At 42.4% G+C, this 144,179-nt stretch overlaps 4 protein-coding genes across 4 annotated transcripts in view; 3 read left to right on the plus strand and 1 right to left on the minus strand.

The window, feature by feature from the left end:
• The first annotated feature begins 7,979 nt into the window (after positions 1-7,979).
• Positions 7,980-33,692, plus strand: LOC138267181 (extracellular calcium-sensing receptor-like). The gene is made up of 7 exons (XM_069216030.1): positions 7,980-8,191; positions 15,688-16,041; positions 18,998-19,079; positions 19,749-20,591; positions 23,011-23,235; positions 26,557-26,680; positions 30,006-33,692. The coding sequence occupies exons 1-7, from the start codon at positions 7,980-7,982 to the stop codon at positions 30,920-30,922; spliced, it is 2,757 nt and encodes a 918-aa protein (XP_069072131.1). The 3' UTR covers positions 30,923-33,692.
• Positions 33,693-54,751: 21,059 nt separating this feature from the next.
• LOC138267769 (extracellular calcium-sensing receptor-like) lies at positions 54,752-74,966 on the plus strand. The gene is made up of 5 exons (XM_069216959.1): positions 54,752-55,036; positions 59,122-59,961; positions 62,517-62,744; positions 68,490-68,613; positions 74,022-74,966. Exons 1-5 carry the CDS (start codon positions 54,779-54,781, stop codon positions 74,936-74,938), a joined length of 2,367 nt encoding a protein of 788 aa, XP_069073060.1. The 5' UTR covers positions 54,752-54,778; the 3' UTR covers positions 74,939-74,966.
• A 16,403-nt stretch (positions 74,967-91,369) lies between these two features.
• On the plus strand, positions 91,370-122,594 carry LOC138267182 (extracellular calcium-sensing receptor-like). Its single transcript, XM_069216031.1, has 7 exons — positions 91,370-91,578; positions 95,006-95,297; positions 100,544-100,655; positions 101,371-102,143; positions 109,393-109,620; positions 115,961-116,084; positions 121,623-122,594. Exons 1-7 carry the CDS (start codon positions 91,370-91,372, stop codon positions 122,552-122,554), a joined length of 2,670 nt encoding a protein of 889 aa, XP_069072132.1. The 3' UTR covers positions 122,555-122,594.
• A 17,665-nt stretch (positions 122,595-140,259) lies between these two features.
• LOC138267183 (extracellular calcium-sensing receptor-like) overlaps positions 140,260-144,179 on the minus strand; it is a 10,906-nt gene continuing 6,986 nt past the window's right edge. Inside the window, exon 6 of the mRNA XM_069216032.1 lies at positions 140,260-141,176. Coding sequence (XP_069072133.1) covers positions 140,260-141,176 — 917 coding nt within the window. The remainder of the gene's footprint in view (positions 141,177-144,179) is intronic.

A 144,179-nucleotide genomic window follows, 5' to 3' on the forward strand; every position in this document is an offset into this window, starting at 1 on the left:
CCTCATACAGCTCCAGAAGGTCTGGTTCCACTAGGACCCACAGTGAAGTGTAGAATTCAATTAGTAGACAGCCACTACCTGGTGTCTTTCCTGACTTGAAGGATTTAACTGCAAGGTGCAGCTCCTCCAGAGTGAGGGGTGCGTTCAGGACTTCCCTTGCTGGTGCGGAACAGTGGGTTGGAGATTTGAGGGAATACCAAAGGGGAGAGCACAGAGAGGCTCTGTCAGAACATTTGAAAACAATACCCAGAGTCCGTCCTGTTCCTTAGTGTGTTAGTTATTGACACTTTCACAAATGCAATTCCTTCTCTATTGAGTGTATCTAAGTACGTCGTTTTAATAGTCACGTTTCTATCAGAGTTCGCTTGCAGTGCGTCTCTGAGCCTACTGCTTGCAGCCCTCCATTAATGTCCGCAATGGGCGGAACTCTGCAGAATCTTGCAGAGTTTTTATGTAACTCTGTGAGAAATCTCTGCGAGTTCCGCCCACCCCTACAATTCACTGTACGTCGCGCACCTCCACAGACTTGCCACATCACTCACCACACTACATTAATTCTAAGTAGTACAGTGTGCTTTACATTTTTGAAAAAAGTTTTTGGACTGTATTGAGTACAGCGCTACTTCAGAGGAATTACCACTGAACTTTGTAATTTTTTTTAAATAAATATATAGAAACTTATAAATATTCTTCCCTATCTATTACCACTTAAATAAAGTAGTAATAGGTAGAAGAAAAATATCAAACCTGATACCTTTATCTAAAGTCATAATGCAGAACACAAGCAGTCATTAGCCAATCACTTAGTGACTTGTAATCACTATGAACCACAGTACTTCGGCAGAATATTGTGAAATGCCACAAATTTTTGCGACACTATTGCGTGCTGCGATATCACTATGTTTTATTCCTCCTAACTGAAAAAAATATGCACCCTACTCACTTTTGGTACTAAAGATACATCTATGCACCATAATCTATTATTCTGCCAAATTTCATTCAATTTCATCCACCCATTTTCTTGCAAAATTGTATGTAAAATCCATTGGTGGAAAAACCTGTATTGGGACCCTCATTTTTCCTTTGCACTCCCTTAACCAATCACTACAAAACTTTCTACCTCCAATATATAAAAAGAAATAGATCTGGGAAGTTTTGTGGTGATTCGTGATATGGGGGCAAAGTTATTAGCAAGCAAAAATCAGAAGAGTTCTGATCTCTGGGAATTCTAACTATAACTACAGAGTGGTGATGTCAATGACTTCATAGAAGATGCCAGGAGTGTTGTCATATGTGGTTTAATTAGCAGTACATGGTGAGGGTGCGGGTTATAGCTACCTTAGGGCATGTGTTATAGTTACTTTTGATAATTGTGAATAGTGAATTTCACCATTTCTTTCAGTTTAAATGTCACATTGATTGAAATGTTCACATAATTATAATATTACTTTAACATGTGTGGTTAGTGATTTTTTAGTGTTTCTTTTCAGTAAAGTAATATTTTCTTACCGTATGTGACGACAAACTCCCACCACACATGCACAGATTGGGTTTGGCCGCAGTGCCTCGCCTGCAGCCACGCCCTGCATCTAACCCCCTGCAGGCAGCCAACCCCGCATCGCACATGGATGGAGCCCATGCACAGCATGTGGTTAGCTGCAGGGCCTGGCATGTGACTGCCCCCTCCTCCAGCCACTTTGGGCCCCAGGGACCCCATTCCATGTTTTGTTTTTTCAATGAAAGAGATAGGTGCATGCCCCCCTTTCCTGAGCAAATAGTGGCCCTGGTAACCTCATCCCTGATGTCAAAAGATATTTGCACGTGACCCTCCTCCCTGAGCCACAAGGAGCCCCAGGGACCACATTCCCTAGGGCATTTAAGGGGAGGCAATGCACCCTCCCCCCCCCCACACAAGCCAATAGTGACACTGGGGGCTCCATCCTCCCTGGGCCATCATTGAAAAGGGGGGTGCAGGGCCCCCCTCCCCAAGCCTTAATAGGCTCCAAGGACACCATCCACCAGAGTTGAATGCCTGTAATAATGCAGTAATAATGGGATGGGATTGCACATCCCACCTCCCCAAGCCTCAAGAGGTCCCACGGACCACATCTCCCATGGCCAACTGCCCGTAATAAGGAGAAGGGGACTGCACAGCCCGTTTGAACCTTAATAGGTTCCATGGAACCCAGGAACGAATATGTCAGAAATGTAGGTGCCCCCTCCCCCAAACTAATAATCTGTTGTGCTCTCCTCACCCTGGTAAACCCTGGATGGGTTATTAATAGCATGGTTTGCTGTGGATTTGATTATCCTCTGCAAATTCGCTGCAAAATTAAAAAAAATATATATGTTTTTGGCTCTAGGCACGGTTCTTCTGCGACCCCACGGCCAGGACTGGGGGTGAGGGTACTCTACCCTGCCCCCTTATGTCTTTTTTAACCTTTTTCTTGTTATAATTTCCTAAGATGGCTGCCAGCACATCCTTGTTGATGTGGTGTCAGCCAATCCGATCTCACCATGAGATCTGTTGGCCCACGGATCCTCCATGACATGTAATATATAAAGTATTTAAGCCATAATTGCTCAAAACCTACTAAATGGATTTACACCAAATCATAAAAAGCAATATTTCTGGACCAACATCTAGTTTTCTGCCAAATTTAGTGTAAATCCGTTCTCCCATTTGGGCTGTGGTTGTGTCTAATGTTTCTATAGAAAAATTAATGAGGAAAATGCTTTTTGCCCCGCCCCCCATTTCTCGACCCCTGCAAACAGAAAATATTTTTCCTATGGAAATATTGTCCAAACAATGTTTGCCTCATCTGGCAGCACGAGAGGCCAAGTGAAGAGCAGGGAGGGATGCCTGATAAATGGTGGGGATTGCCTTGTAAATGCACTGGTAGCGGTGTTAAAAAGACTCCAGGTGAAAAGGCAGGACTGCACGGGAAGGCAGCTGAGCACTTCATTGGGTGCTCAGGGCTGCATGTGCAGGACGTCAGGCAAAGGTGTGGCATACAGGGAAGTGGGTCCACCAGCAGCAGCATCACACCGGACAGCTGTCCTTTTTTCACTCCGAGTTGTCTCCAAGTTCATATAGGAACCAAGAACCTGGTTCTTCCTGCAAGCATACTCTTAAAGTCTTGTTGGTTCTTCCGACCAATGGATTCTGGGACCAAGAGACTCTTGGGTAATAATGTCAGGCCAAGTGAAGATGAATGCAAAATAATAAATGTGCCTGTCTGCCGCCCCTTTCGCTCCAAAATCCCTGGAAAGCAGTGTTAAAACCACATCAGGAAACATGTTTCAGGTTTCCACAAAATGGGCCACAATGAAGGGAAGGAGCGAAAGACGGTTGACTTCCTACAGCAACGCGAACCTAACCAATCTCGGAGCTGCTCTCATGCTGTTTCAGCAACCAGGACTAGTTTGAGCAGGCTTGCCCAGCGCTCCTTTTGAGGTTAGGGGCCTGTGCCTGCAACCCACCTGCAGTTTAACACCGGTGGGATTGGTGTGGTCAAAAGGGCATATGTCAGGCTGTCCATCGCAAATCAGACGGCCAATCCAAAATGTGCACTCCACACTGGCAGCTTCTCAAGTCATCCCACTGCTGACATCAGCCTCACCCTCACTCTTGTTCTAGAACAGTGTGGGTCAGCAGAACATCATATAATTTAGACGCTTTGCGCTATAATAAAATGGTCATGAAATTACCATTTCATTTAAATTTACGTGCTGCGCTTGCAGCAGGTGGGGTGATGCTCCTGCGCCCTATAGGAGGAACCGCCACTGCATGTTAAGATGCTGTGTTGGCCATTTTTTTCTTTAGTGCGTCCTAAAGAAATGGGCATCTTGTTAGCAATCTACAGCTCCCGTGCCCTCCAAAAAAGGGAAGAAAAACATAGACAACAACAATGAAAAGGAAGGGGCGCAATGAAGGCGCCCTGGATGCTGTATATGAACACTGAGAAATAAGGCCCAAGCAGGGACAGGAAGGGGAGCAATCTCAGAATTGTGGCAAGGGGTTGAAAAACAAACAAATATAAAAGCAACAAAAAAAGACGAACAAAATGACGAGCTAGGCTGGGGCAGAGGTATTTTGACAACAGATAGCAAAAAGCTGTCTCATTTTGAGCTATTCAAATATCCGGTGCAATCCTGAACTTCTACTGCTATGCAAATTACAGTAGATTTGACAATTGGATATTACTTTGGAATGGGCAACATTTAGATAAGGGATTTTTGTTCTTATTTGGTGAAATGTGGTTCAAACCCAACTTTCTCCCGTACCTAAGTAGTAGGAATAGAGGAATCTCAACATTAATCATTACTGAGCATTTACAACACAATGGGTCTCGTGTTTGCTAGAGTTAGAGCTATTAGCGTTGTAAATTCCTAACTGGACTTTTCTTGCTATTGAAAATGAAAAAAAAAACAGTTGACATAAGTGAGCCGATGCAAAGCGCCATGGCTGCCATGAGCATGAGCGCCAATGAGAGACTCAAAAAGGAAAAAGAAGTTTGCTTGCAGTCAACCGTATTGGCAATTGTGCAATTATCCGTCTATAAGGGCAGTCTTCATGGCGTTACCAAAACCGCCCCAAGGAGGGACCGACAGGAAGCGTTTACCAATGATGACAAATAATTTTTTAAAGGCAAACCCAGGAATGAGTGAAAGTGATGGACGTGCAGTGGGCGTGGTTCAAAGCCCACAATACATACAACAGGTGAAAGCGCTTGCACGCTCAACCTAAAAATAGAGACATACTGGGTTGGACACAAAATAGGCCCAGGCGCCAAGATAAAAGTGGATCACCCCATGGGAATAAAATAGCTAAAAAGATGGTCCACATTTAAAAATCAGGGCAGTTTTGAACATGTAGAGGCACAGTAGATAGTTGTTTTGCAATGAATGAGAGACTGCATGAAATTTGCTTGCTGAAAGGAATGTATGGGGTAATATGAGAGAAGTCAACAGTAAAAGCCATCTAACCAGACCATAACGCAGGCCATAAAAAGCAAAAAACACAGCCCAAACACTGACCTGTCAGAACAGACCTTTAGGCACTGCCAGAGTGCTGTGTAGGCTAATCCTACCCTGGACAACACATATATTGTCTGCCAATTCTGAGCTATTCCAGTATCCACTGGAATTCTGAATTCCAGTTGCAGCAGATTTGGCAATCGGCTGTTTCTTTGGACTCCAGAGTACGAAGATCATGAATTGCAAATGAGAAAACGAGGGGCACGAAATGTGCACACATATTTGTGATGCACTGAAAAGCAAGCAGCTGATATTTCCATATATGTACAAAAACAATTTTAAGACAGGAAGCAGTGGATAAACGCAGCCCCTGGCTCTACTGCGTTGCGTAGCATGGGACCTATAAATGTCTTGCATTTTCACCTCTTTACGGCCACTGTTTTTCTGTCAGTTTGGGGCCTGATGTATCAAAGGGTTTTACCCATTCTGTGTCTATGAGAAAATGCTTTAGTACGTATGGCCCTTGGTGCTTAAAGAACACCCAGTTGTTACTCAGGTGCCAGACTGCGCCCAGAGTTTGCCTGAACACACCCTCTCTTGCAAGATTTAGTGTGCGCCTTCCTTAGAGCCAGGACCTCTGGAATTACACAGCGGGGAACACCGAATTGAGAAGCAGGGTTGACTAATTTATGTGGCAAAAGAGCAAATTATGCGGCATAATGTGGCACATTTTTTCATACTATGACTTCATGATTTTGTAATTTTTACGTATGGTGATATTGTCTTGGGAAAGATTTCACGTCATAAGTACAGTTTAACAACCAGATACAGAAAAAAACAACTGAAAGAAGGCCAGTTAACGTTTGCAACCACGTCGCCACGTTTTTTGCAACTTTTGATCTGTCTGACCTAGAAACATTTATATTTTTTTTAAACATCTGCAAAATGTGCAGCAGCTGATGGATTATGTGGCAAATGCGGCAAGTCCAGAAATATGTGAAAAAGGCTGGTTCTGCAGAATCGCACAAGTCAGTGGCCTGACCTGTAGTGCACCATGATGGTACATTTGTTCCCATGCATTGGCCGGGTGCTCTCAGAAAGTACAGGTATGCATGTAAATGATTAGACATGCGGCACTCCGCTGCCACTAAATACAGGTTCCCAATCTCTTTGGAGCGCCAGAAGGCCCTCAGGCGACCGTGTGCACGTAAGGTAGCAGGAACACCCCACTTTTTTGACCCCTCCCCTCTGAATGTCGTTGCATTGAAGGTAGCACGGACCCATGAGAGCATCATTTGTTAATGTCTGTAATTACAACGTAATCTTTAGGAGAAATGGCCTCCCCGGGGCGTTGAACGCAGTCTTAAAAAGCAGGGAATGTGAGCCTGGCCCAGGAGCAGTGAGAGAGGGGTTTGAATCGACAGGGAGAGATAGAGACAGGAACAAGACAGGGTGAGAGAACGCAATTAAAGAGAGGTCCATCGAGCGTAGCGAAGCCCGGTCAGGGGGGCGACACAAAGATGTGAGAGCGGGGAGGCGAGCGAGACAGCGAGAAACTTAAGAGCCGAAGACTGCGAGGAGACATCTAGGAAACACCGGGAGGGAAGTTCAAGTGAGAGAGAGCGACTCGAGACACGCAGAGAAAAGAGAGAGAGAGAGAGGAGAGGGAGATAGAAGGGAAGAGAGAGAGAGAAAGAGAGAGAGAGAAGGAGAGAGAGGAGAGACAGAAGGGAAGAGAGAGAGAGCGGAAGCGAGAGAGAGAGAGAGAGAGAAGGAGAGACAGAAGGGAAGAGAGAGCGGAAGCGAGAGAGAGAGAGAGAAGGAGAGAGAACGAAGGAGAGAGAGAGAGAGGTGGAGAGAGGAGAGGAGAGAGAGAAATAGATAGAAGGGAAGAGAGAGAGCACAAGCGACAGAGAAAGAGAGAGAGAAAGAGAGAGCGAAGGAGGGAGAGAGGAGGGAAAGAGAGCGAAAGAGAGAGCGAAAGAAGGAGAGAACGAAGGGGAGAGGGAGAGAAGGGAAGAGAGAGAGAGCACAAGTGAGGAAGAGAGAGAGGAGGAGGGAGAGGGAAAGAAAGAGAGAAAGAAGGAGGAAGAGAGACAGAAGGGAATGAGAGAGGGAAAGAGAAAGAGGAAAGAAAGAGAAGAGAGATAGAAGGGAAAGAGAGAGTGAATGATACCGGGGAAGAGAGATAGAGGGAAGGAGAAGAAGAGAAGAGAAGAGAAGAAAACAGAAGAGAAGAGACAGCTTTGTGCTGGAAAGAGACAGGCAGAGGACAAATCGAAGAAGATATATAGAACAGGGAACATGTTCGAAAAAGAAGCAGACGACTAGATACACCACTATCCACGCAAGAAAAAAGCATCAAAAACAAAGAGTCCGCGAGAGAGACAGATGCCGGGCACTGGATGCACTGCGAGCGGACGCGCAGGAACCGAAGACAGACGGAGGGGTGACACACGCGTGAACTGGAGGGAAGAAGAGACAGCCGCAATGGAAAAAACACTTCATTCTTGAACTTTCCAAGCAAGGGGTTTAAGGCGCACCAGGGTGTTTGTATAAGTAAACAAGGCCCATCTGCTGTTTAGGGGTGCGGCAAGTACACTCACAACATCTGTGAAGGGACCGCACTCTGGATTTATTCATTTTGGCAAAGAGTTTATCAAGCCTGACCTTGAGCAAAGTAAGCGAAGTATCCGATGTTAAAAACTCCACCCTCCTCGCATATGCAGGTGGCAGATACAACTCAGGCTAACAAGGGTATAAGCCACTTTGTGGTTTTTCCAAGCTGACCATCCATGCGTTAAAGATGCACGTCCCTGCATTGCCTTAGGCTGTGTTAACTCGCCCAGGCTGGGATTCACTCCCACCGCCCCGTGAGTCAGAGAGGGGCCCGGGAGCGGGGCAGAGGCCAACCATGGGCACGTGGATGGACCCCTGACCCGCAGGACAGGGCCCTCTCCCCTTGCCAACACCCTGTCCCCGCCGGCTCATCACCTGGGATGCAGCACAGGTTACTGCTAGAGGGGCTACTCCTCTTCCTGAGCAATGTTCCTGGGGGGGCCGCGGCTGCTTGCCGCCTGCAGGATCTCAGTGTCCATGGCTTCACCTCGGAGGGCGACATTGTGATTGCCGGCCTCTTCCCGCTGCACTTCCCCAAGATGGCGCCAGGGTTCTCCTTCCAGGCTCCCCCGAGGAGGCCGCCGTGGGAAACGTGAGTACCACTTGCCACATCTTTTCGTTTAAGTATATCGAGTGCTCATTTATTCAAAAGTCACGGCCAAATTAAAAGTGTATACGCATGCATAATGTTTGTAGAAAGTTATGAGAGTATATTTTTATCCGGTTCATAACACACGTTTTATATCCAACTTTATTTAGTTAAATTATGCACAATCCTCGAACCATCTGCAGAAAAGATCCACCAGCATTAAATAGTTCGTAAATCAAATTGAGATTTTTGAAACTCCTGCAGAGAAGTACCACACTCTCCGCGCAGGCTGCTGGCGGTAGTTTAATATACTGAGTGAACTTCCCTGCACAGTGATTTAGTTCTATTTTCTTCTGAGTGTTATTTGTTCCTCCTGGATGTACCTGTGAACCTGATGTTAAACCTGACCCCCCCCCCCACCAAAAGTAATTCATTTTCCTTCGTGTATGGAAACGCAATATTGAACATATAACTTAACGTAAGCAACATATAACACAACATCACATAACAATATAAGACGACATAACATAACTCAACATAAGATAACTCAACATAATATAACATAACACAATATAACGTAATATAACACAACATAACATAATATAATATGACACAAAATAACACAACACAACGTACTATAACACAACATAACATAACACAACATAACAACACAACATAACACAACATAACACAATATAACATAACACAACATAACACAACATAACATAACACAACCACAACATAACATAACACAACATAACATAACACAACATAACATAACAGAACCTAACGTAACATAACACAACATAACACAACATAACATAACATAACAAACATAACACAACACAACACAACCCAAAATAACATAAGAAAACATAACATAATATAACACAACATAACATAACATGATATAACATTACATAAAATAGCATACCATGGCATAACATAACATACCTCAACAAAACACATATTTTATTTGTAAAAGCGCCTAATAAATAACAGGTGTTTTCATTCGTGATCATCACAGTGAGATGTGGGATTGTTCGTCTGAGTGTCTGGAAGGTGTGGTTGTGTCCTGTTTTAGAAAAGTGTAATTTTACTGATTTGCCCTTTTTGAGACTTTGTTGTTATTTTTATTAATTTCATGGAGATTTATGAGAACGAAATTGAAGGTATGGTGAACTTCTTTTAATGTTAGGCTTAGTGTTGGTTCTGTGATTACAGAGACATGTCGGGGTATTTAGCTCAATAATGCTGCAGTTTTTGTTGCTTTTGTGCCTTTTATGAAGATGTGGTCTGTTGTACATTTTTTGAGTTGTAGGGCGTCCTTGTTTTCAACGTTTTGCATGTGTGTCTTTCTCTGTACTCAGTTTTTTTCAGATTTGTTGTTGTGCCATTTTTAGGGAGATGTGGGCTCATTTGTATTTACACAGCATTGTATCAGTGTTAAGAGTGAGCGGCTGAATGTGTGATGGGTCAGTGAGTGGTTGAATGTGAGCTGGGACCCGCTAGCAGACCTCACCCCAAAGGGGCGTGTGGCAAGCATCGGTTTCCCCTGGCGCTGAGAGCGGCTTGAAAGCGTGCCTGGGAAGGGCTGCGTTAGCAGCCGTGACACAAGCGTGTGCCTGGGGAGAGGATGTGGCTCGCCGCCCCGAGCTGCGGACTGCCAACTGGCCCTGCAGCAGTTCAGGTTGCCACTGGGGCAAGGAGCGCTACTGCATTCGGAGGCAACAGAATTTTGTAACTATAGAGATGATGTAGTGCACTCCTCTCTCCAAACTTCTACAGTTTTAACCAATAGGTCAGGATACGTCTGTTTCCAAAGAGACAATCATTTATTGTGATCATGTGCCTCAGCCAGTACTGGAACAGGAGATGTGTTGCCCCATGCCACCTTGGTGAGTATTTGAATGGTTTCCTTTAAAGATATTCAGGACTGCTTACACACCCACAGGTGAGATCTGCAGGGAACATGCAGCCTCTTAAATGTAAATGCAGACTTCAGAAGGGGAGTTCTGGGGTACTTCATTCCAGCAGGGGAGTCAGTCATTTTTTTACAGCACAATCCTGCCTAGAATGGTGAGGGATAGGAAGGCCCACCTCTTCAGATCTTGATCAGTCTTCTCCATAAGAAGGAGCTGCTGCAGTCCCAGAACAATTGTTGGTCTACTGAGATGTGCATACCCAAGTATCTAAACCTATCCGATCTACATTGCACCGGTGACAACTCGCCCCATGAGCAGATCTCACCCGGAGTGTGACCACTGCTGACTTTGCCCATTTTACTACCAGGCCTGATGCCATTCCAAAAAGCTTCAGCATTTTCATCAACCGTTCCCAGGTCACTACCGGTTTTCGAAAGTAGAGCAAGATATCTTCCACATATAAGGAAAGGCAGTCCTCTGTACTGCCTCCCACTCAAAGTCCCATGTCTGGACATCTCTGCAGACATATCCAGGCCAATGGTTTGATTGTCAGAGTGCATAGAAGTGGGGAAGAGCGCATCCCTGCTGGTGACTGACTTGACTGAGAAGGACGCTGATAGCCCCCCACTCACCCTCACTTGAACCTAAGGAGTCAAGTACAGCATCTGAACCAGATCCTTAAAACGGGGGTCGAAATGAAGATCACTATGAACCGAGTCAAAGTCCTTCTTAAAGTCAAAGAGGACTAGGGCTAGAGGACCACTGAACATGTAATGTTTGGCTCGTGCTATGTGATGACTCGTAATGTAATGCCTGGTGCTTCTCTGTGGCAAGAAATCATTTTGGTCCTCACTTACCAGGGATCTAATTTTCCTCACCAGCCTTCTACCCAATATCTTGCTGAGGATCTTAACTTCCATATTCACGAGCGAGATAGGTCTGTAGGTAGTGCAGGAGGTTTGGAGCACTTAGCGTTTGGAGATTACCACTTTAGTGGCTTCTTTTATGTCTCTGGGTAACACCCCTCTCTGGGAAGCCTTTCTGAACTTATTCAGGAGATGGGATGGTAACCATTGAGGTAAACTGCTTTAAGAGTTTTGGTGGGAATTGGCTCAGCCCTGCACTTTGCCTGAATGTCACCCCCAAAATGCCCTCATAACTTCCTCTTTAGTGATTTTTTAATCAATCTTTGGGCTGCTATTGCCTCATGGATAGGTCAGTGCTAAAGGGTCGCTCCACCTCTAGTGGGAAGGGGTTGAGCATATAGGAGCTTGTCATAAGCAGCAACGGGCTCCCAAAAGTCTTTAGCCCTTGTCATCAATCAACCCCCTGAGTCATGTAACATGGGGGGGGGGGATGGCCACAGGAACTCAGTCCCTGGTCACCACACTGTCTAACAGTTTACCTGTCTTGTCTCATGTAATCAGCCATGTGAGACCACCAAGAGGTATGCCATTGTTGGAGGTTTGACTGGTCTTCCACCCAACCCAGAGTGCTGTCAGGCATGTAAAAAAAGAGTGACTTGTCCTTATATATGACTTGGAGGTGTGCTGGGAACACGGGCAAGTAGTTTTTGTTTTCAATATACGCAGTTTCTGCTTTACCTCCAGGAAGGAGCATAATTGTTGCTGCACTTTAAGGGTGTAGTCTGTAAATATCCATACCAGAGATGAGCTGCAGATTGCCTTGCCTGCGTGCGGACTGTAGGATTTCATGCTTGTCCGCAAACCTTCAGATTCTGGCTTTCTTGGGTCACAGTGGTGCTCCTGTCGGAAGACGCAGGCCAAGGATCTGTGGGTTCTTTCCACTATCAAGGATGGCACCAATTCGTCATTGGGGCCCATGACTTCATCCACATCGTGATTAATTGCATTGCTGTCTAACCTTCTGATCCCTTTAGAATGCCTAGGATCCTAATGTTGCTATACCTGGAGCACCAATCAGAGTCTTGCGCTTCTAGCTGGTGAACCAACACCTGGAGGCCAGTAATCTTGGTCTGGAATGCTTGCATGCAGTCTTCAGCATCTGGAATACAGCTCTCAGCCTCCGTCACTCTGATCTTGCCAGAGCAGGTAGAGATCACAACCAACCCCCTATCCCGACCTCTAGCAACTGCCTTAACTCTTGAATGTATTGAAGAATTGAGGTTGTAAAGCCTAGAAGCTCACCGTCCATCTACACTTGAGATGTAGGTGCCCCATGGGTTGGTTCTGTGAACTTATCAGTTTTCCCTTGTGAGGTTGACCTGGCTTGTTTATCCTTGCCCATAAGTGCGCAGCTGATGGTAATTTTTGTCCTCAAGCACAGTGAGGGCACGTTGGTGTCTAACTCTAGCCCACAGTCCACTGGGAACAATCCTATGCCACCCCTTACAGAAATGTAGGGCTGCTGATCCACCTTCAGGCCACTTCCCAGGTTCTCATACTGTCCTCGGGGGTCAGAGTATCTGTGCCCCTTAGCACCGTCCTTGTTTGAATATGTTACCAATCCCTGGGGCCTTAAAACAGCAGATGCTGGGACCAACGATGGCCAGCGGTCAACCACTAGTCTATTGCCCTTGCTACCTTAACAACACAACTTTGCCTCTGGGCCACAAGGTTAGTGACAGCATATCTGCCCCCCTCTCTGTTATCACTTCTCCCCGGACCTTGCTCCATGAGCTCACCCCTGTAAAGTTCTGCATGGGGTGATGTCTAATAATTGCTGCTGCTCTGTGTGCCAAAGGGTGGGCCCACTCTGCTACTGCACCTGATCAAATAGGTGTGCTTCCTGTGCCCTTCTCATCCTCAGCCCCGTCACACTCACTGTCTCATGCAGGGGGCCACTAGACATCCACCTTTATGTGAACAGACTGCAGTTGAGCCCCATTCCTCATATCTGGCTGCCATTTCTGGCCGTCCAGCATGACTTACTGCCTCCTGTGAGGGGTCACGCCGATCCTGCGAGGCCTGATTTGAATATCTCCATTTACTTCCTTGAAGGCCATGAGGTTCAGATATGTTTTGTCTCGAGCTGCCACCATCCTCTCCCATACATGCAGCATCATGGTCTCTCCCTGGCCCGCAGTCCCTTCCTGGAGCCCAAATTACCACCTCCTCTGGGGCCCACGCTGGTATGTGCTTTCTCCGTGTTAACCGCAGCAGCAATTCTCTTGAATGCCACAGGGATCATTCAGGTTCCATCTCATCTCAGGCTGAAGCATCTTCCTCACAGCCAGCGGCATCCCTGGCCCCCTTTGGTTATGTGCACTTCTCTCACCCCAAGCTGCCTCCGCAACAAACCAACAGCCGGAGGGGCTACTCAGGCACTGTCCGCCTCACTGCAGGGCTTTATAGGGTGGTATACATCTATCATGTCAGAGTGATTGGGGATGGTTACAGAGTTCAAGGGAAAGAATCAGGCATCTTTGGCTGCTTGGCCATGCCCCCAATTTACTCCAGTAATGTACTGCAATGAAATGGTACTCCTGATGTAATGAAGAAGAACAAGGTGATGGATGGGATACTTGAATTAATCTCAGTCACTGGCAATCACTCGGGCTGCATCCAAATCCATTGATGTTTTTGCCACCATACTACCTCAGTTTGGACCCAGCCATATGCAAATCAGTGTTGACGCTGCTCCTCGTGGATCAGTCTTGACCCTGACCCTCACTCTACTTGTGCTCAGGAAACTAAATTATTGAAAAGTTTATTAGTAAGTCTCTTTCTACCCTCATTTCATCATTGGACAACCTTCACCATAAGGACTCCACAACCTCCCCGGATTCACCTCTTCCACACGGTACCATCAGTAGGCCACACAGGTATCTGCCAGAAACAATTAATGAATTCTTGTCTTCAAAACTAAGAACAGACTGTAGCTGAAATCTTTCTTGGGTATTTACCTCCCCCTACAATATCCGCTTGGTAAACAAAAACCTTCCCACCATACCCAAATCCCCTTGTGTGCCACCGGTATTCCAGTCATTTAACTTTCTTAGAGCTGAGCACTGGGGCTCCCATCCCACTAATCTATTTGACATCTTCTCTCTTCCCACTTTCAATACCTCCTCAGAAAAGAAGGAAAAACCGACCAGTCTCTCACCACTGTCATGTCCTAAACCCTGCCTCGTCTTTTCAATCATATCTATCTATAAATTTGTAAATTAAAGATGTGGCTCATTCACCTCTTACTATTTCCACAATCTTGTTAATGTTATCCGCCCAAGCTGTTCCTAGGCTGTGTTTTGTAGACCATATTGCTGTGTACTGCTTTTCCTGTCAAAATGCTTCTGAGATGCCCCCACATCTGCATTATATATATGATAAAGTACCCCCTGTACTGCCCCTATACAATTCATGGTCACACAAACTACATAATCCTTAAGGGTATATTTATGACTTGGGTTGCATTGCGTATGCACCACGCAACATAGTACATGCATGATGCAAACCTTAGGTCAGATTTATGAAGCCATGCAAGGCCACTTTGCATGGCCCTGCATGGCTCCATAAATCAGGAGTAAGGCAATGCACCACAGATTGCTGCATTGTCTTACTATGCCCTGGGAAGGCTTTCCATGGGCACTGCATGGGTGTTCCCCTGGTTTTTGATGCATGACCAGATTTACCAGAACTAGTAGACCTGTGAATGCACCAAAAAGATATGCCTTCTCAGGGAAGGCGTAACAAGGAGATATATCTTTATTTTTACTGGTTACTTCCTCTTTCTACGCATGCTACAGAAAGAGGAATATGCGTTTTAGGATTATTCTTGTGGAGGAATGTGCCCCTTCCTGCACAAAAACAATCCTGCTTGCAATGCAGGCACCCTTGCACAATAGTGCAAATGTGCCTTTGTAGGGGGCTAGGCTGTCAAAAGGGAATCAGTGCATGGGAAAAGGCAGCATATGGTGCATTCTTGCCCTTTCCCTGTCACGCAGCACAGTGTAGCAAGGTGACTTTCCTCACTGTACTACAGGACATCCCCATAAATATGTCCATAAGAACATTACTCTTTCATTTAAAAGACAGTGCATGTTTCCAAACATGAGGAATAAAAATAGAACTTTTAGCGCAAAATTAAATACATCAAAAAGGCTGTGAGATATCTGTTGCAAGAACATATTAGAATCAGTTTAATACGAAGCATTTAAAAAAAAAGGTTCAGGAGCTTGGATTGTGTAAAAACATGCTGAAAAATTCTAACTTTTCCATAACTTCCTAAGGAGTGCAAAAAATAAAAGTTACCATAACTACTTTCTTTCAGATTGTCACTGCACAGTTAGCAAAACAGCAGAAAGAAAGAAAACCCAGGTTTCGTTTTGTTCCTTAAACAGGTGCATCAATGATGCTTTGTGATCTAACCCGCCTTTCCCCTCGGCTCCTGGCAGCCGGCATTGTGATGCCAGAACTCAACTGTAATACTGATGTCTTTTCTTTATAATCGGCGACAGGGTGTGTCACAAGTTGCCAATTATAAATAAATTAGGGATGGACTTTTAGATAGGATTGCAGAATCCCATGTGTTATCAATACATAAATGAATTAAATAAATAAATACTCATCCAATTTCTGTCCTTGTGCTTCTTAGGTTCCGTTTATGGGCTTACCGCTGGTTGCAGACTTTCCAATTAGCCATTAAAGAGATTAACGAAGACCCGGGGCTGTTGCCTAACGTCACACTCGGCTTTGCCATTCTTGACAGCGGCGAATCAGCACACTCGGTCTTGGAAGGTGTCACGTGGCTGCTGTCTGGAAGAGAGTCATCTGTTCCCAGTTACCAGTGCTCATCACCTCGGCCTCTGGCTGGAGTCATCGGAGACGCATCTTCCTCCATGTCCATCCCGGTGGCACGAATGCTGGGACTGTACAGGTATCCACAGGTACAACCTCATCCTACCCATGTAGGACATCTACCACGGCAGAGGGTAGGATCAAAGATTTGGCAATCATCATGAAGTCCAAACAGGAAGGTGCTGATAACCTATGCAATGTTACCACTCTAGTCACATCTTCTCTATAGTATACCTCTCACACTTCATTGGCAGTCTTTAAACCAAGGTGACATCACCATGACCTTGTAAAGGTTAAAGGGATGCAAAATCTTGCACGGCTGAAAAAGATGAGCTACCATGCCACTACTCAGCTTTTTCTGTCCCAACCTGTGTTTTTCTCCCACTGAGCCCAACAATCAGAGAAAACAGTGAGTGTGCTCAATGAATCTGTTAATTAACAGCAAAGAAAGGTCTCTCCTGGCCCAGGAGGTACATCAAGGAGTACCCCAACCTGCAGTCAAAGGTGGCCAATATTCATTCATATCGAACTATGTGGTCAGCGGTGGCTTGTGGTAAATTATCTTGGCTCTGGGGCACACATTGTTTTTCTATATCTCTGTAGGAGAGAGAGCCTGCTGGGCTTTCCCCTATATAATCTGTGCAGTCCCTCCTACCTAAGGATCTTTTTTTCCTTCCCCAGTGTTTTGTGTAACTGGAAAGCGTGTGCGGTGTAATGGTGTCCAACAGAGTTCACAGCAAACCCATGGATCAAATGATGATTTCTCTATCCCGGTGGTCTTTGTTCTTCTCTGTGAATCTGACAATGCACATGCATAGGTCTTGGGCCCTCATCTATATCCATGCAGGAGGCTGGGGAAATAGATATTTGCTTCTCTGCCAGCAGTGTCTGTTTATCACTCTAACTCAGGTTTTAATTCCATCCATTGTGCTGTGTAGGTTATCTAATAGCAATAAAGGGGATTGGCTGAAAACATCTAATTTCAGTCTGATTGCTCTTCAGAAAGCCTCGGAAACATGCCCTCAAAGAATACTGACCCTTTCCAGCCTATAGCAGTACTTCATCTGGACTTTGCAAAGAAACTCATGCATTTGCTTGGACAGACGTACCAGAAACTGTACCCTGCATATCGCTTTTTCCCTGAAGGTCAGGAATAAGCCTACAACTTTAACAAAGTCCTGCTTTAACCCTGATATAACCTAACTCCAAAATAAAGGAAGCTATACTGCCTGCTCTGAGAGGAGTAGAGCCCCTAACCATGAGAACACAGAGCAGGACCCTGCTGCCTCCACCTAGGAGGTATGAAAGCATTGCATTACAGCAGGCTAGTACTGAACCAACAGCTTCTGTGTCGCGGAACTGTGATTGGAATTATGGTTGCAAACCATTGCTATATTGTATACTGATTCACTATTTGGAAATGATGCCCACAACACCTCTTTTCCAAATAAAGAATAAAGATTCAGTCAAAATCCAATTTTAGGAGTTAGTAACACTTTACCTACTCGACAAAAGGGATTTTAAATTGCAAAAAACATTTTTATGGCTGCAAGCCCAGATTCAGAATGTTTGAGACCCAAATAAAGGTTGATATATCTGTCCATTATTACTACAGTAACTATAGGCCTCATTACGAGGCAGGCAGCCCAAGGACTGCTAGGCTCGGTGTGACGGTTGGACCGCAGCAACTGTGGCAGTCTGACCGTCACATTACAACTCTGTTAGGCAGACCCGCCAGGGGACTGCCGTCTCCGGCAGGAACGTGGTTCCTGACGGACTGAGGGCGGTCTGAGTTCAGCGCCACCTGGCTTATTACAAGTCAGCTTTCCTCCAGCCTTCTCATGGCAGGGTCCTCGCCATGAGAAGGCTGGCAGCATGCCAATGCTGAGGGCCCTCCTGCCAGCACAGTCGAAATACGCACTGTCTGCTTTGCAGACAATGCGCATTCCAACGGTGCTTAAGAGAGCCGAGACCAATATCGTAGCACTGTTCCCTCCGGGCAGCCTGGTGGGAGGGGCATGGTTCAAAGTTCCCGCCAGTCAGCCCTGGCGGAAACATTGTAATACGCTTGGGGGGAACGCCACCGCCAAATTCATAATAAGGCCAGTTATCACAATTTGAATGAGTTATGAATGTACACAGCACTGCACTGGCCCAAACACACTGATAGTTGTTAACCCAAGCGGCTGGCACGTTTTCAAAATATAACCATTGCTTTCCAATGGGGAGCGAAAAAAGGAAAAAAACAAACATACACTAGAGAACATTTAAAATCTCATCATTATATTTATTATGTGCTTCCTGCAAGATTATCACGGATGGTTATTTTATACAAAAGGAAATACAACTATTCCAAAATATACACAAACAAAGCCTATTAAACGGATATTTTATAAGTTAGTTTTGTGATAATTTTAGTGCATAGCAACAGAAATTTCCCAAAATCGTCCCAAAAATTCTTGAATATAATGCCATACATATTTTTTTAAATTTAGTTCCAAAATTTCCTTTCGAAAACAGACAACACATGTTTTGCGGCTTTTATTCCATCTGGATTCCTACCATATTCATCATGTTGGGGTTGGCACCCTTCTTATTTCAGTGACAACACACAGGTCAGTAGAAAAATGCTCCTACGTATCTATCTGGCCAAAGTGCATTAAATACTTTTATATTATTATTACTAGTATATCCTGATGACATGACTAGATGTAATTATTAAATTACTAGTATGTCTTTGTGACATAACCAAAAAGAATATTTTATTATTAGTATCTGATGATGAGAATGTGGACATATCATTTTTTTAAATTATTAGTATGGCCTGATGAGGTAGCCCTGTATAAAAATTAAAACATCACTACATGCAGGAGACATTGCCATATGTAAGAATACGCATTAAATCAGTACTATATGCGGAAGACGAAACCATATAAACAAATGTACTGACTACTATGAAGATGTGGCCACATAATAGAACTAAGAACCTTATTTCCTGGTTGGTTTTTTTTGTAATTATATATAGCAAAAAGCTGGCCCCAGGGTGTTAGAGTGCTTTACATGAGTAACAGATTACATTACACAAGGATTATTTATTATTTTTTAAGTGATGTTTCCAGAATCACAGAAGTTGAGTGGACGCAAGTACTCAACTTTGGTTCCTCATTTCCAATGTTGCCATCTCTGGCCGTTAGGCCACATCTCCTCTTACAAGAGTTTGCTGAACGGAATGCTCCATCTCAATCATGATGGAGGCCTGACCACCATGCTATAAGTGCATTATAGCCTAATGCACTTGTAATATGGTGAATGAGAAATCTCAGATGTTTTGGCAGCTATACTGTCTGCCAAACTCTAACTAAGGTTCTAAATAATTAAAATGCTGAGAACGTGGCCACATGTAAGCAATGAATTATTCCTGGGTCCTGAATAGGAGGCCCTATCTAAGCATTAATTTACTACAACATCCTGATGACGCAGCCATAGGTATTCATTTAATTATTACTGTATGTACTGTATGATGAAGATGTGGACATAAATACGCTTTTATTTCTTACTGTTGTTTGAAGATGTTTTTATATGTACCCAGAATCATTAATTTGCCCCTGTATCCTGATTATGTGGCCTTCTCTAACCAATAAATCACTACCAAGGCTGATGATGTGACCATGGGCAGGCTGCTGATGTGCCTATTATTCTACTATATGCTGCTGAAATGAGCTTGTATTTTGAGGAAGATAGGAGAAAAGTATCAACTTATGTTTTTTGCAGTTTGTAGACCTCAGGGAGAGGGCAACAAGCAGTATCTGGCAGGACAATGTGCTACAACAGTTCACTATGTTTTATAACTCTTTGCAGATCAGCTACTTTGCCACACTTCCTCTTCTGAGTGATCGCAGTCAATTCCCTTCCTTCTTCAGGACTATCCCCAGTGATGAATTTCAGCACCGCGGCCTCGCTCGACTTGTGATCCACTTTGGCTGGACCTGGATTGGCATCATAGCTGTGGAAGACGACTATGGGCGGCTGGGGAGCCAGAACTTGAAAAAGAAGATTGAGGAGGCTGGAGGCTGTGTAGCATTTTTGGAGTTCTTCCCAGCCACCTTCTCAGAAGGCAGAACTCGTCGGATTATTGAGGTGATTAGAACCTCGTCGGCCAAAGCTATTTTGGTGTTCTCCTTCGACTCATATGTGATGCCTGTTCTGGTGGAAGCTTCAAGGCAAAATATCACTGGGAAAGTTTGGGTGGCCACTGAGGCCTGGTCCATGGCCTCCAGCCTAACTGAGATGAACCTTCAAAACACTCTTGAGGGCACCATTGGCTTTGCCATTCGTAGGGGAGAAATTCCTACACTAAACACATTTCTGACTGCCATCCACCCATCTTCCTCTCCGATGGACGTTTTCATTAAGGAGTTTTGGGGTCTGACTTTTGATTGCCTCTGGCCCTCTCCATTTGAGGATTGGGAACTAGAAAATAATGATTCCACACCCACAAAACAACTCTGTACAGGTGCGGAGAATTTGAAAACTGTTCACACACCCTACACAGATCCCGAAGAAATAAGGATAACCTACAATGTCCACACTGCTGTGTATGCACTTGCACATGCCTTGCACGACCTGTCTTCATGTCAACCTGGAGAAGGACCCTTTGGGAATAGGGCCTGTGCTCAAAGAAATAATTTTGAGCTCTGGCAGGTGAGAAAAAACAACTTTTGTTTTTGGTTTCAAATTTACAAATATTATGGTGGTCATTCTGACCCTGGCGGTCTTTGACCGCCAGGGCGGAGGACCGCGGGAGCACCGCCGACAGGCCGGCGGTGCTCCAATGGGGATTCCGACCGCGGCGGTAAAGCCGCGGTCGGACCGGCACCACTGGCGGGGTCCCGCCAGTGTACCGCGGCCCCATTGAATCCTCCGCGGCGGCGCAGCTTGCTGCACCGCCGCGGGGATTCCGACCCCCCCTACCGCCATCCAGATCCCGGCGGTCGGACCGCCGAGATCCGGATGGCGGTAGGGGGGGTCGCGGGGCCCCTGGGGGCCCCTGCAGTGCCCATGCCACTGGCATGGGCATTGCAGGGGCCCCCGTAAGAGGGCCCCTACATGTATTTCACTGTCTGCTGCGCAGACAGTGAAATAGGCGACGGGTGCAACTGCACCCGTCGCACAGCTTCCACTCCGCCGGCTCGATTCCGAGCCGGCTTCATCGTGGAAGCCTCTTTCCCGCTGGGCTGGCTGGCGGTCTGAAGGCGACCGCCCGCCAGCCCAGCGGGAAAGTCAGAATTACCGCCGCGGTCTTTCGACCGCGGAACGGTAACCTGACGGCGGGACTTTGGCGGGCGGCCTCCGCCGCCCGCCAAGGTCAGAATGAGGGCCTATATCCTTTACAAACGTGCTGAGCATGCACTAGGACCAGTGACACCCAATGATTAGTCAAAGTATGGCACTGGCTGAAGTCCTGGGGTATCAGCGTATAGTTGAAGTGATGCCCATTGGCACTGGGTGAAATCCTACAGGCAGACACCTGTAGACCAGTGGTACCCACTTTTCAGAGTATGAAAATTTCTGAAGCCTTTGCCAGAGCACGGAATGCTACCCTGTGGCCGGTCACCATATTCCAGTGCTAAATCCCATGTAGGGAGCAGAAGAAAGCAGTGCAACAGTGACATTCAGTGGCCAGTCACAATATGGCATAGGTGGAGGTCCAGTGGAGAAAGCAGAATGACACCAATGCCACAGGGACAGCAAGTGGACTGTCACAATACAGCATTAGTAGATGTCCTGTGAAAGGAGCAGAATTGGCCCAAATCAGCAGTGATGCTCAACGACTTGTTCGTTTATGGCTTTGACTTCACTCCTCCTGGCACCCAGAGGCAACTAAGAAGTAGTATTATCTAAGGACTTCAAGAGGGGTCCAACCTACACAGGTACACCGGAGACAGTGACCAGGCGAAGTATTTCAGTAGTAAAGGTCCTGGTGGGGAAGCACAAAGTGGTGAATTAGGGACATCCTGTGGCCCCCAGAGTATGGCATTGGTACAGTTCCTGGAGGCAGCTGAGAGGCTCCAGGAAAGTAGGACTACTCAGTGACCAATAATAGTGAAGCTCTTGTTGAGTTTCTTGTGGGAGTATAAAGCTCCAGGTGCAGCAGTCACAGAGACTCATCAAAAAAGGAGTATTGCTGTGATCCTTATAGAAGCATGCAGACAGGCGGGCGGTACCACCACATTGTCACCAGCTGCATTATAACGCTGGCAAGGATATTGATGGGAGCAGACACAGAACCTCATTGTGAGATGCCTATTAATGAGCCAAGTAATTCTGAACCCTGGAGAGAGTGTTGCCGGCTAGCATTGTATCCATGTGGACCAGAAAAAATTGCCCATTACAAATTGCCACTGAGAGATCTCCAAGGAACGTGGAGCAACTGAGGTAATTTGATTTAAGACATACAGGGCATGATTACAACTTTGGCAGAGGGGGTTAATCTGTTTAAATGTGACGGATATCCCGCCCACCGTATTACGAGTTCCATAGGATATAATGGACTCGTAATACGGCAGACGGGATATCCGGCACATTTGGAAAGGATTAACCACCTCCGCCAAAGTTGTAATCAGGCCCTCAGTCCTCTGGCTTCAACCTCCTTCCTGGTCTAATTTCCATTTGGAAATTTTGGCTACTGCTGTTTGAGCAGCTGGAACCACAGGGGAAACTGAACAGGTCTGTAGACTTCCACAAATACGTGTAATCCTAGTGGGCCTAGTAACACCAGTTGTCAGGCCAACAAGAGATAATTAATTACTTGTAAGTAGGTCCATATTGAGAAATAGCAGAAACTCCAAGTGGCCAGTGGGAGATAGGAATACGCTAAATCATGGTAGGTGCAAAAAGATGCTCTTTCAGCAGCACCGCCCAGTGGTCTCTCACAGTATAGCAGTGACCGAGGTCCTGCAGCCAGACATGCATCAGGGACTCCAGTGGTCAGGCACAATCTCACATTGACAAATTTCTTGAAGAAAAACCCTGATGTCAGTGCAGCAGCAACATGTACTAAAACACACACAACTATCAGCTTTCTTTTAACTATAGATCTTCCCTTTTTCTGTTTCTTCAGCTCCTCTATTACCTGGAAAGAGTTCACTTCAGGAAGGGTGGAGAAGAGCACTTTTTTGATGCTCTGGGCAATCCACCAGCAGTTTACGACATAGTTAATTGGCAGCAGATAGGCGGGGGCAAGATGGCGTTTGTCACGGTGGGCCGGTTCGAGGCTGCTGCACCACCAGGCCAAGATCTCATCCTGAACCACAGCGCCATCGTGTGGAACGGCGGCAGCCGGCAGGTGAGTGTGAAAATGAATCACTAGTGAGGAGTGGGTGACAGCTATTCAACAAATTAATAGAATATTATAGCACATTTCACCAATGAAAATTTCACTCGGAAAATGACACAGTGGGACTGAATTCTGGAACAATTTTTTAAAAAATGCAGGCAAAATTCTGGATTTTTGCTTGCTTAAACATGGGGCCAGGTGCATTGAAAAATATAATATGAGGAGTAAAACTAATTATATGTTTAATTATAATCTAAAACACATTATTTGGGTAGGCATAAAAATTGAATCTTAAATTATAATAATTGAGTAAAACATTGGATATAACATTTTAAGTGAAAACATGAGAAGTATTGCCATCTTGTCACTGTTTTAATTCATGGATCAGTGTGGGTAAATTGGGATTTTACAATAAGCATCTGGTGTGCTGTGTTCTGGTGTCGCCTTCAGGCACAGTTCTCTGCTGGCTGCCCTGAGGATGTATGTTGAAAAGTCTTTCTCCTATTTTTTGTATTTAGAAATATGGACTGAAGACTTGCAATATATGGTCCCTTTCTGAGATGTAACTCAGCATTATCCAGATACCCCATTTAAAAAAATGCAAGAAGAAAATGAAATTTTAGCATGTCAAAGGCCTACAGGATTTACAGAAATAACATTACTAATACTTGGTAAGAGTACACATATAGAATTTCAGATGTGTGACAGTGAATTCTGGGGAAGGCTGAGATAACAGACTTCAAGTTGTAGGTGTCCAGTGGCATTCTAATAAAGGGAGGGCTGGATGAGAGAGGTAACCTTTGGTGTGGGAGGAAAAAAGAATGAGGCACTCATAATTTTGGAGGTGATCATTGGAGTTCCCTGCGTTTTCTATGACTCAACCTGGAGGAAAGTAGTCATTGCAGAAAAATGATATGTGTGTGTGTGTGTGGGTGTGTGTGTGTGCAACCCCTGCTTTCTACATGTGTACCATTTTGCCCCCTATCTCATATCTCTTAGCTTTTAAAATCTGAAATTAGGAACATTCTGGAAGACAATGAGGGACATTTACAGCTTTGCATAATTAGGCATTGGAAGTGAGTTTCATCTGGACAGGAAGCTGAGTGGTGGGCAGCCTAGTTAAAATTAACGTTTATGTGTTAAATGGGGGAACAGAGATGCCTCACTGGTGCCGTTTAGACAGTGCTTTATTCATCAAATGTCCGAAAAGGGTGAGGTAGCCTTAAAAGGGGCGTGGTGAAATAAGAATAAGCAGAGACCCTTTACAAAAGGTGTGACAGCAGGCCACACAGCGGGGTACAACTTAGGCGCATTAAATCTACTGGCCCTCTAAACCTACATGGCCTACCATATACTAGAGACTTACAGGTAGGTTGTCAGTACCAATTGTAACTATACCTGATTACCATGTACTTTTCTATCAGAGCACAGGCCCTGGATCTGGTTAGCAGAGCCCAAGGCACAATCTGAGTCAGAAAACCAGCATCTGGTAGTTAACAATTGGGGAAAAAAGTGACAGTACACTGCAAAAAGCTCTGGTTTCTCACATCCGTCTTCAGATGTTTGAATAATTCAACCTATTTTGCAGTAGGAGCCCATGAAAACCCGCTGCACATGTATTAAATCTTTCTTGCCTGGACATCAATAAAGCAATATTGGCAAAGGCATCCAGATCAACCCTAGTGCCTCTAACAACTGTCTTGCATTCCACAGCCAGAATGCTATCTTCAGCCTTGAAATCTGACCACATTTCCCCAATCCTCATTAAGCAGATCCTCATTGAGGCCAGAATTAAAGTCATACTGCGATGCCTAGCTTTCAAATCAATCCATTCCTAAAGGCTGCCATATTTGAGCAATCCATTCATGATCTAGGAAGTCTTCAATGAACATAGAAGCTAAAGCAACGTTTTTCTGATATCCCCTTATTTCAAACATCTCAAGCCCTTCACCAATTTTTTTCACTCTCTCCTTATTTTAGAACTCTCCCCTAAGGGAAATTTAAACTGCATGGATTCATCTTTATTTCAACAGTCTTGTAAAGATGCATTTGTTTAGAGAATATCTGACTCACAATTTTGAATTGGAATGCAAAGTTCCATAAATTGTAGTTGCATAATAATAAACATGACCTACGTAAAAATGAAGATACAATTAAAAATTATTGAAAGAGGCAAGAAACCCAATCGAAATGTCTAGGGTAGGCAACTCACAGAAGAATACTTGGTGAACTAGCAGAAGCTATGTTTAGGGAACTGCTTCATAGGAAAATGCATTTTATAGTGTTTTTAAGCAGGGTGGAAGAGGTGTTCAGCAAGGAGAGAATTCCAAACATGTAGGACAACAGCTAAGAAGGCCTGATTAGAAAACTGTGCATGGGGGCTCTGAGCAGTGCGCAGTCATCGCTGTTCTGTGCTGTAATTGGTCCTGGATCTACCCACCACCTAGAGCCCTTTCCTACAGGCATAATAACTGTGCCAGACAAGTCTCCTAAAGATGATGCTGGTCTTACTGTGAACTTTAATGTGTGGGGAAGAATTGTGCAGATCTGATCAAAGTTAGGTATACTCTCCATCACATGTGCTCCACTTAAGATTTAAACAGGGCAAAGGTGGATGAGAAAGTACAGAGAGAAGACCATTTGCACCAACCAGCCTAGAAAAGACAAAGGGACTGATCTTGAGTTGGGTGATAACAGTAGTACTGATGCATCTTCCATTTGAGCGCTCTTCTCCGGAGAATCAAACAGTACAGTTACCTCCTCTACAGACAAAGTATGGTTGAGATAATTATGCTTTCTCATTTATAAATAAAAAAATTAATCCAGGATTTGTAAAGTGCAGGAAATCACCTGTGAGGGTCTCAAGGCGCTGAACTGTAGGCGTTGGGGGATTTAGTGATTTCTGCAGAATCACAGGATGTTGAGCCGATGCCAAGACTAACCTGTTCCCACCGTCTCGGAAGTCAGCTGTTCAAGCCATCATGCCACATCCTCCCTCCCACGCCGCATCCTCTCTCCGTAAGGCAATATGGTTTAATTGTGTCTCGTGTTCAGGTCAAAAGGTCAAATAGTTTATGAAAACTGAAGGAGTTTCCTATGGTCCACTTAAATGGATACTGGTCATAGGTATAATGAACCTGATGCTGCCTCATACCAGCTCATACAAAGAGTTTGACCATACACGTATCATCCGGATCTGATTCTCCCTTCTTTTGCACGAGGCAACTCTAGGGTTGGACTCAAAAGGCAAGAGCTCAATATGTTAAGTACCAATTCTGCAGTATCCCTCACCAACAGACCACTAACTAAATCATCTGTCATTTTTCTTAGGTCCCCAGATCAGTCTGCAGTGAAAGCTGCCCTAGTGGGCACCGAAGAGCAGCTAGGCCCGGCCAGCCACTTTGTTGCTTTGACTGCTTGGCATGTTCAGCTGGGGAGATTGCAAACAACACAGGCGAGTCTTCTAAATTTATACGTAAAATGAGATTTTTTTGTACTTCTAAGGGTTATGAGCAAATGTTTATGGGATAGGATCTCTTTCATGGCGTTCCCAATTGCCGATCATCAATCCCCCACTGGCTGGTGCAAAGATGAAGAGATCAAGTGGGAGATGGTAATGATAGGGGCATTCCTCCAATGGACATTAGAAGGCCCCCACAGACAGTGCCCACTGACTGTCTACCTGTGTACCGAATCAGGTGATCATGATAGCAGATATCTTTGCTACTCTTTTGCGCGGCTCCTTCCTTCATGGATCACCCACAGATATCCTGAAGCTTCTTTGATTTAAGGCCTCACCCATGCAGCCATCTTTATGCTCCTGATACTGGATGGAACTCCAGAGGATGGGTATATGACTCCATCTGGCCCAGCTTTAATGTCTCATGCCTAGCAATGCAGGCTTTGTTGTAATTCTGGTATTCAATGGCCACAATATCCCTGCTGTTGGACTAGACAGTGGGAGCTATTCAGAAAGGTAACTTACACTTGTGAGTAATTTTCAGGTTTAATTTACTCTTACACTTTTGGATAACTTTACTACTGTTTGCTAATCGCAAAATCAGGGTGTAAAGTTGATAAAAAGTGTAGACTTACAAGTCTCCAGCCCCTGAAAAAGAGGGTGGAACCAAACTTACAAGTGTAAGTTACTAATGCATAAAACAAAACAGCATTAATTCTAGTACTACATGTTGCCAACAACTGAAACTGCTAAACCCTTCCATAAAAATCAATGGAGGCAGGGACATAAAATAAAACCCCATACAAAAATATTTTACATTAAATTAAAATATTTAAAATAGGAAACATATAAATAAACATAAACTAATTTTTTTTAAAATATCTGAAAATAATGCATTTTTATTATTTTGTCCTAAAATATTTGAAGAAGCTTTCTAATGTAAAAATTAGTGATGAATTAAGCAAAATTAAATATAAATACTTTTCTTTTAATTCTGTACATTACTTTTAACAAGTATTAATGCATAATAAAACACGTTTTTGCAAATGTTTATTTTAAACCAGCAAAATATTTTGTCCTTATTTAATATGTTAAAATTAATTTCAGATTTGATAAAAAAATAATTGAATAGTGATGTTCCATTTTTTCTTTTGTTCTGCACTTAAAATAAATATATAACATCATTTCACAATAATATTTAACATAAAGGTATTTGACTAACTCTAATAAACTTTCACTGAACTCTAAATAAGGCCAAAAGTGTGGCAAAGCTAGAGCTGAAGTTTCATAACTGATCCTCCATGCGGTATCAGAGTTACGGAATCAGGAGTAAGACAACATGACTTTTTAGGTCTGACCAAAAAGAGATTTAGCGTTTATTTCAGTGCAAATCATGGTAAACTAATTTTGAATATGTAAATATGTACATCTGAGAGTTTGCTCCGGAATTATGATTGATGATTATTCCTGTAATGCAAACACCATGGCTGACATAACTAGAGACTTCATGTTGCACCATGGGGCTTCAAGTGTTCAGAATTTAATTGAAACCTCAATGAGTATTTTGAGAGTTTCTTGGCAATGGTGTGGGGTCCTGTGCTTGCCAATGTTCATTCTGAGGACAGTAACCCAGTGTAAGGCACTGCATTCTAAGAACACAAATCCCAAAGAAATGCTCTGAATCTCAGGAGCCCTTGTTATGTTTTTACAAGTTCCCTAGTAGCCATGGCTAGTATAGTCTCTCTGTGGCCCTTAGGGAATCACAGGTTTGTGCCAACTTACAACCTTGAGCAGGATAAACAGACAGGTCGCGACCTGCACATCTCACATGACTTACCTGGATGTGACACATATTAAGCAACTATCAATTCTGCCATAGACTGTCAGGAAAATATGTTATTTTAGTGGGTTACTGAAATATACACACACAAGGAATCCACACAATTGTTTTAAAAGAGTTTATTGATCTATTAAAGTCTATTTTCAGTGCAGGATATATGAGAAAGCATAAATACATTATATTAGAATTATGGTGAATAACATGAAGGCACAGCATATAAATAAAATGAAAATTGACTGCATAATAGATGGTTCTTTGTGATGTGATCTGTTCTTCTGTAGTCTAGTCGTTGCTGATGTCTACATTAGCACCAAACCCTTGACAAAAATAGGAGCTTTCTGAAATGGCACACCCGCATACTGCTCATCGTATTCCTGTCTTTCTGGTCTGCTGCCTGCCCATGGGCAAGGCCAGTCTTCATCTCTGTTTTGTAGCTGTTCTCAAGAGAACAGATAGTTAACAAAGGAAAACAAACTTGGCAGACTGATTGTCATAGATGCTCCTTGTGGAATGCCTGTAGCTCCTGCCTCCTCGAGAAGTTGTTGAACAGGATTTTAACAATACTGTATTTTTCAACATTATGTTGAGAAAAATTAACCCAGTGAACTATGATGTAGGATATGAATAGAAAGGCGTGAATTCCCTTGCACATTCACTTAAAACTGCTATGCTTTCCTCTAAATAGCTGACTTTATTAATGTCTAAATATGATCTAGCAACAAATTATCAACTTATAAGAAAACACTTTTATACTATAAATGCATGTAACTGAAATACCTAGCAGTGTCAGTTTTGTGGACCTTGATATAGTGACATACAACCTTATCTGTGGTCATTCAGAGACAGCCTTTGGAATTGTAATGGCTTCAGAAAAGACAGAAATGATGTGCCCAGTGTGAGAGTACTGTGCTATATGGTTAAGGATTGCAGAGAAGATTGTTTGTGCCTTCAAGCATTGATTTTATACCTGAATTAACACAAATGTCCTCTCTTTTCTTGTCCTCTTTAAAGGCACAGAAGAGAGGTGATGGCATCTCATATGGAGCAGTTTTATTTGTTTTCTTTCAGTTCACGGGATTGAAGTTGTGTGCTTATCATGGGTCGGCCCATGCCCAACCATTGTTTTCATGAGCTAAAAAGCAAAGTTGTAAAACATTCTGAGTAAATGGTGATTGGTTGAGGTACCATTTGGGAACAATCCTATGACAGATGACTGCACTGGTGATGAGGTGCTCCATCCTGAGTAAACTTATTATAATAGGATACATACAGGATAGAGTACAAAAAAGACCTACACTTGAGTCTTAGTTTGTCCAAGCCTGGCAGCTATTTTCAAATATCATATTTTTCTCTCTCTGCTCTACATCACTGAAATCTGTTTTAAGCAAGAACCAAGCACTGTGTTACGCAATAGTTTGACACATTAATGTATATTCACAATTTAAATTTTAAACTGTACTACTTTTTTTTTTTTTACAGATTCTTCTGAATGTTCAATCTGCCCTGAAGAATTTTGGTCTAATGAAAAAAAGAACAAGTGCATCCCAAAACTTACAGAGTTCCTGTCCTTCGGTGAACCCCTGGGTGCAGCCCTTGCGGCCTTCACCAGTGGCTTTGCTATCCTACTAATACTTGTCTCGATTCTGTTTGTCAAATACCACAACACCCCCATCGTGAAAGCCAACAACCGTTACCTGAGCTATCTACTCCTATTGGCCCTTCTCCTCAGCTTTCTCTGTTCCTTACTTTTCATTGGGCGACCTGAGGGCTTCAGCTGCTTGCTTCGTCAGGTGACCTTTGGACTCGTCTTCACCTTCTGCGTCTCATGCGTGTTGGCCAAAACTATTGTGGTGGTTGTGGCCTTCAAAGCAACCCAGCCCAGCAGCAATCTGAAGAAATGGGCCATGGAAAAGCTTCCTAACAAAATTATCTTTATTTCTCTAATGCCTCAGTTTCTTGTCTGCCTGGTGTGGCTTTCCAGGTCTCCTCCATTCCCAGAGAAAAACATGGCTTCCCAACCTGGGAAAGTCACCATAGAGTGCAATGAAGGTTCTAGCACAGCATTTTGGTGCATGCTGGGATACATGGGGTTTCTAGCTGTGGTGAGTTTCGTGCTAGCTTTCTTAGCCAGGAAGCTGCCCGCCAGCTTCAACGAAGCGAGTTCAATCACTTTCAGCATGCTGATCTTCATAAGCGTCTGGACCTCCTTCCTCCCGGCCTATCGCAGCACCCGGGGCAAGTACATGGTTGCCACAGAGATATTCGCTATTTTGGCTTCCTGCTCTGCTCTTCTGGTGTGCCTGTTTTTTCCAAAGTGCTACATCATTTTACTTAAACCGAAGAGGAACACAAAAGAACATCTCCTTAGAAAACTAACTCATGGAAATGAGAAATGACAAGCTGTTGTTGTGGAGGACAGAAGCCAAAAACTCAAAAACTATTGGAAATATGCATTTATTATAAAGAAAATATAGTTTGTATATTTCTAGAAACTAGGGTACCTCCAGAATACCTCTTATATCAAGCAAAAATATTCACGTTCCATCTTTGAACCCCCTGAGAACAGTTCTGCTCAACATTTTGAAAACATAAGTTATGGTAAATTATTCTGTGATCAAAGTTACTTGGATTGAGCTATGTACATGTGGGTATTGTGTGTGAGAGTTCAGTGCTCTATCATTATTGGAAATGTGTTCTTGACCTCTGTGCTAAGCAAGACTGATTACGTACAGAGATGGGGAACTTTGCTAGCAGATTTCAAGCCAAAGGAGAAGATGGACAGTTCAGGTTGCCAAAAGTAGAGCAGCAGATTTAGTCTGAATGACTTTTCTCCTATCGTAAACAGCTGTCATCTGAATCACTCATGGGCCTCCTAACCTTTGGAATATTTGAACCAAGGAACAGGTAAATAAACTGATTTGCTCAGAATCACACAATTTGGTTGAAGAATCAAGTTGGGGATGTACCTGATTCTTATGACTGTCAGTTAGTCACTGGATCACATATCCTCCATGAGGTTTGTCTCAGAAGTCTGGGCTTAATGTGTATTGCTTTTCAAAAGCACAAAGATCAGGGTCAAACTTTTACAGACCACCTGGCGCAGGGCCAAGGGTTGCTTCATGGAAATAGAATTGAAGAATACGTAAAAGTGTGGGAGAGGATGCTTGAATAAATCTCAGCCACTGGTTATTACTTAGGGCCGCAAACCATCCGTCATTTCCTGCCTCAGTGCCACCTCAGATGAAACCCCGCCACAAGCAAACCAGGCTTTGGTCCTTCTCCAATAGGAGTGGTCCAGCCTGAACTGCTAGGCCAGGTCCCCTCTAAACCGGAGCACAAGCAACCCTAGACCGGTTTCACCCTAGTTGGGGCTCTTCAGTCGGGTGCAGCTTGGTCCCAGTAGCGCAGGGAGCAGGGACCCTCAGGAAGCCTAAGACGCCAAGGTCACTGGGAGCAAATACTGAGTCAGCCACAGGGAGTCGAACAGGAACAGGATGGCATAGACTTTCTTCCATACATCCTTGTTTCCCCTTTACATATTCTGGCTTGTTTGTGTTTTACTCCTTACTATTTTTACTGCCATTACTTCTTTAGTGTACACACGCAGCTCCTACGTATAGTTGCAGTGGCGTAACAAAGCTTGAGGGGGCACCATGCAATGTATATGGAGGGGTTCCCCTCCAGACTCATCCAGGAGCTCTCAGGCCAGGGTACTCTGCTGAGAGAGGCCCCTTGGAGCTTGGGCCTCCCTGCACCGCAGTCCTGTGGGGGCCTTTGTTACGCCACTGTATGGTTGGTATCCTATTTTATGTTTATTCATTATGACATTTTCTTTTGTTTGTGAAGGTCCAGCACCCAGTATTCTTTTTGCTTCACTGCAGAGATTCCTGCCACTTCCACTTTCCTGATTGCTCCACCTACTGGGGTATCTGGTTATGCCTCTGCTGCATCTTGTCTTTGTTACTCTCCTGCGTCTGCCTCTTGAGCAAAATTATGTGGGACACACTAGTTCTCGTTTGGAGATTATTGGGTGGCATAAAATGGAATTGCACATTTAGCACAATTTAGAGAAAAGGGGGATTATAACGTTGGTAAATGCTACAATTCCAGTTGCCTGTACGGTATGCCATGCTTGTTTTTGCCAACAAACCACTGGTGCAAGCTGCACACATTTGATGTAGGGAAAATTCGCAAAACACTGTTTGCTGCATAGTTCCCATGTAATTCTTACTTTGTATTATATTATATAGCAGCATGCTACTATGTGTGGTGCTGTGACAATATCATAATTATATGTTGTGCTAATGCAACTGCTGGGGTATTACCATGAGTCACCTTATAAACCCTAAATAAGGATGTGTGCACACACAAACCAACTGAGGATTGTATTGTGCAGTACACCACTAATTTTCAATGATGCTTGCTCAAATTTAAATCTGGAGGTCCACAGGAAGGATCTAGTGAGTATGCATCTTTACCCTGTTGGATGTCAGTGTAGCCAGTCATACTTCAGACTCTCCATCAGTCACACTTTTGTATGGAGCACCAAGCCAGCTCATGCCAATAGTTCTTGACTGGACCAAGGTTCACAAGCTATACAGAATGATAGACGGGTAGGTGTCAGTGATGGTTGTTTTCAACAGGGGGGGGTCAACTCGGGCCATAGACAATGAGAGCAAAGCTCCAGGTGTCACTGAGAGAGTGAGAGAGGAACATAGTCAGGGGACCCCCATGCACAGCATGGCTCTCTCAACCTGGAATAATTTTCAGAGTGAGGGTGCTCCCATCAGTGTTACATCACTGTGCAAAATCCAAGCATCACACAAAGAGCAGGGAGCACATTCAGCAGGAGAGTGGTAAGGGTGTAGTAAATGTCCAGTGGTGCATCCTGGAGCACACTCACACATGTATGACAAGAGCATGATGCGGTAGGGTACTCTCATTCAAAGCACATTTTCCATTGAAATGACTACATTTGCATCAGGCATGCAGTTTTACTGCTCAACCCATAGAGCTCACTAATGATAAAGTGTGGAAATCGGGTTTCCGTAAATATCTATCATCTGGTGTTCACACAATAAAAGTAACTTGATTTGTTTTGATCCTAAGAAAATCTTTGTTTCTCTAACACTTTGAAAACACAAACAAGTGTCTAATTTGGGCTTTCCTTGCTGCTGATATATTTAGAAATATTTATATAGTTAATTTACAAATATTTAACATATGTTGTGTGTTTGTAAACGTTAGATATCCTACATCTACACTTATATACTCCCTGTTCATCAGCACGACTGTCACTTTACAAAATCTTCTCATTTTGCAGTCACAAAAAAAAACTATTGTAAACACCAATCTTTGTTTTAAAAGAAATACCTGCAATTTGTCAGAAAACATTGTTTAACATTTGTCGTCTGCCTTTGGAGTCACACCAATTGTGGCCAGATAAAAATAAAATGTAAAAACATCTTTATAACTGATCCATCGGTTTCATACTCAATCTGGAAGCAAACACAATATAAAATAAGTTCACTTCAAATCACACTCACTGTAACCTATTAAAACTGAAACGTCAACATTTCCAATCACGATGCTTTTATCACCCTTTGTATTTGCATGGAAAGATGCTTTCGAGATTATCAAATGGTACATATTCTGTTTTTACTGTCTGTCGGTAGTTTTGGCTTGCATACCAAATTATTAAACCTCTACAAAAGCACAAAACAAAATTGGGACTTTTTTCAGATGGCAACTGTGTGTACCTGGAAAATCTACAAAGCATGAACGGCAGATCCATGTCAACATATAGAAATGCCTAAAGGGAGCACTGATGCACCCTAGTCCATCCCAAGTGGAATTAGGGCCACATGGAAAGACATTGGCACGTATCCTCGTACTCAAAAGAGTAGAGCAACTTGTATAGACACAGGATCTCCAATGCCTGATTGAGTGCTGTGTGTGATCACTGTAGTGTTTCCTGTGTGCAACCACAACACGTCATCTTATAAAACAGTCCTTCCTTCTGGGTTTGTGCAATCCACGAACTCTCATCTCGTCCCTCAGAAAGTACTAACTTCATCCAACTGCTTTCCAAGCTTCTTTATTGAAAGGTTCACATGTTGGTATAGTTTGCACATGCAGAGGGTAAGAGTCAAGGAAACTCTTTGAGGGATTAATACCCAAACAGACACTCCAAAACAAAACTACAACAACCGCATAGATCACTTACTTACACTAGGAGCAGTTACTCCAAGGCACTGTTGGCCCCTTACTAGGCACTTCTGGACAGTGAGATTTACTCTTAATGTTTTAGACCTCTCTATGTGCTTCAGAGTGAAGAAAGACGTTGATCAAGGTGCTAGGGTCGTGATCAGCATCTTGGAAAAAGTCAATGTTTACCCATGAACCTCCCTACCTTGGGTGACACTCTCTAAAGAATCAAGCTGCCCAGGTTCTCCATACTGAACAGCAGCACAACCTGCTACTATGGACCAGCATCCACAACGGAGAAAGGCAAGAGACTGCACGGGTTTTCGGTCCATCCACATCGTTGGTGGCCTTACTTTGTGACACTCACACGTTGCCCACTTTGCTGTTCCATCATGGGAGCTATCACATTGTGGTACCACACAGACCCAAGTGACTTCAATCCATAGGACACATGGGGTGCCATTCTCCAGAAGTTTACAATAGGCCTAGTACTTGCCTCGCAATTCTATCTCAGCTCTGGAGGGAACCCTGAGTTGAAATGTCCCAGCCTCACTCACTAATTCTAACTCTGCGCTGCATTGAGGAGCCGTCAAGCAGAACACGTTATGCCTGGTTCTTCGTCGAGATGCGTTGTGCTGGGTCGGTACGGTCAAAGCCACCAATCAGGCACTGCAACGCTGTTTCTAGTGGAATGTTATGCTTAGTTGCAGCCACTGAACGTTCAACACGAGGGGGCGACATAAATGGTACACAGAAAAGAAGGGTCTGGTGACGCCTGATGCTGGTTGGTCGTACAAACTTACTAAAGAAGGTGATATGTTTGGATAGGTGCAGGCATGTCAGAAGTGTTTAAGGGGGCTGAGTAAATCACTGATGGGGGCCCACTCAACACTTTGTCTGTTTTTTTTCTTGGTGCCATCAACACTTGGGACTTTTCCTGATTGAATTGGGGGGGAGGGGGAGAATTTCACAAATCGATAATTTACCTGCTTCTAAAATGGGCTACAGTGACCTGTGAAACTCTGTGGTGCGAGAAGCGGTGCATTCGGTTTTCTAAGAAGAGCAGAGTCAGAGTTTTTGAGACATTGCAATAGTGACTGTAGTATGTTTTGTTTGTGCAATGATTCAACATGTGGTACATTTCTTAGTATTGAACATTAGCTGATGTTAAAGTAGACCATTGCAGTGTGCTCCATTTTTTTTATCACCTCACCAACAACTAGTTGAGCAAAAAGCTCTGGATTCCTACCCAAACCATAAGCAATCAGTTCTGAGAATTATTCATGGTCAGATGGCAACACTACTTGTTACACAACCTGGTGGGGGGTATGGGAGGCTCCTCCTGACCTTCACTGCAGAAGAGGCTGAAGCCCCATTGATGTGGTGTCCTCCTCAAACATCATTTGACAGTCACACAAGGTAGGCCGCAGAATGAAAGTTGCATCAGCATAGCTTCTCCATTGAAAAAATCCCTTGAAAAGTCTTCTCCACGATCAATTGCCTGGCTTGTTAACCAAATCCCAAGGAAAACAACCCCTCACTCCAATGGCCGCAAAGCGCATTTCGTGGAGCGCCACCCACCGAAGTGTAAACATACCTATGAGAACCAATCGGGCTAAGAGCCTGATTAAGAGTTTGGCAGAGGGCTTTCTCCGTCAGAAACGTGACGGATATCCCGTCTGCAGTATTATAATTCCATTACTGCCTATGGAACGTGTAATACAGTGAGCGGGATACCCGTCATGTTTGTGATGGAGTAGCTTCTCCACCAAGCTCTGAATCAGGGCCTAAGTTTGAGTGATTATCCACCTAAGGAGAATACTTGGTGAGCAGGAGAGCCCCTTCCTCCTTGAAAGGTGACTGACTCAATGAGAACATATAGGAAGCTGCACCCGCACGTTCAGTGCTGCAGAGGTACCATCACTGTAGATAACCACCAGAACCACCCTTATCCCCCGACCTTTCTGTGGCCATTTCTTGCCTCGGGCAGCAGTGCCACAGGACAGAGTGCCGGGCGGTCCCAAGAGACTGCAACCAACCAGGAGAGATCGGCAGGAGGAGGCAAATGACAGGAGACTGAGGTCTGTCTTCTGAATGTAGGTTGTCCTTCTCAAAACACATTCTTTGCCCTCGAATAATTGCATGACGGCCAGTACAACTATGCCAGCAAGAACAAATACTGGAATATAAATTCACACTCAAACATATCATTAATCACAAACGTACTTCAGGTATTATCCTCCTCATTGTACCTTGGTTTGCATAATGGTCATTATAAATCTAATTCTTGTACTTTTTCAATTATTTTTCATCAGTTATTGAGTCAGTGGTGTCATACAACAATTTCTGCTATCTGTTTTGGTTTCATTAGAATTCTTCACATGAGTATATCAAGTACTTGTGTTGATTTTATTTTGATGCAGTTTGTGATGTGTGACTTGCTATTTGACTATGCACCCCCCACTCTTTACACATACCAGAGTGCAAATTGAGTTTACATGGCAGGGACTTCCTCTGCATTAGTAATGTATTCATCTTTGCTGACCACATATAATAGTGCATCCCTAGAGGTGGCACCTCTGGCTTATGCATGCACAGTTCAGGGCTTAGATTGTCTTTCTGACTCACATATACGTACAGCTCTGCTGCCAGGAATGAAATGCCATCGCTTTATTCATGAAGAAGTCCTAAACCCTGCTCCTATTTAGGAAAGAGCTGGAAAATTTTATAAAGATTTGTCAAACAGTGGCAAAGATATAGCCAAGTCAAAGAACGCTTCTACTATGGAAACTGGGTCCTAACTATAACTACCTACTGGTGACCGCCAGTAGGCAATGTATATATATATATATATATATATATATATATATATATATATATATATATATATATATATATATATGGTTATATTTGGTCTTTGTCTTAAGTGAAGCTAGTCAATAGGCAGTGAAGCGCTGCACAGGTTATGAAGATGGTGCAGGCCAGAAAGGGGAGTCAATGGAATTCCATCAGGGTGGGGGTGATGCGGTCTTCTGGTCCTTGATGAACGTGTTCTGCAACATGTACAATGCCCCTAAGCAGGACACTGCCACCATCCAGTCACTGCTTTATGACCTTCACTGTGGCGGTTTAATATATATATATTTTTCTTAGCTCTTGGTTGTCTGATGCTGGTGAAAGACTCCTATTTGGAAAATGTGGCATCTCTACTTCTTTTGAGCTGGTGTTTGTTGTGATGAAGCTATTGCAACCCTTTATTACCTCCCTGATCGCAAGAGTCCTCTTAACCAGTGGTTCCCAACCTTTTGCCTTCTGGGGACCCCCACTTTATCATTACTGGATCCCAGGGACCCCCATTGAATCATTATTGGAATCTGGAGACCACCCCACTGAGTCAGTACTGAAAGCAGGGGATCTGATCTATTAATATTATTTAATTTTCGAAGCAGTCGCCGGCCCCTGAGGAGGCTTAGCGGACCCCTAGGGGTCTCTGGACCACAGATTGGAAACCACAAGTCTGAACCCTTCTGGCTAACAGGTCAAATGCATTGATCTCCTTAGATGTCTGTTGTACTGCATGGGTTTCTGGCTAAGATTATACGAGAATTTTCTACATGGTAGGGTTGTGCTTTACGCATTCCAGTTTATCATTTGCCAGCGACCAATTGAAACACTTTTTTTATTTCCTCAATTAAACATTACTGTTTTCCTTTCCGGTACATTTTGTGTGCATGGGTTTCTGATTGGACTAGTAGTGGAGTGGCAGAAAGCATCAGGGGGCAGAGTTCAGGTGCAAGTGTTTGAGTATTAGAAAAGCAGGGGTTGTCGTTTCAGGGCAGTGTTGAGGTGCGTAGAGAGGCGTGTGTACCTGGCATTTGTGTGTATGTGCGCTTTTACCTCTGTGTGCAACTGTGCATTGGTGTGTGCTGCTTGTTTGAACCAGTAATGGAATAGCAGAGGTTGTTGCACGGCAGGTTTGAGCTACCTTGGCAGAGGTGCGTGTGAGTGTGTGTCTGTGCAAGGGGATGCTTGTGTGTGTACCAGGAGTGGAATAGCAAGAGGCCCTGCAGAACAGGGTTGATGTGCTCGGTTAGAGATGTATGTGTGGGAGCTCTAACGTGTGTGCACAGGCAGAGACATCTTATGCCATGAGCTAAGTGGGCTCTGGCCCAGGACCCCAGCCTTTCAAGGGCCCCTTACAGATCCAGCTCTGTTCTGCAGAGTCCTGCCCTGTTGACCTTGAATATTTATTTAACAGACTGGTTTTAATACCGTTTTCCTATAACAAAATTTATGTGGGTGATGTGTGAGTGTTTATTACAGACATTTTGCACACAAATGTTGCATTTATGTTTCATGTGACATCCATAAAAAACTTTATTTTTAGATTAAAAAATAACCTCATATTTAAGAAATGGGTGGGTATCACAGAGATCATTTGCAGTAATGTTACTGAGCTGCTGCTGTGTTGCAATATTGAAAGCAGACTGCAATCCCTCCTAATATTAATTGTAAACACATTTAGAAGTTGGACCAGTGTGCCAGCTCTCTGTCATTGACTCGGCATTGAGGTCACCAAAGAGCTGAAATTGGATCATAAATTCAAAGCTGTTCCAAACAGGGGCCCCCAAAATACGTTCGGTCTAGGGCCACCAAAATCCGTCTGTGTGACCCAGTAATGGAAATGCAGGTGTTGGTGCGGGGCGCTGGCACATGGGTGGTCATGCGTGAGTGTGTGTGTCTCAACAAACCTTTGTGGAGTGTGGTGGAGGAATTTAATAGCAGTGGGCAATGTAGAGCGGGGTTGAGGTGTGCTTTACAGATGTGTGGCTGCCAGTAAAGGAAAGCTAGGAGTGTTGCATGACAGGATTGAGGGGCATCAACTTTGCATTAACAAGAAGTGCACACACATAACTTTACGCGTCAGGGTTTCTCATGACAATAAGAAAATGAACCACTTAAGGAGATGACATATAATTAAGCAAAGGCGCTTTACATCTTCCGTGTCACAGGGAGGAGCACATATGCAATTATCTGGCAAATGTGTCCCACGGGGGTGCCTTGTGTTCATCAGACAGGCCTCTAAGCGCCATATAAGAGCCCCGCAGAGCCGGTGACACCTCCACCGCAGGGCAGCGGGGTCCTGTGCTGCCAGAGGAGGAAATGCCGGACCTGTGCACCCGCTAAAGGCGTGAGAACCCACGCAGCTGGCGTGACATCTCGGTGGGCTGTAACGCTGCGTGCAGTCTGCAACTCTCCGGTTCAAATCCCAGTTTGTCCGACTCAGCCATTCATCCATCCAAGGTGTGTCAGTTGCGTGATGCTGTGCTTTAAAAAAACGCACACACAGCTTTTAAAGGCTGAGGGACGATGCATCTGTTAGTTCCGTGGCGTGACGGGACACTATTTCGTGGTGTGTTTTATACGACAGTTCCGAGTTCTCCCTAAAATTTTATTCTGTCTTTGTACGTGACGTAGAAATCATTTGAACGCCCCCTCCCCCCTATATTGCTTCTCGATCATATGAGGCCGCGTGCACATTACCTTAAGTCTGCAGGCGTCTGTCAGTGCTTTAAATGGGCCGGTACTGTCCGACACTGAGTATCGGCATTTTTTTTATTTTGAGAGGGAGAGTACCTGCACTTCTCAAGAAAAATGTAATATGTTTTATTGAAGAGTACCGACACTTCTCAGAAACAAGCAGGTACTCTGAAAAAGAGTACCTGCACTTCTATTTTTCAATTTCAAGCTTAGCGCTTTGAAGCCTCTGTTTGAGTTTAGCTCAAATGCAAAATTAAAATTAAATACTGTTTGTGTTCTGTGGGGCTCTGTTGTATCTGGTGTTCGGCTTTGGGAGTATGTATTCACCTGTGGAAGCTGTGTGCTGCTCAGCTGGGTTGCTATGATTTTTAGAGGGCCAGTCATGCTTCTGTAGGGGTCTGGTTGATGGTCTTTTTAGGGGTTGGCTGATGCCCATTTGGGGGTTATGTGAACACCTGTTGAGAATGTGTGATACTCATTTAGCGGTCTATGATTGTTGGGAATGTGTGATACTCAGTTGGGTAACCTTAGCACCCGTTGGGATGTGTGATGCATCTGGTGAGGTTGTGTGATCGTTGTATTCTATCTATGCACCAGTTGAAGTGTGGTACTCAGATGAGAACTAAGTATGCATCTGTTGAGGTACTGTGATGTTCAGTTGGGGACTATGCACCTTTTGAGGTGGAATGCTCATTTGTTTATGCACCTATGTGTGCACCTGTTGAGGTGTGACACTCTGCTGGTGGTTATGTATGCACCTGCTGAGGTGTGATGGTCTGCTGGGGGCTATGCATATGCCTGCTGAGGTGTGATGGTCTGCTGGGGGCTATACATATGCCTGCTGAGGTGTGATGGTCTTCTTGGGGCTATAGATATGGAGGCTGAGGTGTGATTGTCCGCTAGGGGCTATACATATGCCGGCTGAGGTGTGATGGTCCGCTGGGGCCATACATATGCCTGCTGAGGTGTGATGGTCCGCTAAGGGCTATACATATGCCGGCTGAGGTGTGATGGTCCGCTGGGGCCATACATATGCCTGCTGAGGTGTGATGGTCTGCTGGGGGTATACATATGCCTGCCGAGGTGTGATGGTCCGCTGGGGCTACACATATGCTGGCTGAGGTGTGATGGTCTGCTGGGGGCTATAATATGCCGGCTGAGGTGTGATGGTCTGCTGGGGGCTATACAAATGCCTGCAGAGGTGTGGGGGGCTATACATATGCCTGCAGAGGTGTGAGGGGCTATACATATGCCTGCTGAGGTGTGATGGTCCGCTGGGGCTATACATATGCCTGCTGAGATGTGATGGTCCGCTGGGGGCTATAGATATGCCTGCTGAGGTGTGATGGTCTGCTTGTGGATATAAATATGCCTGCTGAGGTGTGATGGTCTGCTGGGGGCTATACAAATGCCTGCAGAGGTGTGGGGGGCTATACATATGCCTGCAGAGGTGTGAGGGGCTATACATATGCCTGCTGAGGTGTGATGGTCCGCTGGGGCTATACATATGCCTGCTGAGATGTGATGGTCCGCTGGGGGCTATAGATATGCCTGCTGAGGTGTGATGGTCTGCTTGTGGATATAAATATGCCTGCTGAGGTGTGATGGTCCGCTGGGGGCTATAGATATGCCTGCTGAAATGTGATGGTCCGCTGGGGGCTGTCTATGCACCTGCTGAGGATGAATGAAGCCCGGTTGACACTGAGGAGGTGAGAAACATGGGTTCACTCCATTAACTGTGATTTTGAATGAGCTTTAACAGACTGCTAGTCTACAGGTGCAGGGCTCTAGCAGCATCCTTATGCACTCAGCACCATGAACAAAGAGGAATGAGGTGTGTTGTGCTGCGGCTTTCACGTGCAGATGGCTTTATCGGTTACCCTGTAGCTCTGGAGCAGTCTGATATGAGAGCAGTGTGCCTGGCAGAGGTTCACCTCCATGGCGAGCATTAGCAGTACCTCTGGAGCACTATGAGGCTTTGGAAGCTGCACCTGACAGAGGCTCACATGTATCCAGAGTTTAGCAGTGCCCTGGAGCTCTGGAGCAGTGTCAGGCTGTGGTGTCTGTGCCTGGCTCACATATTTGCAGAGATTTAGGCGTGCTCTCAGAGCTAGCCATGGAGCAAGTTTTGTGGGATGCTCTAGGAGCTCTGCCTGGCTGGGGGTCACGTGTCTGGTGGCTCAGTGGGTTAATGATTTAACTGTAATCAATTAATCTGTGTTTGAATCTCAGCTAATCCAGTCAGTCTTTCATCTTTCTGGGTATGATGAAATGAGTAGCGTTGAGTTGAATAATAAGAAACATCCATCATATGACATCAGTGCTAAGAGTCCTATATGGGGTGAAAGGATGCTCTACAAACATGCCTGTTCGGTTATGTTATCTTATGTTATGCTATGTGTACAGTTTCCCCAGCTCCTCTTATGCATTGTAGAAGTATGGATGATGTTGCGGTGTCTCAGCTAGGGTGAGGTTCACATGCGTAGAGAACTTGAGCGATGCCTGAGAAACAGTAGGCATTCTTCCTGGCACATGGAATCATGGGTATAGGCAGGGTGGGCTTTAGTGTTGGCGGCACCCAGTGCGACGATCTTTGTTGGCACCCCACCACCCAATGACAATAATTTGATCTGCAAGGCACACATGCTTTGCGGTAGGCATATTAGCCCTCTGCGCTACTTCATACGTCAGACCTGCCACTACTCAAAACCCTGATCTCTCTCCAACAGGTACATTAATCACCAGAGTTATCTTGAAATTTTATTGTTGCCCAAAAAATGCTGGAGTCTAAGGAACTTTGCAGCAGGTGCATTTTAACACGTAATATATTTAAAAACACTGCACCCGTACAACCCCAACCTGTCGCACTGCCCTAAAGCTGGCAATGGGTATAGAGCTTTGGACAGGGTGAGCTCCTGGGTGAGGGTCACATGGGTAGAAATAGTGTGGAGAGCTCTAGTACTGTCATCTACTTAACAACCATGCCCACCTTCCAAAAAGCCAATGGCTTCACATAGACCTCAGTAGATTCACCTGCCCAGCAAAACCCTTCCATCTCCTCAAGAAAGTGTCAAGCTCCATTGACTTCAATGGGATCACCCACCAGAGACTCCTGACCTCACTTTCCTTGAGTCTCAATAGTTTGAGGAGTAAGGGGGGGTCAGTCTGAAGCAACAAACAATAGAGTCTTTACCTGGCATGGATTTATATTGGTGCTGAGTGGTAGCCGTGTCCCTGCTGCACTTGGGTAGTCTTTTCGGCCATGATCAAACTTTAAGTCGTTTAAAAGTCCTCCAACAGAGTTAGAGAAGCAGGTTTATCAACACGAGAGTTGTCATAGTATAGCCATATCATGTAAACAGGTGCAAACAACAGCACAAATCCATTTTCACCACTTATTTTCAGCATATTAGAGAAATGAGCAAAGGGATTACACTTCAGTCCATATTGCAGTAAGATTTACATCAGGATGAAATCATGTTGCTTGTTGTTGGGGTTATCGCAAATGGAATCCTGGTCAACAAGTGATCTTTAAGATATATGTTGTGAGCTCACTTTCGTGACGAACAATATACAATCGAATAATCTAGATTTGCCTCAAACTTTGTCCCATCTTTCATGTTTTAAAAGTGAAGAAGAACTCATGTACTCCATTTCTTATAGTGTAACTGGTTTAAAGCTACACTGTAGCTGTGCCGCGGTTGGCCAGGATGGCTGGGCCAACACCGTGCTGGAGATCAGTCGCTGCTGATGTGGGGAATTTCATACTTGGTCTTTCCATGCATCCTAGAAAGGAGCACTACTGGTACCTATACACGGGAAGAGCAATAGAGAACCATTCGGCAATCGTCACATGCTAGAGCAATGCTGCCTTTATGCCAATATTTTTGTAAGTGCATTGCTTAAGTGTTTTGAGAAATAGGCCCTGGGCCTGGTATTTGTCTCATTATATCGGATTTTGGGATGGTACGTCCACCATGCATGGGGCTGCTGGGCTAACCCGGGGGCGTAATTCAGGCCCCAATAGTTTCACCGGCACAGCAGGGCCCTTAACCATTCAGGGACCCCATAAGGCCCCCATAACCCTTCAGGAAGCTCCCCTTGAGCCCAAGGCAATGCCTGTCTGTGAGATATGGGATAATCAGGGGCTCTTCTTCTCATTCTATATGGGGACCCCATAATTTTACGTTCTGCTACTGCCTACCCTATTGTATAGGACAGTGGTTCCCAACCTTTTGACTTCTGTGGACCCCCATTTCATCAATAATGGAGCCGGGGGACCCCCACTGAATCATTATTGGAACACTGGGACCCCCAAGGAGTCATTACTGATAGCTGGGACCTAATATTATTAATTTTTTTAAGCAGCCGCGGACCCCCTGAGGAGACTTCGCGGACCCCCAGGGGTCCCCGGCTCACAGGTTGGGAACCACTGGTATAGGAAGCTCCTTGGTGCTGTGGCAAGCGCAGTGGTATAGATTTGTCGATTATTCATTGACTTCTAATACTGCCGACTGCAATATCCCATGGAACATCTGATCACGCGTGGCGTACTAAGGGGAACAGGTGTGCCCCTTAATGATCTCCACCACAGCACAAGGGGGTGAATGTGCCTAAAAGACAACAATTTAGGCTCTGTTGTGCAAAATAGGTTTGCATCTTTAAGTCTAACGTTTAATTTATATATTTATGAATGGACTATGGACTTATCAAATGCAGAACTGCTTCCATCCACATATGGGACAACCCCCCTTTGCGGCCTTGTCTGCGCTGCTGATGTACCATAGATGGATCGAACGCCCATCGCTCCTCAGCAAGGTTTAGATGTGACGTCATCACAAACAGACTGCAATGCACTTCTTGACAAATTTAAAAGACGCAGTTTCTTTTAACAAGTAAGAGGAAAGCTTCCGCTGATTTTTGGACAACACTGAATTACAGACAGGAGAAAATGATTGTTCAACAGCGCATTAAACAAAAAGCAGGACTGCGGTGCTGATCACATGAATAAGACTAGCAAAGTCCATAGGTCTAGCCTTAAATTGCAAGGAGGCTCGTGCACAAGCGCTTTTTACCACAATAAAGCCAGATCTACTGGGTTTCTCAACGCTGGGAGAATGTAGCAAAAACGATTGCTTTGTGTAAAAAGTGCTTATATGAGATAAAGACCTAAATGTGACAAATAGTGCTATGGACGATTGCACTTTTGACATGTAAGATAAGTCATACATGCATTCCAATCGTCGCACTTTTTTTCAGGGTGGAATGATACACCAAACAGCCAATAGCTTGAGGCATGAAAAAAAGTCTCCCTTGTGAATGCGGAGCCAACCCCATTCTACATATTTTTATAGAGTTGGTAACAATAGATGTTTCAGGCAGCTGCACTTTCAGGCTAGACCTAAAAAGAGAAGTGGCTTCTACTAGAGGTCTTTCTTAATTTGGAAAGGAATATGGAGGCTGCTCTCAAGGCTCCATCTTGAAAGCATCTTAGATGAAAGTTTTGCCAGTGATCATCTCTGGACCTGTGGTGTGCCTGCTGCACAGGAAATATTCCGTACACAGACTGTAAGCAGGGATCTTGCCTCAGTGTTTCCATCTTCTGCGTAATACCCCATTTGAGGTTCTTAGAGCTAAATAGAAAGTGTGCCCTACCATGCACCTTCTTCTTCAAATATTAACCCATACGTTCAAGGCTTCCATGGCCTCCATCGATGCGTTGTCTCGTCTATTTTTTGCTGAAGTAGTCACACACCTCTTGTAGGTTAATGACTAGATAGCTGTCGATAGGGATTGGATTACACTGCTTGTTCTTTCAATTTCCACGATGCGTCTGTAGCCATAGTTACATTCAAGAATGAAACTAGACCACACTTAATTCAGTTTGCAAGAATGTTGGATTACCTGGTCATTGCTCTAAGGAGTATGGGGAGGAAGGTAAGGTCATGGATGCTCTGGCCATGCTGCGGTGCTACATGGAAGACAGGTGATGGGAAACAAGAGGGGAAGGAAGGTTGGAGCCCTGGAGGCGAGAGTGTGACAATGGGATAGGATCTTGGATCTGGTGAGGTAGAGTTTTAGGGTAAAACCAGAAGCACTTTGAAAGGCAAGAAAAGCAGGGAGCAGCAGCTCCCACCATGTAGGGACAGCAGCAACTCACATTTGGTAGACCTTCTGCTGCTGGTGTGTGAAGGCATAGAGGCAGCTCCAAAGCAGGCCAGTCCACTCAACTTATTGATCCCCTTGAGTACTCTCCAATGGTATTTTTCAATCAAACAAATCATCTAGCTTTGCTTTACTGGAGGGAGAAGGGGCAACAAAATGATAATGCGGTTCGTCTCGTGGCGGTATGTTCTCTTAATCCTGATAAAACTTGAATAATATATATTACATCTCTTCAAACTATACAACTATAGCTGAGCGGAAATCTCGCCTTTCAAATTCACGCGAGGTAAAAAATATCAAATATATGCTAAATGGATTTGCCTGCATTTATTGCGATATTTGTATTTAGAGAAAAGTGGTATAACGTCATCATAAACAAAGTGAATCCACTTTGATGCACAGCGGATTTGTGGCTGTTGTGGCCATCCCGGAGGTGGTGCTAACACTACACCTTAAAAGCAGAAAACGGTGAAGATGCGCTGTTTCTGTGTGTTTTTTCCTATTTAAACTGAACTTTGCAGTAATATAGGCAATAAAATGCCCCTGTTGTACATTGTAAGATATTGCAAGTAACTGAGTAGTTTGATGACCATATAGAATGAGGACTAAGGCCGAGTTCCTTTAGAAAGTCTTGGAACTCCCAGGTGACTTGCAATAGCCTTTTGCCACATAATGCATGGCCAAGTCATCACCCTTCCCACAAACCACTTAAATCTTTCGTTTCTTACTACTTCATGTTCATTGTAGACATAAAGAATATCGCAGAATCTTTACTGCAAGGTTAAACACACCAAAAAGCAGTTAGTAGTTTTTTTGCAAACAGATTTCAGACTCAGTTTACCAAATTAAAAAATGCTGTGGCTCAGATTGTGTAGAACATGTAGAGAGAGAGAGAGAGGTTATCTTTCCATAGTGGCATATGGCATGGGAATAAAACAAACATGTTGCACAAATATCTTCTTTGTACTGATCACTTTTTCGTTTCAGAAAAGCATATGTTGGCTGTGAAGGTAGTTAGGCCTCCGCAGCAAATCCCACAAAGGGGATCAGAAAGTGAGAGATCATGCATCCAGGGTACATCTTCCTACTGGATGAAGATGGAGGGATCATATCACACTGCAGTCCTTAGGTCAGCTTTTTATAACTAGGCACCACTTACTCGCTACCCAACCATCAGAAGCTGTGCAGCGAGGCACCTCTGCTCAGCTCTCAGACAGGAGTTCTTTGGTGCTCCACATGAGCCAGCTCCCTCCCTTTCTCCTGGCCTGAATGAAGTTGGGTCAATATCCAATACCCCTCTATGTGCATCCAAACCCAACAACCAAATTATAAGGTTTGAGAAGATATAACTAATGAGGAGTCTGCCCCACTCAACTTCAAGCACCCCATTTACAAACCACATTACATAGAAGGTTAACAATAACCTATTTTGATTTGTTTTTAGTTTGTGGATACGTTTCAATTCTTGCATGTTTATGAATACTAATAAGGGTCATGTTTGTTGTTTGTTCTGATTTTCTGTGCATTTGGGGTGGCCTATGTTTAAATAATGAAATCACGTGGGCAGCTCTGAAGAAAGGGGACATGACTGACTGTGCAATACTTGTTGGCTAAAAAAGGTATACTTTGTAAATTCGTGAGGCTGTTATTGTTGACTATAAGGTGCAGATTACATACTTGAATGTCTTTTATATTACCAAGTGACTGTAAAACATTTGGAAAGGGAAAGTGAAATGTATATACTTATTTTTATACATTTATTTGCTGATGTACAGTTTTTGAATATAAATAATTCACACACCTTGTTGCCTTACCTTAGTGTTAATGTTTATTTTGTTTTTTGCTCTCCATTGCTAATAGTGCCAAACGCCACTTTGTATTTGGGTTTTGTTGAACTTAAGTGGGAGCGAAACACCCACGCCCCCACCATCCCTGGATATCTGAAGAGGAGAAGTGAAGGGCTGTCAGTTCACTCCACCAATTTGCAAATTATCATCTGGACTAAGACCCATTCACTAGTGGATGAATTCCAGTTCTCTCAAGCCAAATGCAACAATAGTGACACCTTCCTGGCACCAGTTACCCCTAACTCTTGGGACAGTTGTTTATGGTCTAGGTTTGAGTTTACCCTCCTGACTTCTCTTGCCACAGTGAGAAATTTATTTGTCAACATATTGTTTATGGTCGCTTTGGATAACCACATTTCATTGATAACTAGAACCTATTTTCTTTGCCAATGATTGTTGAGGAGATTTTTCCATACCTGTTTATCCCTAGAATACTAATGATGAATTCATTCTTGCAGTCACATTTAGATTTGAGTAATTCTACGTATCTAGTGTACTTCAAAAGTCCTTTTGTATGCTTTTGCATAGTCAAAATGTGGCAGGGTATAGTCATTGTGCCTTTAATAAGTTTAAGCTAAACTCAGCCAACATCTGTCAATTACATTGGCTTCCAGTAAGAAAAATAATTGTGTTGAAAATACACCTTATCACCAAACAGTTGTCTACAGTCCTACGTCAGAAAATGTCTCAATATGGTCCCCTACATAATATGAGCTGTGGCTTCAGTGATTTGTTCTTAGTTCCCAAAACCAAATAGATCAATTAGAGTGGACAATCAATTAAAATATGTGGGCAAAATTGTGGAATAAAAGACGTCTGTAAGTCACTGAACAGTGATCAAAACATGGCTGTTTGACAAAGGAATTTAGTAATTTCACATTTATTGGTGCTGTTTGTATACTTCCATAGGGTCCTTTCAGGGTTATCTAATTTAACAAATTAACTTTTAAATGCAACATTTGAGTACTTGAATCTCACTTTATACTGGATGAAGGAAAGTCATTTATGCCAGTAAGGTTCTAGGACGAAGCTTTGGTGATAGGAGGCACTAACAACTCCTCTATAATGTTCAGCTCCAAATCTGATGCAAAGATTACGAGAGATTGACATTTCCTATAATTCAGAGCTGTCTTTCTCTATCCAGAAAAGCACTGTTGAAAGCAGGCCTAGAACACCCTTCCCATTTCTCCAGCTTCAATACTTAAGGTATCATGTAGAGTTTGCCATCTCCAAGCATCTCCTAGTCCCAGACATTCCTCATTCAGAGGTGGGGATATCCGTGTTGTCTATGGCAGTTTCATTTGACTTCACCACCAGCACACCCTTGCTGGAGCGCGGGATATCAGTTAAATATTAGTCTACAAAGTCAGATTTACCATCTCGTCAGGGCAGTGAACCCGGTGCCATTAGGCGGATAGAACGTAGACATAAGTGAGATTAGCCAGGAGCTGTAAATCAATCAATTATTCATCACAAGTTCAGTTATTCTTTTCAGTCAATGATGGGAGTAGGTGTGAGTTTAAAAGCTTTATTTTGAAATATTTTAGTAAGTTAAATCTTTATTGAGAAGGCCGAAGTAATCGTCAATCAATTGATATGTCAGTATAATCGAAAAACATTACAACAAAGGCATAAAGCACGCTCAATAAAGAAAATGTCCATAATCTATATCACAGAGTAGGGTTGGGATAGACAGGCAAAGGTGTCAGCAAGGATCCATAAAGAGCTCCAAATAGAGAGGGTAAAGCGTAATGCATCAGAATGAAATCTCAGGAAATCAATCAAGCAGAACCTTCCATAAAGAACAGTTCATGGAACTCAGTAGAGTCTCTGAGCAGCAAAGATTCAAGCACAGAGTGAATGTGCACAGAGACAGTCTCCTGCATAGAGTTTGGGAAAGTCCTTTAAGGGTGTGTTTTAAACTACTCTAGGAACCGCACAATAATATGACATGACATATATAGAAATTTTGCAACAAGTATCAGCTTCCATCTGAACTCAGCCAATCAGCAACCGATGTCTTCATGGGAATAGGTACATTTTTCCTTCATCTCATGGTATAAATAATAGTCCTTAGTCAACAATGTTTATTTGCTACAATTGTATCAAAATGTATATACTTCTAAGTAGTTTCCCATCATTGCCTTTGCTTAAAGAAAACTTTAGTCCAGGGTTAGACTTTTACATCATTTAATTAAATCACAAGCTGCCTTTTGATTTTAAGAGTAAGCCTGTCTTCATTTTGCAACATTCAGCGGATTAAAGGTAATACATTTGAATACATTACTATATTCATACAAAATGTGCCTATGGGAAGGTTAAAACTACATTTTCTTACACTAAGTCATCATTTTATCAGCAGATTAGCTCCACTGAATGTTTAACATTTCATATTCCTAACCTAGTTCGAGTTTGCAAACTGCAAAATCAGCTGTTCAAGCGTAGAATGCATAAATGTGTCTGTCCAGTACTTTTCACTTCAATAAAAGCCTTCCATTTTCGTTTAAGTCCTACATGTTAATTCTACACATTATTGCATTAATTTTCATTTTTTTAAATGCTTTCTCAGCTTCCCCCTCTGATGGCCATCACAAATTCTTCACAGATAACTCAGAGGTCACTCTCATCTTCAGTTGAGTCTTTTTCTTTTCAAACTTTTAGTTTCTTTCAACTTTTTACACTCTTTGCTAACGTGAACATTTAATCCTAATTCTCTCCTTATCTGTCTGATTTTCTCTCTGTTCTTCCTTTTGTCCTAACAAATTTTGATAGCTTTTTAAACTCCTAGAGGGTTCAGGAAAACAAACTCCAGTGGCTAATACGGGTACTAATATTGCACATAATCAGGCTCAATTAATAGTTCATCTTTTATATCTGGTCTTGGCTTGGTGCAATAGTCCGTGACATCTAGACAATCATGTTCAAAATCATCTTGTGCATCACTTTGAGGCAAAGGCGTACTGGAATTCAAAACCTGACATCATTTCAGTACTGTGTTTCCGAAGCAATGGTTTGCTGCTCATATTTCATAAGTTAGGAATTTGGCATGTACTGGGTCTTTGTTCAGATGAGCAAAACGTCTATGGAGTGAGGGACTACAACAGTTAAAGGATGTCTCATCGTATGCTTTCACACCTCTCGATACTGACACCTACTGCCGCCACAGATGTTAGACGCCCGGGCAACGCTGCGGCCACTGGCATCTGGTTTTGTGTTTACAACTTATCATTTGGTGCTCAGATATGAGTGAATCCATTAATAGCACAGACCTACACTTATTTTAATGTAAAATGCTGCCCTTTCATCTGTATTGATTAGCCTTAATGTACATGTTATGACTCCCCCACTTCTTGACTACCTGTTTTTTGATGGTCCGATTGATCTTTCTCTTCTTGTGCTCAGATAATGCTGGTGGTCTTGCTTCTAGTGAATGCAGCTCTCTCTTGCACCTGCAGTACTCCCCCGTGTGTGCTGCGACAAAAGGAGGAGTTCGGCTACACCCGGGAAGCAGATGTCCTGCTTGGAGGAGCAGTTGCTGTGCATTTGAGCGGCCAGTATCCAGATACGTCGTTTGTTGATGTGCCAAAGGCTATCCTTTGTCAAGGGTAAAATAAAGTCTCCCAAATTGTTAAAATAAGAATAATGAGGTACTTTCATATCTGAGGATTTTCAAGCTGCAAAGTTTCAGTTCTGCCTACATTTTCTGACCTGAGAAACTCCAATGCTTCTGCTTTGCCTGAGAATATATTATGGAGTCACAGAATGACTGAGTTATCAGTGGTTTAAAAAAAGATGTGGCTGTTTCTTAAACAAATTCAAATAAAGTAAATATGAAGTTTAAACCAAGTTGAGATTGTTAATTAAGAAATAGATGGTTTGTAAAGTTTTTAAAATAAAGTCTGGAGTCTTTAAAATGTTCAAAAAGCAATCTAGAGGTTTTAACAGGTGGGAAGCTTAAAAAAGTTAATGTAAAAGTTTTTTAAAAGTCGCAATTATTAAAACATTTTAGACACAAATGTTGGAGGCTAAACATGTTGAATCGCATATCATATAATTTAGGGTTCATAAGATATTTAGTTATTTGGTCTTACAATGTTGTATAGCCATAAACAGGAGAGGTCTCAGACCACCCAAACAAGAAGTGAAGAGCTTAGGAAATCTAATAGTCAAATAAAAATAGCAGTTCATAGATTGCTTCAGCCTGGCTAATTATTCCACTAAGTTATTATTTTACTTACTGCAAGAAGTGATAACAAAAGACTATATAGAACCAATCACCCAAAAACAAGTAAGGAGATCTCTTTTTATCACTAAACTATTGGGAGATAATGGTGACCAACAAATACAAAGTAGTAGGTTTACATAATGTGAAAGAAGACTGCCCCTCTCTCTTGAGATCTTTAAGAGGCAGCGATGCAGCCTTGCTTGCTATTACGGAGCAGCGCATCAGCAACAAAAAGCAAATACTGCTTACAGCATCTATCAGTGATTTGAACCATGAGATGGTTTTGACGCATCTGTAGGAAAGCCTGCGATGCTAATACATTTGTAGTGATACTTTGCGATTCCAAGACAACTTAGATTACTATTAAAAGCGCATCATATTTGCATTACTTTTGGAGTTCCCTTAGGATACCTCACTATTACTGGTAATGCTCAACTTCATCCTTATATTAAATACATATTTTTCAGTGATTGCATTTATTTACACACATGCTGGCATTATGTGGTTGTTCATCCTTATACGGGGCAATATTAGTCAGCACATACAGAAGTGATAAAACCCTGGGTAGATTGGAATAAGTTGGCTTTACACTCAGTTGAAAGTGAGTGGGTGCTGGTCATGTCCTAGCATACCATAACATGAGTGAACACATGGTGTAATAAAATGCCCATAAATAAACCCCTCTTTCAAATTGAGGAAAGGGTTAAAAAATGAAAATGAAAGAAAGACTATAGCTAGAGTAGTATGTACAACAGATAATTACAATCTAATTTTCATGAGACTACCAAATACATCAATGGGGACATTATGACTGTGATGATACTGGCAGAGTGGTGAGAGCTGGAACTGAGAACACCATGCTGGTCCCTAAAAAGCTGTTTGGGATGACATAGTATTAAGAGTTTGGCTCAGGACAGCAGCCACAAGATATGAGGTCATGGGAGAGATATCACCAAAGAATTGAGGAAGTACAATGAATCAGCACAGCACGACACCCAATAAAGTGAGAAACTGGCATGTTTAACCAGAAGATCATTCAGGGTCCAAGGTCCAATATTTAGAACTTTCTATCAGAGATCATTAGAGCACATGAAATAATTTTGGATTCAGGTGTTTCCAGAATGCATATATCCATTGAGAAATTGAGAAGATGATGGATGTGACAAAATCATTCTACATACCTTAAACCTACAACTCAAATATATTTTGTTACCTAATGATTTGATTCACCTCAAATACAAAACCAAATGTAAATGAATGATTAGCAAACATTAATTTGGAGTTAGACAACTATTCATAAATATTCCAGTATTATTTTTCATAAATGTTAATTATTTTGAAATATCACTTCTACTTAAAAGTTGGCAGTAATTTTCAATATGTTGGAAGAAGAACTAATAAAAAGTTTTAAATGGTCCCTAAATAGGAACCAGTATTATAAATGCCCTCTTTTGTCAACAGTGAAATTATTTCGTACCTCAGTGTTTTCAATACTTTAAATGCATATATATATATATATATATATATATATATATATATATACATATATATATATATATATATATATATATATATATATATGTGTGTGTATATATAGAGCACATAGAAATAGGCCAACATCCAGTATTAAATTCATGTTGAAAGACATTAAGATGTATAGCTATCCCAGTTTAGAAGTCAGTATAAATAAAACATCAAAATCAAAATGCTGAATTACAATTTTTGACAAAATGCAAAAGTTGAAAATTAAAAAGTAGACAATCATTTGTGCTAAATGCACCTTACTGGTGCACACATTGGCAATTCAAATGTTAACTGGCCATATGTCAATGAACACATACATTAAATCCTTCAAGACATGTGGTTTCAACTTTTTGCAATTATTTAATATGTTTAAAACTACTTTTTTATCAGCATTATTCTGCCATGAAACTGCTTCATGTCCCCTGAATACCATAAAATCAGAAGCAACATGTAAATGTTTGCAAATGAACTAGTGCTTCTGAGCTAGGCTCGTTATTCACTATTTTCATACCTAACCAGTGCTATTCAACAGCCTTCATGCCACAGTGCTCCTTCATTGCCTTTTGCTTGCTGTCTTTTTATGCCGATTTCCTGCTCTCATTTCAACATTTTTTCTCTGTTCTTTATCTCACAACCGCATTTAACTTCTGTTTCTTCTTCTTGCTCTTCCCCTTCCGTTCTGTAATTCTCTAGTTGTAATGTATTTTAGATTCAGCACCAGCACCTATCGTCTGGCTCAAGCCATGACCTTTGCTATCAGTGAGATCAACGCCAACCAGAGCTTTCTCCCAAACACCACCCTGGGATTCAAGATCTATGACACCTGTCTTTCTTCAAGGAGAGCTCTCCAGGGCACGCTGTGGATGCTGGGTGGCCAGCCGATGCCCATCCTCAACTACAGATGCCAGCACAAGTCCCCATTGCTGGCTGTCATTGGAGAATCTCGCTCCACCTCGTCCATATCGATGGCTCGGGTCCTGGGTCTCAACAAACTACCACAGGTGAGGAGTGTTTCCTTCTCAATATCATCAAGGGTCCTACACCAAGACAAGGAACTTTTATTGCTAATTAAGGAGGCCAATCCCCGACCCCATTAATCCTTTTGGAGAAAATCCCCATTAAATAGTTTCTCTGGCTGTTTTCAAGTCAGGAGAACACTTTGTGGTCACAAACAGCATCCGTTGACAATTAGTGTTTTAACCTTTTCCATAATGGTATCTTTCCAAACTTTAGACTGCTTCTCACTGGTTATGGCTCCTTCACCATATTGTCTGACATCCACTGCTGACATAGTACACTGGGGAAAATCTTCATTATCACAATTTTCTAGATCTTTATCACCGCTAGGTAACTGACTGCTAGGTAACCTGGATACAAAATCTGTTCTGGTACTGTTTCCTCTTGATAGATACAATATAATAAAATTGCATTCTTGTAATCTAGAAATTAAGTGCACAAAACTGAAAGATGCCTCACCATTACCAATTCCCCTCATTAACATAGTAAAAGACTTATCATCTGTAGAAAGATATAAATGAGACATTCCCCTTAAAGTTTTTAAAACTTTTCTATAGCTAATGCACTCACTAGCACTTCATGCTTTATAGTATTGTAATTTGCAATGAATGCAACAGTGTTGTCAGTCCCAAAACTGCACTAATGCCTACAGCACTCTCATAAACTGTGCTGAGCATCAGACACCTGACAAAAATAGCTTTGGAGCAGCTGCGGCCAATATAATTACTTTAACACGCTCAAAGTCTTCAGTTTGCTCAGTACCTTGTTCATATCTTAAGGGTTCCACAGTACCTACACAACTGCACACAATGTATGCACAGTATTTACTAATACTTAAAAATAAGCATAAAGGGGGTCATTCTGACCCCGGCGGTCTAAGACCGCCGGGGCCAGGGTCGGCGGGAGCACCGCCGACAGGCCGGCGGTGCCCCGCAGGGCATTCTGACCGCGGCGGTTCGGCCGCGGTCAGAAGAGGCAAACCGGCGGTCTCCCGCCGGTTTACCGCTGCCCTTAGAATCCCCCATGGCGGCGCAGCTTGCTGCGCCGCCATGGGGGATTCTGACACCCCCTACCGCCATCCTGTTCCTGGCGGTTCGCCCGCCAGGAACAGGATGGCGGTAGGGGGTGCCGCGGGGCCCCTGGGGGCCCCTGCCGTGCCCATGCCAATGGCATGGGCACGGCAGGGGCCCCCGTAAGAGGGCCCCACAAAGTATTTCAGTGTCTGCCTAGCAGACACTGAAATACGCGACGGGTGCAACTGCACCCGTCGCACCTTCCCACTCCGCCGGCTCAATTCTGAGCCGGCATCCTAGTGGGAAGGTTGATTTGCCCTGGGCTGGCGGGCGGCCTTTTGGCGGCCGCCCGCCAGCCCAGGGCAAATCTCAGAATCACCGCCGCGGTCTTTCGACCGCGGTGCGGTGTTCTGACGGCGGAACCTTGGCGGACGGCCTCCGCCGTCCGCCAAGGTTAGAATCAGCCCCAAAGTGTCTTTACCTGTGTATTCTTAATACCCTCTAAAAAAGCGGTCTTAGGCTTAATACCTTCGCAGGTGATGGCATGGCCAAGATAACCCACAGATTTCACTGAGAATCTGAACTTTCCTTTGTTCAGTCATTACTCTTTCATCCAAAATGTTCAGCGATTTGTGTAATATTTCATTGCGTTCTTGATCGGCAGCAAAACTTAATATATCATCCTTGAAGCACTGACCCCATTTGATATTATCCAACAAGTTGTCCATGAACTTTTGAAAACCACGTACTGCAGACACAAAGCCACACAGTAGTCCTAGCTATTTATATTCCCTGAATTGTGTAATGAACATGGTGAGGTCTCAAGATTCCTTCACTTGACCAATTGGATGATAAGGTGATCTCAAGTCAACTAATGAAATATTTTTTGCAGAATCTATTGCAGCCAATATTTCATGAATGCAGGGCAATATATTATTATATTTTGTTGACTGAGCAAAGGTCCATACACAATGGATTTCACAGGGCTTTCGTCAGATGTCATGCAGGCAAGAACAACTGCAAAGATCCACTCTCAGTATGCTGTTGATGCCCTCATCACACATTTGTTTCAAATGTTCTTTGAAATCATTCCATGCACTCAACGGCACAAGCGCTATTTTGTGTGCTATTGGAATGTCCTTGCACTTAAGGTTGATATAATGTTCAACACCACTCACAGAACCAACCTTCAAATTAAATACATTGGAAACATTTTCTAGTATATGTCTTCTACTTGCAAATGAGACCACCTTAAATTCATGACCGAGAACTACCCAATGTAACAGGATCACAAATTCCAGGTCTTAATGTAATGCCTAACTCAGGTTCGTACTGCCACCCTGTAATGTTGAGATCTTTGAAATTAACATAAATCCATGTGTTTATGCTTCTACCCTTGACCAGATAATATCTGCAAAAACCTAGCATTTTATTTTGAATTCACCAAATGCATTAAGATTCACATTGGTTTTTACTAATGCTTGCAGTCCCATTTCTCTGCAAATGTGTCATCTGATAAGATGCAGAGGCATACACAATTCACACAATTTACTTTTGTGCAATTATATGAAATTTTCAGCAAAATTATGCAAATGACCACAAAGCATTTGCAAAGTTTTGCAGGTGGTTTGGTGCTATATCTCCATCTTCTCTCTAAACAGGCACTGATTCCCGAATCCATTACATTCACTGGGTTGTTGGACATGTTTCTTACCTCTTCAATAATCATCACAGCACCAGAGGTGGAAGTGTTGGTTCAGGCTCAGTCCAGGACATTCTTATTCTACCATGCTCACTTGTTCCTCTTAGAGTTTTGTATGATACTTGTTTCTTACAGCCTTGAAAAAGTAATAGTGATGAAACATGAGTTAGCTGTATTACTTGTTCTTTGGAAATCTACAGCGATTCCCTGCAACTGATTCCTTCACTTAACATCAGGAGCAGGGACCCCGCCATGAACAGGCTGGCGGAAAGGAAAGTTGTGATCACCACGGTGGTGCCAAACTCACACCACAACTTTGACCGCCATCAACCCGTAGGGATCCCAGATCCTGGCGGAGGCAGCATTCTCCTGGAGGTCTGACCACCATAATTGTAATCTGGCATTCAGACCGCCAGGATTATGGCAACTTGGTTTGGCGGTCTCAGAACCGCAAAACTCGTAAGGGGGCCCTTCGACTTATGTTTACCTCACTGTTAATGATTGAGAAAGTGGAAATGTGTCCAGCCCTTGATTAGACCATGACCATTTTTTCAATAATGAATCTTTTTAAGATTTGCAGGATTTAAGATAGGAAAACTAATGTAGTTTTTGTTTTTTAAGAAATTATGTCAGTTCAATGGAAGGTGATCTACTAGGTTTGGAGGGGTAATAAAGATAAACAACTAATGGTCTTTCATGTTACCTTGGGTTGACATGACACTCTTCGAACTCTAAGATCACCCATGAGCTATGTAACACCATAGTGTTTCCTGTCAACAAAATCTGTGGCATCCGTGAGTAAATCAATTGGCATACCATTGCAATGTATCCTCTGGATCTACATCCTTTGGTCTTGGACCTGCTGTCCTAGGTCACCCACCACCAGAGACTATTCATACCCTGCTAGTCAGCACAATTACAGAAGTGCAGAGCTCCTTGCTTACTCTAAACTTAGGCTTACCTGACTATCCTAAGTTTCTGTCGGTCAGCCCAGTGGAAAACTCGTAATGGGGTAGGTGAGGAGCATGCCAGCACTGTGGCGGTCTCCTCATCAGGAGTTTGGCAGTCGTTTTTTTCTGACCGCCAAACTCGTAACCAGCCCCTAAATGTTTAGAATACCTCAGTATTGTACAGAATCATATTTCCCAATGGGTTGTTCTTCCATTCATTCCTCTGTGGAGTTAGGTGAAAACCATAGTGTTGGTGAACATTTGCATGATAGAATATGGGAATGGTTTGTCCTTTCTGTTCCACACTCATAAGTGGAAGTGTAGTAAGCTCAAACATTCTCATTTCTTTGGAGAATATCTAGATCTCTGTCAGACTAAAATAACATGCCCATTTTCCTCTACAGGTCAGTTACTTTTCCACCAGTCCCCTTCTCAGCAACAAGATACAGTTTCCTTCTTTCTTCAGAACCATCCCCAATGATAACGCCCAGACTCAAGGCCTCACCCAACTGGTGCTCCACTTTGGATGGACATGGGTTGGGGTCATTTCTACTGACGATGACTATGGTGAGATGGGTTCACAAATACTGAAGAAGGACCTGCAGAAGCTTGGCATTTGTATTGCCTTCCATGAGACATTCCCAACAGTCTCCCCAGCTCTCAAGATTCAACGCATCATTGGATTGGTTCAGAAATCCTCGGCCAAGGTTATACTGGTCTTTGCCTCTGACCCATTTGTTGTTCCACTGATGGAGGAAATATCGAGGCAAAACATCACTGATAAGGTGTTGATTGCCACTGAGGCCTGGTCCACTTCTTCTAGGGTTTTCATCAAAGAGTTTGCCCATGTGATGGAAGGAACTATTGGGCTTGTCACACCTGAGGGGTCTATTCCAGGCTTCAAGGAGTTCTTCCTCTCTATACGCCCAACAACGTCCTCAGGTGATGTCTTTGCCAGAGAATTTTGGGAATCAGTTATAGGATGTCAATGGCTTAATCAGGAGGAAAACCAAACAATAACAAATGAAGGCAGGGGCACAACAAAGGTGCCATGTACAGGAGAGGAAATCCTACAAAATGACAGCATACAGAAGTCTGAGTCTGCATTAAGAATCAGCTATAACATGTATAATGCAGTGTATGCAGTGGCCCATGCTTTGCAGGACATGCATTCCTGCATACCAGGACTTGGTCCATTCAACAAGGAAACATGTGCAGATATGAGAAGTATCAGACCATGGCAGGTGAGCAGCAAAGCCTCAAATTTGCTAGACTATATTGGTAGCCCAAATGTTCCTGTTTATATAGTCTAATGCTTGACTGGTTGTATGCAAATTATGTTCACTATAATCACATCCCAGTCATGGATGCTCATATCTAGGACTGCACTAAGTCACCACTCCCAATGTAGAGTTATTTGATATCTAAATAAAGTTTCAGCATTTTTATTGTAACAAAGCAGTGTGCCCAAAACCTATTTAAATGTGCCAAAGACATGCAAGATTTTTTGGCTATCCACTAACTATGTAAACAATTCAAATTTACATTAATTATATGTAAATTAATCTCCTTTGCATACACTTAACTCGACTCCAGTCCTCATGGTCTAACTTTGGCCACCCCCGCCACTGAGGATGTATCACAGTCAGGATGCTACAATGGAAAACAAAACAAAACCCTACCTAATGAAGAATTCATAGATACTGAGCAAGGACTTGGGTGTTGGTATCTAAGCAAGACTACGCAGATTGACTGGGCATTTCTAAGACACAAATCTAACCTTCTCAATATATGGATATCAGTCAGTCAGGTCATTAATAGATACTAATGCTTAGAAGTGCCTTACAGAACACGGGTTACTGTGGGAAAAAGAGGCAAACTATCTGCAGATAGTGGCTAACGACATTCCATAAGACTCAATGGCCTCGCACAAGCCTGATCAGTGGCTTCCACCTCTTCAACAAACTCTAACTGGTTCCATGTTTGTTCATTAGCAGCACTTGCTTAACAAAACCTGGCTGGAATGTAGATAAAACTGGCTTGCGACCCCAAAGGGCGTTGCTGTTAGGCCAAGGTTTTTTGACACTCACCTCGCTATCCACCCAACTCTAAATTCCACATTTTGGGGCTGATTTTACAGTCAGCCGGATTGGTAGGCTCAAAAGGGATACCACCTCAGTCGAGTCTTTGTGGCTCATTGTACCTGCCTCAAAAATTGCCAGGTATGCAAATACAAGACCTGATCGTACCAAATGCATTTCTCCACTTGGTAAAACCACATTGGACTCCATGAAATATGTTGAGGGCACTGCCTGGCCCTTACTTGACTCCTTCATTCACCACTGGGGTGCCTGGAAAGCTTCCTTCCAGAAACAGGGGTGCCTGCCGTGTCCCTGATACTCTGCTAACACCCCGACCTCTGCCTCACTACACATTGATCCCCCTGCTCCAATTTACCACCTGCTCACAGCAGGGGCTTTTACCATGCCCTATGGGGTGAGATCCTAGTTGGGGGTCAAAGCCTTGGAAGGGCAAGGACACGCTTTAGGAGGGACACCTCAGAATTAGACACAGGAGAACTTCAGATCCAATTCATGATCCAGAGTAGAAGATTCAAGAAGGTTTCTAAGGGGGTGGCATGTTTAATGGAGATACCAAGCTTCAGCGCATCCCTTCCACCTATGTTCAGTTTAGGCCTTATCTCCATAGAACTTGTCTCCATAGGAGGTGACACCGCTAGTATAGTGTCTCATCATTCATTTCTAGGTAGGGGCACCCACAGTAAATGTTAAGGGGGATCCTCCTATAGCAGATCAATGTACTGAAGTCCCTAGTACTGTCAAAATGGGTTGGAAGGCACGCTAAAGCAAAAAAAAGTAAGAGCCGGACACGGATATCCCTGCAGAGCCCACTTCAGTATTGTGCTTTCTTATGGCAGAAATACAGCCCACACCTTGATTCCATAAAAAGTAACCAGGACCATGACTGCTTCTCAGTACCATTGTCTGTTTCTGTATTATGTGGGTAAGTTTAGAAATCCCACCCAAAGGGACTCCACTACACTGTACACAGTGTATCTACATCTTATGCCATTTGTACATTTTGTCCCCGCAATGAAACATTGTGGTGCTAAGCTAAATGCTTTCTCTTTAGTATGGTGACGAGCCGGGTCATGGTTGATCTTCCCCACAGGGGAGGAACTGCATATGTTTGCATGTTCTTCATTTACACAGAATTAGCCGTCAGCACACTTCAATCAAACAGCACTATGCTGGCTATCATCTGTCTGGCTATGGATAATTTCTTGTTGATGGACAAATGGTGGGGTTCCATAACCAATAGGAGAATTTACCTTTGATGCATTCTCTGTCAATGACAGTTGCTCACCTCCTCCCTCTGTGCTGCATGCTTGATGTGTATACTGAAGCTTCAACCCAGGTGGCCTTCAATAAAGAAGATATAAAATAAGCAGTGTTAAAAAATACCTGTTTTCCATGATTCTAAAACTCCACATAGAAGAACATATTTGGACAGAACTGTGTGCTTGAGAATAGCTCATGCCCTGGATATAGTCAAAATGGACAAAATTGCTGATTTAAAAAAAGTTTTATGTCCTGGATAATTTACTAATAAATGTAATACCAGTAATAGCCAGCAATAAATGCACTTCAACAATCCAATATATGCACTTGGAAAAAGTGGTAGCAGCAAGCATTAAAAGAGTGTGAGCATGTTTACCACACATTGACTCTATTCCACATCTTCAAGCATGAGGGTCCATTTTCCTTTTCCACCACAGCTGCTCCACTACATGAAGAAGGTCCATTTCAAGAACAAGGTTGGTGAGGAGATAGCCTTCGACAGCCAGGGTGACCCTCCTGCACGGTATGATATCATTCACTGGAAGGTGGCATCGGACGGAACCATGCAGTATGTCAAAGTGGGACGTTTCGATGACAGAGAAGCTGAGGGGCTGGCACTGCGCATCAACCTCAGCGTCACCCAGTGGAATGCGAGGTACAAAGAGGTACTGTATGAATCCATCTTAGGCAATCCAGCCCAGTTGACTGTCCAGTTTACTGAGAAATTATAAAATTACAAGCACTGCAGGTGTTTTCTAGTAGTAAAGTTAAAATGATGACTACAGTTATTTCAAATAATATATATATCAAAGTATAGGAGCTTGGTGTCGTTTGAATGATAGTGTGGCTTGTTTGGGTTTGTTTAAGTTTTGGTTTTATGATGTGTTCTGATACAGCTCAGTAGGTTTCAGTTCCACACTAGGAAGAGTAGAGCGATGATCCTAACTGCCCCCATGTGAGAAGATAATGCTACTCAACACTCTGTAAATGTGAAACACTTCAGTGTAATAAGAACCCCATAAAATTGGTCAGTGTCCAAAATTCATTCTCTTTTGAAAAAATTGACAGTGGTCTAAAGTGCATTTTGCATTCAATCTTTTTTTCTTCATGTTTTTCTCTAAAATTGATTTGATTGTAACCAAAGATAGTATCTATCATGAAATCCAACGCGTTTTGTTCTCTTGGAACTTCTTCATGGCTTACATGTGCATATCATTGTTCTAGTCTCTTTGAGATATTCATCATACTGCACGTATGTCCAAATAAAACGTGTTTTGAAGACTCAATGCTTTAATTATGTGTGGATAGTCTTCATGCTCTAAATATAGCAGGTATATGTTCAATCCCCTAATAAGGAATTGGTCAGTTCCTCCAATGATCATTTTGAATGGTGCGATGTTGCTGTTTATTGTTGCTTTGCCCCATCCATCTATTGTAAACCATTTGTTGTGCCACCCCATGTGATGCTGCAGGCAAATGTATCTCTTAGGAGATTACCACAGAGGGAGGCATTTGGAATATCATAGTTGCTCTGGGTCATCACAAAGCATGCTTTTTTATCTTATCTAGAAGGCTGAAATACAACTTCAGGCCACCGAATTTGTTAACAAACTACCTAATATTTCACGCACAAGTGTGACACTGCTCAGGAGGGAGTAAAGTGATTAACTGTTTCGGCCTTTGGTCTCTTGAAGCGTCTGTGATACCCCGCTAAGAGAACTTTAGGATGTCATGTAAGTCACTTGTGCCACCAATGAGGTATATGCCAAAAATCTAACACCAGTATCTTTCAGGCTTTAGCAACACAAAAGGACGATGGACGGAGTGCTGAACAATGCAAACACTCACCCCCAGTCACAGATCTGGGTTTAATCCATCGTTCTTTTGCTCACCATGCCACCCCAGTTTGGACCCAGCCATATGCAAATCAGTCTTGACCCTGTTCCTCATAGGAACAGTCCAGCCCGAACTGCCAAGCCAGGTCCTCACTGGACCTGAAACAAGCATCCTGGGACCGGTTTCAGGGTTTCACCCTTCATCAGCCAGGCTAGCTTGAATCCAGTGGCACAGTTAGCAAGGGACCTACGTCTGGGCATACCCTTCCCACTTAGGGCAACTTTAGCAACACAAAAGGATTCCCATGAGGAACAGGGTCAAGACTGATTTGCATATCGCTGGGTTCAAACTGGAACGGCATGGGTGGCAAAAAACGATGTATTTAGTCCCAGATCTCTGTACTGGGGGTGAATGTTTGTCATTGTTCAGCATTCCGTCCATCACTTGTTCTTTTTGCATCTTTCAAGCTTAGGCCAAGAAAACATATACCACCACTGGCTCTGAGTAAAGAACCCAGTGTATACCAGTTTGAGTCTATGGTTTGTTTCAGGCAATGTCTGGTGATTTCTAGGACTGGAAGTGCAGACAGCATCAGAAACTAGACAAATTGAAAGGAGAGTGTCAAGTGCTTTCAGAAATAAAATAAAGCACTTGGATTAGGGAGCATTGGGAAGCCTGTGGTACGTGAAAATGTTGTAAGAATGTCTTTGATAATGTCTCGCTGAACGAGGCAAGATGTGCCTTACCTGGAAAAGTGTGCAGTTGTTGGTGAGAGAGGAGCGGCAAAGGGTATCTTGGAAAAATTGCTATTGGGTGTGTACTAGGATTGTCGTCATAGATTGAGAAGAGAGGTAAGCATATTATTCTCCCTTATGGATTTTTTGTCATCCTCTTTATTAATTAAGGGTTAAGTGTTTTTCTATAAACTTCTCACCTACTGCTCAAGGGCATAACTACAGGCATCCTCCAGAGTCACCTTCAATGTACACCAAAGCAGGCACTATTGGCCTGATCACAAGTACACCCGAGGGACAGTCAGAATTATTGCATCCAATAAAATAAGATACCCTTCGGTTCAAACCTATCAGGTGCACTTACTGCATCAAACTATGCGTGCCCCGGCCAATACATCACCTTTTACCCCTATTAAGTTCTAGCATGTTTCACCTGCTGAGATTTAGTAGAAAAATCAGACTACAAAGCACAAGGCAAGTACCAGGTGTGATAAAAACCACACAACTTGGAATTCTGACCCCTGTGCGAACAGGGTTGTGCGCAGCAGTTGACATTTTATGGTACACTGCAAATCAGGCCCTAAAGGATCATAGTGCCACACATACCCACCAGAAGGTAGAAGAGGACGCAGGCCTGTGGCAGGCAAAAGCAGATTTAATGTAATGAAGATTGCCGGTAGGCTTTTGGGCCACTTACCTTTCAGTCCTCTTCTTAGTCGCAGCTCTTATCATATAGAAACATACGCAGCAGTGCCTGACCTATGATCACATACCACACTATCTCAGGCTTAATGTGTATTTAGTTATAAAAAGATGTTGAGGAATCCTGTGGAAGGAGACTGATATCGAAACCACAATTCCCAGTGAGGATAAAGAAGAACCCACATCTAGCTGTAGGATCACAAGAGGGAGCTTTTAAAAGTTCAAGTAGTAGCTAAATAAATACCTAATCAGGATAAATCCAGACATTTGAACGTAGGTGAGCCATTTTGTTGTTGATCTTCTCTGCAAACACCTGGTAAATTCCCCTCTGAAAATGCACAGTGTTAATATTGTGTTAAAAAATACAAACCCTTAAAAAAATATTGTTTTACAGAAAAATTGTTGGACAGAATATTGCAGGTTAGAATATTGTACTTCTAAGTGTTTCATATAATTTGTAAATAGTTGTCTTCATTATTTTGTAATGTTTTTCTGATTTTGTGCACTATAATTTATTAAGATATTATTGTTAAATATTTGTAATCTAGCATTAGTTTCTTTGGGTTATATTTGTAAAGTGTTTTTGTTTTTTTGTAAACTTAAATTATTGGCAAGTTGTTGGACTTTTTTTAAATGTAGATTTTCTATTTTGTCTATATATATTTAATGCTTACACTATAATTGATGCATTACATTGTGAATCATGCAAAATATTAAATTATTACATTATCTAATATTTTTGTAAATTGGTAACTGTTAATTTTGATTTAGTTAATTTGTTTGGTAATTATGCACACTACTTGATTGATACATTATTGAATGTCTTTTGTAAATAATGAATTGTCCTTTTATTTTAATTGGCTAATTAGAATATTTATTATGTAACTTTGTATTTGTTTGAATTAATCAATTTACTCAACTTAGTTGTTATTTTTTCAAGTATTCAGAATTGTTGTAATTTATGTTATTTCTACTGTATTATTCAGTATTTTAATATTGTTTAATTTTTTTCAGGTTGTTAGGACTGCCGGGGAGTAGGGCCAAAAGTGTGTTTTTGTATATGCTTAGTGCTTTTTAATGGTTTTAATCTGTAAATAATATTATAATTGGTTATTTAGTTTTTAGTTTCGTAGTACATTTTTAAAATTATTGGTTTAAGTACACATTGCTCCTGGTTGTTTAAAAAAATTGGTATTCTTATATATTTTTGTTTATGTATTTGTAATTACTTTTTTATGATATTCATATTTCTTTTGATTCTTTTACAGTAAATTATATTAATTATTCAATATCATTATATATTTTACTAACACTTTCTCTACTGTTGCTCAGAATATTAAATCTGACACCCTCTTTCCCCTCAAAGTCCAGCTCCTTCCATCCTGTTACTTAGGTTTGGATGGGGATATTAAATCTAACAATTTTCTACTGTTACTTAGGTAGGAGTGGGAATGGTAAATCTGATTCCTCCATAGTCCAACTCTTTCCTAGGCCACAGTGAGATCAATAGTTTTGACCCCGGCAAAGTCAAGCACTCCTTACTGTTGCTTAGTTTGGAGTGGAGATATATGTACTGTGTTTTTAAATATGTTTAATTATTTGGATTTAAAATAATAATGTAATTGATTTCTATGTTGTTTATTATATATTTGTATCTATAAATGTATTTATTATTTTGTTTACTAAAACATTTTATTGGTACATGCCTATATCATATTGATTTTATGTAATATTTTCTGAAGTGAATTATTTTTTTCAAGTTATAATTTTACATTCTTTGCAATATATTTACTCATTTCTGCAATGCCAACATTTAGGTCTACAATATTTTCTAGACAATATAGTGTACTTTAATTTGTAAGACTGTAAATGCGATATTTAGTTTCACAATATGCAGGGGCAAAATGTTTGTATTGTGATATACTTGATGACAATAGCATGCCACAGAAGCCCTCTAACAGCCTTCCAACCAAGGACATCAGAACCCACTTATTAAAGGTGGTAATAAACACGCAACGGGTTCATACGTAACGTAAACCTCTAAGTCAGATTACTGAAGCCATGCAAAGCCACTTTGTGTGGCGCTCCATGGCTTAAAAAATCTGGAGTAGTGCCATGCAGTGCAAAATGCTGTATTGCTTCACTCTGCGCAACGGATGCGTTCCATGGCCATTGCATGGGTGTTCCCCCACAGCTCCCATGGTTTTTTACACATTCCCTGGTGTAACAAACCTGGGAAACCTAGGAATGGGCCAAAAAGATACACCTCCCCAGGAGAGGCGTAACTAGGAGAAATATCTTTATTTCTCCTCATTATTTCCTCTTTCTGTGTGTGCTGCATTTTCCAGCACACATAGAGGGATATACCTCTAAGGATAGTTTTTGTGCAGGAAGGTACTCCTTCCTGCTCAAAAACAATCCTGCATGCAACACAGGCACCTTTGCCATGATGCAAGGGTGCCTGCATTGGCGCTAGGCAGCCCATAGTGCACCAGAGCAGGGGGAAAGGACAGTTATGCATGGAATGCCTTAAATATGGCACATTCCTACCCTTTCCCGGTGATGCAGTGTAGCAAAGCGAGTAGCTGCGCTTCACTGCACCACTTTGCTGTAAATATGGCCCCAAGTGCCTCTGGAAGGTAGTTATGCTCTCCTCCATAATGCAATGAGTTTAATAAAAATGCACATTAAAAATAAAAAAAGTATTGTAATTTATTTTGAAATAGGATTTTTTTTGTCAGCGGGTCCTGCCACCCTTCAATGATAAAGACTGTGGCAAAGAGGCAAAGTGGTAATGTGCGTAAAATATTAGTCATTTCGATCAGTATTGAGGTGCTCATGAAAGTTGGCAGTAAGACTACGGATACTGGTGGAGTATTGTTATAGGGAAGATATCATACAATAATATATGATTGAAGAGTCCAGGAGGCATGTGATTTAGTTTGATTTATCTGCATGGTGGGATCAGCTTTCCATATTAAACGGAGACTTTGGGAGAGTAGGGCTGGTGCCTTAATGTATCATTATATATTTCTGGAAAGATTCCTTGCCTGCTCTGGCCTAATAATGTACCAATCAGTACCTGCATGCAAATACTGCTAGGTTACAGTGTCTCTGTGTTTATCAATTTGACCTAAGGTTCCCCGATCAGTCTGCAGTGAGAGCTGTCCTCCTGGATATCATAAAGCCGCCCAAAAAGGACAGCCCGCTTGCTGCTTTGACTGTGTCCCATGTGCTGAAGGAGAGATATCAAATGAAACAGGTACTTTTCTTTTTCAGACTGACATGCTCCTGTGTGCTGAGAAAGCAACACTGATTGTGAAGGAGTTGAGAAATAGTTATTTTGGTTGGCAATTTATGTTGAGATGTGATTAACACTCCTTTCCTTCTTCACTTCGATGTCTGTAGCCTACCTTCCACTTGTCTCTCTTCTCCATACACCTTTTTTCTTCTCCCATATTGAGTTAAATCATCACCATTTATCCCCATCCTAACACCATCTATTCATCTTTCTTTTTTCATTCTCAGCATCTATCCCTTTCTGCCCCTATCCTGATTCTTCACTCCTCTCTCACCTGTTTTAGGTCTGCTTACCTCCCATCTCCCACTGATTATTCTTTAATCAAAGTTATGTTTAATCAATACTACTAAAGTATTCAAATGATTTTGGAATACACTCCACATCTCTTACAAGCCTCAAACAGTTTTGGTTGAAGCAGTGTGTTGTGGGTTTCTTGACTCAGCTCATACTCATATCAACACCTAATAATTAAATAAAAGTGGGTTAAAGTACATGAATTGGGATATCAGTAGTTGTCCACATTGGATACACCCTGGTACTTTCCGACCAATTCTGTTAGGAATGTCCTGCTGTGAAGAATACCAGGATCATTGGGAGGCTGAGGAGAAGGTAATGTGGCTGCTGGCAGCAGAGAAAGAGCTGCTAATGGAGCTCATGAAAAAAACAGAGACTTAGTGGAAGCATGGCCTTATATGGAATGAGATCACGTGGGTGAGCCATAGTCTCTGGCCTGACTGGGCCAGTTGCACCAGCAAGCCATGAGGAGTTGGTGGCCCCACCTTCACTTTGATCTGGTGGCAAGTTTTGCCCAAGGACCTCAGATGTGGGTAGTTGAAGGGGCGCATTGGGCTGGGTGAGCGTTCTAATGTGGTAGTGCCACAACACCTGTGTTCTTGCTGTGCCCCATGAGCGAGTCTAGTGGCTTTCCTGAATCATTCATATCAGTTTGGCCTAGTTATAGTCTGGTCTTCTCTTCCCTCCTCGACTGGGCTACTGCCTGTACTCAGTGAAGTGGACTCTGGGTGGCTTTGTCAGTGCGTTATTTTGAAACATATGGTGTACTGCAAGGGAGTTGTATTACATTATTTATCAGAAGAGAGGGAGCTTGGTTATGCTCAATGAAGAACAACAAGCTGTGGGCTCCGACATACCCGCAGACACATCTAAAAGTGAAGAATCACTTTTGAGATAGATGGAGTGCCCCTCTTGGAAGATAACACTGAGCGCCTGGCTTAATAGTAACACAGTATAATGGGCTGAACAAGCACCAGCTCAAGGTATCACCGACTCCCCTTACAAGGTTGGCTCTTGTTGAAGGGAACGGTGATGTTGAATTGTTTTACTATTGTGTGTGAACCTGTTCCCTGTAATCCGATTTTTTGGGTCTCTCCCCTCGACCCAATCTGACTTTTCAAAGGGAGGACTAATCAACATTCTGACTCTATTGCCTCTAAAACTGAATCTCGAATCCCAGAGATATCTTACATTTCTGAAGGCCTTGAAAAACCTTGCTATTCATCACTCCAGATTTTGTAAATGACAGAAGGTATGCTGGGCACCTTGATGCGATTCTGTCATCTATAAAGACACCCACTGGGTCAGTGTGAGAAAGCCTCTTGGAGATGGCGGCTGAAGTGAAGTTGATGAGGGTGGAGTTAGTGTCATTCCAGTCGAGACTAGATGTGACAGACCAAAGGTTAGAAGCCAAAAAGGCCCAGCTGAACACTTTCAAAAGGGGCCCGGACTGGATCCAGGAGGTATGGAATGGCGCGAAGAAGCTAGTGGACCTAGAACACTAAAGGAGACACAGAAATGCATGCTTCCTGGGGTTACCAAAAGGTCTGGAGTAGACAAATATGACAACATTTCCAGAGGATTTGCTGCACTGTGAGTTCTCTCTGCTTTTAACACTCAAAATTAACACTTGGTGATCCTGGAAATAAGATTCCCCAAGACCTATCCTTGCATGATTTGCATGTCATCAGCAGGTGAGGAAGGTCATCACAATGGTGCAAAATCACCCATTCACGTATCAAAATCATGAGATGTTCATTTCAGTATACTTTTCTCAGGAGACTTCTCTGAAACATAGGACGTTTCTAGTGCCAAATTCCTCAGGTTTGGAAGTAGACATCGGAAATGGACTGTCAGCGACCATGTTGGTCACAATGGATTGTGAAAACAGAGAATTTAAGGACCCTGGAGATTCTGAGAAGCTCCTACCTTGAAAGAATCAGCTATGGACTCATCCCAGCAGGAACACAAGCTAAGAAAAGTAGTGAACCCTGGGCTGGGCGAGAACCGATATTACGATTGTTGGTTGACTTCTACCCAATGAAATATACAGAGAAAGGCTTGGACCAGTTATGATGTGTTGAGCAGACAAGAAAAAAATTGGTGATGAGAGAAAGGATAAAGACAGAGATAAGTCAAGAGCTCTAACAAAACACAGTCTGCCTGTCAGTATTGCTTGTTTGGGTTGTGGGGTAAATGAGTTTGACAGCTGTCTTTTCTGCCAAACTGTATGCTTGTAAGGTGTGTCTTCAGATCTTGTGTGTTTGGACTGGACACTCATAGTTTGAGTGGCATCTTGTCTAGACAATTTTTACCTTATAGGTGTAATACTGTGGGCCCTGGCATGTACCATTCGGTCATCCCCTTTCTTCTCTAATTCTGAGCTTAATGAACATATTCATTGTTCTGCGTTAGACAGTTGGCTCCCACGTCAATGGTCCTGTTTTTGTTATCATGCAGGGTGGATGAGATAGGAGGATATTGCCCACCTATTTATAGAGTTTTTTGGCAGTAGTGGGAGACGTTTAAGCACTTTTTGAACTTTGCGCAATATAGCCTCTCTCATTTTGGGACAGTACACCTTATCTTCCTTATGGGCTACCATTCAACCATCACTCTCCCTTTCTAGATGCTTGACCCAATATCTTATATTTCCTGCTCTCACGACTTGGGAATATTCCACATTAGGGCCATCTCTCTTGGACAAGTGCTGGGAGACCATGACAAACAATGCCATTTTCAAGGCTCTTGTGACTACGTTCAGTGAACATATCTATTATATCAAACACAAAAAGGCGCTACATTTTATGGCACATAAATACCAGTATAATGCCTAGAAAAGAGTTAGTTGCTGGGACTCATAAAGGCTCATCAATGGAAATGTGAAAAGGGCATGTGGATGGGGGCTAGGTTGAGGACGAGAGGAGATGGAAAACAATGTATTATTTGACTCTCGGGTACTCACAATTCACAGGGACCTGTAGATTTAGTCCTTCTGAAATTTCTATTTTATGCTGGTCTGGTCTGCAAGATGTTCCTCCAAGATGCTACTGATCTACAGGGGGCTTGCGATGCTGTGCACTTTCATTCTTTAGAACTGTTGGTGGTAGTACTCTGGCTTATCATTCCTTTCCTGCATGTATGTAGCTCACTGGCCCTGTTATTAGGCTATATGCGATTCTTTTGATCCTTTTTGCCTATGGCTCATCTTTAAAAAAAATGTGGATTACAAGTGATATATGAAGAATGTAAGGCAAAAATTAGGCGCTTGAAAACTTTCTCTCATTTCTCTGCTATTTCTCATTTATTCTTCCTACTGCCACTTTGCTAACTGTCTCACAACATTTAAAACCTGCAGTACTGATGCTGTTTCTGCAAATATTTTCGAATATTCAAATAAATGTGACTGGATCCTCTAACTTAAAGACCAGATTGATTTGAAATTGTAATTATAATTTATAAAAAACAAGAAAGTCATAAACACCTAAGATTTAAAAAGTAAAGGTACACCATTCTGCTACATTGGGGCCGGGCTTTTATTTCTGTCCAGTGGTATCCAATGGACACTTAATTCTCAGTTATTTTGGTTTGCAAAGAAGTTATTGTTCAGGTTCAAAGCCCTTGAAGATATCTGAACCCTGAACATCACTAAGGTTTTGGTAGCGGGTGCTTTTGTATTTAAGGTATTTGAACCTGGACGCCAGTAAGGGTTTGGTGGCAGGTGTTTTTGAATTTAAGGTATTTGAACCTGGACATCAGTAAGGTTTGGTGGCAGTTTTTTTTGTATTTGATGGTATTCGAACCTGGGTGTCAGTAAATGTTTGGTGGTGGGTGTTTTTGTATTTGAAGGTTTTTGAACATGGACGTGAGTATGGTTTGGTGGCGGGTGTTTTACTATTTGAAGGTTTTTGAACCTGGTCGTCAGAAAATGTTTGGTATTGGGTACTTTTGTATTTGAAGGTATTTAAACTTGGATGTCAATAAGGGTATGGTAAATGGTGCTTTTGTATTTGAAGGTATTTGAACCTGGGTGTCAGTATATGTTTGGTAGTGGGTACTTTTGTATTTGAAGGTATTTGAACCTGGGTGTCAGTATATGTTTGGTAGTGGGTACGTTTGTATTTGAAGGTATTTGAACCTGGGTGTCAGTATATGTTTGGTAGTGGGTACTTTTGTATTTGAAGGTATTTGAACCTGGACATCAGTAAGGTTTGGTGGCGGGTGTTTTAGTATTTGAAGGTTTTTGAACCTGGTCATCAGAAAATGTTTGGCAGTGGGTACTTTTGGATTTGAAGGTATTTAAACCTGGATATCAGTAAGGATTTGGTAAATGGTGCTTTTGTATTTGAAGGTATTTGAACCTGGATATCAGTAAGGATTTGGTAAATGGTGCTTTTGGATTTGAAGATATTTGAACCTGGGCGTGAGTAAGCATTGGGTAGTGGGTGCTTTGCTTTAAAATACGCCTTCACTACCCTTGGGTCATGAAGGCTAGCTAATAATAGAATCCATTGAGAGCAGAAAATAGGTGGGCGTTGAGGAATTCAGATTGTAGCAAGAGGTCAACACTATCAGGTCATTAATGTCTAAAGGGATGTGATCTCACTTCTGCTGCCCCAGACATTTTGTTGACATGTTATCTGTGATTGAAAGACTTGCAAAGATGCTGTAAAATAGACACATCAATGCATTATTCCAGAATACAGACTGTTTGCAAAAGCAGCTTGAATTCTGTTGAGCATGAGGACTTCACCTGCAGCAGAAAGGACAATCTGCAGCCCCCTGTGCTTATTCTGGCTTCCCGCCAGCTCTGTTGTGATGTCCTGTTCTGGTTGGTACTGATGGCATCCACGTTGAATGGATTAATGCAGTCTTTAGCCCCGCCAAGAAGCAGTAAGGATTAATACCTGATATGCTTCAATCTCTGGGTGGATCAAAATATTTTGATTAAAGCAGCCATCCTTTTCATATATCTACGTATCACTGAAAGTCTCTACTACAATGAAATGTTAATACCTGTTCATTACGCACATTAGATTTGTGAAATTGTTACAAATCTCAGCTTTCTTTTCCAGATTCCAGTGCCTGTTGGAAGTGTCCAAGTGACCAGTGGTCCAACGAGAAGAGAAATGAATGTGTTCCAAAGGAAATAGAGTATCTTTCGTATGAGGAGCCGCTGGGAGCCACCTTGACTGGGGCGGCCAATCTAGGTTCCTTCTCAAGTATTATCATTTTATGCATATTTGTAAAGTACCGGCATACACCGGTTGTCAAAGCCAACAACAGGAACCTCACCTACCTTCTCCTGGGAGCCCTCCTGATCTGCTTCCTCTGTTCTTTGCTTTTCATTGGACTTCCGCATCCGGTAACCTGTCTTCTCCGCCAGTCAGCCTTTGGCATTATGTTTATCCTCTGTGTGTCTTGCGTGTTGGCCAAGACCATCATGGTGGTCATTGCTTTCAATGCCACAAAGCCCGGCAGTAACATGAGGAAGTGGCTGGGTCCAAAGGTTCCTGCGTTTACTATCTCTGGTTGCACACTTGGTCAGGTCCTCATCTGCACCGCATGGCTGCTTCTGTGCCCTCCTTTTCCAGAGAAGAACATGGAATCGAAGACTGACACCATCATCTTCCAGTGCAATGAATGCTCAGTGGCTGCCTTCTGGTGCATGCTGGGATACATGGGGCTCCTGGCTGGTGTCAGTTTCCTAGTGGCATTCCTCTCACGGAGGCTGCCTGACAGCTTTAACGAAGCAAAATGGATCACATTTAGCATGCTTGTTTTCATCAGTGTGTGGGGCTCCTTTGTTCCTGGGCACCTGAGCACCCAGGGGAAATACACAGTGGCAGTGGAGGTTTATGCCATCCTCTCGTCCAGTTCTGGAGTGCTTGCTTGCATTTTTTTCCCAAAGTGTTATATCATATTGTTGAAACCGGAGAGAAATACAAGAGAAAATCTGTTGGGGAAAGGAACCAAGACAAGAAAAAGATAGCTTTCGAGAAAGTATAAAAGTGAGAATGAAGAGTATAGATTTTGTTCTGTAGCAATACTCCTTGTCACTAATTCCCTTCTGAGCTGCTCTTCAGCAGCACAGAGAGAGTAAGAGGTAGACAAGCCAGCTCTGAATAAGTCAATATCACTCTTGCCCAGACGTCCCCTTTTATTAAAAAAAAAATTGCAAATCTCACTTATGTGAACTCTTGAGATCAATCCTTGTGAGCAACTACTTTTGACTAGAACTTGATAAAGTCCCTACATGGCCAATCTAAGAGCAAAGGATACAACTACACAGAAAGGGTAACATAAGTTTGAAATGCTGGTGAACTCTTCATATATTGTAGACTTAAATGGTTGACACAGTAGAACGTTCTTCTTCTTGTTTTCTTATTTCTCCTCTTCAGTATCCTCCTTAAAACTGACTATAAGACTGTCCTTTTGCAAAATAAATATCTCTGAAATGAGAGGTTCCATTCAAAACTGCTTTTTCATGTTATTGTTTAATACAAAATATGCACAACATTTAACATGCATTGGCTAAACCAAGTGGTCATGTGCTAGTATTTGCTAGTGCTAAACCCTTCCTTCTATCGCTCATCCATTTAAACAGACAAAACATTTTAAAGCACCAGACAATCATGGGGACAGCAGTAGAGGCTGCATTGACGTTTGTTAAGCGTTCTTTAAGAAACTATGGGGGTTATTACAACTTTGGGGGAGGTGTTAATCCGTCCCAAATGTGACAGATATACCACCAGCCGTATTACGAGTTCCATAGGATATAATGGACTCGTAATACGGCTGGTGGTATATCTGTCACTTTACCGTCACTTTTGGGACGGATTAACACCGTCCTCCAAAGTTGTAACCAGGCCCAATGTGATTGGATTTCTTCTATAATATATGAGTCAAATGCATATTTAAAGGAATCATTAACAAAGCTCATCATTTTGGCTTTTGAGTAGTGAAGATTAATTTTCCATGATTCATTAAAATGCAAGTTCTGCATAGCATTAGTAAAGCATGCACATATATCACAGGGAACAAACACAGGGTGGGTGCAGGAGCTGTGCAAACTTGTGTCAAATTCAAAGACCGGTTTTAGCTTAGAGTTTTAGCATAAGCTTCTCTTAGTGTTTGTGCATATGTGTCTGTGTGATTTGTGTGGGTGTGTGACGGCAAGACTATGTATGATGTGGATATGTGGTGGTGTGTGTTAGGGTTCAACTTCATCAAGGGACCATGTGGCTTCAATAATATGTATGTTGTATGAACCTGTCTTGGTGGGTGTTGGTGCGTTTGTGACAGGAAGTCTGAGAGTTGAAATGATGTGATCTGTATGATAGTGAGTGTCTGTGTGTGAAGTTGGAAAAGCAGCTAATGGTTGTTTGGTATCATGGTAACCCTGTTATGATGTTCTTGTGATTGTGTGTTTATGGGCACATTGTATTTTATGTTTTAGCTTTTTTTATCTGATTAATAGAAAGCATATTACGAACTATTAGTTTCACCTGAGATTGCTGTTTCAGCGCTACCTATGTGTAAAAAGGAGGTGGGATTACCTGCTCTTTCTGTGGATAAAGAGGCAACGTCTTTTTGAATAGCGTGAGTGGAAGGAGATATTTTATGTGATAGTAGGTTGCCTCAAAGTTTGGAAGTTTGAATAATTTAGGACATGTCTCATTTGGTTAATAATTTTTTTGGTTGAGTCAAAGGGTTCAGTGGATGAATGCATCCACTGCAAGGATACATGTTTGATCCTCTTGGACAGGCGTTCGATAAGATAACACTCTTTTTCTTGGAAGCGGTGTCCTATCTGTAGACCAGTGTGGTTCTTGCTGGTCTGTAAAAGCTACAAGTGCCCTGCTAACCCTTTCACGCTTGATGTGGGGAGGATCTTCCTCACAAGTTTTTGCCAGAATAGTTAAAATATTTGGAAACCTGTGGTTCAACCATCCTCACAAAAATAAGCAAAATCCTTGAAAATCGGGACATATGGGAACTGAATCCCTGTGGCTTAATGACAGCAGTTCCTGTCAATCTAGAGAGATGTCCGTAGGGCTGATGGAGATCTCTAACTTTGGTGGACAGAGATCCCTTGGGATAGCAGAGGTAACGTCCCCCATCATGGAGTAAACTCAGATAGCCAAACTCAAATTGTTCCCCATAGTAACATTGCTTCATAATTATATCAAGATATTTTTGTGCTTTTTTGAAGACTTTGGAGACCATTGTTGAAAAAGAACAGAAAGAGTAGAAAATTATGTAGCACAAATTATTGGACTACTAGGGGAAAGTAAAGTGGGCTGTCAGAACATAGGGGGTCATTACAACATTGGCGGGCGGCTACCGCCGCCCTCCAATCTGTAACCGCCATGCGGCCGCACTCCCGCGGTGTCCATTTGGACATCCCCGATGGGCCGGCGGGGATGTGGGCCGCAACATGGGAGCCGGCTCCAAATGGAGCCGGCGGTGTTGCGGCCGTGCGACGGGTGCAGTTGCACCCGTCGCGCTTTTCACTGTCTGCATAGCAGACAGTGAAAAGCCGCATGGGGCCCTGTCAGGGGGCCCCTGCACTGCCCATGCCAGTGGCCCCCAGGGGCTCCACGACTCCCCGTACCGCCATCCTTTTCATGGCGGTTCAGACCGCCAGGAAAAGGCTGGCGGTCGGGGACTCGTAATCCCCTGGGCAGTGCTGCTGGCAGCGCTGCCCTGGCGGATTACAACCGCCGGGGCCATTGTGGCGGAAGCCGCGGTCGTAATATGCCAGGAAGCACCGCCAGCCTGTTGGCGGTGCTTCCGTCGAAACAGCCCTGGTGGTCTTGGACCGCCAGGGTTGTAATGACCCCCATAATCTTAAAGTTGTTTTATTATGATAGGCTCTTTTCAGTGATTGTTTTCCTAGACTGTGGAGGACTTAATTACCACAGAAGCTCAGGGTGACAGGCGGTGAGAAAGGGACGACAATAGTTAACTAAAGTCAAATAGTACTCCACTGAAGACATTATTACAATAGACTCTTCACTTAGGACATTGCTGCAGTTAAAATTTAGAGTGACAGGCTGTGAAACAGGGAATAATGTATTTTGCTAAGGACAGAAGTAATCTTGTTTTGCAGTCCGCTCTATTCTGCTCTGGAGTCAGCATAGGCGAGCAAGGTCCATTGACACTTTCATTGTCGGAGGATCTATTTGTGGGGCAAGATGGTAGGCATCATGACTTACCCATTATTGGCATGGCACAGCAGTCCCTCTCCAGTTTTAATGATTGATTGAATTTGATTGTGCCTCGTCTCAAAAGGAAAGATGGCCTCCAGTTCTTGCACGCTGGAGTAGGGTAGAGGATGGGTGGAAACGGAAATAACCTATGGGCCACAGCTGCAAAGAAAGCTCTGCAAAGTACTGAAGAAGAAGAACTTTTCTCAGTGACACAAAGCAGCCTGAGCAGGGACCAGGATGTCCGTAGTAGGCTACGAGTGAGATATGTGGATAATCATTGGGCAGGCTCCAGGTTGGTGCACACGCCTTGAGCAGGTGCATCTGATCTCGTGAGATTGAGCGACCCTCTGGCATACAGAGGTGTGTGAGTAAAAAAGGCATGACACTTACCAACAAAGTGATGACAGGAGCTAGACTGCTCAAGTAGTGTCTGTCCTACTGGTTGCACCCTTGCCTGCCCGTGGAGGAGAAATGACCACTGAGTATATTATGTCAGACTGGGTTGCAGCTATGGCACAGATCTCTTTTAGGACAAACTAGAGTACTGCTGGACCACAGCTGCATTCTCCAATCAGGTCTTGTCTGATGAACCAGAAACAGACACAGGCCTTCCCTCAGGGTCCCTTCTGGGCCGGTCACCCAGGGTAGTGTTGCTTCCTCTGCTCAGACACAGCTGATTTCTCTTTCCGGGTCCCATCAAGGACAAGCCGCCTTAAAATAGGGCTCTCTCAGGGCCTGACTGTCTTCCATTAGGGTCATTGACCAAACTAGCGCAGGCCATGCTGTGGCCATGAGAGGCCAACCATGCCACCAGAGAGATCTGTGCCCAAACTTCAACCTGAACGGAGCGCAGTTGATTAGACAATACAAAGAGAAAAGCTCCTTGGAAGCCTCTTCAAGGCACGAGCATTTGCTGGGAGGGATGGCTCAAGCTAATCAGTAATTTTCAATGATTTTGATAACTGACCTATGAGCTCGCTACAGTGCGCTCTCATCCTCGGTACCTTGCTCACTGAGGGCCTATGGAGTGATGGTGGATGATGATCCTAAGTCACTTTCTCTTGTCAGCCCTTTAAATCACTTTCTGTTGTCTGAACGATGAAGCAACTATCTGGAAGCATGGTGAAATCACCCGCGCATAATAAACTTAAAGCACATTTCACATATAGGGCGTCATTTAAATGAGTGCTTCACTCCTGCCTTAGGGTATGCTGGGATACGGCCATACGTTCCCAGTAGGAGAACAGGAGTTCCACCTGTTTAGGTTAGCATTAATTGAGGGTCTCCTTCTAAGAAGAAAAAGGCGGCTTTGGAAACAGATGATGGCCTCAAGAGTCATAGGGAAGATATAACTGTGCTCTTATGAATGTTAACTTATGTTTCAAGGAGAACTTGATCTTTTTCCTTTAATTGTTTCATTAGTGATGTCTCCTTTATTGTATGGCATACTGGCAAAGCAGCAGGCCGGTGGTCCTTCCTACAGATCCTTCTATAGCCAGGTTCACAGCTCTCGCTGCACACAGAGAGAGCTACCTGGGGGAAGATCAGTGCCTAATTGTGCTTGCTGTTTCCGGTGGGGGGCACCAGCACTTATTTTTGAGGGACGCACTTACTTTTCTGCCTCAAGCATTTACTGCAATCAAAAGACACATATGGGAAAGACGGAGGAAGAGAAAAATGAAAAAGTGGCACAATGGGAGAAAGCAGAAAGCTGCAAGAGTGAGCTGAAGGGGCGGTGAGGCCTGAGATGGCTTCAGGGTTACGCTGTCTTAGTATTCAGTGCTCACACTTTTAATTGCAGTAGCTGCATGTTTGAGAAGAGGATTTTGGGCACCAGCACATTTTTATTTACAAATTAAGCACTGGGGAAGATGGAGAACATTTGCTGTGTGGAGCTGATTCTGAACATACAAGGGGAGTTCACTCTTAGAGGCCTTCATGCTAGTGGGTCGATGCTTTTTAGGATACTCACCTTGTTTCACCGTAGTAATTCAGAAGCCTACATGGAGGCCATTAAAAAGTGACAGGCGGTATTTACAAAGTAAAACGCAAAAGAGAAATATTTACTGCCACATCAATGGTGTAAAACTAGTTTAGGTCGAGCATAGCAGCTCGCAAGCGCTGCTTTTCCGACGTGTTGGTACGTATCTGGGATTTTAACCACTTCCACCTCACGCCCATCACTACCACTCGTTTGTGGGCTTGCCCTTCAAAAATCCTTTGTTGACATTGGTAAATGGTTTACCTTCGTCCCTCCTTGGGGAGGTTTTGTTACCGCCTTGGCTATCGACCCTTATACATGGATAATTGCACTTTTGCCGATAAATTTGACTGCGAGCAAACTTCTTTTTCCTTTTGTGTGTCTCTTCATGCTGATGCTCATGGTGGCCGTGGCGCTGTGAATTGGCTCACTTATGTGAAACTGTTTTAATTTTCAATTTATGTGGCAAGAAAAGTCGGATTATGAGTCTACAACGATAATAGCTCTAACTCGTGCAAATGAGAGACCCATTGCATTGCAAATGCTTGTTTTTCTTTGGGGTCGGACTGACTGACACTTTTCTTCTGAACAGCACCAAAGTGGGAGATCATATTGCCATTTAGCTCTACAGGAGGGGCTTTGACACAGAGGAACAATTGGAAGCGCTTTGTAGGTGTGCGGGTGGCTTCAAGTCCCTTTGTAGTTATGAGAGAGACTGAAGGGTTGATTTCCGATAAATTAGCGTCTGTCAATCACAAGAAAGGCGAAGTCAACTTCACTGAAAACATCTGTGCAACAGAACAACATTTCATTAAAACACTCTTGTTTTTGGAAGAATAAGCCACTCCCACGAATCTTCCATTTTAAATTTGCAAAGTGTAAAGCTGCCAATGCTCTGCTCTGAGAACACAGCTCAAGTGAATTGGAAATCGATCATTAACGCCTCGATCGTCTGGGAATGTTCAAAGTTGGAAGACCCTCCCTGAAGACAGAGGTGGAAAGGCGCTGGCGCAGATCGTACTGTGGAAACAAATTTATTGCCTGTCAGGTCCCTGGGAGGGCCTGAATAAACACAAGACACGCTGTGACTTGAGTACGTGTGCCTTTATTCAGTCTCACTCATTAACTGCCTTTGCGCCCTTTCCGCTCCTTCCTTGTCACCTCCCCTTATTCCGTCACCGCCCAGTCCATCCTGTCCCGACCAGAGGGGTGATAACCTCTCACCACTCTCGTGCTCCTCTGGTGGTGTGGTCCTGTGCTGGTGACGACACCACATTGCCTAATGGAATTACAGAAATCCATGGAAATGCTCTTTCTTTCTTTATTTCTGTCAGGTGAGGGCTTTTGGGCACTGCAACAGGTTGTTGTTGGAAAAGAGGCCAGGACTGTGTCCAACATACATTCAGTGGTTTGAACCGGAGGACGTATATAATGAGGACGACTGACTGAGAGAATATTGAATATATATATATATATATATATATATATATATATATATATATATATATATATATAATTTTAGATTAATTCGTATGGATGTTAGTTTATTTCTCCATTGTTTTCTATAGGAGTGGTTGGCCATCTGTGATGCTTCACTTACGCCAAGGCTGTGTTGGAGTACATTTAAACCTGTTTTGAGACTCTTAGATTGTAGAAGTGCATTTTGTAGATTGCAAGCGCCGCACTGTTTAAGGGTTTTGTTTTGATATCAGCAGGTCCCTCTCCTATCCCCCATTAATTTTTCCTCAGCCCTATCCATGTTATTAAAATTATTCCTCATGTTGCCACTGTTCCCCAGTTCTTCACTAACTTTAAAAATGTATAACTATGTGTGTAGATATCACTGCCACAGTGAAGGCGCTCTTTTTACGGAAAAGGCTGGAGGGATGAACATGGAGATCTGCAGCTCTAGGTTTGGGAATTACACTTAATAGTAAGTAAGTTGTATCACTGGAGCACTACTTTACGTAAATCAAAATGCAGTTGGTGAATCAGGCCGTAATGTTTTATCACAGAAAGACTGGACCAATATCAGGTACCTGAAGATAGCATTTGATGATGTTCAAAGGTCAGCTTTTGAGGAAATACTCCGTTAATTGGGCCCTAAGCCAACTACTATCGCCTTGAGACCCGCACGGGTGAGTAGCGCGCTTTATAAATGTTAATGATTATGATTACTATCAATCATCATCATTTTCCATTAAGGCAACTTAAATCAAGTAAAAAGAGGCTGAGACCAGTTGAATCACTGACAGAATATTTGAAACAAAAATATAGCGAGGACAGAATATCATGTCAAAAACATCGAGGAACAAAATATTGAGAGGGTTAGTGCCAATATGTAAATATGGATTTACTATTCTTAAACTCCACATCTACGTACCATGAAGTCTCCCCCACTTCAAAGGCCCAACTGGGTATAAGTACTGGACATCTGACATCACCACTTCTGTACACTTCTGGACCTGTGGATACTCTGCCAAGAAGAAGGACTGCTGAGCTGCTGAAAGGAATGTCACTCTGCTGGACTGCTACTCTGATCTGCTGCCTGCCACCCCCTTGCCTGGGAGTGAGAAGGGCAGGACCTGCATCTCTCCAGTTCAGAGCCCAGAGTGACTCCAAGGGCTAACTGGTTGGCTTCAAGATCTGAAGTCTCAGGGACACAAAAGAGTTCTAACCACAATGCTTTTGCACCTGGACTCTGTCAACTGTGAGCCTCTCCTGCCAAGTGGTGCCACCCTAGTCCTGGACCCTTGGAAGCAGGCCTAAGGTGCTTGCTCCAGCGGAACCGATTCATCCTCTGCTGTGGGAGCAGAAATGCTGCATCGCTGCTGGTGCTTGGAGAAAATCGATGCATCACCCATACTGCATGGGGCGGGACCAGTGCAAGAAGGGTCGCCTCGCCTCTGTACTTCACTTCTCAACACCAGCGCAACACCCTCTAAATTAGCATTGCAGCTCTTTTCTCGGTGCAAGGTCCTTGCATCCTCGTCGACGGTAGCCTCAACGACGATGACAAAAAACTGCATTGCAGGCTCTGCCCTTATTGGAACCAACGCATTGCCTCGACTGCACCTCAGCTCCTCAATGTCAATGATATAGGGACTCACACTGCAGCTCCACTGCATCTCAAGAACGACAGATCGCTGCTGTTGTGTGGGGAAAAAGTGATGCATACCCTCTACGGCATGGTTCAGAACTTGTGCATGGCTCTGCATCCCAGATTTAAGGTACTTTTGTTCAGCGGGTCCACGGGACCCCTGTACCCCGCCCACTCTCCATTGTGGTCGGCTTGAACTTTTAACTTAGCCTCGATTTGGTGAGACCAGATATAACGGGTTGGCGATTTTAGCATCTAAGCGCTATTTTACTGTTTATTCTTTAAAAAACCATAACAAAAGCTCTAGTTGTTGGATGTTTGTTGTTTTAGTTTTGCTTTATTTATTAAATTAAGTTCCATTTTTCTATCCTGGTGTGGGATCCTTTTTTGTGTGGTGTTGTCCCTGTTTTACTGTTTGAAGTGTTGCGCAGATACTTTACACATTGCCTTCAAGTTCAGACTGACTGCTCTGAGCCAAGCTCCCAGAAGTCAAGCACAGGTTAATTTGGGGTTTGCTTGTGCCTTACCCTGACCAGAACTGTGGTTGCTGCTTGACCAGAGCTCACACCCCAGCCAACCAACAACCCAATTTCTCACAAGTGCATCAGGAAGTTTGCCATATTGCTGTGCATATGTTGTGTGATGAAAGCTTGAACTTCACTGCCCATGATGTACCATTCAGAGCCTAACAAAGCAGGAACTAACTCTGTTAGTAGTACAAATATACTGTGAATGAAGCTTACACTCCTGCTGGATTGCCTGTAACCGGTATGTTTGTGAATAAACTCTGATCTGCTTCCACCTTTTGTATACCCTGCGTGCTCAAGGGAAGATTACGCCCAAATCTCATTGTAAATATTCGGAATGAAAGGAAAGTGTTGTAGAAGCTCTATCACACGTTTTCAGTTGAGTCAGAAAATGTTTATTGCAAAAATTAGATTTGCGAATATTTCACTAGGGGACTTACCCTGTGGCACTCTATGTGTGGGTGTTTGCCCAATGGGGATAGCTCAACCTTTTTTTTTTATTACAGCTCCTTGCTTGTTTCACATACCAGTTGTTCATTCTGACACTCGTGTGTTGTGGAACAGTGTCAGACGGCTCTTGTTTTTATGTAGACCAGTGTTTCGCAAACTGTGGGTCACTAACCACTGGTGTGCCCACAGTCGATTTTTAGTGGGCCCTGAAAGTCCAAGCAAGAAACAAGGATGCCTTTAAATTCTGTATTTATCCTGTCACATTTGCTGCACTTCAAAGACAGAGGTCAAATTTCCGGCTATTCTTCTGACAAATTGCTGCTTATATTTTTTGGGGATCAGTGTTTACAAACGCCTCTCACTTCGCAGTCAGAGAAAGAAACATTAAGTTATTTATGTGACAATGTTGCTTGGGTACATGGTAGGGCTGTACAATGTCATTTTGTAACCCACAACAAAGTGTAAATACATGTAAGTGAACAGTACACATTCAGCATTTAGGAAAACAAAAAATAAGCATTTTTATGGTGTAATTGCGGTGTGAGGAAACACAGATTTTAGTAGGGTCAAAACAAATCAAGTTCTTTACTGCAAAAATTTACAAATATTCACTGAATCCGAATTCCAGCCATTATCATTTGTGTGCAATATAGTTTGATCAGTAAAACTGCATGTCTGTTCAGAGTTAGTGGCCATTTCATGTGCTGTAAATGACAGCGTGATACCACACGATGCTTTAGTTGCATTAAAAAATCACCCTCATCATATCAATTAAAGCTGGGAGGGTCACAAATGTTTGTCGCTCTAAAAATTGGGTTGTGGTTCTAAAAAGTTTTGGAGGCACTGGTGTAGACCATGACCTGGATGCAGGCTTCCACGGTCTGCCTATTCATATAAATGTCTAGGTACATAATTGATTTTAGTTTTGATCACATGGCAATATTCCCATCATGAAAATAGTTAGGTCCCTTCCTAAACCCACAAGAATCAGTAGAAGTCTTTTACCAGTAGCAAAACTGGAAAGAACCTTTGCTACTGAAACGCAGCTTGTTTTTAGTGAAGGCCATCCGAGGGCTAGTTTAGCAAGAGTAATAAAATATAGCAGCCACAAAAATACAACTTTTTGAGTAGTTTTTCAGAAACGTGTTCGGGTACTATCTGTGTCGAATGTTTAAGGATGCTTGTACTGCTACTGATAACGTATCAGCATTGTTTGTGAGAGAAGCTTGCATTGCTGCTGTCCTTGTGTGTGAAAGAGGCTTGCTGTTTTCTGTTGTGTGAGGGAAGCTTGTGCAGAACCTGTACTGTGTGTTTTTCAGAGAAGCTTGATCTGTGGCTTCTTCACTACATTCTCTAAGTAGCAAGGCTTTGGGATGAGTCTGCAGTCATGCCATCGAGACCTCTTGTGTTATTCAGACTTGAAGTGAAATTGCCATCGTCTATTACAATGTTCTGAAGGTCCACGTCATTAGGTCATTAGGGTCTAAGATATAAGAAGATCTTTTCAGTTGTCCATAAAATTGACTGCGATGTTGAAAAGGACCATTATATAGGCTGCAAAAGTTTATCTGAGATGGTGCACACCCTCAGCTCCATAGAGAAACACCTGACAAGGATTAAAACCAGCTCACAAATACATTTCTGATGTCACACAGCAGTGATGAACAAATTCAACGCAGGGCACTGAAGGGGGGCCTTGGGAGTTGGTGAAAGCTCTTGCTGGTTTCTGTTCTTCAAATAGATTTGATGATGACGTTTACTGCAATTATGCCATAATTGGCATGATTGGTTCCTGGAGGAGACTGACAGTATCTCTCAAATGTGCATAAAATGTGCTGGCTGCTGAGCGGTAGATGGCACTGCGGCACTCTCTGTGGTGCTCCAGCTGCCCGAGTGGTTGAGCAGCCGAAAGACATCTCTGAGGAAGAGCCCTCCATCCAAAGAAGGCATCTTTGAGGCACTGAGACATCTCCCAGGGTGACACCACATACACATAGAACAAGGGTCGAAGTCAGACCTGGATGCTGATTCATCATTCAGAGGCCACACATGGAAGCTGAGTATGTCTCAAAGAAAGACCCTGGACACTGACAGTATGTCTGAGTGAGACCTTGGTAACATATTGACGTCTCAAACTAAAAACATCTCAAAGAGAGAGGAAAGCTTTGAGGGAATCTATGTGAGAGACCCCCCTCCACACTGAGCTATCTCACAACATCTCTGCAGGAACCACCACGGTAACACATCAGTGACAAAAGGTGAGAGGTCAACCTTTCGTGTGCCCTGTTGTCCTGAAAGGCACACATAGCTAAGCTTTGATGCTGGGATCTGAGCATCCTTGGGATACCCACTTTGTTCTCTAGCCAGCTTCTTGTGCATTATATTTTTTTTATCATGAAATACAGTCAAAGAGCTGTATGTAGGATGGGAGAACACCCCCCCCCCCCCCCGCCCCTGTTCCAGGCACTGAGATCAAACCCTTAAACTGCAGGTTCTGCACACGTCCGAAAGAAGTGTGCTTCGTGTGACACCTGTGTGTGGCCGGAAGGTGGACTGCTGCTTCTTGTGACCTATGCGAGATGTGCATGAGAAACGTTTGCGTTGCTACTGTTCATGTTTTGCATTTGAGGATCCCTGGTGCTAGAGTTTGCACGTGCTGTTTATCTTGGTGAAGCTTTCATTGCGGCTTTATGTGCTGCACCGGTCCTGCGTGAATGAAACCAACTCTCAGTGCTGCGGCCATCTTGTCACTAGGAGGAAGCAGACGCTTTGCGGTTGCTCCTGGACCTGTCCTGCATGAAAGGGGAGTTGTAAGATCTGCTGCCCGTGCCTGGTCTGCCATTGTGAAGATGTGCGCCCTGCTGCTGCCAGCCTTGCAAACGCTGTGTGCGCTTGTGGGAAGGGAAGCTTGCGCTCTGAGGTTCAGGTTATGGGCAATCGAGGAGTGAATGAAACCCCGACTGTCCCTGCCTGGTGTTGAGGCCTGCACAGGGTGCCCTGGGTGCTTTCGTCTTCAGTGACCATGAACTGTGCGCTTGAGCTAGATTAGCTGCCTGTTCTGTGAAATATGAAATATATCAGTTCGATTTGGAGGAAGAGTATGTCTAGGCATGTATGACCTTAGGGAATTACTGGGCAGTATTTTTGCCCCTAGATAAAGCCGATACGGCCCCTCACGGCCAAATTGTCGGCCATTTCCGAGTTTCACAGCTAGAAATATGCGGCATACTGCACCATCAGTTTCAGCGCCTGCTGACAACACGTGCTTCTTTTCCGCATGCAAGCTGTGCCGTGTGCACTGGGAAAGTAATTTCACAGAGCGCGGGAAACTGGATGAAAGTATTTCCATGAACTGGTATTGAGGGCCCCAGAATGTGAGATCAGGGTATTAAGGGCCATATTTATGAATATTTCATGCAGCCAACACAGCAAGACAACTTTCTGCATGAAAGGGCAGGACTGTGCCATAGATACCAATATGTGGTGCATTCCTCCGTTCTGCCTGCGCTGGTGCACAATCTGCTGCCTAGTGTCAACACAGGCACCCTTGTGTCGTGGTACAAGGGGGCCTGTGTTGCAGGCAGGATTGTTAATGTGCAGGAAGGGGCATCTCCCTGCAGGAAGGGGCATCTTCCTGCACAAAAACAACCGATAGAGGCGTTTTCCTCTTTGTAATTGTCCTGCGAAATGCAGCACACCTAAAAAGAGGAGACAAGGAGGAGAAATGAAGATATTTCTCCTTGTTGCATTGCCCCTGGGAAGGAGTAGCATTTTCATGCATTCCCGGCTTTACGTGTCTTGGTAAATTTGGGAATGCGCTAACATCCATGGGTGGATATGTGGGCACACCCACGTTCACACAGGAATGCCTTCCTACGGCAGAGTAATGCAAGGCAGAGAGTTTGTGTTGCTTCACGTGACACAAGTGCAAGTCAAGCCCTTGATGAATCAGGCCCTAAGAGGGAGTAAAGACAGAGTGAAAGTACATAGTGACATTGAATCTCACTGGATATGATGCTTGAAGGGCACCTAGGACCACACAGGCACTTTCACTTCAAAATTCCAATTACTCAGGTAAGAAAGTCAGCCGAGAAGGCCAAAGTCTGTTTAAGTTAGTGTGGGTAAGGGGAAGAAAGACGGAGGAAATAGGTACAAATAGGTGGCATTGGGGGGCCATGGAAATGTTTTGGGTACAACTGATTGTTGTCAATTCCTAAAACCTTTTCTTAAACAAAACTGAAAGGGCATTTAGGACCTGATTTAGAGATTGGCGGATGGGTTACTTGGTCACAAACATGGTTATCCCACCCCCCGTATTACAAGTCTATTACACCCTAAGGCACTTGAAATAAGGCAGACGGGATATCCGGAACTAACTCTAAACTAGGTGCTTATTCCAGGTTATTTCTTGTGAGGCAGAAACCACAATTGCCAAAAGCACAACATTAATTTGCTTGTTATAGAAGTCATTTCTCAAGGCAGAAAACTGATTTTCCCTCTGGAGAAAACATTGTGAAAGGATAATGTACAAGTTATACTTTTAAACTAAATAATCATGGATTTTCCATGGTGACAAATCCACCCGGTGAAGTGCTATGATTTCCAAGAGTACACAGAGCGATCTCTGGCTCCCAAACATTTCCATGAATTGTACCTCGAAAAAAGGATTTCTAAACAGCGGAAATAGTTGCGAATTTAAAGAGAAGCGGTAAATGTACAGGTACCGTTTTTCCACTGCTATTTGTGCATGTGTGTCCCCGCTGAAGTTTGTAAGAAACTAATCACAAGTTGGTAAGTTTCTACAAACATTTTCCAAGTAGTTTTGCACCCGGGAAATTGGCAGACTTACTCCTGTTAAAAGCACGAGCACGTATGTGCACAGTCTTAGAAAGAAGAAGGAATATCCTCGACGTGTGCTATTAGGATATTATTGCCTTATATCGTATGAAAAAAATGTATTGTTCTAATTTGCAAAAATATCGCCCTATTGGCGTTAATAATAGAAAATGTACAACCAATGGACAATATTTTCATAGATAACATTTAGGGTGCAATGTTGATGTCAGAATAGTGTTTTGAATTCCAATATATTGACACTGTATCCATCCCCAGCATTGATAGAGCTGTAAGGGAGTATGCTTTTTCCATGTGAAAGGGTGTTTTTTCTCTGGAGTTATTCATTGCAAATGCAATCATGAGTTACATCTGTATGTACACTTAAAAATGTTCATTTGCTGCATGGACAAATATATATCTTTGAATGACGTGAGTCCTCCTCGGATGCTACCACAGTCACAGATTTCAGGGATGAAAATCCAAGAAAGTTGGACAATCCCCTGAAAAGTAGGTTCCACGCTGCAATCAATTAATTTCTGACTTTCTTTCTGATCTGGGACCAAATTCTTTGTCAAGGGTAAGCACTGACGTGGGTCTAGAAGTCTTCATCTGCTATGTGTTCAGTGGTGCCATTTCAGAAAGTTTCCAGGTGTTAATCTAGAGTCAGTTTACAGAGGGTCACAACTTGTGCATGTCTGAAACAGATGTCACTTCATGTAACTTACACGTGAAGAGTGCACATACTGATGGCTGCTCTAACAATGCAGAATCACACTAAGTTTAACTAGAGGGCTTGTCCATGTGAGTGTCAGAGGCGTGTCCATAGGAGTGTCGGAGGTGTGTGCATAGGAGTGTCAGAGGCGTGTCCATAGGAGTGTCAGAGGCATGTACATTGTGTCCATAGGAGTGTCTGAGGCGTGTCCCTAGGAGTGTCAGAGATGTATCCATAGGAGTGTCAGGGGCGTGTCCATGTGAGTGTCAAAGGCGTTTCCGTAGGAGTGTCGGAGGTGTGTGCATAGGAGTGTCAGAGGCATGTCCATAGGAGTGTCGGAGGCATGTCCATAGGAGTGTCAGAGGCATGTACATAGTGTCCATAGGAGTGTCAGAGATGTGTCCATAGGAGTGTCAGAGGCGTGTCCATGTGAGTGTCAAAAGCATGTCCATAGGAGTGTCAGAGGCGTGTTCCTAGGAGTGTCATAGATGTGTCCCTAGGAGTGTCAGAGGCGTGTCCCTAGGAGTGTCAGAGGCGTGTCCCTAGGAGTGTCAGAGATGTGTCCATAGGAGTGTCAGAGGCATGTGCGTAAGCGTGTTGGAGGCGTGTCCGTGTCAGAGGCATGTCCTTATGAGTGTCGGAGCAGGGGGTGGGGGATCCTTTGCAAACGTGGTCAACAACCAAACAGTTGTAATTTCCTGAGTATTCACAAACATTTTGCAATGCATTTCTCTCACTTATTTTCACACCTAAATTTATGCCTGGAAGGTTCACAGGAGAGTGGTGCAGTCAACTTTGAAAGTCACAAGAATGGTTCCAGGAAAAAACTAATTTGTGGCGCTGGTGCGCTCACAAACACTGAAGAAAGGCCATTTTCAGCCCTGTTTTCAGTTTACTGGGCACTCCCACAAGCGGATTACTTAAGGCTGCAGTGCACCTCGCCTTATACACGCGCATGCCTGTATCACTACTACTTCCTCTACTATCAGGCGTATCATTTTTATATGATTTTTATTATTAGTAGTAGTAGTAGTATTATCCCATCATTATTTATTTCCATCATTAATGATAATAATCATAACTTGTTTTATGGAGCATTTCATTAATCTTGTGTTATTTCTAAGTGCTATAACAGGTGTTACTAGTAGTGCTCAATTTAATGTTACCTGCAAACCATAATATGGGTTCAAACAGTTTAGCCATAGGAGACCATTGCACTGCAAATCCAAAAGTCTGTGTAAAGAAAGAAATTCCACACATTTTCCAACACTAGGAACACATACTGCCTGCAATGATCTTCGGGTTAGGAGCAAGAGGAAATCAACATTCCCTGGGAAAGGTCAAGTTGGAATTTTTTATGAAGTTGTGACCATTTGTACCTATGGCCCTTTATAGGAAGAAGCAACACAAGAGGTAATTGACAGGTGTTTTAACACACCAGGAGCAGCTCCCTTTATGCATCAGTGTCCATCTTTCACCTTACAGGTCCATCTTGCAGCATGGATTCCAGGCCTGTTCCTGTGCCGGGCAGGGAGCCAGCCTGGAGAGACTGACAGGCCATTCTTCTGAAGAGAAGGTCTCCTCCACAGATACTTCTCGGCCATGAAGTTCTCATCTCTTCTGCTGCTTCTGTTCATGCCTGCCGCCGGACACGTTGCTGAAGCCGCCGGATGCACCCTGAGGAGCCACCAGCTGACTGGCTACCAGCTGGATGGGGATGCTCTGATTGGTGCCATTTTCCCAGCGTCATACAGTTTCATCAATGTGATACCCTCATTCACTGAATCACCAACCTTCACAAAATGCAACACGTAAGACCATCTGCGCGCCTTGAACAGATGCATTAGGGCCTGAAGGAGGCTAGAAAGATCTACTAACTGCAAAGCGCATTGATAGATCATTAGGCAAGACCACACTTCTAACACATATCACAAAACATGCTACAGTGTTTGAGGGAGCCTGCAGTGCTGCGGCCTCAACAGTACCTGTTGTGTATGTAAGGGAAGCTTGCAGGGCTGTTATTCCTGATCTCCCAGTACAGCATGTGTGCTTGATCTGCTGCTGGCTTTGCTGAACCTGTATATTGTGGGTGAGTGTGTGTGTGTGTGTGGGTGAGTGTGTGTGTGAGACTGCCTGAGTATGTTTGTGTGTGTGTGGTGGGGGTGCTACTGCATGTGCTCTGCCTGTTCTGTCCATGTCTCAACCTTCCACTACTGTTGTCTTCTGTGCGCCTGTTTTGTGTGTACAGTGTAAATATTAGAACCTCAATGCACACGTAGCAGTTGTGTAAGAAGTTATTTAGTGAAAGCACAGTACATCCTTGGCACCCCTCAGGGTGGGCGCTAGGAATAATTACCACTAAAGAGAATTATTTCAACTCTTTCTACACATTCTGCATGACAAGCAATAATCCTGAAAGCACAACACATGCAACTGGTAAAGAAAGGGAAGAGTAACTATATAGAAAAGATCATAAAGCTATCCTCGCACTAAAACCAAGTTAATAGTTACAATGCTGTTGCAGAAAAGAACAGGCTGGAAAGAGGCACCAGTAAAACGATATATAAGGTATCAGACTGATATAGGTACAGGATGGAGCGGTCGTGAAAGATCAACAGAGCATGTCAGACTAATGCACACAAGACTAGGCAGGGAATTCCATGAGTCACCCCATCAAAGTGATTACACTGCACCCAGAAATCAGTGACACATAGTTTTCCCAACACAATGATTCTGACTCAACCTAATGGTCTTTGCCTAAGCAACTCCTTCACTTTCAGCATCTCTGAATGATCAACCCAGACAATCACCAAACATTACATTCTGGTCACTCCCCCTCCTCCTGTCATCACCGGCCTCACACCTGATGTGCCCCCCGTCACGATGCTCCACAATGCCATCAGCTTCTCATCATCTTGATAGTAGGCACTCTTCCCCATGCCAGTCCAGAGGGGGCAATTACATGACCAGGGTACCCCATATCCACACTTCCCTTTGTTAAGTGTAAGACCCTTTAATAGAAACCTCTCCAATACCTTTTCAGACCCTTTCCTCACATCCGCCATGCACCACAGTATCACCTCAAAAGCACATGATACTCTGAATGCCAACAGTACTCTCTTCGCGACACCCTGAATTACTGCCCAGTGGTGCGCTTGTGAACATAATAACCCTCGATAATACTGGGGGGGGGGGGAGATTCAAGCACAGTGAATGCTTTTAACTCTGCCCCAGTATTGGGAAGAGGATTACGTAAACCGAGATGCTATGATTAAGAATGTTTAACATTTGCGTAATTTGCTTTTTACATAGTTAGGCGTGGTTGTGGAAAAAAATATGGAAAATCATGCATTGTTACTTGAAACTCAAAACCAGCTTTTGGCCATATATTTTGGAGTAAAATATGTCCTCGTGTCCGTTTTGGACATGAGGTCGCACTGCAGGCTACAGAAAGATGGTGCAAAAACACAAGCAACACAAACAGCAGTTGCTCTTGTTGTGGTAATTAATGTTGTATCAGTGCTCTCAACTTAAAGTTTTGCCATAAACGGGGAAAAAATTACAAAACGTGACATAATAGCATATTTTTAGATTTTCATGTAACAAGCATGTCAAATCACAAAAAAATACGAAAGAATACAACAGTGTAATATAAATTTCACCCGAACCTAGCTATGAATTTAATTTAATATTATAAATAAACACAAATCCTAATACCTTTGTGGCCTTGAATGTTAGAACAACTGGGGCTAAGCATTTAAAAAGTTTAATTTCCTCCATTACTCCGATGTTCAAATGTTTCTCCATCAAATTCGGTGTATGCTACACTTTGTACACAAGGCCTGCATCTTTTTAAGTAAAATGCAGTGTTCGAAACCTTCAAGTAAACCCAATCTGTCTTTGACAACTTTAATAAACGTTCCTAAACCCTCTCACTTTTCAGCATTTAAGATAGCACCACAACTTGTCTTGCTGCATTGAGATCGTGTGATCCCCACCACAGCCTCCCTTGAAACTCCACCCCTACCTGTATTCTTACCACTGCAGTCTTATTTTCATAATATGCTACTGATGAGATGTTCCATTTTTTAACTGTAGACAATTTATAAGCTAACAACCTCACAAACATATCTTTCCCCACCACTGTATAAGGTTGTATGGTGTCTGCTAGGACAACCACGTAACATCAGCGTACGCTCTCGTACCACATCATCATCCAAGGCAAGATCTCCACTCAGTCTTGATGCTTGCAGCATGTTTTGTCCCATTCCTCTAACTCATCTTCAATACTTTGCACTTTACCCCCCGCCTGTTGTGGGACACTTGTTGCGCTGTGCCACCAGGCAAAATGCAATATAGGAGGGTCTTGTACCTCTGACCTAATGAACTGTCCTAGCTATAGTCACATTGAAGATCATCACTATGTTGTGTTACACAATTACAAATGAATAAACAATTTTTAGAGAGTGAACAATTACACAGATTATTATTCTGGTGCTTCGAGTTTACTGTGAGAGTTACTAAATGGATAGAATCAAGAGAGAGTTATTAAATAAAGAGACCCATCTCTGCTGCTTACCTCACTATTGGTTGTATACCCAAAGCAGGGGCGGTGGTGTGTAGTAAGTCACCTGTGCAAACATCTGTACCTTTTGGTATATGTTGTAAAATGAATCTATATGCTGTAGTTGTATGAGTGAATATTTAATAGGAGGAAGCACAACTTCACCAAAGCATTCCCCATGGCAGCATGTAGGGAATAACTGTATTCAAAAGTAATCCTTGCAACTTTTTCTAAATATGCTGCATGTTATGCAACAATTCTAGAAGGATAAAATATGAATGTAAACTAATAGAAATAAATCTTAAGTGGTAGCTTGAGATTCAGTTTCCTGTGTTGTCCATGCACATAAAGCATGTGTATATGCGTGCGTTTTGAGTGCGCGTGTGTCCACCCACCTGCATGATCACGCTAAGGAGCTGCTGCTACTTGAGCTATATCTTTTGTTTCTCTTCACTGATTCCTTGAAATACAGTTTAGGATTTCCCACAATGCAGCTTAGGATTTCCCAGCACACCTTCCAGCTATTGCTTTTAAACTGTTTAATACTGGATGGTCGTCTGGCTGTCCTGTAGCACAGACATGTGGTGCAGGGAAGAAGCTGCCAGGTAACATGGTTTAGGACTATATTGAATTCATTAAATTAATGGTTCTGAATCTTTCATTGTTTTCTGCAGATTTTATTTAGCAAGTTTGGTTTGGGTTGAAGCCTTGGCTTTCACCATCGCTGAAATAAACCGTGAGCAACTGATCCTACCAAACATGACCCTTGGATTTGTGATCTTTGACACATGCCTGTCTCTACCCAAGGCTTTGCAGGGTACCCTGTGGATGCTGACTGGGCAGCCGGTGTCCATCCTGAACTATCGATGCCAAAGCTCAGCTCCACTGGCTGCCTTTCTTGGAGATGCTTCATCAGGCCCTACAATTCCAATGGCCAGGCTCTTGGGCCTCTACAGATATCCACAGGTGAGTTTAATGATAGCTCAAAATCACAAAATTATCTGAAATAATTTCAGATGCTGATGAAGAGTGACTGCAAAAATACAATCTTTGCAGCTTTGCAAAGTTATCAAACTAGTCATCGCACAGTTTCATATGTGGGTAAATTTCTGCTTGTGTTTTTTGAGATTTGGTAAGACTTTTCAACCACATTCGTAATATCTTAAGAACTTTGTGTTAATTGATGAATTAAAAAAGCTTTAAAAGTTGGTGAAGTCCAGCGCTTTACACCCCTAATGCTGGCGTATGCCATTTATGAGTTTTAACAGCCTGTAGATTGGGGAGTCAAATAGAAGAAGTGAATAATTACTGTTGAAGGACACAACCATTTTTCTAAAAACTAGTTTCTTTTATGCAAATTCATTTGCAGACATTGCTTTATTTGAGAACGAAAGACAGAGTACCTCTGCCCCCAGTGGGAATTTTTTATATCTCAATTTTTTATGTCTCCAGTCAGACATTGTTCAGATTATTTTTAGTTCTTCAGAATGCTATCTCAAATTGTTTTTAAATAACTCTCAATCCTCATGCCAGATTTACTTCATGTATGTGCCATTTTCATTGCCACATTTTATAGTTTTTTAGTAATTGTCTTGGGAGTTATGCATTCACTTATCTTAATTTTACCTTCATAGCCTTTATATTAGTTTGTTGTTGCTGTTCATGTACTACATGTAAATATTTCTTAATTAGGTCCTAGTGCATGAACTGTCCTATCAGAATAGGATGCGGATGTCTCACAGAATTACTTTTACAGTGCATTTGGGGTCTGAAAGTCAACCCTTCTTTAGAAGTGTTCATCCTACATATCCTGAACTTTTCCAATTACTTGTCATAATCTATCAAAACAAAGGAGGAACACATCTTTACTGAAAAACGAAATGTACACAATTTCGCCTTTACAAAACAATGTATTGTAATAACACCTCTTGTAAAAGATCAACCACAACAGATTGTGAGAGATGTTTGTTCTGTTTGTGGCATAAGAGAGCCATTACTTAGCATCTTTACCGTTTTTGATTGTCAGGGTTATTTTAGAACTTGAAATCAAAATTGATTTAAATTGTGTTTCCCTAACTTAAAAAGATTGTTCACCGGTGATTTAGTATTGTTTACGTGTATATTGCTTGCAATGTTTTCTAGTTCATGTTTTGATTTTCCTTTCCATTTTCTCAACATATAAGAAGCCAAGGGAGCATCTTACCATGTCTACATAAAAAGTGGAGTCACATGTAACAATTGTTCCTACTCTATAATGTGGCTGTTATACTGTGCTGACGTGTATGCAGTTCATACATGGAAACATACTAGTGTTATCGGTAGTCAAACTTTGCACAGTTTACTTTTTGTAACACGTGTGATTTCATTAAATTATTTTAAAGATTTGTACTTTGCTGATAAGTAAAGGTGGGATAAAATGTGAAAATATCCTGCAATTCAATATCAGAAATAATCAAGTTCCAAAACTTCAATATGTTATTTTATTATATTTGCATGCTCTTTGTTATTTGTTTTAAATGCAAACAGGATCCTCTCATTTTCTGTTGCTTTTCATGTAAAGATCTTATTATGATGGCAACTACCATCTCATGCACGCTCTATCAGCAATAGAATTTGAATGTCCTTATTCTTTTTATTAAGTGTTTTTCTTTCTTTTTCATATTTCCATGAGTCTAACTTACCTATCTCTGTGAGTTAAAGAAATTAGTAAAATAAAGCAAAGCTTTCTATTGCTAGGTTCAGATAGGTGGGCTGTTGATTATTTTACCTGTAACCCCTCTTAGCCGCCTCCCCTGGCGATCAACAAAAAGGCAGGAGGTCATCTTCCAGGGGAGTAGAAGCTTTAGCTTTTGTTGACCTAGCAAGGCCGGCTTCCAACCCAACTTTACAATGAGCCCCTAACTCCTAGGTTGAGATCATTAGTGAATGTGGGAGCAGGCACCTTCACTAGCAAGCCACTGTATTCTAGTGGAACTGCAACATGAGCAGCAGGACTGGAAGAGGTTACTATCTGCACAACCAGACCTTCCCAGAGTCATGAAAGCATTTCTGTTCTTCCCTATGACATTCCCCTTAACCTCACACAGCATATTTTTTGGGGAGGCAGTCACAATCCTGTTGGCTTTGGAAATTACATCAATTGGAATCATCTGATCCTCCATTGCAGGCTGCAAGAAAGGAGGAAGCTGAGGCGAGGTTAAGTTATAGTGCATATAATATGTGGGGCCCTTCTGGTTTCTGCATTCACATCTTGCAGTAGCTGCCACATTCAGATGTCATGGCGTTCACATGTCATTGACAACATGGATGAAAAATAACTGAAACATGTAACAATAGAACAGATCAACTGGCTGGCTTATTTAGAATATTTAGGATGGCTTTTATTAGAAAATGGTAACCGTTTCTGTAAATAGGACCCCCTTTGACTTATGTTAAAGCTATAATGTACCACAATTTTGGCAAAGTAACTCAGTTCTGCTAAGCCAAGAGTAAATTAATACTTTCAATAATTCTTTTGTAGTGTATTAAAAAGCCTAGGGATGTGTAGCTCATCACACCAATGAACTGGTAATAGAGTTTTACCTTTCCTACAATGCAGCCCTGGGGACTCTGTCAATCCCCATCAAAGAAAGAATACATAGGTGTGATGAAACCAGTGCCCCTCTCTTCCGGACCCACCTCTTCCTTTGCCCCTTTTATCGGCAAAGCAAGGACTTCCACCTCCAAGACTGAGCCACACGCTGACAAGCATAGTCTGTAGAAAGTAGGTGGCCTGGTGTGGAGGATAAGAAAGGAAGGTAACAGCTTTGGCAAATCATGCACGGGTCCATCATGATCAACTTCCATTGAGTAACACAATTGAAGACCCTCCCCCCACTATAATATGATGTTATAAGGCCTGTGTCAGAAGGGTGTTTTGAGACAGAGCCTGCAGAGGAAGTTTGGGACTGATTCTGCTGCTCTTGGTGATACCTCCTAGATCCATCCAAGCAACAAAAGGAGCAATATGTTTGCTATGGCATCTAGATGAGCTGAGAAGGCTAATTGTCTGGGCTGCACAGCCCTAGAATACACTTGAACCTTCCAATAATGTTGGTGAATCTGGTATACCAGGGAGACCACACCTAAAGAGTGAGCTGGAACCCTACTGTCCTTGAAGGATTCCAAGGTGTGGTTGGCCTTTTAACAGAATAGCTGTTCTGGGTCACCTGGTATCTCCGTATATCCAGCCTAGACATCCCATGGAAAGCCAGTGGGATGCATTCAAGCAGGTTGCCATAGCATAACAGATATCCACCAAATCAAAGCCTCAGTTCAGCATCTATTTTGTGACATCCAAGCCATTGCTCCCAGGGTCAGAGAATGGCTTTTTCATCAAGACTGTGGCAGGTTAAGAATTCTGAGTTTCACCTGTTACGCCCATAGCCTTAGTGGATACATTTGCTATCTCACTCCAGATGGTGGCTGAGTGGATTCAGAGCAGGAAATGGCAGGGACACCAGTTAAGAGTCTTGGCTCTGCTGCTGCACTCTTGGCTGCACCACTGTGACCTTTTACAGGGTTGCCTATTCAGGCCACTAGTGGCTCACACACAGAGATCATGGATGCCTCCTTGCTGGTCTAGGGACTCATCTGGACAATATGATGGTTTGGGACTTTTGGTCCATGTCGAGGCAGTGCCTCCATGTACATCTGTTTTAGATGCACGTGGCTCTCCTTATCCTGAAGTCCCTTTTCCCTTCCATCTTAGGCAGCATCATCAGAAATGTGTTAGAAAACACCACCACCATTGTTGCGTCAACTGGAAGGTTGGTGTAGATCGATCTACCCTGTGTTGGGATGTGAATAACCAGAGGAACTGGTCACAGTGACAGGACATTTTCCCACTAGCAGGTCACTTTCAAGGGTCCTTCAAAGTGATGGCAGAGCTGTCAGTCACCCCTAGGTGGAGGACCAAGAGCTGGATCTGCACCCTGAAATGATAGAGGCAATGCTCTTCAGTTCGAGGTTTTCATTCAAGGATCCTTCGCAATGGCTCATCGCAGAATTTGTTTTCTGTTTTGTGCCATACACTTCCGTCTGAATTGTTTCCTGGAGGATATGAGTAACTTCAATTGGTCTTTGGGTCTGAGGAGCCCTTTTCCTCTGAGTCTGCTTCTGTCCTATTGAAGGTGTGGGAGGATCTAGAATAGGTGATTCTGGTCACTCCAGTCTAGGCGAGGAGGATATGCTATGGCAAAATGTTGGCACTCCACTTTTGGCTACCTTTTCCTCTCCCTTAGAAGGTGGATCTGCTCATGTAGCCAGATGATCAGGTCCACTGTACTAATGCCAAAATGCTATGTTGGTGAATGTAGAGACTGAACAGTGCCAGTTAGAGTCATTTTGTCTTCCTAATGATGTCTGAAATGTCTTCTTGGCGGCCGGGAACCCAGATAGTAAATAAATATACTTAGGTCAATGGACTAAGTTTGTTTAATCTCTAGCCTGAAAGGAATATTCATAAAGTGAGCTATCTGCAGGAGGATTATTTATCCACAAGAAATGTTGTTACTGAAGATAGGTAACATTTTCTTCAAAGTATGACCTGTAGTACACTAAAAACAGTGAGGGCCTCATTACGAGGCTGGTGGCCCGACCATCGGTCTGCCAGCCCTGTGGTGGGAAGACCGCCACGGACATGGAGGTCTTCTCACCGGGCCCATAACGACTTTCCCACTCAGCTGACCAGCGGGAACCTCGGCCCAGTTGGAAAGGTGCAGCATCATTGTTCCCAGTTCATAACTGAGCTGGCAGCAGTGCTGCCGCATACAGGCTGCACCAGTACCAGCACCTTTGAAATGCGCATTGCTTGCACTGCAGACAGTGCACATTTTAAGGGTGCTGGGCAGGAGGACCCCTGCACTTGGTCTCTGCCATCCTTTTCATGGTGGTGTAACCGCCATGAAACGGCTGGGAGTGAACAAGGTTGTAATCAGCAAGCGCTGCCCTGACTGATTACAACCAAGACCGTCGTCACCCTGTCGGGATCTTTGATCCTTTCAGAGATGGGGGTCAGTTGGTGGGTCCACCCACCAACCTTGTAATGTGGCGGTCGGACCATATGAAGGTTACACTAAGATTCCACATTCCTTAAATGGATAGCCACTTATTGAAAGAGGAAAGGATGAACTATGTAGTTTATATCCTAATCTCTTGGTTATTCAACTAAGGGAATCATTCTAGAGGGACCATCTGAGTGTAAGAACCGAGAATCATATCTTATTCGATTCATTGACGACTATATCATGTTAGTGATTGATCTGTCGAAAGTGTACTTGACAGGTAGGAGGAGAACTCAGTCTACAGCCAATTCCACCAGAGGCAGATTTTCCATTGATAGTCACCCATAGTAGGCAAAGACGAATTTTAATTTCAGCGCTCTGAAGGTGCTTGACTATTGGATGGATAGGTCACTCCCAACCCTTAGCCCTTCGTACAATCTTTTTACTTAGTCTCTTGAAGAGGTTTACTGAATTACATACACACTCAAATCACTTTCTGTCCTAAGGGACCAGGGCTGGTTTAGAGATAAATGTCCAATCTCTGGATACATTTGTAAGCTGAGCTTTAATTATATGCATAATAAAAAAACATATCTCTGCTGAGACATACTGAAAGTTGAAATTGGTGTTAAACTACATGTGTTATTTGGTTGTACCGTGGTAATATTAGTAGCAATAATATTCACCTTTCTCCACAAATGAGTTGAACAAATATTTAATTAGTTTAACTGTCACGTAATGGCCTAAAAATATTTTCCATGCATGCAATGTACATTTCTTTCTAATTTCTTTAGTGGTCCAGTTTCTTCCCTGGAGAAAAACAACTAAATTAATCAAGGTTTTCGAAAAGCGGTCTACCCCTTTTTAATCATTTTCTTTTTACAGCTAAAAGAGAAATGTTTTATTCAAATGCATTGTATCATTTCAGATTAGCTATCTTGCCTCTAGTCCTCTGCTCAAGGACAAGCTTGAATTTCCATCATTTCTCCGTACAGTCCCTTCCGATGAAGCTGTGGCCATGGTGATTGCTCAGCTTGTAATGAACTTTGGTTGGACTTGGGTGGGTCTGCTTTCCACAAATAATGATTATGGGGAAATTGGTTCTCAATTTATGAAGAAAGAGCTCCTAAAGTATGGAATCTGCATTGCTTTCCATGAAGTCATCCCAGTTGTTTCTTCACTTACAAGGATCAAAGTAATTGTTGAGTTAGTGAAGATGTCTACTGCTAAAGTTGTCATCGTCTTTGGCTCTGAGCCTTACATAGTCCCAGTATTTCGGGGGCTTGCAGAAGTAAACAAAATTGGTACAGTGTGGATTGCTGTAGACAGTTGGTCATTTTCACCTTTTTTAGTCAGCAAATCATTTTCTGTCCTGTTGAGTGGCACCGTGGGGTTGGCCATGCACAAAGGTGAGATGACCGGATTCAGAGAGTTCCTCCTTCAGATTCGCCCTTCTCATTCTCCAAAAGACATGTTTGCTAAACCCATTTGGGAGATAGCTTTCGGATGCCAATGGCCAAGCTCAGATAATAATCAGACTTTGACAAGTGCAAATCAAGGCATAGGTGCTATGTGTTCTGGTAAAGAGGACCTGGAAAAGATCACTAATCCAGATATTCAAGACCCAGATATAAGAATCAATTACAGTGTTTATATGGCAGCTTACTCCGTTGCGTATGCCCTGCGAGAGATGGTCTCCTGTGTGCCAGGGAATGGGCCCTTTCTGAACAGGATGTGTGCAGAGCTAAAAACATTTCAGCCATGGCAGGTGAGATGTCTACTAAATGCAATTATGTCAGAGGTTTAAAGGAATTTGACTAGCAATGATTTTTTATATAGACCCTTGCAATGGCCAAATAACATTGGATGCCCCAACTAATCTATCTTTGCGAGTGTTAAATGAATGCACAGAGATATATTGTCTCAACATGGGGATTGACATCGGTATCATGGAGTCATCTGGTGAAAAAACATTTTCTTAAATGTTGAAAGCAATTGTTCATAGTCAGCCAGCTGCCTCACACAGCGAGTGATTTGGTAACATTACTACATTGCTGCGTCTCATTGACTAGCTATTTGTGATGAGAATCCAAAAGCTATTAAAGTATCTGGTACTCTTGCAGCAAATTAGTTGTTGAGAGACTAAAGTTGCTTTTGTGTAAGGTGGACATAGTTATACTCATAGTATTTCTTTTTCCACAATCACAAATATTCTTGGGTTTTTTCTGTGCTTTCCTCCTCCTACTCCAGTTCCTCCTCTTCATCTTACTCGTCCCATTCCTACCTACATGAGAAATGTGCCAGCATAACCACCAACTAATCACTCATTTCAAAGCTCTTTCCCACTTTCCATACCATGTGGAGAAATACGCCCATAACACACCTCCTGTTCTACCTCATTTCCTAGTTTGCGTTTCCTGCCCAACCATTCCAGGGCTTTCAAGAAGGGTACATGAGCACTTTCTGTTATCTCCTGGGGTGCTGCACCCTCCCCATTTCCTATATATTGAGTGAAGTTGCATTCATGTTCAGGTGATAATTGTTATATTTATGTTTGACAAGAGGTGCTTTGCCCATATTTTATTTGTATTTGTTATACATGTTTCCACCAGTGCTTTCTCATCAGGTGGTGTATTAGTAGTGCACTGGCCTGCCTTGCTGTGGAATCCGAGCAGCAAAGATGCCCACTCAGAAGATGTTTGGTGGTGAGATGGCCCACCTGTTTAAGTGTCCTAAGCAGGAAATCGGCTCAGGGGAGGGAGCACGGTGCAGCAGCCCACCTTTTTACTTTACACGAGTGATGCTTCAGCTCACATTTACTGCCTCAGCCCATTTTCTTTTTTGAGAAAATAGCATTGCTCTAGCTCGTTCTTCCCCAACTCTCGTGGTTTCTTGTGGGAACGGCATGCTTTGGCCCACAGCAACAAGAAGGTCTTTATTAAAAGGGTAGCTGCCTTACCAAACCTTGTTTCCACCGGTCATCTCAGTGGGAAAGGTGCAGCAGGATTGTCGCTGGCTCAGGGGGGCACCAGCACCCTCAAAATGTACACAGCAGACAGTGTGCATTTTGGGGGTGCTGGGCAGAGGCCCCCCTGTGATCCCTTACACTTGTTCTCCACCAGACTTTTCATGGCAGTTGAATCACCATGAAAAGGATGACGGAGAACAAGGTTGTAATCGCAGGGCAGCGCTGAGTTCAGCCCCGCCCTGACTGATTACAACCTCCACGAGCCAGTCAGGATCTGAGATCCTGGCAGCTACGGCGGTAGGTTGGCCTTGATGTCGTAATGTGGCCACAGTTTTTGCTATACTTCAAAAAAACATTTCATTCCATGGCCTGGAGAGGTTGGACATAGAGGGCCAATCCATGACAAAAACACAATCCGATCAATTTACATATTTCTAGCCTGGTATTCAGACAAAATATTGGATTTTAAATAATGAGCTACAGAAATATGGAGTTTTTAATATTGTGACATGTAAATATTGTGATGCAGTAATATAACTGACAAAAATATTGTTATTTTAGGTAAGTAATATTGTTTTCAAAAATGTTTGTGTTGGTAATATCGTTTTCAATAATACAGTTGTAAAAAACTATTTTTTGCAAATTATCTTTATGTGTTTTAGTTCATATTTTAATTGTATACATTATATAGTGATTGCTTAATTGTTGTTAATATTTTAAAATATGGTTTGTAGTTTTAAGTTATTCATCATTTTTGTTGTTTGGTTGTGAGGTTTCCATAGGTACAGAGTGGGAAGTTAATTAAGTATAATTCTTTTATATATATTTTTTAATTAATTATTTAATTCATAATTAAGGAAATTGTGCAATTATTATATTTATTTAAGTTATATTTTAGGTGAGGGTTGTTGGGTTTGTAGGGTATAGGGTGGAAGATTGATTAGGTAATAATTAATTACTGATTAATGATTCATTTATTATTAATTATTTAAGAGATAATTTTGTATATTGTATAGTAATTATATATTTTATGTTATATATTAGGTGCGGGTTGCTGTGTTTGTAGGGGAATATTGTAGGGGAATAGGGTGGAAAAGTATTTAAGTAATAACTACCAATCATTATTTTATTAATAAATATTTTATTGATTACCTAGTATGTTAATTGTGTTATAGTTTTTATTTTAATTATATTTTAATTGTGGGTGCTAGGTTTGTAGAGGTATGGTGATGACATTTTATTAAATGTTCAATAAATATTTTTTTAATTTAATATTAATTACTCAAAATGTTAATAATTATGTAAATTGTTTAATTGTTTTTAAAAAAAATATATATATATATATAATTTTATATTAAGGGTTTTAGATAACAGTGTTGGTATATATGTATATATAAACATAAAACAATGTATTTATGTTTGTGTTTATGAAGTATACATATATTATTAAATGCTTCTTAAATGTATTTATTTACATTATATTAATTATATATATTAAAAGACTTAAGATTTACTCTTTTAAACTATATATAGAAAATCAACATTTTTGTATGTTTTTAACAATATTAGTGGTAAAAGATATGTGTTTTTATATTTTTTAATTTAGCTTTATAAGTATAGGGAAACAATATTTTTATGATCAATATTTTTGACACAATATTTATGTGTCACAACATTTTTGTGTTTGATATTATGTCACTGATCCTTCTGGCCCACTACACTCTAGAAGTGTCTTCCATAACTACAATTCCATCACTTCCACAAGTTGTAGAAATGGACAAGTCACTGGGTGTTACCGCTGTCACATAACTGCAAAAGGCCAGCAAATTTCTTTTTTGAAGTGTATCTAGAGACCTCTAAAATTATTGAATGCAGTAGTTAAGGCCCCAGCTACTTGTATTTTAAGCTTCCATTTGAAACCTATGTAGTAAATGTAGATAATCGTAGGTGGATATCACTCTGTTCCTTAGCTCTGAACCCTCCTAAAGTGGACAGATCTGTCAGCCCTGAGGAATAAATAATTTTTTTTAAAAATGTGTATTTTTTTTAATGGTTTCTGAGGTCACACAGGGGGCCGTGCTGAGCCCCGCGCATGGATCCTCAGGCCCATGATCCCTCTGGCGTCAGGGAACTCCTACCCCGACCCCTTTATATGAATTGCAGCCTACATTTCAGCCTCGGGGTCAGGGAAGCACTAGATTATCTCTCCTATATACTGTGTTATCTTATTACATTATACCAACTTCTAGATTTGCGGGTAGAGGGTCTTCTTGATAGGATGGTTTGGGAGGAGCTGTTCCCTGCTCTGATTGCATTTCAAAGAGTACTTCCTGCAGCGTTCACAAAGAAACATGACACCACACCTGCCCTTGCCTTTGTCACCCTAGATAGTTTGGTGGCAAACCCAGAGGAAGAACTGACCAGAACCAGTTTTGGGGGGCAGGTAAGGGAATTCCCTCACACAAAGGCTGGCACCTGGTATGAAAATGTGATGCTAAGAACCTCTCATCAGAACACTCCTGGACCAGTGGAAGTTTCAGAAGAAGGACTGCCCTGCTCTTTGAAGAAAGGATTGGATGCCCCTGGCCTTGAACTCAGGTTACTCATAGAGACTTCAACGGTCAGTTGGCTGACCTCCTGTTTGAGTTACAGGGAGACAACAGTCTTCCAGAGGTCTCCTTGCAACTGCCCAGCTGACTAGCACCAACTGGACCTGCCTGAACCTGCCCGAGCCCTGCTGCTGGCCTCTGCTGGAGTGAGTCCTGATCCTCAAGTGATGCCTCCCAGGTGCTGGGCCCTTGGCTGGCATCAGTGTTAATACTCCTCCTGAAAAAAGGTGAAGATACAGAAATACTCTAGACTGCAAGTGAACTCTTCGCATTGAGAATTGCCCACCTGCGATGACCGCCAATGTGAATATCAAGCAGGACTTGCTTTTTGTACCAATAGTGCCTATTAATGACAATCCACAATCAGAAGCTCCAGTGAGACCCGCTCTTCAGGCCAACAGCCTGCATTAACCGATAATGTGAATCTTTCGTATGAACCAGTTATTTTTCCTACGGCAAAGACTGCCCATGACTCTAAACCTGCTCCTTATGCCGACAGCCTCTTCAGTGCAGCACTTGCCAGCGCAAATGGCACTCTTCACCTTGGCTTCAGAAGGTAACTCTTCAGCAAAACTAACTTGTTCCCTGTATCAGACCTGAACTCCATTGCGGTTGGCCTGAACTCCTGACTTTCCCCTGGTCGTCCAGTGCTACCGGATACACACAAGTGACACTATGTGAATTCTGGGGCTATTTTCACATAAAACTTTAAATCCTATGTCTCTTGTTCGTCTGATTGGAATTTTGACATTTTGATGACATTTTATTTACTAACTTTAAATATATTTTTCTAACTTGCGTTGGTATTTTTCTTGTGTTGTGTTTTCCTTTTATTACTGTTTGGCGGTGCATAAATACTTTACATATTGCTTGTAAGTTAAATCTGACTTCTTTTCTGCAAAGCTCCTGAGGAGTTAAGTAAAAGTATATTTAGTGACTTTTGTGGTTCATCCTGGCAAGGATTGTGTTTATTATGTATTGGGGTTTCCACCCCCTCAACTAATAACTCAATATCTTACAGTATGATTAATGGATAAGGCCACTGATTCAAATTAAGATCTAGCAGAAAGGTTGTGCTTTGTTTCATAACAATCTCCTGTATATGTCAACAAATCAATTCAGTTAGGAATGGTTCTAAAGTCAAGGAATTAAGCCTTGGTCACCAACTTCTTAAAAAATGATTGATCCTGGAAATTGACTTAACTATTGGCGACTCTCATAGCTTCCTTTAAGACTTGTGGTACTCTAGCTCCAACTCATTGTAGATCTCACACTACTAATGTCACTGAAACAACATTGGTAGCAGTGATGGATGATTTACATAAATTGGTAGACCAAGGCCACCCCTCAGTACTAGTGCTATTAGATCTGTGTGCCGCTTTCAACATATTGTCCAACAAGAGGCTAAGTTTCACACTGAGGAAGATAGAGGTTCAAAGTGAGGCTCAAAGTTTGGCTTTGAAACGGCTTATTGGAGTTTGTGACTGTGAGAGGCAGGGTGGTGTCAATTGGAAATCAAGATTTTCACATAAGCAGTGCCACAGGGTTCATTGCATAGCCCCACACACTTTAACATCTATATTCACTCACTGGCCTCAATCCTTTCTTTTGAGTTGTCATTTATGAACTATGATGAAGCACAACTTATGTGGTCCATTAATCGTGATTGTTTGCTTTCAGGAATTCATGAATGCAGTCTCAAAATGGCTGGCTTGAAACTTGCCAGCAGGATTGGGATCTGCCCCTAAACCATCTCCCTGAGGATCTTCCACTGAACAGTCAAGTAAATAAACCAAAATCTATCTGTTGTCTGCTGCTCAGGTTATTAATTTAGATATTACCATATATCAGCAAACATGTTTTCTCCTGCAGACAGCAATCAGGCAGTCTCCTGCAGGCAACAATCATAAGCAGATTAGACTCTTGCAATGATCTCTACTTAGGACCTCTTGCATACGTCATGTCCATTTACAAAGAATACAAAATTCAGCTGCAGGGTTGACACTGACATTACCTAGGCATGTGCCATCTGATCAAGCTCTGAGTGCGCTTCCTTGGTGACCTGCAGCAAAGAGGATCCTGTTCAAGACTTTGCACCTACTCTTTCAGGTCTATCATCAAACTAGCCCAAAGTATCTGCAAGCGAAATTCCAACTTTATTACCCAGGTTGATTACTATGGTTCTCTAGTTCATGGCAATAGGCTATCTCTAGGTGGGGATCAGTCAAAACATATGCCAGAACCTGTTCTGTAGTCCGGGCTCAAATTTGGGAGAGCCTACCACAGAAGATTAAGGCAATCAGGGAACTGGTATGTATGGAAAAGACTTAAAGGCCTGTCTATTTGCAATAAATCTTTGTGTAGAGGAGATACGTTTCTGTCAACAATTCTTAGTGCCACCATGCTCTTTCAGTAACCTCAGCTCTCTGGACACAACCTACAAATGCAAATACAAACAGAAATAGATATAAAAATAAAAATAGATTTATAAATATAAATAAAATTAGATCTTACATGCTTTATTAATGCATACACTTCCACAGTCCACATCCTTTCATTATGGAAAATCCCCATATCTACACATAACTAAACTCCATAATTGCAACACACTTCTCGCACTGCATTACACCTAGTCTGCCTGACCACACCTCTTCCACTAAACAACATTCCTCCTGTAGACATCACTGCTAACACTTGCTCATGCCTGTCTCAGTAGGCCGCACCACCATCTATTTAGCCACACCTATAACCACAGATGACACATCTTTTACTAAACTTCATCAGCTTTGATAGAGTGCAGCTCTTCCACTGCCAAATACCTTCTCGACTACGCTACACCCTCATTAGACTACATCATTACCAAGAGAACCACTCAGTAAGCTGACTATATATGCCATCACTTTACACCCTCTTTCTGTGTTCAGAGGCCAGACCTTCTTACACGTCACAAATTAGGCAGAAAAACTGAGTTCTAGGTTAAATGTTTGTTTAAATCCTCAGAAGCTGGAGAGCATGTTTTATTGTTGATAGAAGCACTGAATTGCCCTGGCACTCACCCTTGTTTCTAGGGATGTTGGCAGAAGCCGTTGCTTTGGAAATTATCACTAATTGCATACAACTTGGCACGCGAGCACAGCAAGTTAAATGATTGGCTCATGCTGATTTACAGTATCAGGAATTGAAGTGCATGTATTTACCAATAAAAACCAACTTTGAACACATCTTTCATAAATACAGAGGCCATGGTCCTCTGCTGCAAACTAGTTCTCAGCTGATATCAGCATTACCGCTATAAAAGACCTTCTTGTTTCACAATTGTCACTCCCCCACAATGATCCATTCTTCTTACCGGTTTCTGTTTCTCATATTGTTTAAAGAATGTTCAAATGTACTAACAGTAAACTACCTCCAAAATAATTGTTTTCCATTTTCACTGACAGCTCCTCCACTACATGAAGAAGCTGAGATTTAAGAACAAATCTGGGAAGGAAATGTACTTTGACAACAATGGCGACCCCCCTACCCAGTATGATATTGTCAACTGGCAAATGAAAGCAGATGGTACCCTCCAACACGTGAAAGTGGGACACTTTGATGCGCGGGCAAGTGTAGAGAAGCAATTTAACATCAACAGTAGCGCTATCCAATGGAATATGCAGAGAGTTGAGGTACTAGTCTTAGAAGGAAATACAGTATGCATTTTAATCATTATCCATAGACAAATATTGAATATAATATGAAGAGGGGACTAGGAGTTTGCTGTGCTGAATTGCTGGCTTTTTAAATGATTAAGCAAAGGAGATCTGCAAGCAGTATTCTTCTGGGGTGCTGGACGATCATCTAATTTATCCAGTAGAATATCATTTGGTCAAATGTGGAAATTCAGATAAGAATTATTCCTTCAAGATCTAAAGTAAGCCACTTAGCTATTGGACCACATTCCACAAAAGATCACCCTAGACATGATGACATTAAAATGGAAAAGCCTGTTTGAAGCAGTGAATAAGAAGCATGGTAATTGCTTCTCTGGGATATCTTAGGGCGCCCCTTGCACCCCTGTTCCATTTATTCATAAGCACATTGATTGTGATTAACTACAGGGAATGTTATGGGCCGGGGAAAATTGATTTATTTTTTAAAGGGAAATAGGCATAATTCTCATGAGTCTCAATTGATTTAATTCATCTTATGTTGAATTTAACACCTTTTAAAGATGAAGATCTGCAATACTTTTTTTTTATTCTAGAATCCAAATTTTACTCACTCTTCAAATGTACCTCTCGTACCTTTATGTCTGGCTCATACCCTGTCAATTGTGAGGCGTACACATACATATGGAGACCTTGGGAGAATAAAGTCATGTTCATCTATGTGCACAAGACAGCCATCTGCAATTTGGGAGTGGCAGATTAATTTACTTCTAGTTCTAGTCCAGTCTCTCACCTGCTGCTCTGTCTGATTATTTTCATTCTTATTTTGCTTTCTGCAACAGAGGAGGCGGTTCCCCGACTCCGTTATAGTGAGAACAGGCCTCATTAGCTCACAGTTTATGGTGCTGCACTTGCAATTAAAAAACAACATTGCACCCTCCCAGTGGCAGGTCCAACAGTGATAGAGAAACCTAAGGGACTGGAAGGTGGACTTTTTGAAGCTTCTCAGGATTCAATTTTCATTGCTCATCTTGAGTTTTATGTAACTGTGGACCTGGTGTAAAACCTAAAACAATTAAATTCTAACCCACCAGGCGCTGTTTGTTCCATTTATCATAAAATGGAACAAAAAACTATTGAAACTAAACAGCCAACCCTACACAGAGGATGTTTCTATTGCCGTTTCTCTTAATGCAAGCAAATGGAATTACAAGTGGTAGTTGCCATTGTGACATAATTGCTGTGTAGATGGAGCCACCACTATGCTGTACAGAGTTGCTTGGAGACAGGACTTCAGTTTTCCTTTATCCTAGTGATTACATTTATTCGTATCCAAGTTAAGACACTCTCTTGTTGATGCAGTTTTTATGATTGGCTTTATAGATTGCGCCTCTTACCCACAAAAGATGCCCTGGCACTGGAGGAAAAAAAGGGAACCTCTCGCTTGTTTTTGATGCAATCAGCACGAAAAGCAATGTGAGTTACAGTAACATGCATATAATAATTCCTAATGGAGGCCTTGCATGATGCTTTGTTGGCATCAGAATAAGAACTCCTCCAAAATTGTTCCAGGCATTGCACTGTCATTTCAGGGCCCTAAGACCCTCTGTATGCCATGTGGCAGAGGGGATTTAGAAGGGATGTGCCATGATCTAAGAGGAGTGATGGAGTTGAGTACATTCATCATCAAATGAATAAAATCAGTGGCAGTGTTAGAAATCTCTACACAGAATGCCAAAGGGGAGGTGGCTAAGACACAAGCATTATTTTCTTGGCTGACCCTGTCCAGGTTCAATCAGCAATGGGGCCTGTGGGTGAATTGGAGATGGTCTGATCTTGAAGGTAGAGTCCAAAGAATGAGACCACAAAGTGGTTGAACCAGGTGGTGTGCTGTGATGTGGTGGTGGTGTGCAGAGATACACTTTTCGTAAGACGTTTGGTGGAGCCTTGTTATTTATTTCCAGAAGACGGGTTACGCTGTTTACAAAAACGAGTACCTTCGTCATACTCAGGGGTATTTTTAGAGGTATTTTTTCCACTGTATGCAAGCTAGTCTACAGCATTTACAATAATGGGATGACTTGACTCATGTTAAAATCTTCTCTGGTTGAAGTAGGTAAAACCCTAGTCAAGCAGGAACCAAAGGATTTGGCGTTGGAGAATCCTCGCAGCAGAGGAGATGTGTTGAGCATTCGTTGTTGGTTCTGCTCTGGGTTGTGCAGTGCAGTCGATGTGATACGTCAGTTCTGCTGGATCGACAGATGGCCTGACAGAGGACCCTCAGGCCTACTTCCAAAAGTCCAAGACTGTAATGGCACCACTTGCCAGGGTAGCACTCACAGTACAGTCTGGGTGCTAGCTATAAGAGACTAGCCTGTGGAGTCGCTCCGGTGGCCCTGGGTACAGGTTACAGGTCCAGTCCTTCTCACCCAGGCATGAGGCAGTAGGCACCAGGTCTACACAGCAGGCAGCAGCCCAGCAGAGTGGCAGCCCTTTCAGCAGCACAGCATTCCTAATTCCAGCCAGAATCTTAAACATGTAAAGAAGTGTACTAAGGTCCAATATTGATACCTGTTGCCTCCTTTGAAGTGAGAGAAGCGTCTGGAGGTTTTCCCTTGAAGTGCACAAATGTCCTTCCTGCGTTGCCCTGGCTCCAGTCTAATTACAGGGGGTATGCACCAATTTGTGTGGTGGCAGTACACAGCCTATTTTAGTGTAAGTAGGGCTGTTGCCAGCTCCACCCTTTTATCCTATCAGTGATGGCCCATTCACACAGAACTAGGCTCCCTATTGTGCATGGCTGTCTAAGAGGAATACAGAAAACTCACCTGTCATTACACCCAGTCTTGTGACCAGAGACAGGCTACAGGTGCTAACTCGCTAAGGCAGGATAATGTCAACTTTCAAAAAATGACATTTTCAAAATTATAATTTAAAATCTAACTTTATCATAAGAGAGGATTTTTTATTAGAATTCCAAAGACACCAAACATGAACTGATTAGCTGTTCTCAAATGGAAGTTACAGCTTATTAAAAGAATAACACTTTCTATGGTAAAACCTCAAAGAGTCCAAAACCTTAAAGAGTCCAAAAACGTTGATGGTTCACTCTATTATCCTTTTTTGTCCATCAGTCAATGACATTTCTTTGGCAGTTTCATTGCCTTTCTTTTGTGAGTAGGCAATGATTTACTTGGAGAGCTCAAAAAGATCTTATGGCATGTGCAAGGTTGTATTCCAAATGGTCAAAGCCTCTTGTATGAGCGCTTTGACAGCTTTCTGAAAGACCCTCACCTCTTTTCAAACTTAAAACATATGGCTAAAATGTGTACAAATCCAGCTACAGACAACCACTATGTCATGGACTACTGACCTATCTGAGAAAGTCCTGCAAAATCAGGTTGATGCAAGAGGCAAAATAAAGTACCAAGAGTATCCATCCTCTAACGTGGCTTTGACAATGTTAATGCTGTTGTCAGTAGTAAGAAATCTGATTTTGTGACCATCGGTTTCAAGGCAGTTGTAGACTTTGGTATTGGATGCTCCGAGGTTGATGGTTGTATTCTCCTTTCCATAGGAACATTGCAATCATTGCATGCTAATGGAGACCTTGAAAAGCAGTTCTGGTAGAAGAAGGCCTCTTGTTAACCCTGTTGAAGGTGACACAAATGTTGTCTTTTTCATAATCACTGCTCTGAATCTCAGTGTTAAAAAGGACAGGGTGCCCAATGCTCTCCTTCAGTGCTTCTGCATCAAACCCTAGCACTTGCATATGTAGGTGAGGCCCAGAGACAGACAGTTAAAACATAGGTCCAGCTACCATTACCTTCCATTTTTGAAAATATATCACCAAAAATTCCAGTAAGCCCTCTGAATCAACTCTTAAAAATGACAAACAGCCAAAGGCCAAACATTGGGCAGTTTCCCACTGTATAAAGGGGCTGTTTATGGCTTTGATGATACAGTGCTGATTTGCTGAACAAACAATTGTGTGAAATTTTCTTTTCATGGTCCCACCTGACGTGACCTGCACAAAATTGTGCTACTTTGACACTTTGTAATGACTGTGATTTCCTTTCCCTCGTACCAGCCAGAGGGCATGGATGCTGAACTTAGGCAGTGACCAGCATGGCTCAGAATCCAGATACTTATTTATTTCGAGGGACCTCATGCACCACCATGTTCTTCAGTATCATCATCATCATCTTTGAATTCTGGGGCTGTAATAGCAGCACTCATCTGTCTAAAATGTTCTGTCCATTTTATTGCATGTTTAAGCCTCAAATTGGCCACTGAGCTCTTGGTAACAAGATATCTACACTAACTCATTTGTGCTTTTTGTGGATAGGTCCTAACCAGCGGATCAGAGTTTCTTACAGTGGCAAACCCCAAACCTGTTGTTGAGCCACTCTTTTACTTAGGGTGGGCTAGGACTAAGGTCACAGATGTTGCTGCTTTTCGGGCTGATTTCAAGAAGATGGAGGAAGGGCGGAACCCACAAATAATTAAAGGCTCTCCTGTGTCAACTAGGTTATTGGTCTTTTTTGTAGGCTTGCTTTCTCCACTTCGCCCATGATGGCCCTCCCGGTTACGCTTAATATCAGTATCACCATTTTCTGAAGAGTAGCTTCCACAAGCAAGATGATGTGGGCTTCATTTTGAAGGCAAAGACAGTGTTGATGATAAATCAACAAGCATAACATCATAATCAACCCCTAACTCAGGAGCAGTCACTTTTTGTGATGCTCTGGCAAATATCTTTGAAGCCACGCAAAGCCACATTGCGTGGTTTTGAATGGGCTCATAGATGTGGAGTAAGGCAAAGCAGCACACGCGGCTGCATTGCCTTGTCCGGCGCCAAGGAGGCGTTCTATAGCCATTGCGTGGCTTTTCCCATGCAACACCCATGGATTTTGACACTGACCCAGATTTTCTTAATCATGTAAACCTGGAGAAGCACCAAAACCTTACGCCTTCCCAGGGAAGGCATAATGAGGAGAAATATTTTTATTTCTCCTCATATTTTCCTCTTTCCATGTGTGCTGCATTGTGCAGCACAAATGGAAAGAGGAAAATGCCTCTCAGGGATGTTTTGCGCAGGAAGGTACCCCTTCCTGCATAAAAACAATCAGAGCTGGACTGGCCGTAGCGGGCATTAGGTGTTTTACCAGGAGTCTAGATGGGTGGGGGCTGGTTTTGCAGCAGGCACCGGTTTTGTTACTGGGGGCCAGGTTTGCAGAGGTGCTGAACTATTGGCATCCAGTAACAAAAGCAGCAGTTCTTCACACTTGCACAAACCCACTCTGCCCGCCGGAGGGGTGGGCTGGTCCGGCAAAATTGCCAGGGCTGCTTTTGGTTCCCAGTGGGGCCCTAAAAGCAATCCTGTATGCAATACAGACACCCTTGCACCGCCTGTGTTGAGGCTAGGCAGCCAAAATGGCACCATCGCAAGGGGGGCAAAGGACAGGAATGCACGGTATTGCATAAATATAGTGCATTCCTTGTGTCACTTGGCATAGGTCAGCGCAGCTTGCGATGCTGCCCTCCGCCAATTCCCCCCCAAAAAGCCCCCCCCCAAGTTTAACTTTGCTTCATCTGCGTTGACTGGGGGAGCCATTTTGCTTTTTTAGATGTCTTTGTAATTATAGCTCTATGTTCAGTCCTACCATGAAGGTCCACTAATTGTGAATATTGTCACAAACTGTGGTTCAATAGAACAGACTTTTGCTGCCAAATTTCAATCTACATTTACTTTGTTTTCTAGAACAGACCCGTGCTATTCTTTCACTTGCCAGAATGAAAGTGGAGTGAGTCTCTCTTCAAACCAGAAGTTTTAATAAAGTGGAATGCAAAAAATTGATTGATTTCAACTTTCTTGTGATGACTAGAATTTCTGATACTACAGAATTAGTGAGTAGTACTCAAACTCTCAAACTCTCCCGAAAATACAGCAGGTCTCTCAACAAAGTTTTAAGTGGGCCCAAGGTCTCCTATCTATAAATGGTTGTGTCTTTTGCAAAATGGGAAAATTGGCTGTCACTCTGGAATGGAAAAGACATACACAGAGCCCAACCCACGCAAATCATAGTCAACTTCATTCTAAAGCTGAAAACATAAAATAATGTATACTCCTGAGGTGGCAGTGGGTACTGTACTAGGAAAAGAGAATTCTTCATCCCCAATGCATGTTGCTTTGTAAAGAGTGTCTCACATTTTGAAGCCTGTCCGAATTTGCTAGGGTGGAAAATAATGATTACATTAAAGACTTAAACCTGCTTGTCTAATGTCGTGAGATCCCCTAGAGAATGTGCAGAACCGCCTCAACCGAACATGGGCATCCCTCCCCTCTTTTCTCCAGGTACCCCGCTCTGTGTGCAGTGAGAGCTGTGCCCCCGGCTATAGGATGGCTCACCAGGAAGGACGACCTGCCTGCTGCTTCGACTGTATCCCATGCGCTGAAGGAGAGATCGCCAACAGAACAGGTAATGGACTAAGTTGACTTTGGTAGCATGAAAACAGATCCTAACAATCATATGGAGATAAATCTTCAAATGATGTTATGACCTCATTGGCAATATGTTTCCAAAGCTTTCACCTTCCTGTTAAAAGGTGTTCCTTTAAATAGGATCAACTTGAAAGCTGAAGATTGGGAGAAAATGATTTTCTCCAATTTGAACACTGAATTAGTTCTACAACAACCTAACTAAGGATGAATTGAGGGCCGGAAGGAACTAGTTTTCTCTCACTGAAAAAAAGAGAATATTTTTCTGTCCTAGCTTAATTTAGGGTAAGAGGCCTGATTTAGAGTTTGGTGATTGGGTTACTCCTTCACAACTTGACGGATAACTCATCCTCCGTGTTAAGATGTCATAGGATATACTGCACTTGTAATAAATTGGACAGGAATACTGTCAAGTGTGTGTTGGTGTAATCCATTTGACAAACTCTAAATTAAGCCCTTTGTTAATACAGATATTGGAAAAAATGTAAAAATGCCTAAATTGGAGACACTGAGGCCCTGATTTATATATTTTTTGCGCCGCATTAACGTCATCTTTTGATGCAAAAGTGGCGCAAACTTACAAAATACAATTGTAAAAAAAAAAGTATATATCAGGGCCTGAAAGGCAAGCTCACCCAGTGAAGGAAACTTTCAACGTGTCCATCTGCTGTATAGTACTCATTTATTTGTTTACCCACATATCAGTATGCTGCTGAAATATCTTTAACCTGAAAAGGCAAAACAAATCCTAAGCATGTCTATAGTACGGATAGGTTTAAACTTTCTGGTGTGTTTGGCTTCAGCCAATTTAAGCAATACAAATATATGAAAGCATTGAAAAATGTACAATGAAATTCAGCTTTCGTCGTTCCCTCAAATGCTGAGAAAACCTTTCCCAGCTTCCAACATATCTGAGCATCCTTAAAGGCGATTATATGTAATAGAAGATCTTGAAATCGCTAGTGATAAAAGTTTTTAAAATAAGTCAGGTCTTCACAAACTTAGAGAGCACGGATCAAGGTTTTGAGACGCAGTTTGATGAGGGGCATTTCACGTTTTGGTCCAGTTCTCCCTTGCTTCCTGGATCCGTAGTTGGCCTTCTCCTTAGCTTCTGCACCCACCTTCTAATTAAATGGGGCTGGATATCTATCAGTTGTTGTTGGGGAGACCCAAGCTGTTCTTTGTTAGCTATAAATTCATATTTCAAATTTCTTTTACAAGCCTTCTGGTCTAGTTCAACACTTTCATACCTTGATAGGCTTGTAATTACTTTCTGCCAAGATAACTTACTGGCATAGTTTTGGCCCTCTTTCATCTTTAACGCTGCAAAGTTGGGATCGTCTGTTTTCCTTTTAACATGATTTTTGCACTATATCAAGTGGTACCCTCCTTCTGTCCTAATACATTGCCAGTATATTAAGACTCTTGCATAATATTTGCAAATAATGCTTGGCATGCCTAATTCTAGGCTTAATGCAAACCCAGGGGTATCTTGTACCATTTTCAGTTAGCGCTTCCAACAAAGCATTTTTGTTGACTGAGTTTTATATCGCTTTTTCTGGTTTAAAACTTCATATTCATAGAGTAACAAGTTCACTATGTTGAACTCATATGTTTCTGTCAAGACATTGACTTATGATCCATACTAGCATCCATTGTCCCCAAGACATTGAAGCAATGCCCCATTTTACCCCATCAGTATCCAGGCTCATAGGGCATTACGTAGCTCAATTATTATTCACAACAGTGACATAGGAGTGCCCATGTCACCATCTCGCTTCTTAAGATGTTTGTCTCCATTGAATGTTGTTAAATTAATAAATGTATGCTACATACAAGAGGACCTTCTTTTGGACCATGTCTTTTTACTAGTCAACACTCATCAATGATGATCCTTCTGGTAGGCATATTTGAAGATGAGCTATATGCCCGCTCTTTCATCCATGCGTTTTAATGTCTTGCAAAGATACAGCCATATTTTTAATCTAGGCATTCATCCAGTATCTTTCTCGGAGGGAGCACTCACCTTTCTTAAATAAGATAATTAGAGCACTCCAGGAGTTGAGAATGATTGTATTTCACATATTGGTGTGTTGTTCTAAAAGTGATTCCCACAGTGTTGGTTGGACCTTCATTATATATTCTGAGATCCCAATTTAATTTGGACACCTGCAAGAGTTGATGGACAGTATGAGGTCCTTTTCTCCATTCTGAAGCATTGTCATTGGGTCACTGGGACACTCTGCTTCTGTCCCACGTTGCTTATTCATTGTGCTTATCACTGAATCTTTACCGCATGGTACCGTTTCCTTTTGTGTGTTAACATTTAGTTCAAATATATTGGTTGAATAGTCAGTACAATCATGCTCTTCCACTACTGTTTCTGCAATCCTTTTTCCCACACCTATGGTATTCTTGAAGACGTTTTGTGTTTCCATGCCATTATCACATCTAGTTAATGCATGGTAGGTAATTTAATTACAACAATTAATACTCAGTAACATAGAATACTGATGCAGTGGGTGCCAGTGACAAACATGCGTGCTGCTCTCTTGTATGTGACACACACATTAAAGTGATCGGCTGCATCATAATCCAAAGAGGCCAGCCAATAAGCCCTTGGAATCACGCTGGTGGCTCTGGGTTCAAGATGCCTTCTCACTGAGGCATCAGGGCAGCCGAGTAGCATGGCAGCAGAGAGGTGGAACTTCCTGCAGCTGGGGAGCTTAGCAGTCCTTCTTCTGAGTGTTCCACAGGTCCAGAAGTGTACTGAAGAGTTGGGTCAGAGAGTCTAATATTTATATCTGATGCCCACTTTAAAGAAGGAGAAGCTTCTGGAGTTCTCACGCTATGTGAAACGCTTTGTGAGTGTGCTGGGGCGGAGTCTTTGTGATGTGCAAGTGTGGTAGCTGACACCTCCGCACCCCTATCAAGTCAGAGATGGCCCATCCTGCCTACAGCTATTTGTCTCACTGTCTGTGGGAAATACACGAACGCTAACTGCCGACTACAGAGAGAGCTAGGCCTTGCAGAAGTGAAAAACAAATGTAAGAGATTTTCAATACCAGGACATGTAAAAGTCAAAAGTACATGCTCCACTTGTTAAATACACTGCACCCTGATGTTCAGGGCCCATCCTAGGGGTATTAAAAAAAAAGAAGGATCAGGCCTGGCAAAAGGTTTATTTTGCAAGGTCGGATTGCAGTTTGAAACTCCACACAGGCTGCAATTGCAGGCCTGAGACATATTTAAATTGCTACATAAGTGGGTGGCCTCATAAGTGCTGCGATCCCTCTAGTAGTATTTAATTTACAGGGCCTGGGTACGTGTAATGCTACTTAATTAGGGACTTATAAGTAAGTTAAATGTGCCAATTGTGTGCAAGCCAAATTTACCATGTTTAAAGGAGAGCACAATCACTTTAAGTCCTAAAAAGCAAACAAAATGAGTTCATAATCTAGGAGGGTGAAGGCAAAAAGTTTGAATATGACCCTGCAGAGTGGGCCAAGTCCCAAAACCATGAAGTCCCATGAGAAATGTATTAATATGGCCTCAATATTATGTATCCGGTTCAGGTCTGTATTAGTTGCCTGGAAACTCTGGAAAATTGAAATGCGAGCATTAAGGAACAAGGAAAAAGCCTCCTGCGTCAGCCGATATGATGCAATTCACACAATCCATTGAGAGAGAATGTGAGCAGTGAATTTGCCGCACAAATAACCGGTGCAAATGAAGGAGAGGCATGTCCAGCAGGATAGAAGTGGTTCCCATCCAAAAGTTTCCCTTACCGCAAATTGATCTATCATATATTTTTTCTGCAATGTTTTATACATATATCTCTCTTCTTTTTTAGCCAGTTTAGAAGAGTCACTGCTCCATTTATTAAACGATTTTCTGACTTTATACCATGAATCTGTTTCATCCTTGAGCTTTATTTTGTTTTCATTCACCCCTATTTTTAGTGGGGCATTTTACAGGTGACTTGAGAAGATTTTATGAATATCTAACACTTTTTCTTGTTTGCCACTCTTTCTCTCAACAAAAAGTCTTCTAGTCAATTATGCATATTACGTGGTGCATAGGTAAATCTATTGAAACTATTTCTATCTAACCCTTATGTCATGAAGAGCAGAGATCCTTGGATCAGAAATTAATAATTTTGTAAGATTCTGATGACAGTCTTTCTCCCAAGCTCCAAATCATTGTTCACAACAAATATGCAGTGATGTCTAGTGATCCAATTTTGTGAGAAAACTAACAGGCCTTTGTGATAGTTTAACACAGAATTGCATCCAAAATATATGAGGTGAAGGGTCAGCAACCCATGTACAAAATTGCTATAACAATAGTTAGCTGCTTCCATATCAAATAAAGGAAAGGAAGAGTTAGCTCACCCATGCAAAATTACCATATGGAAATGTTAGCTACTTCTATGCAATACACAGTAAAGACAGAGTTAAGAGGTCCCAAACAATACCATATACAGGCAGAGCTATCTACACCTATACTATGTGAAGTAAAGTAAGAGATAGGTGCTTTAATGCAATATCAGAGGAAGATATAGCTAGTTGCTCCTAGCTGAGATAAAGGAAAGGAATAAATAAATGCTCCAAAACAATATCACAAAGAGAAAAAGTTAAGAAGCCCCATCCAATATAACCAAAAGTAAGAATTGGCTAAACTTATAAGATCCGAAGTAGAGAATGTCTAAATTGGACCCTAAGACATCAATTAAATAAAGAGTTAGATCCTCTCATATGATACCAAGGTTAGGAGGAGTTTACTGTGCCTATAAGACACAAATGAAAAACATATTATCTCCTGCAATAGGAAGAGTAAGATTATACCATAAAAAATCATGAAAAGGAAGAGTTGTCTATTCCTACAAGAAAATAAGAAATGGATAATGTGGTTACTAGCACACAAAAAAGAAGAGTTACCTGCTCCTACATAACATGAAGGTAAGGAAGACTTAGAGCCCGATTTGGATGTCGGGTGATGGGTTACTCTGTTACCATGGTGAGGGATAGCCCATCCACCGAAATCTAAATCAGATTATATCCCATGGGATTTATATTTCGGCGGACGGGCTATCCATCATCACTGTGATGGAGTAACCTGTCCGCTGGAGTGTAAATTAGACCCTTAGTTTCTCCCAGACAATAGTACCAAAATATATCAGCAGCTTTCATGAGATAAGAAGGAGAGGAAGAAATAGCCCATCCCACAGAATCTCATCGAAAGGGAGCGATACCTAGTCTAATGAGATGTAAAAATGATGAGATGTGGCAAGGCAAGTGTCTGGGGTCTGGCCAAACATTTTTGCGTCGAAGGGTACCTGAGCAGCAATGTCCTCATTATGGGTCTTGGATGAGGATTGTGGTGAAGGCTAGACTAGGGTATCTAAAGAGTTTTGCTTTGATTACCACCATGAATATAGAAACTCTACTCAGTGTTTCTTCACAACTTATATGGGATGCTACATCTTTTCAAATCTGTTTTGCCTTTTCCTTTGCAGGCTCTAGCACCTGCTGGCAGTGTCCAAGTGACAAGTGGCCCAATGAGATAAGAAGTGAATGTGTCCCAAAGAGAATAGAATATTTATCCTATAATGAACCTCTGGGGAGCACTCTGACCACAACTGCCTCTTTGTCCTCCTTCACGGCAGCTGCTGTTTTGTGTGTCTTCATCAAGTACCGGGAAACTGCGATAGTCAAAGCCAACAACCGTGAACTGAGCTACCTTCTCCTGGGAGCTCTTGCATTAAGTTTTCTCAGTTCTTTACTCTTCATTGGAGAACCTCATCCAACAACCTGTCTACTCCAACATCTTGCCTTTGGGATTATATTTGTGCTCTGTGTGTCTTGTGTATTGGCCAAAACCGTCATGGTAGTCATCGCCTTTAATGCCACAAAACCTGACAGTAACATGAGAAAGTGGCTAGGGCCACGAGTTCCTTTGGTTACTGTGTCTATTTGCACACTTCTTCAAGTGGTAACATGTGCCACCTGGCTGCTGCTTTGTCCACCTTTCCCAGAAAAGAACATGAAAATGAAGACTGGAACCATTGTCTTTAAGTGCAATGAGTGTTCTGAGATCGCCCTCTGGTTTATGCTAGGATATATGGGGCTGTTGGCTTGTGCTAGCTTTTTGGTGGCCTTTGTTTCACGGAATTTGCCTGACAGCTTTAATGAAGCTAAATGGATCACATTCAGTATGATTGTGTTCCTCAGTGTGTGGCTGTCTTTCATCCCAGGTTATCTGAGCACACAAGGGAAAAACATGGTAGCTGTGGAGGTCTTTAGCATCATTGCATCTAGTGCTGGATTACTTTCTTGTATATTTCTTCCAAAGTGTTACATCATTTTACTCAGACCAGAAATGAACACCAGAGAGCATCTTTTAGGCAAAGGAAGAATAAAGCAAACAAAAACAAGTGTAGCTTTGTAATTTTACACACCATGTACTTAGTATTTGTAGAAAGTGAAACAGTGTGCAAATTTTACTTTTCATTGTGCCTAATGTTTCCCCCTGAAATGTGGAATAGTTGCAGTTTGAAAATGCTTCAATTTGAAAATTATGACTAGGAGTGTTTGTTACGTGACATCCTTTCTATTGTCCACAAACATCAACAGACCATATTCACACAAACCTACATCAAAGCAAGATTTTATGTCAAAGGAAGATTTGAATTAAGGCACACAACATCAGAGCATCTGAACTTGAATTTCTTACAGCACATGATTTCCCTACCTCCTGGCAGTATCTGACATCTCTCCCTTGTCAAACATGACTCACCCATTGGAATTCACCGGCAAATTTATATTTAAATGTAGAGGTAAGGACCACCTACCTACCTTCAGAAGATGAGGAGGATTCAGGAGTGTAAACGTGGGTGCAAACCATCAAGGAAACAAATAGCTTACAATTTTAGGATTTTGTTGACTATATAATTGGTCTAGAATTATCTGGGACCTACTACTATGAATTGACAATCCAGTTACTCTATAAAGTATGCCAGGTGGCCTCTGGCCCACATGAACATTTATGTGGCTTATTTAAGCCATCAAACAATTTTCAACTTAACCTGACAAAAATATCCAGGCTATATAAGTAAAGATTGAATTATTTGCCAAACTTTCTGTAAATGTAATAAAGAACACTTATACTTTATTTTTAAATTGCACTATTTAAATGATACATATCCCAAAGATAACTTATTCATATGTTCTTATGGATTTTTCACTCATGATACATTGGAAGACACACTTGTAGAAAGACCATAGGAATCATTTCAAGTTTGATATAGTGGGAGCACTGACATGAATCACTCGTGGCCTCCCATACCGAACATGTGGTTCAATATTCTATTTAGAAATGGGGAAAGTTCTGGATTTAGGCTTGTGGAGACTCCACTGAAACTTTGACCTGATGGACCATCTGCTAGAGGGCCATTAGTTGATAGGGACAGTCATCCTTTCCTTTTCAGACTAGGGTGACTGTCACTTAGTTTCCCTAACATGGACTAACATACAAACCATTGGAGCAAGTGGCAGGAGAAATACATAATAGGCCAACACACAGGGAAAACAACTCCCGTGCATCATAGCACTTAACCCTTTGTTTTCAGAAACAAACATCTTTGCTGAGGGGGAACATCAAGCATGGTGCTCACTCTGCAAAAACTCACTGTATTTATTGGAGCCACAGCAGGGGTGGCTCCACACAGTGCACAGGGATCTCTGCCAGGCTGGCTGGGATTTCTAAATATAGGGGGGTGATCTTCTGCCAGCGGCAGTCTGCTATACTCTTAATGAAGCCACACACATTTTGAAAAAGATGATTAATAGTATTTGATGGATTTATATCGATACACATTTTTAGGGGGGAGAAGAAATATATCTTTTGTGGTGTGGGATCATTGGAGTGAAAGTCCTTTACTGTTTTTCAATATGAATCAATTTACTTGGTGTAGTATTTAATAGGTATGACATAATGTATTTTCCTTTGAATGTATAGTGTCAGCGACTCCATAAAGGAATTATTCAACTTGACAATATAAGTGTGTTTTTGACTGATGGACTTGAAATGTAGAATTTAAATCTCAGCAAAGGAGTCGTTGAGGTTATACACCCTAGGATGATCAGTTCAAGTTGCCTCAGTTTATTATTTCTTTTAGCTGTGTTTTATGAGTTCTGTTAGTGATAGTTTAATAATTATTTTTTGATTGTTATTTTTTTTTAAATTGTGCGAGGTCTGCCAAAAATAAAGTGGGACTATAATGGTATATTTTATTGATATATGCAGTAAATACAATCACTAAGGTCCGCATTTACTAAAGTTTAGTCCTGGCTACAAATTGTCTCAAGACTTCCCGAAACTTTAAAAAGTGAGCCTGATTTAATAATTTTTTTGTACTGGTTTTAGAAAGTCTTTACAGTGTTTTAAGCCTACATAACAGTCTAAAGATGATTTTAAGACCGGTGTGACTGTTGTTAGGATGCTTTAGGGCAGTACAGAGGGCCTGATTTAAAAAGGAATCTTTCTGACTTATGCTTGTAAATAAGAGTAACTAATTCCTGAGTGACATAACTGTATCCTATACAGTCACTTAGTTGTGGGCATTTTCAAGCATGGGTCAGAAGAGTGGTAGGGTGTGAGGTGTAACTTAATTATGGGAAGGAGCGCCAATCAAGGACGTTTTACCAGGGATGGGGGTGTCTGAACAGACACGTTAGGAAAAATATTTTTAAGCTCAAGAAGAAAGGATTTCTAAAGTTAATTTTATGTTGTGCCACATATCCTAACTTTGTATTTAAGATTGGTCATTGCAACATCCATACTTTTGCTGTTTTGGGAAGGAAGTAGAAGGGAAGGGCTGTAAATACTTTCAGCAGGCTTAACTTAAGAAGAGAAGTAAACTTAAGTCATCATCATCATAACTTTATTTCAGCCAATGGTCATAAAAGTACAAAATCATCGAGCAAATAATAAAACCTCTCATAAATATTTAAAAGTCCTGAAAACAGCACACAATAAAGATAGTGAAACGCTCAATCAAAGTAATAAACATAAAAAATAAAAATACACACATATAATCAATAAACCAGTCTTAAAACTACTCGAACATCCATAAATTAAAAAGGAAAATAAGATGAAAATAAAACATGCTTAATGCAGTAACCAATCCCTGCCCATCAAACATCATTCATGCGATGGCGGCCTATAGCAAAATACACAAATAGGTCCCTAGGCCTGATCAATTATCAAGGAAGCAGCCCCTTTCGATCTTCAACTCCACATATGTAATGAAAACCAGGAGACAGCAAAAACAATTGAATGCTGCATGTTCGATCTAAGTATTCTAAGTACTATTCTGATGTCCCTAATACTCAAATTGTAACATATCGGGAGTATCCAAGCCCTCCTATTGGCATGCTGCTGGGGACAAAAGAACATGATATGCTCTATAGGTTCCTTAGACTCAGGACAAAAGGGGAAGCTCATCTCTACTACACAAGTAGAACGTTGCCATTTCATCGTAAATGACCGGACTGGCAAGGTACCAATACAGGAACTTGAAATACAGTGCTCTAGGAACCGGTGGTTCAATAGTATCCATGTACTCCTCCAGAGAGTGAGACTCCTTGAATTCTGAAAAAAAGCTGAAGTCAGGGAACCCACTCGCTCATGCATATGTAGCCCTTCATCGACCCATCTCCAATACATCCCCTTTAACATAGACGTAGGTACCCAACATGCAGATTCAGGGTTCACCCATAGGTGCTCACAGCCAATCTCAAACAGGCATTGCTTTATATATCTCAGTCATGGAACCCTGGCAGCTGCAGGAATATTTAAGATATATTCTAAGCCCAACCGAAAGAGCATAATTTCTGTGGTGGACCACGTCCTCCTCCAGTATAACAAAGGTCTAGATCTAGCCTTATGGGCAAGAGATCGAATACCTAGGTCTAACTGAAGGGGGACAAGAGGGGTACTGACCGGCATATTGGTAAGGAGATGCAACAAGTGATTTTCCACCAACTCCAGATCATTTATGTTGCCATGCCCTCAAGTCCCCCACCATTGGTTATGCTCAGGGTTGCGCCGTAACGCAAATATGCTGTTGTTCCTCTGGAACCACAGAGATTGACAGGACACCTTAGGCCCACTTTCAAAGGTCCAGGACTAGGGTGGCACTACTTGGCGGGGTAGATGCACAGATGGCAGAGTCCAAGTGCAGGTGTGAGGTTGTTGGAAGCCTGTTGTGTCCCTGATGCTCCAGATAAGGAGGCCAGCCTATGAGCCCTTGGATTCACTCTGGGATTCTGGGTTCAAGAGATGCAGGTCCAGTCCTTCTCACTAAAGCAAGAAGGCAGCAGGCAGCAGATCAGCACTGCAAGGCAGCAGTCAAGCAAGGCAGCAGTCCAGCAGAGTGGCAGTCCTTCAGCAGCACAGCAGTCTTTCTTCCTAGCAGAGTATCCATAGGTCCAGAAGTGTGCTCAGGAGTTGGTGTCTGAGGTCCACTATTTATACCTAGTTGTACCTTTGAAGTGGGCGGGGCTTCTAGAGGTTTCCCTTTGACGTCCCCTAGCATCCTGCTTTCCCTGTCCTGACTCCCTACTAACTTTAGGGAGTATGCAGCCCTTTGTGTGGAGGTAGAACACAGTCTATTCAGGTGTAAGTGGACTCCTTCCTCCCATTCTGCCAATGATGGCCTATCCAGGTATACATAAGCTCCCTATTGTTGGTGGCTGTCTATGAGGAATACACCAAGCCCAACTGTCAACTACACCAAGTCATGTAACCCAGGGACAGGCTACTGGCACTAAGTGCCTAAAGCAGGAAAAAGTCACCTTTCTAGAAATGCCATTTTCCAAATATTAATTTAAAATCCGACTTCACCGTAAGTAAAGATTTTTCACTTCAATTTCCACCAAACATGAACTGATTATCTGCTCCTGTTTGGAAATTATAGCTTATTAAATGTAATAAGGTAACTCCAATTGTATCCTATAAGAGAGGTAGGTTTTGCAGTAGTAAAAAAAAACTTAAAAGAAGTTTTCACTACCAGGACATGTAAAACTGAAAAGTACATGACCTCATTTTTACATGCATTGCACCCTGCCCTGTGGACTATCCAGGGCCTACCCAAAGGGTGACATATGTATTAAAAAGTCAAGTTTGGGCCTGGCCAAATGTTAACTTTGCCAGGTCGAAATGGCAGTTTACAATTGCACACACAGGCTGAACTGGCAGGCCTGAGATATGTGTTAGGGGCTACTTAAGTGGGTGGCAAAATCAGTGCTGCACACCTACTAATAGCTTTTAATTTACAGACTCTGGGCACAGGCAGTGCCGTTTTACTAGGGAGCTATAAGAAAATTAAATATACTGATTGGGAATGTGCCAATGTTACCATGTTTAAAGGAGAAAGCACAAGCACTTTAACACTAGCTAGTGTCAGGAACGGCTGAGGGGTGCTGGCTGGGCTGGTGGCAGGTAAGAAAAAGTAGGCAGAATGCTGATTACAGAGCTGCCCAAGATCACACAGAGAGTCAGTGTAGAGAGGGGGTCCAAAAGGGAAAGCTCTATTCAAAGGATTAAGAGAGATAAGTCTCAGAAAGGACAGGCATTCAAGAGACAATGTGGCACCCAGACTAACACCCCAGAATGAACGTGTCTCATATATATATATATATATATATATATATATATATATATATATATATATATATATAACAACATTAACAATTAAGGGAATGTGGGGTAAAGCACGCTGGAGCTCCACACGGTAGGACTGAAACTCAGTAAGTTCCTCACCCATAATTGCTGTTACAGTTTCTGACAGCTAATACCCATATATTGGGTATACATGCAAAGGCAGGATCTGTGGAGCTGCCCTCTATGGTGATGTTATAAAAGTAACTGAAAGGCAATACCCACAGTGGACAAGAAACACCACCTAGGTTGTCAGCTGAGCCCACGAATCCTGGCAATAAAACAGGAACACGCAAGGTGGTAACAGCGAGGATGTAGAACTAAATAAAACCACGAAAGGCAAGCAGCTAGCAAGGAGGAGTGCTTAACAGGAAAGAATGGAAAACAAAGGGCACAATTGGCAGAAAGCAAGTAACAAACATACAACGAAACTAGAAGCATTACAGCAGGAAAACAGCAAACTAGGGACTGGAACAAAGGATTGGAAAAAGACAAGGACTGGATAAAGGAAAATACAGGAGAGGCTTCAAGGGAACACAAGGAGTGCTGGTGCAGGAATCAAGCAAACAAGGAAACCAGGAAACACTGAAGACAGAAAAAGTACATGGTACAATAGGTAAGGCTCAGGAGTCAAGTAGTACTGCAGGGAGCGGTAGTCCAGGAACAAGGAATTGCTACAGCTCAGGAACAGGACCAAGGAATAACTACAGCTCAGGAACAAGGAATAACTGCAGCTCAGGAACAGAAACAAGGAATAACTATGGGTCAGGAACATTAGGAAACAAGGGTTGGTCTCACCGGAAATCAGCTACAAAGACCAACACTGAGCTGAAGGGAGCTGAGGCTTATAATGGCTCCCAGTAAACACATGCATCAGGTGTGAGCAGGCTATCAGCAGCCAGCCACAGGTGTGCTGAATTCCTCCACCCATCCTTGAACTGTGATCATAGCAGTGAGCAGGAGATTCTAGGTAATGGAGTTCCAAGCATGAGCAGAGTAGCTTCCACAAAACCCGACATGGATTGGGAATGGATGGTCTTTTGCGAATAGCATCCAAATGGCTGGAAATCAGCATATGCATGCAGGGGAAGGCCTGGAAGCTTATTAGAGCATTGGTAAGTCCACAATTTGGCCCCTTGGTGATGGGCACGAGAGCGCAGGGAGCAGTGGTTAAGTACACAGAGTGGTCCTAAAAGTCAACAAAAACAGGTTTAGAAAACAGGAGGGTCAAGGGAAAAGTTTGAGGATGACCCTGCAGAAAGGGCCAAGACCAACACTTTCAATGACAAAACCTCAAAGCGTTCAAATACTTTGATGATGCACTCTATCAGCCCTCTTTGCCCTAATGTAAAAAAAACAAGATCATTAAAAATGGAGGAAGAAGGCAAAACGTTTGGGAGAAGACCACCCTAAGGTTGACAGGTCTAACATGTGTTCCCCCAACTGAAAATTGAGAGAACTACCCAACCCCTTGTAAGTTCCCATCACTAATGCAGAAGAACCTGGATAGACTATCAGCCTTGGTGTGGACTGACCCAGGATGGTTTTCTACCATAAAGTCCTTTCCCTGTAGGGAGATGGACCACCTCAACAGTTTGGGATTTTCACCCCTCATTTTTATGAGCCAGCTGAGGGGCCTTTGGTATGCCTGAACCCAGAAGTGAGTGCTCAACAGGTAGGGTCTTAGCTTTTTCAGTGCCCAGACCACAGCAAACACCTCCCTTTCAATTGCACTCCACCTCTGTTCCTGTGGAAGTAACCTTGTGCTAATGAAGGCTACCCTTTGATCTAGGCCCTCCTCATTTAACTGTGCTAAGACAGTCCCTATGTCATGCACTGAATTGTCTGTCTGCACTATGAACTCCTTAGAGACGCCAGGACCCTTGTGTAAAGGTGCTGTATACATGGCCTTCTTGAGGATATCAAAGGCTTTCTGGCAGACCTTTGTCCAGATCATCTTTCTGGGCTGCTTCTTTGAAGTGAGCTCTGTTGAGGGGCCAGCAATGATGCCATATCCCTTAGCAAAGCTCTCATAGTATAAAGCCCTCGCCTCAGTCTGTGTTTGAGGGGTTTGACAGGTCAGGATATTCTCAGTCTTAGCCTGGAGTGGCTGCTCCTCTCCCCTGCCCACAATGTGGGCCAGATACGCCACAGACCCTATAGACCAACCTTTGAAAGGTGGCAAGGGCATTCTTTAAGCCAAATGGCATCACTCTTAATTGGAATTGGCCTTGTGGGGTCTAGAATGCAGACCTGTCTTTTGCCTCCTCAGTCAGAGCAAGCTGCCTGTACCCTGATGTGAGATCAAAGGTACTAAGGAAGTTGGCAGCCCCCAGTCTGTTGGTGAGCTCATAAGTTCACAGTATGGGGTGTGCGTCAGTCTTTGTGATGGAATTGAGTCCTCTGTAGTCCACAAAGGACCTAAATTCTGGAGTGGTGCCCAGTGGGGCAGCCTTGGGTACCAGCACCTCAGGGATGGACCAGGGTCTGTTGGAACACTGAATCCAACATCTTGGAGACCACCTCCTTGATACTGGCCCTCACCTTGTCTGTAGGAATGGGCATTTTATTTTTAACAGGCAGACTGTCTCCAATGTCAATTTCATGGATGCACAGGTATTGAGTCTAGGGGTGAGGGAGAACAAGGAGGACAACTGCCCCCAGCAACTGGCGACATTCACTCTGCTGTTCTGGGGTCAGGGTAGGAAGAGGTTTACATCCTCTAGTGACCCACCTTGCTCTTGGGCAGATAGGAGGTCAGGGAGAGGCTTGCTGTCCTCTTTCAACCCTTCATCTGTCACCAGACACATGCTGACTTCATACCACTTAAAGTATGGTTTAAAGCAGTTCGTGTGGAGCAACCTAAAGGGGTTTCTAGGGGTCTTGACATCCACCAGGTAGGTGTACTCTCCCTTCCACTCCTTTACCTCATATGGACCTGTCCAGTGATCTTGGGCTCCACAGGCTCCATGACCCACACTTTCTGGCTAGGTTGAAACTCTACCAGAGTGTCCTTCTGGTCATATCATCATTCCATGACTTCTTGACTGGCCTCTAGATTGCTTATCCTGATGCATCTAGTTGCAGAGAGCAAGCATGTAGCTGACCTCATCCTGATGGGCTTTCCTGGGAGCTTGCTCCCACCCCTGACAAGGCTAAGCAGTCTCCTAGCAGGAGAGCCATAGAGGAGTTCCAAGGGGCTAAATCCCACTCCCTTCTGTGGACCTCCCTGTAAGCAGAAGAGAAGGCATGGCAGGAGGATGTCACACTTACACATCATGGGCTCAGGTAGGCCCATTATCATACGTTTGAGGGTTTTGTTGAATCTCTCCACAAGACCATTTTGTTTGGAGGTGATAGGATGTGGAGAACATATAAGTCACTCCACACATTCCACATGGACTTCATGTACTCCGACATGAAGTTAGTGTCTCTGTCAGACACTATAGAGTTCCTTGGTTACAATACATCAGGGAAGCAACTTCTGTCTTCCACTGCCCCTGTATTTATGAGAAGCCAACATATATTTGTAAAAAGGGCAAAAGGTGTATTATGGAGTGCTTTATAACTCATAGAAGGGCCAAGATGGAGGGCACGGAGCTGGAGAAACCCTCATTTAGGTAATACTGTCTTTTACAAACTCTACAGTGAGTGACACCTTATTTGAACCTAGTTTCATGTACTTAGGAATGTATTCTGTTATCCTGGTTTAGGCCAGGCTCAATTAGGTGGCTACTGTGTTTTCCCGCTAGAACAGTTTGCTCCCTCTGACATATGTGTATGCCGTTGAGGTGTCTCCCCAGACTGCTGCATTTCGTTTTCTTTTGCAAATTCTATCTTCTCCTTACCTAATGGTATTTATTGCCTGTGCTATTGAAACTTAAATTTAGCGAGTGTAGAATGGCATTGATTTACTTGCAGCAATTAGATTGCTCTGATGTATGTATAGTATAGCATAGCATTAAAATGTGTACTACAATTACGTAATTCAATGATGTTACAAGCCGTGGTTTTACAGATTTTTATGACTGACTGATAACCTGAACTGAAGAAAATGAAAATATAACTAAACTCATGGAACTAAAGTCATGATATCACTGATATGTATTGACCAAAGATGAAGAACAAACAGAAGTATTGTATGAAATGAAACAAATTTGTTCAAAACTTGATGCCAGCGATATGGTTGAGCGAAGAACCAAAATGATAGATGTAAGCCAAGGCAATGTAGCAAAAAGACTATAAGAGTAGCAAGAAAAAAGCACACCAAATACCAGTATAACACTGAAGAAGGAAGAAGGAGCACAGTTAACTAACAATAAAAGATTGCATAATAATTTGTAATGTATTATAAAAAAATATGTCACAGTAATCTGAAGAGGTTAAGCAAAAAAGATACATTCTTAGATTATTTTCTGGGTAAGGTGCAACTTTCCCCCTCTGTAAACCAGAGGAGGCTACATTAATAGGCCCTTGACTACAATATAAGTTCAAAACGTCATTACTAATATTCTTAATCATAGAACGCCAAATGTGGATAGCAAAACAGCTGTATAAAAGACTATCACATTTATTTGTTCCCCTAGTCCAAGAGGATTTGGGATCAGATATACAAAGCATTATTTTAGGTCACAAACAGCTTAATTCACAGAATCTGCCCATTTGCAACCTCAAAGATGTTTTTTGGTATGCACAAACATCAAACTGTGATTCTACAGAATCGCAGTTAGGGTTTGCCAATTAGTATTTGGAATTTGGAATTAGCATGTTTAGAGCATCCCTTCCAAATACCGTTTGCAGTAGAGTGCATTAATGCTTTGCAACTGAATTACAGTTGCAAATATTATTTTTTTACCAACTATAGAAAAGTAGTGGTAATTCCTTCCACTTCCTCTTCCCCTTTGAGAATGAAGAAACAAATATTTTTTAAGAGCATGCAGTTGTCCTACGGATCACTGTTAATTGTTCTAAAGTGAATTTTAAACGTTTGTTTTTTTCTTTTGAAACTTATTCCATTTTCTTTTAAGGAAAGTGTGGAGCACTTCAAAGAAAAAAGATTGCTTTATTAAAAAAAGCAATCATAGACATGGTGGTCCGCTGATCCAAGCAGGTCACCATCCATGTGACTATCTTTCCTAGTGGGTCGCAAATTGTGTCCTCCGTCAATAACATTCATGAGGTAGACCCTCTTGGAATCACTAATTTTAACTTCAAGATTTCATATATTAGGAATAGAGATTTCCTAATTGTGTTTGGCAGAAAATGGCAATTAGGAAATTGCTATTCCTAAGGTTGGTACATCTACCCCTTGGACCATTATGGTTGATGGAGCTTTCCTGCTGTCTTAAGAGCTAGCTGTTATCATTATTTTTACAAGAAAGTGACACCAGTGTACAACACCTCATCTAAGCATCCATTGTCTTCAATTGGAACAGATTTGAAACTACATTGCAGCATAATGGCATAGAGGTTATCAAAATCAAGTCACTTAATAGTTTCCCCTGCTCTGCATGTTTTTTGTGCAAGACACAGACATGACTTTTCATGCAAATTTCACACCATCTCTGCTAGACTAGATCACACTGGTTGGCTTACCGTTGGAGGCTTTGGGAAATTTGGTGTTTGTATCTATTTCTTCGACTGGTAACTATATCAAAATCCCCGAGCATGTGTAGTTTTAAATCTATGGGTGTTGTTCTAAAATACGGTAACAACAAGAAGGAATGCTTCTTATTTCTTGACTTTTCTCTGCTTCTATAACCTTGTTAAGTAGCAATAAAAAAACTAGATGACCTCGGCCACAATAGTGACAATGTAACCCCTAAACTTTCAGCACATGCAGATATATTAATCAAATAGAACTATTAGGTGGGTGATTTAGGGGCAAATCATGATTTAAATGTAACCCTGAATGACCCAACTCACGTCACATGGTTTAAAAACCATAGAAAAAAGTGTTATCTCTGGATATCATGTTTGTTATAACCAAGGATGATCTGGTTAGGGTGAATTATGAGGTCAGTAAAGCACTGGAAGAAGTTGTAGCATTACTCTTTCCTCATACAATAGAATTTCAAATTGATTTGCAAAAAATTACCATTGTAATTAGGGGCCAGATGTACGCATGGTTAGGTAAGCAATATCCAAGTAGCATTGTAAAAACATTTTGGGGGAAATCGCTATTTGCAATATACAAATGGTTGTCAATCGCTATTTGCGAGTCGTTTCTATTCACATTTGCTATTTAGCTATTTCCTAATAGGGAATTGCAAAAAAGTGAATCAGGATTAGGAAATCGCACATAGGAAAAGTCACATTTTGGTTACAGAATGGTAGCCTCACAATAAGGGAAGTCAATAAATACGTCCTCTCCTAGTGTTCTGAAAGTCAGTGGAAGGCAGTGAGTGATAGGAAAGACTGTGCAGAGGCAGAAAGAAATTAAGGAGTGATAAGAAAATGTCACAGGAAGAAGGTGGCAGACATCTTGCTGGCAACAAATACAAAATGAACTCTTCTGAGAATGAGTTGGTGCTCCTAACTAGGAGTGTGTGTCCCATAGTGAGGAGCTGTTTGGAAAGAGTACTTTCAGTGTAACAGAATCCCCCCAAAAAAGTATGGAATGGCATCAGTGTTGCTCAGCATACCATCCCTGAAATATTCAAAAGAAGGTATAACTTAAAATCGAGAACCAAAGAAAAGGTTGCAACTTGCTTGGCAGAAGCACACAGGACAGCTGGATGCCCATCTAAGCAGCCACCATCAACACCTATGGAACTGTCATTGAGGGAACAATTCAGCCTGAGAGTGTCTTGGGTGTTTCCAAAGTTGATCCATCAAATCCACCATTTACTCCTCAAAGTAACATTAGAAATTGTGTTTGTCAGTTCCCTAGATTAGCAAACATGTTAAATTACCAAATTAGTTTTACTGTTTAAGAAATCCATTTTTATCATTCATAGGGAATCACCAATGCACTGTGGGAGTTGTAGTGAAACTACAATATCTATCTAAATATGTGTAGCAACACATGCGCATGGTTTGTCCTTTAAAAATGTCCAAATTAAATCAGTCAGAAAAGACAACAGTAGATTGGACAGACTTTATTTGAATAAAAAACATTGACAGGGATTCTTATAGTACTGGTGTTGTACACATGGAAGCAACATCTCAGTTGCTTGGGACGTAGAGGCCTCTATGCTTTCTGTGCAGCACCAGCAAGCAAGAAATCTGAAAAGTGTAAAGCAGCAAATGATGAGTATGCTTTGAACAATGTCACAATTAATTGATGGCCAAGAAAGTTAGAGGAAATTTGTGGAGGATGGGAAAATATGATGAACCATAACTTTGCTAGACTCACAGACTCAGTGGACAAACTCAGTAAAGCAATACAACACCAGAATGCAATGGTGTTGGCATTACCAGCATATGTTGCGGTTTGTTGTATTAAGTGATCAATCAAGCGTCTGAGACAGTCCCCTACCATGCTTTCCAGGCGCACTCCAAATATACAAATACAGATGGTCACTGCTGTACAGATGTTTCTGATGGATTTGTGCAAGTACCATCTGTTTTGGAAAATATCCAAACCAGCAGTATATCTGGACCTGCCGTTTTAGGGGTAGGTGAGAGTGAAGAGGCATCAAGCCTTAGTAGTCTCTCAGTCCCTAATGTCACCACCCTTAGGAACACATGCAGACTTACATCTTGTACAGATGTTAGTACTACTCCAGAGGCAGGTAATGATGACAAAGGCAGTGCAAGCAGATCAAGAAGAAGGCATTTATTTGTTTGTCGTATTTCACTTATGCTACTTACTAATGAGTATTATGTCATACTTTAAAATAATACAGCAGATAGTAGATATTGTTTCATTATAGATTGTTTTTTCATGAAGAATATGTTCCTATTGTGATTCTGTAATAAAAGGATTGTTTACAGTTCAAAAGCATCACAAACATTTATTATTATTGGATATATATAACTTCCTTTCTTCCCTCAGCAGCAGCTGGTCCATCCTGTTGGTCCATCCTGTTGGGGTTGTCCTTGTAATATTCCTTCCTCAGGATCAGAATCTGATTCTATTTCCGCATTGTAAAGACCCCTTCTCATGGCAGGATTGCTCAACATTCCACATCTAGCTACGATTTTGCAACACATGTCTTGTCGGTACTGGAGGGCTCCATCGCTCAGGTGCAGGCACCGGAAGCATGATTTCAGTATTCCAGAGGTCCCCTCTATAATCGAGCAAGGCTGTACCTCTGCTCACTCCTTGTACTTGGGTTCAAATACGGTGTCAAGATCAAAGGTCTTAATGCATATGCACTGCCTTCTACAAGGAAAGGAAGCTTACATTAGTATGGGTTATTGCTTTGTTTGGTGATGTGTGTTACACATTTTATATTGGCTTACTGAGTAGAAAGCCATCATCCCAATCACATCAAACAGCCTATTTTATATCACAATGTGGCGGAGCATATAGGAAACTTAAGTGCTGCCTGGAAATTGGCTTGAAATTATTCAGGAGGCATTACACAAAACCTGTATATTGAGGGAGTGACTATGTTTGTAGTTTCTATAGATAAAGTAAATTGGGGATGGTGGACAGATGGCACTATGTGTACCATCAACACATCCAATGATATTGTGAAATTGTGCCATACAATGAAATAACAGTTTGGTATGTTGTTAGTCCTCCTGGGATGCTGGAAAAAGTATATATTATAAATTTTGCACAACATCATATCAAGAAACCTATTAAAAAGGTGACACTTTGGGTCACTTCCAGGCGCTAAAAGCTGTAGGCAATACAATACTTGCACATGCGGGCCATTTATATAGATTATACCTGGTTAACACCTGATTTGAGTTGGTGGTAATTGCAGTTCCTAAAATTTCAATTTGTGACTAGTCGCAATTAGGAAATGCTTTAAACATACAATTTGTGATTCTCAATTTGGAAATCCCTATTTCCTATTCCTTTCTTGAAATTGCAAAAATAGTGATTTCCAAAGGGAGGGAATTGCAATTTGGACTAGCCAAATTGCCTTTCGTACATAGCGAAAGGGGCCTTTGCAATTGCAAATAGAGATTCAGACAATTTGCAAATGCAAAAAGCTTTTATACATCTGATCCTAAGCTTCTAAACTTATTTGCAATCCTTCCAATATGTATCTGGGCAACCTGCTTAAATAAAGAAATTCAGTGTAATTGGTTTTATTTAAAATCACAAAAGACCTATGTGAGCGCTTAAATTCCAACAACTCACTTGTTTACAAAGGCCCTGGGCTACCACCCACTCACTTCCAGCTTTAATACTGGGGTATAGTAGGCAATGTGATAGAGGTTTTAACATAACCATTGATGCCTAAAAGGCTATGATTCAATAAGTTTTTCAAAGCCAAATCTCAAAACTGATAGCAAACCAGTAGAGCATTTTCCAAAGTGACTGAAGTACAGAGATGTATCTCAGAATGATCATAGGCAAGAGTTTGTAAAATATCCAGTGTCTTGAATATTAATGAGGCAGTCGGCTTTTGACAGCTTTCCCTGTGCGAATCAGGTAACGCCCCAACTTGCAGTTAAAACGCGTTGGTACATTTCATAGCAACTTGCAATTAGGAGGGAATAACACTTTCACAAACCTATGAGTCGCAAAACCCCATTTGCAAGTCTGAAAGACTTTTCCGACTCAAAAAGGAGGTACATCACAGGGTTCTCAGTTGAAAAATATTTTTTACATTGGGCACAAGGTTTGGATGGATTTAAGTAGGACATGAAGTAATTGAGTTACATTCCCACAGATATCAAAAATGTATGGGCATTGCAGAGCAGGGATAATCCTGACTATCTCCTTATCTCCCAGACTAATTGCAATGACACATGGAATAGCTCCGCATGATGACTATGGATTAAGAATGCAGGAAGAATAATTGATACCCAATCAACTAGTCTTCCGATATCTGCAATTAATTTACTGTTTCACTAAAACAAAACAGTATCAGTGAGTCACTGTACACCTTATACTTGGGTCAGCATACTTTAAGGATCACAGATTTTCATGATTTGATTTGCCAAACTGCATTAGGATTTATGGAGATGAGTTGAAAAATGATTATGATGAACGGGCTTAACAATCTCTGAAACTTTCACTAGAGATTTGCTCCAGGGATGTAGCAGTAATTGATTGAAAACAGACATAATAAGAACACTTTGACCAAAATTGTCCAAGATATGGGGGGGGTGAGGCAGGCTTAGTAAACAAGGTAGTGCCAACTATGCAACTAAAAGAATACTGGAACAAATATTCAGTGAATTTGTATAAGCAAAGGAAGAAAGTCAAAGGAACAATAACACATGTTGGCACCTGGATGTCTTGTTAGGATGTGGACATCCAATCAGATTGCGTCCTTTGTGGGCTATCGCTAACTTTGCAGGCCTGCTCAGAGAACATTCGATGGCTGCAAAGTTTCTTATGTGCCTGGATGTTTTATCACCTCACTTACTGTATGAAATTCTGGCTCAGCAAAGGAGGCAAACGGATCATCTGTTCCACTGCAGAATTCCAACTCTCTTTTACAAGAATCTGGTTTCTCTGTCGTGCTCCGCTGGCACCATCACTTCCTCATGTAAGAAGAATGGAACCTCTAACAACCACTGACAAGTAGAAAAATGGATATATTAGTTTATGTTTTCTAAAAGGCATTTGGGCTTACATCCCACCTTAAATTAGGCAAAGGCGAAACCGGCACAGCATGGCAGAGATTGCAGTTTGCTGTGGTGTTGCAGTGGTAAGGAGGAGCTGTTTGTCCGCTGACCCAAGCTGACCTGAATTCACACCTCCAGGGCAATTATGGCTTTTAACTACACTCCCCTTATTACAAGTCCATCCTTGTGGAAAGGATAAGTAATAAATAATCATGTCTGCTTGTGTGGGCAATAATGTTTTTCATCTTAGGGATGAATTAGGAGTGTAAACATGAGAGTCTATCTTGGATGATCAACGTGGCAAATACAAGGTAAGAATCTGAGATTATTGTGGAATGATATTCCTGAAACATGAGAAAAGTGGAGGGGTAAAATAGATATGTCAACATAAATTCAATATCAATTCCGATTAGTTAGAAGAAAACATTTAATTGTTGTTTCTGCATTCTCATTTTGAAATCCACACTTACAATCTGCAAGAAGATATTGGTGAGGTCAAGAACTACCTGTAGTGGTGCAGCTGGACACCTGTCTGTCCTCTGCAAGTATCACAGGTACCAGTCTCCAGCCCCGTTAACACCCTTTCTACTCCCAGCCTCTAATACAGTAAGTTCTCTGGGCAAGACGAAGAGGCCTTGAGGATTCAGCACCCATGCCTGCGCCTCAGACTGCATCCTGACTTTGTGACATCACTCACCAGCATCTGCTCCAAAGACCAACCTGGAGATTTTACCTGGTCGTAAAGCACAGCATTGGGCAGAGGCTGGGGCTGAGGCTGACATTTTATCCTCCTGACCCTTTCCAGTTTCAGGAGGCAACCAGTGCTCAACCTGTCCCTCCTGCAGTCAAATCCCCTTATCCACACTGATCCACCCCCTCCCATGTTGCCTAAAACAGGTGATAAGTGGGAGCTTTAAACTGGCTGGAATCAGGATAACTGTGTGGAATTCAATCTGAAAAACTGTGCCTGCATAATTATTTCCCATTCCTATCCGTTAAAGTATAATTAGTTAGTGTAGGGGGCAGAATTACCTGCTTGAAGCAGTAATTGCGGCCTTGGTTATTCTGGTTCCTTTAAGCCATCCAGCTCGCAATCATCCCTTTATACCCAAATGAACGGATAGCTTCTTATGTGAAGTTCATAAGAGTTCTCTAAGTTCTGATGGGATCTTTCCTATCTGTTATCGTCTGATGTTGGGAAATCCCAAGTTAGGATGTGTCAACATGGGCGACTTCACATTTCCCAAGCATATTGCATGTTTGAAGGGTTGACACTGGAAATCAGGTCACAGTCCACTCTTCACTCGTTCAATGATTATCTTCATGTCATTTAGAAATGATGTGTGGATACTGTAGCCCCATCATGCTGAGTAGTTACTGGCTCTCAACTATCTATTAACTAACTTTTGAGGCCCCTTCTTGCTTTTGTATGATGAATCTTCTGTTGGCCTGAACATTTAGTTGTCATAGACAAATCACCTGCATTTCTGTTCTATGGATGAACATTAATCATAATACATTCTGATCTGCCCTTCCTCACTTCAATGACCCAGGGTTTTATATTAGTCAATAGCCCTACAAATTTGGACAGAACTCATGGCAACAATTACAAGACAATTTCATTTAAACCCTAAGATCAACAAGCCAGATTAAGCTACCCACAGGAACTAACCATCAAGTTTGTCATTGCTGTTTCTTGAGCTTTTAATAATGCGTTAAGACATCCATCATTGTATGTTATTGTTAGTCTTTTTCGCCAACAGATGTTCCCTTGTGTTTAGATCCGGTCTCAGTAAGATGATGTAACACTTTGGGATAAAAATACAAACAACAATTCCTGCACTGGAAGAGATAATACTAAGGGCCTCCACAGCTACCATGTATTTTCCTTGTGTGCTCAGATAGCCTGGAACAAATGACATCCACACACTAATAAACACAAGCATGCTGAATGTGATCCACTTGGCCTCGTTGAAACTGTCAGGCAACTTCCGTGCAAGGAAGGCAACCAGGAAGCTAGCACCAGCCAAGAGCCCCATGTATCCCAGCATACACCAGAGTGCAGTATCTGAACATTCATTGCACACCAAAGAGATAGTCCCAGTCTTAAGTTTCATGTCACTTTCTGGGAATGGAGGGCACGACATGAGCCAGGCAGCACAAATGAGGACTTGAAGAAAGGTGGAGGTAAAGACTGTAACCATAGGAACACGTGGACCCAGCCACCTCCTCATATTACTGCCAGGCTTTGTGGCACTGAAGGCGATAACCACCATTATGGTTTTGGCTAAAACACAAGATATACAGAGTACAAAGGTGATGCCAAATGCAGGTTGGCGAAGTAGGCAGGGTACTTTCTGAGGTTCGCCGATAAAGAGCAAAGGGCAGAGAAAACTCAGTGCAAGTGCACATAGGATAAGATAGGTGAGTTCACGGTTATTTGCCTTGACAATTGCAGAATCTCGGTACTTGTAGAATAAGTATAAGATTAGCAGAGTCAAAAGGAAACAAAGCATTCCAGAAGCAGCCAGAAGCCCTCCTAAGACCTCTTCATAGGAGAGAAATTCTATTCTCTTCGGAACACACTCGTTTCTCTTCACACTGGGCCACAAGTTGGATGGACATGGCCAACAATTAGAAGAATCTGAAAAAAGAAATTAGAGTTTTATGCATGGACAGCACTGTGTAAAAAGTATGAAAGTTCTACGGATGTCGAACCTGAATACAAGCGGCTCAAGTCTGAGAGGATAGTTATTGCGTCCAATAAAAATCTGACATTGAGATGTTCCTAATTTATTAATACAATAAATGTTGCATATGAGTTTTTTTGCATAGGATGCCCATTTCTTTTCATACTGCAACAAAATCTGCTTGTTACAATAAAGACAGTACACTTTTACTTTTATAAAAACTGGCAGGTCTGAGCTGCTGGCATTTCAGAAAGGTACAAAGGTGAAGTCTTTATTGCAGCCAGTAATTACTGTGTGCTGTACATACCACCCACCGTGGAATTCCAACCACTGCACAAACATGGATTTGTGCAAAGTTTGGAAAACTCCAAACCTCTGATATGCAGGTTCATGGAGGAAACACAACTATGAGACTTCCAATTAGAGAAGGCTTTTGATCTGTACAGTTCAGAGCTTTAGTTATGTTATGACCAGGAAAATTGAATCCATGTTATGTTATGTTATGCTATGCTATGTGATGCTATTCTATGTTATGTTACATTTTTTGGGTAGAGCAACATTCTCCAGTTCCATGACCAATTGGTATTGTTAGGTTTCTGGAGCAAACCAACATCTTCAATCTATGTATTTTTTTTTATCAGAGAGCTTGAGTTGTCGAGTTATGAATTTAGCTTGCTTGTGTAAAATTGAGTAACATGATCTGTTGAGTAAAGTTATTTGTTTCTGTTGGAGCCCTTGGACCGTGTCTCCCATTGGTGAACAACCTGCACCATTTCATAAAAATTGATGCGGTCGGTGTTTACGACTCATTGGTTGTGTGTCTTAGCTATTTAGAGCTTATAGAAGTTCTATGATATGTTGTGGTGTAGTGTCACGTCATACTGGATGGTGCAGTCTGATACTGATGTTGTAGTGTGGCTTTGTATGTGTGATTTGGTGTGATGTGGTAAAATGTGTTGTGGTATGGTGTGGTCTGGTGGCCTGAGGAATGTAAAGGTGTGGTGAGGTTATGCATGGCTTGACGTGTTTGTGATCATTAAATACATAATGTTTTGTAATAATTCATCTGAACCCTGCAACGTGTGCACATGGATAAATATTCACAAACTTGGACTGTGCCCCTGCCTTTAGGGTTAGGTGTAACTATGAACCAACATTTTTAAAAGTGAATTTAAGGTCAGGGGTTATTGCAAAAACAGAAACTATTCAATATGAAACAATGAGTATGTCACATTCAAGATCCTTCAGAAATTATATTTTTTACCAAAAGTTGTTTAGCCCCTTTTGTGGTGGTCACACTTTTTAGGAAAGGCTGCCCTGGCCTCAGTCCATAGATTCAAGTTACAGGAATGCTCTACACAGCTCCATCTCCGATGCAACTGATTTTTGTATTCGCTGCAGTAAGCCAACAAGTTTTAGCCAATGGGCCCTGTAACTCCTGAGGCACAAGGGAGAGATTTCAGTCACAGACTGAAGAACTGTCAGTTTCTTCTTATGAGCCAGTTAGTTCTCTACCGTCAGAATGGGTGAGCCTAAAACTATTGTATGATTGATGAATACCCTCAGCGAATCAAACAAAAATTGTCATGCATAATTTTCAGCAAAGTGACCACATTCTCCTTTCAGGATTATGGTTTATACCCAAACAAATCCCATGTCACTTTTCATCACAGAAAAAAACAAGCCAGGGTCAGTGCAGACACTTCCTCAATTCAGTCTCTCAAGACTGTTGAAGTTATCCCAACCATGGGTCAAATAATAACTCTACATCAGGGTCTTCATCAGGTCTTCCTCCTCCACCATTGGCGGCTCTACAGTTCTGAGAAAGATCTCCAGTTTCAGAAGGTCCTGCTGATGTTTCTTTGTTTTCACTGGAATGTGTTGTTAGGGTGTTTATACACTTTCTCTCCCTCCCTGAACCATTTGCTTCATTTTGCCTTTAAAGCCAGCTGTTGGCATTCTGAGATCTGAAAAGGTTAGGCATGAAAATTAAAGATGAGGTGTGACCAGCAGGAGAATAACTAGGAATGTGAACACTTCTGAAGAAGACGTTTGTAGCCTGTGCCAGAAATTGACATTTAAGCGGATTCTATTTTGTATTAAATGCAAAGGTGAAAAATATTCTCTTTACTCTAGCACCCCATAACTGAAATTTGAAAAACAATTACGGTTGAGGTACCAAATTGTCAGTTGGCAGCTTTGTTCTTACAGCAAAGCAAATGAACTTGAGGTTTGGTCAGTAGATCCCTATTGCTTAAGCTAGTAAAAACTAAATGCAGGGAACAAAGGCATTATTGAAATATCTGCAGTGGCCAGGCTAGTGCAGAGGACAGTACTAAGAGCTCTTCTGAGACCGTCTAGTTTCTGAACAGGAAGAAGTCTTCCATGTGCTTCCCATCACCACGTTATCAGTGCTATGATCAGACCAATGCTGACTGTACTTGTGGCCTGAGTCGCTCCAGTGCTTCTGTATTTTAATGTGACCTAGAAGGGGTTTTCCTTTCCTGGGACTCCAGATTTCTGTCTGATGGACTTTGCCAAACCAAGACTTTTCGGAAAGGGGCTGTCAGTATAAATATATCAGATGGTTTGCCCTAAAAAGTGGGATTTACTTACAGGAACACCCCAAACCTCATCAGGCTGTCAGTGTAAAGTTTTCACAGGCAGGTACAGTGGGGCAACCCCAGCAGAAACATGTTGGTCTGCCTTCATCAATGTAGGTGGAAGGGGCATCAGTTTGGTGGACAGAGTACTCTGCCATGTTAGTAGTGGAATACCCTATCTGCCAGCCCAAAATGAGGTCCTAACTCTTATGAATAATTTGCATGGATTACATTGTCAGCACTGTCAGTGAGCCTCTGTTGGTGTTATATTGTAGTTATGAAAGAGCAAGCCTATTTCTAATTTTGTCCATCAATATTAAGAAAGCATCCTCAAGACACTTACATTGAGTGTCT

This window comes from Pleurodeles waltl, chromosome 12 (assembly GCF_031143425.1).
Source record: "Pleurodeles waltl isolate 20211129_DDA chromosome 12, aPleWal1.hap1.20221129, whole genome shotgun sequence".
NCBI lineage: Eukaryota > Metazoa > Chordata > Amphibia > Caudata > Salamandridae > Pleurodeles > Pleurodeles waltl.

Excerpts from the sequence above, each read along its gene's own strand:
- LOC138267182 (XM_069216031.1), top strand. The coding sequence starts at position 91,370 with ATGAAGTTCTCATCTCTTCTGCTGCTTCTGTTCATGCCTGCCGCCGGA. Across the intron at positions 100,656-101,370 it reads GTCGAAAGTGTACTTGACAG|TCCCTTCCGATGAAGCTGTG; the intron begins GTAGGAGGAGAA and ends TTCTCCGTACAG. Across the intron at positions 116,085-121,622 it reads AGAGATCGCCAACAGAACAG|GCTCTAGCACCTGCTGGCAG; the intron begins GTAATGGACTAA and ends TTTCCTTTGCAG.
- LOC138267181 (XM_069216030.1), top strand. The coding sequence starts at position 7,980 with ATGCAGCACAGGTTACTGCTAGAGGGGCTACTCCTCTTCCTGAGCAAT. Across the intron at positions 8,192-15,687 it reads AGGAGGCCGCCGTGGGAAAC|GTTCCGTTTATGGGCTTACC; the intron begins GTGAGTACCACT and ends TGTGCTTCTTAG. Across the intron at positions 20,592-23,010 it reads ATAATTTTGAGCTCTGGCAG|CTCCTCTATTACCTGGAAAG; the intron begins GTGAGAAAAAAC and ends CTGTTTCTTCAG.
- LOC138267769 (XM_069216959.1), top strand. The coding sequence starts at position 54,779 with ATGACCTTTGCTATCAGTGAGATCAACGCCAACCAGAGCTTTCTCCCA. Across the intron at positions 55,037-59,121 it reads GTCTCAACAAACTACCACAG|GTCAGTTACTTTTCCACCAG; the intron begins GTGAGGAGTGTT and ends TTTCCTCTACAG. Across the intron at positions 68,614-74,021 it reads AGAGATATCAAATGAAACAG|ATTCCAGTGCCTGTTGGAAG; the intron begins GTACTTTTCTTT and ends TTTCTTTTCCAG.